At 43.4% G+C, this 142,376-nt stretch overlaps 6 protein-coding genes, 1 long non-coding RNA gene, 1 other non-coding gene and 1 pseudogene across 16 annotated transcripts in view; 5 read left to right on the top strand and 4 right to left on the bottom strand.

Moving 5' to 3' along the window:
- Nucleotides 1-22,813, top strand: part of LOC120611735 (antigen WC1.1-like) — a 37,549-nt gene extending 14,736 nt beyond the window's left edge. Inside the window, exons 6-17 of the mRNA XM_039874317.1 lie at nt 2,505-2,822; nt 8,547-8,855; nt 8,949-9,266; nt 12,007-12,099; nt 12,177-12,491; nt 13,593-13,907; nt 18,603-18,644; nt 18,737-19,051; nt 19,606-19,638; nt 20,047-20,184; nt 20,662-20,757; nt 22,521-22,813. Coding sequence (XP_039730251.1) covers nt 2,505-2,822; nt 8,547-8,855; nt 8,949-9,266; nt 12,007-12,099; nt 12,177-12,491; nt 13,593-13,907; nt 18,603-18,644; nt 18,737-19,051; nt 19,606-19,638; nt 20,047-20,184; nt 20,662-20,757; nt 22,521-22,594 — 2,366 coding nt within the window. The 3' untranslated portion in view covers nt 22,595-22,813. The remainder of the gene's footprint in view (nt 1-2,504; nt 2,823-8,546; nt 8,856-8,948; nt 9,267-12,006; nt 12,100-12,176; nt 12,492-13,592; nt 13,908-18,602; nt 18,645-18,736; nt 19,052-19,605; nt 19,639-20,046; nt 20,185-20,661; nt 20,758-22,520) is intronic.
- On the bottom strand, nt 9,869-9,987 carry LOC120611782 (uncharacterized; annotated as a pseudogene).
- Nucleotides 22,814-23,558: 745 nt separating the features above from the next.
- LOC120611686 (antigen WC1.1-like) lies at nt 23,559-51,954 on the bottom strand. The gene is made up of 16 exons (XM_039874246.1): nt 51,763-51,954; nt 43,227-43,544; nt 38,185-38,493; nt 37,774-38,091; nt 34,965-35,057; nt 34,573-34,887; nt 33,157-33,471; nt 28,420-28,461; nt 28,013-28,327; nt 27,426-27,458; nt 27,259-27,291; nt 26,536-26,694; nt 26,051-26,146; nt 25,670-25,753; nt 25,013-25,159; nt 23,559-23,916 (listed from the first exon to the last, which is right to left on the bottom strand). Exons 1-16 carry the CDS (start codon nt 51,833-51,835, stop codon nt 23,771-23,773), a joined length of 2,796 nt encoding a protein of 931 aa, XP_039730180.1. The 5' UTR covers nt 51,836-51,954; the 3' UTR covers nt 23,559-23,770.
- Nucleotides 37,053-37,171, top strand: LOC120611823 (5S ribosomal RNA). The gene has a single exon (XR_005655299.1). It is a non-coding gene; the product is annotated as a 5S ribosomal RNA (ribosomal RNA).
- A 17,099-nt stretch (nt 51,955-69,053) lies between the features above and the next one.
- On the bottom strand, nt 69,054-85,235 carry PEX5 (peroxisomal biogenesis factor 5). 5 transcript variants are annotated; one of them, XM_039874239.1, is made up of 16 exons: nt 85,115-85,235; nt 83,436-83,598; nt 83,104-83,139; nt 82,718-82,850; nt 82,396-82,527; nt 77,070-77,175; nt 76,509-76,599; nt 76,000-76,110; nt 75,661-75,753; nt 75,215-75,334; nt 72,533-72,676; nt 72,282-72,352; nt 71,654-71,866; nt 71,171-71,336; nt 70,673-70,830; nt 69,054-70,497 (listed from the first exon to the last, which is right to left on the bottom strand). In XM_039874239.1, the coding sequence occupies exons 2-16, from the start codon at nt 83,580-83,582 to the stop codon at nt 70,296-70,298; spliced, it is 1,923 nt and encodes a 640-aa protein (XP_039730173.1). In that variant the 5' UTR covers nt 83,583-83,598; nt 85,115-85,235; the 3' UTR covers nt 69,054-70,295. The 5 variants fall into 5 exon arrangements, with proteins under 5 accessions (XP_039730173.1, XP_039730172.1, XP_039730176.1 ...); XM_039874238.1 differs by lacking the exon at nt 85,115-85,235 and adding an exon at nt 84,236-84,375; XM_039874242.1 differs by lacking the exons at nt 71,654-71,866; nt 85,115-85,235 and adding an exon at nt 84,236-84,375.
- Nucleotides 84,384-96,671, top strand: LOC120611685 (uncharacterized). Its single transcript, XR_005655259.1, has 3 exons — nt 84,384-85,337; nt 90,977-91,072; nt 95,722-96,671. It is a non-coding gene; the product is annotated as an uncharacterized LOC120611685 (long non-coding RNA).
- A 2,692-nt stretch (nt 96,672-99,363) lies between these two features.
- Nucleotides 99,364-123,752, bottom strand: CLSTN3 (calsyntenin 3). The gene is made up of 17 exons (XM_039874316.1): nt 123,332-123,752; nt 120,835-120,957; nt 120,231-120,426; nt 118,702-118,910; nt 118,275-118,424; nt 117,836-118,021; nt 117,113-117,394; nt 116,185-116,297; nt 112,878-113,040; nt 112,336-112,561; nt 111,434-111,712; nt 108,045-108,271; nt 107,573-107,743; nt 106,601-106,746; nt 106,230-106,365; nt 100,579-100,781; nt 99,364-100,315 (listed from the first exon to the last, which is right to left on the bottom strand). The coding sequence occupies exons 1-17, from the start codon at nt 123,393-123,395 to the stop codon at nt 100,175-100,177; spliced, it is 3,015 nt and encodes a 1,004-aa protein (XP_039730250.1). The 5' UTR covers nt 123,396-123,752; the 3' UTR covers nt 99,364-100,174.
- Nucleotides 123,753-124,975: 1,223 nt separating this feature from the next.
- Nucleotides 124,976-136,599, top strand: RBP5 (retinol binding protein 5). 3 transcript variants are annotated; one of them, XM_039874244.1, is made up of 5 exons: nt 124,976-125,273; nt 125,420-125,500; nt 125,789-125,967; nt 128,059-128,160; nt 135,466-136,599. In XM_039874244.1, exons 2-5 carry the CDS (start codon nt 125,428-125,430, stop codon nt 135,571-135,573), a joined length of 462 nt encoding a protein of 153 aa, XP_039730178.1. In that variant the 5' UTR covers nt 124,976-125,273; nt 125,420-125,427; the 3' UTR covers nt 135,574-136,599. The 3 variants fall into 3 exon arrangements, with proteins under 3 accessions (XP_039730178.1, XP_039730177.1, XP_039730179.1); XM_039874243.1 differs by having other exon boundaries at nt 125,077-125,273; nt 125,388-125,500; nt 135,466-136,596; XM_039874245.1 differs by lacking the exons at nt 124,976-125,273; nt 135,466-136,599 and adding an exon at nt 128,621-129,121 and having other exon boundaries at nt 125,282-125,500.
- A 5,530-nt stretch (nt 136,600-142,129) lies between these two features.
- C1RL (complement C1r subcomponent like) overlaps nt 142,130-142,376 on the top strand; it is a 10,271-nt gene continuing 10,024 nt past the window's right edge. For 2 of the 3 annotated variants that reach the window (XM_039874236.1, XM_039874234.1), the window contains exon 1: nt 142,162-142,283. In XM_039874236.1, the coding sequence (XP_039730170.1) occupies nt 142,282-142,283 (2 nt within the window). In that variant the 5' untranslated portion in view covers nt 142,162-142,281. Of the gene's footprint in view, nt 142,284-142,376 lie in introns of all 3 variants that reach the window. The other variant, XM_039874235.1, reaches the window with a different exon arrangement.

Genomic DNA, 142,376 nt, shown 5'->3' with positions numbered 1-142,376 from the left:
TATTGTGGAGAATGTCTTGTTAGATGTCTCATCTGGGTGTGTGTTTGGGATTTGATTTATGCATCTTCACCATCAAAGGTCATAAAAAACACATTTTCTTGTATAGGCTGATCTCCGCAGGAAAGAAATCACATCATGCTCCTGTTTCTCAGTGTATTCCCATTTCCACTTCACATTTGTTCTGATTTTTCCTTCCTGCCTTATCAGGTCTTTAATAGTTTTAAGATAATTTTTAGTATATTTTATTCCACTTATTTATTTTCAGCAGAAGAGATAGCCTTAATAACCAAGCCTACTATTACTAAGAAACTCTCCTGGAATCATCTGCTTGTTTGTCTGTGTCACCAACTAGATATAAGCTATCTGAAGGAAAGAAAATTGTTTTATTATTTTCTATATTTATAGCACTTAGCCCAGGACTTGTTTCTCAATAAATAATTTTATTATTACTAAAAGTAGCTTTTTGTGTACTTCTGGGGTCCCATTTCAATCTTTAACTCTTACTTCAATGTCAGACTTTTAAAAAACTCAGAGTAAGCATCACAGGATGTTTCCTTTTTTTCTACTATATTCTTTACCTCCTTCCCATTTATCTCTATTTCCTTCCTAGAATGGACCTCCCCAAGTGCTATGATCTGAATTGTGCCCCTCCAAAATTCATATGTTGAAGTCCTAGCCCCCAATGTGACTGTCGTTGGACATAGGGTCTATAGGAGGTAATTAAGGTTCAATAAGGTTGTAAGGCTGAGGCCCTAATCCAGTAGGACTGGTGGCCATATCAGGAGAGGAAAAGAGAGAGATATCTTTCTCTCCTTCCCTCCCTGTGCACAGGTACTGAGGAAAGGCCATGTGAGCACACAGCTAGATGACAGTGGCCTACAAGCCAAGAGAAGATGTCTCAGAATAAAAATTTCTTCTCTAGCACCTTGATTTTGGACTTTCCAGCCTCTGCCTCTAGAACTGTAAGAAAATAAATAAATTTATGTTGTTTAAGTCACATAGTCTATGGTATTTTGTTGTGGTTGCCTGCCTGAGCAGACCAATATGCTAAGGTTCTTTTCAAGTTCAGCATCTTTCCAGATGGTTCCTTCTTTGATGATTCACTTTTATTTTCTAGAGCGGAAGCATATGGAGTCAGGAATAGACCTGAGCAGTGACCTTTGCGTATCTTTCTTGCAAAGGTACCCCAGGGACATAATCTATCCCTGATTAGATTATAAGAAAAAAATTATCATTTTGATGACCCTGATTCAAAGCTGATGGAGATGATTCTAGGGCCTCAGAAAGCTCACTTCTCTGTTCCTGATAGAAAAGCAAGAACCTGGCTACTAAACGAGAAACAGATATGATGAGAGATGGTTTGGGTCTCAGTTCCAGGTAGGACCAATGTTGTAGAATTGGTCACTCAGGAAGAAATCTTACTTGGATGAAGCTTTTAAGCCACTCATATAGATCTCCATCCTACTGTTTTCTGACTGGAAGGAAACTCTAAATTAGTTATGTATTGCTGTGCAGCAAATTACTGCCAAACTTGGTAGCTTAAAACAGCAAACATCTAGAATCTCATAGCTTTTGTGGGTCAGGAATCTGGGCGTGGCTTATTTGAGTTCTCTGACTCATGATCTCTGACAAGGCTGCAATCATGTCAAGGTTCAGCTGGTGGTGAATACCACCCATACTTACTTACCTGTTGATTGGCAGCATTTAGGCCGTGGTGGTCAGTTTAGCTGAGAGCCTCAGTTCCTTGTTGGCTGTTGGTTAGAAGCCTCCCTCAATTCCTTGTCACATGGGTCTCACCACACACAGCTCACAATACGACAGGTGGCTTCATCAGAGCAAGTAAATGAAAGAGCAAGGTAGGTCAACAAGAGAAAAACCAGGGTCTTCTTGAAACCGAATCTCTTAAGTGACATCTTATCACTTTGGCCAAAGTCCACTTGTTAAATGCATATGCTACTAGGGTCAGCCCATATTCAAGTGTGGGGGAGATTACATTAGGGTGTGACTACCAGGAGGCAGGGAGAACCAGGACATTTTACAGGCCACTACCACACTGTTCTCTTTTCCAAAGACGATAGTGCTCCCTATGGGACAAAGAAGGAGAGGGAAGATTCCTCCACTGGCTTTGCAGGCCACAATCTGTAAGTGAGATGGCGAAGCTGGGCCTCTACAAGCCTTAGGTATATCTACTGGGATGGACGCATCCAGAGTCCTCCCAAGGCCTGTCTTCAATGGTGTGCCTGGAGCTGGGTCCTACTGGCTTGTGAGACACAATTGTGTGCATCTCTTCCCAACTCCACGTTTAGTGATGCCACATTGGTAGCTTAATATTGGCCACAGTGGGAACACTTACACCACAGAAATAAACAAATGTTATACATCGGGGCTTTTTTATATTGTTGTTGTTACCTCAGAGAACTAGTTTTTTAATATTTACCAGCACAGCACTGCGTGGTGTCTTAAAACCTTTCCTGTGTCCTGTATTCTGTATGTCTCTCTTGCAGTTGTGGAGCCGAGGCTGAAGAATGGAGGCCACCGCTGTGAGGGGAGAGTGGAAGTGAAGTACCAAGGAAAATGGGGCATGTTGAGTGGTTACACCTACAAGTTGGAGGATGCAACTGTGATGTGCAGACAGCTGGAATGTGGAGATGCTGTTGATATTTCCAGAGAGGCTCATTTTGGAGCAGAAGTTGGGCGCCTTTGGCTTGCACGTCTAAATTGTAAAGGGACAGAATTGACTATCGATGATTGTAGACATACTTCTTTTCATAGCTATCGTTATGACTTTAGTCATAACTGGGATGCCAGAGTAGTCTGCTCAGGTAAGGCCTGTCTGGTCTGGCAGGGGATCTGCAGAAGGAATAGCCTCAGGCTCATTCCCAGAATAACTGTGAGAATGCAGGATCACAGCCTTTAGAGCATACTTGAGTGAAGACCAGTCACACAGTGAATCCTAGAGTATTAGGTGCCCAAGGGAGTATAAGGGCTTGCTTGGCCATGGACAGTAATGGGTCCAGACCTATGAATCACTGGATCCTTCATCTCTGTGGTGTGTCATGAGAAGTAGGGAGGTGGGGTCAAAAGTTTCATATACAACTGAGTTATAGCTGTATGAATTAATTTCATCATGGTAGCTACTTGTATTCCTTCATGAGATGGTTAGGCAGGTATAGCCACAAGAGGGGACTTGGAAGAGACACAGGAAAAAAAAGTTTATTATACTCACAAGCCCTAGAGAGAGAGTCACTTAATGCCACAAGGGAGCCAAATGGGAAAATGCCAAAGAAGCAGGCTCATGCAAGCAAGTGGGAAACAAAGAGAGAGAATGAAGACCCGTAGACAAATGGCTTATATTGGGGGTCAGGGTGGAGTACACAAGCAAAAGGCATAAGGGGACTTCATTGGTATGTTTGAATGTTACTAGGTCATATCAGGGGAGGGCAAAAAGGGGGACTTGTGGCAGGGGTCAGCCTTATCACATTGGTGCACCTGGTCACCCGGGTGGAGTGCTCACAACCTGTTTGTAGGGGTGTTGAGGCAGCAGGAAAATGCGAAGTTTTAAAATTTACAATACAGTAGCTGGAGCAAAGCAAATACTAGGTAGTGAAGCCCAGAGAACTATAAATGGCACACAAGAAGGGTTTAATACTGTCTTAGTGTATTGGACCTGTGCCAAATTAGAGGCAGTGAAGACAGCAATGAAATTGGAGTGTGAATGGGTGGTGTTAATATTTGCCAGAGATGTTTCCAATTGTTATCACAATGGTTCATGAAATGTCCAAGACACTAATGCCATCAGAACAGCTTGACTTGAGGAAGATATCATCAGATATCACAGTGAATTCTATGCTACATGGTTGGGTATTAGGAAAGGGCTATCCCATTTGATGGGATGGTGGGGCAGGGGGAGACCTGAGCATTTTTGCAATAGGTTCTTAGCAGCCAAACAGACTCAGCTCTTAGCCAATCAGCTCTTTTGTGTTATGCATGAGGAAGATCACTGGAAAAGTGGTCTTTTTCAATCTTGCCTTCAGTAGATCTTCGAAGATACTAATTCAAGCCTCTAAAAAAAGAATTATATACAACTAATGAGTTTGGAGATAAGTATACATCTGTGAAACCATTACCATAATCTATGCCATAAACCTATCACCTCAAAAGTTTTCTTCCATCCTCATTATGATTACGATGATTATTATTAAAATTATCTTCAAGGGCATTGAGTTTCAATTAGGAGTTTTTGCTTTAAAAAAGCTGTTTTCTGTCATTTCAGTAATACTCCATATTGTCATGATGTCCTAATCATGGTATCAACTGCAGATAAGCTTGTGGAAACATTACATGCTGACCTGTCTTATTTTGATAAATCAGTATCTGAGTAAAAAATGGAGTGTGTGATGTTGGAACTTTTAATGTTATCATCTTGAGAAAACTGATGCATATTTATTTGTTTATTTATTCATTTATTTATATGTATTGGGGTGACAATGGCTAATAAAATTATAGAGGTTTCAAGTATACAATTTAATATGTCATATGTATATTGCATTGTGTGTTCATCACTCAAAGCCAAATCTCCTGTCACCATATATTTAACCCTCTTTACCCTTATCTACTTCCTCTCTCTCCACTTTCCTTCTAGAAATCACTATACTCCTGTCTGTGTCTATGAGGTTTGTTTGTTGCTTTCAGTTTTATATCACACGTATAAGTGAAATCATATAGTTCTCAATTTTTTTTGACTTATTTTGCTAAGCATGATAATCTCAGGATCCATCCATCTTGACACAAATGACAATATTTCATATTTTTTATGGCTGAGTAATATTCCATTCTATATATGTACCACACATTCTTTATCAAATCATCTATCAAAAGACACTTCAATTGCCTTGGCCACTGTGAATAATAATGTAATGAACACAGGGGTACACATATCTTTATGAATAAATGCTTTCAAATTTTTCTAGTAGATACCCAGAAGAAGGATTGCTGGGTCATGTGGTAACTCCATTCTTAAGTTTTTGAGGTTCCTCTATATTGTCTTCTATAGTGGCTGTACTGATTTACATTACCACCAGCAGTGTATGAAGGTTCCTTTTTCCCCACAACCTCTCCAATAATTGTTATTATTTGTCTTGTTGATAATAGCCATTCTAACAGGTGCGAGGTGGTATCTCATTATGCTTTTGATTTGCATTTCCCTAGTGAAACTGAGCATCTTTTTTATATCTATTGGCTATCCATTTGTATGTCTTCTTGGGAGAAGTGTCTGTTCAAGTCTTCGGTCCATTTTTTAATCGGGTTGTTTGTCTTTTTGTTGTTGTTGAGTTGTATGAGTTCTTTATACATTTTGTATATTAACTCCTTATTGGAGGTGTTGTTTGCAAATATCTTCTCCCATTCAGTTAGTTGCCTTTATGTTTTGTTGATGGTTTCTTTTGCTGTGCAGAAGCTTTTTAGTTTAATGTAGTTCCATTCTCTTATTTTTGTTTTTACTTCCCTTGCCTTTGGGGTCAAATTTATAAAATCCTCTCTAAATCCAAGGTCCACTTGGATTTAATACCTATGTTTAATACCTATGTTTTCTTCTATGTATTTTATTGTTTCAGGTCTTATATTTAGGTCTTTGATCCATTTTGAGTTAATTTTTGTGCCTAGTGACAGATAGCAGTCCAGTTTCATTCTTTTACATGTGGCTTTTCATTTTTACCAGTATTATTTACTGAAGAGGCTTTCTTTTTTCCATTGTATGTTTTTGGCTCCTTTGTTGAAAATTGTTTGCCCATATATATGTGGGTTTATTTCTGGGCTCTCAATTTTATTCCATTTGTCCGTGGGTCTTTTTCTGCCAATACCATGCCATTTTGATAATTGGCACTTTGTAGTAAAACTTGAAGTCAGGGTGTATAATATCTCTGGCTTTGTTCTTTTTTTCTCAGGGTTGCTTTAGCTTCTTGGGGTCTTTTGTGGTGCCATACAAATCTAATGATTTTTTGTTCTATTTCTTTAAAAAATGCCATTGGGAATTTGATGGGGATTGCATTAAATTTGCATATTGCTTTGGGTAATATGGACATTTTAACTATATTGATTCCTCCAATCCATGAGCACAAAATATCTTTCTATTTCATTGTGTCTTCTTCAATTTCTTTTAACTATGTCTTATAGTTTTCAGTGTATAAGTCCTTCATATTCTTTGTTAAGTTTATTCCTAGGTATTTTATTCTTTCTGTTGCAATTGAAAACGGAATTGGTTTTTACATTTGTTTCTGAAGTTTCACTTTTTGCATATAGGAACACAATGAATTTTTTTACATTGATTTGTACCCTGCAACTTTATTATATTTGTTTATTGTTTCTAATAGCTTTTGGTGATGCCTTTAGGGGTTTCTATATAGAGAATCATATCATCTGAAAAAGTGACAATTTGACTTCTTCATTCGCAATTTGGATGCCTTTTGTTTCTTTCTCTTGCCTGATTGCTTTGGCTAAGACTTCTACTACTATACTGAATAACATTGGTGAGAGTGGGTATCCTTGTTTGTTCCTGATCTTAGAGGAAAAGCTTTTCATTTTTTACCATTGAGTGTGTTATTAGCTGAGGGTTTGTCACATGTGGGCTTTATTATGTTGAGGTACTTTCCTTCTATATCCATTTTATTGAGTGTTTTAATCATAAATAGGTGTTGTATCTTGTCAAGTGCTTTTTCTGTATCTATTGATATGATCATATGATTTTTATCCTTTATTTTATTAATGTGGTATATCACATTGATCGATTTGTGTATGTTGAATCATCCTTGTGCCCTTGGAATGAACACCACTTGATTGTGATAAATTATCTTTTTAATGCATTGTTGTATTCAGTTTGCTTGTATTTTGTTTAGGATTATTGCATTTGTATCCATCAGAGATATTGGTCTGTTTTGTTCTTTTTTTATGTGTTATTCTTGCCAGGTTTTGGTATCATGGTACTGTGGGCCTTATAAAATGAGTTAGGAAGTATTACTTCTTCTTCAAATTTTTGGAAAAGTTTGAGAAGAACCGATATTGAGTCAGCTTTGAATGTTTGGTAGAATTCACTAATGAAGCTATCTTGTCCTGGACTTTTACTTTTGGGGAGGTTTTTAATGATCGTTTCATTTTATTTATTTATCTATCTATCTATCTATCTATCTATCTATCTATCTATCTATCTATTTATTTATTTATTTATTTATTTATTTTTTACTGTTGATTTGTCTATTTAGATTTTCTAGTTTTTTGTGATTCAGTTTGGGAACATTATATGTTTCTAAGAACTTGTATTTTTCTTCATGGTTATTGAATTTGGTGGCTACAGCCTTTCATAATATTCTTTTATAGTCCTTGTATTTCTTTGGTCTTTGGTGTCCATTGTAACTTCTTTTCTTTCATTTATGATTTTGTTTGAGTCTTTTTCATTTTTTTCCTTAGTGAGTCTAGCCAGAGGTTTGTCAATTTTATTAATCTTTCCAAAGAACCAACTCTTTGTTGTATTAATGTTTTCTATCATCTTTTTGCTTTCTATTTTGTTTAATTCTGCTCTAAGTTTTATTATTTCCTTCCTTCTACTGACTCTGGGAAAAGCAAAGTTTGGAGACTTCTAGTTTTGTCATCTTGCTGATGTCAGATAGCAATACAGACATCAGCAAGATGGTAGGATAAAAACTGATTACTATCACCCCTTAGCATTTGCTAATATTCCTGTATCTCAGAAGAAAACCTCTAGTAGGAAGTGATCAGCAAACTCAGCTGTCTTGTAAAAGCTCCCTGAGAACTCATTCTCTCCTAACTTTATTGACAAACCCTAGGGTTTCAACAGAGATGGATCAGATTAGCCTGTCTCTTTGCTATGATTCTCTGAACTTTTTTAATATCCAGACTTATCTTTCCAATTTAGATATTCTAAGATATTCTTGGAATTTTTTTGCCATCAAACATTATCAGAATAATAAAATATGAAACCACAAAAGTGGATTTGTTATAATGTCTATATTTCTAATTTTGTGCCATCGATATATGTATAAGTTGACATGCATTCATGGATACAGCCTTCATGATTTTCCCTATTCCCAGTCATTTGAGGATTGGCTCCTGAGAGAGAAACTGATCAGAATTTGAGCCCCATCTCAGGATGGCTTTTCTAACCTTTTGTGACTGATGGGTCTCTGCCTTTTCATAGACCGTGTTCCTCTAGGTTGGTTCTGTTCTTCATACCTCTTCATTAAAGTTTGAATGCTTATGTATTGTGCAGTTTTTTAGGGCCCTGTAGATCATAGTTCCCTAGATGAGGACTTCACTTCTCTAACCAACTCCAAAATATATGTCCCTGGTATTCAGCCATTACAAATGATCTGTCTTTAGAAACTCATTCATAGAGTTCCCATTTTGACATTAATCATAAAATCCTCTCCCTATTTCCCTGGGAAAAGGAAAACTTTAACACCATTGTTTATGACATGTCACTTCTAATTGCCAACTTGTGATCATGAACACTCACTGGGTTTGATTTTTTCTCTTAGGATTTATGCGTCTGGTTGGAGGGGATGGACCCTGCTCAGGGAGAGTAGAAGTGCATTCTGGAAGAGACTGGATTCCAGTGTCTGGTGGGAACTTTACATTCCTCACTGCCCAGGTCATCTGTGCGGAGCTGGGGTGTGGCAAGGCTGTGTCTGTCCTGGGAAACCTACCAATCAGAGAGTCAGATGGACAGGTCTGGGCTGAAGAGTTCCGGTGTGTGGGGCAGGAGACAAATCTCTGGTTCTGCCCTAGAGTGCCTTGTCCAGGGGGCACTTGCCAGCACAGTGGAGCTGTTCAAGTTGTTTGTTCAGGTGAGATGTAGAACAGGGCTTTAACCTCCATGCATGCTCTGTTGGAGTAAGAAAAACATGAGATTTGGCTGAAATCCTCTCTTCTCTTACCAGCATACACAGAAGTTCGACTCATGAAAAATAGCACGTCTCAGTGTGAGGGACAAGTAGAGATGAATATTTTTGGAGAATGGAGAATGCTCTGTGCCTCCCACTGGACTATGGCCAATGCCAATGTTGTTTGTCATCAGCTCGGCTGTGGAGTCGCCATCTCTACCCCAAAAGGAGCATACTTTGTGGAAGGAGGTGATCAGATCTGGAAAGCCCAATTTCACTGTTCAGGGGATGAGTCCTTCTTATGGAATTGCCCTATGACAGCCCTGGGCATTCCTGGCTGTACCCACAGAAACACGGCCTCTGTAATCTGCTCAGGTAAGAGAGAGGGAGGGGCTAACTGGTACTCAGTAAGTTCCTTTAGTGAAATGTCCCTAAGAGCAGACAATGTGGAAAAATTGCCTTCAAAAGTAAGATATTTTATGGCAAAACATGGTTCTTTTTATTGTTCATTCTTTTTTTTTTTTAGTTCAGGGTGAGAAGTATTAAGAACAATGATATTTTTTTAAATAAACAATATTATTTAAGTTTACTCATAGAGAATAATTTGTAAGCAATAAGTATATACCTTGGTCATGTACATCAAGTCAGATTAATAAGGAGAACATTAATAGCACTCAGGAAGTCACCTTTCCATCCTACTAATCACTCTGTCCTCCCTCCTCTCTAAAGACGAGGTCCTCAAAGAACTAAAAAGAACTAAGCTCAAAATTAGTAGAAGAAAGGAAATAACAAAGATCAGAGCAGAAATAAATAAAATGGAGACTAAAAAGACAATTGAAAGGACTGATGAAACTAAGAACTGATTTTTAAATTTTTTAAAATTTATTTTTATTTTTTTAGGCGAGGCAACCCTTGGTTGACCTCACAGATTGCAAGGACCTTGTCAGCTTACAATCCTTATTTTTTTATTTTTTACTCACCTATAGCACCTGGTCTTCTTAGGTGGTCTCCCATCCAAGTACTAACCAGGCCCAACCCTGCTCAACTTCCGAGATTAGACGGGATCAGGTTTGCTCAGGGTGGCATGGCCATAGATTGATTTTTTAAAAAGATAAATAAATAGAAAAAACTTTTAGCTAGACTAAGAAAAAAAAGAAACAAAATCAGAAATAAAAGAGGGGACATTAAAGAAATACAAAGGAATGTAAGAGGCCACTATGAACAATTATATGCCAACAAATTGGATAACCTAGAAGAAATAACTTGTAGAAACATACAGCTTACCAAGACTGAAATATTAAGAAATAGAAAATCTGAACAGACCAATAACAATCAAGGAAATTGAATCAGTTCTCAAAAATCTTCCAGTGTAGAAAATCCAGGGGAGATGGTTTCTCTTACGAATTCTACCAGACTCCTAAAGAATTTAACATCAATTCTTTTCAGCCTCTTCTAAAAAATAGAAGAGGAGGAAACATTTCTAAATTTATCTTATGAAGCCAGCATTACCCTGATACCAAAGCCACATAACGACTGAAAGAAAACTATAGACGAGAATCCTTGGTGAATATAGATGCAAAAATTCTCAACAAACAATTAGCAAACTGAATTCAACAACACATTCAAAAGATCATACACCATGACCAAGTGGAATTTATTCCTGGGATACATGGATAGTTCAATATGTGCGAATCAATAAATGTGAAGCACTACATTAATAGAATGAAAGTTAAAAATCATATGATCAACTCCATAGATGTAGAAAAAGCCTTTGACAAAATACAACATCTTCATTATAAAATCCTCAACAAATTGGATATAGAAGGAACATGCCTCAACATAAAAAGGGCCATATATCACAAATGCACAGCTAATATTATACTCAAGTGTGAACAATTGAAAACTTTTCCTCTAAGATCAGAAAAAGTACAAGGGTGCCCACTCTCACTATTAATATTTAATATAGTACTGGAAGTTCTATATAGAGCAATCAGGCAAGGTAAAGAAATAAAAGCAACCAAATTTGAAATAAAGTAAAATTGTCATTATTTGAAAATGATATGATTTTACATATAGAAAACCCTAAAGACTACCAAAAAACAGAAGTAACAAACAAATTCAATAAAGCTGCAAGATATAAAATCAGCATAGAAATCAGTTGTATTTCTATACTCTAACAATAAAACATTTGAAAAAGAAATAAACAAAACTATCCCATTCACAATATTATGAAAAAAAAGATTAAAATACTTTAGAATAAATTTAACCAAGGAAGCAAAATATCTGTACAATGAAAACTAGGAGACTTTGATAAATGAAATTGAAGAAGATCCAAACCAACGGAAAATTATCACATTTTAATGGATCAGAAGAATGAATATTGTTAAAATGTTTATACCATCCAAATCCATCTACAGATGCAGTGCAATCTGTCTGAAAATTCCATTGGCATTTTTCACAGAAATAGAAAAACAACCCTAAAATTTGTATGAACCACAAAAACTCCAATTAGCCAAAACAATCTTGAGGGACAAAGTTGAAGGCATCACTCAGATGTAAAAAAGATGAAACATTTGCTGTATGGACAACATGGATGGATCTTTAGAGTTTCATGCTAAGTGAATGAAGTCAGATGGAAAAGGACAAGAACCATATGATTTCACTCATATGTGGGATATTAAACGATAATCAACAAATGGACAAGCAAACCAAACCAACAAACATAGATATAGACAACAGAATGGTGGTTACCAGAGAGGAAGGGAGGTGGGGGAAAGACCAAAAAGGTAAAGGGGCTCATGTACTTGGCAACGAAAGGAGACTAAACCTCGGGTGATGAGCACACAATAGAGTACACAGATATCATAATGTAAAGTTGTACACCTGAAATCTATATGATGTTATTAACCAATGTTATCCCAATAAACTTAATACAGAGAATATAGGCATTGTCAGAAGCAAAATCTCCACAAAGAAAGTGAACTATAAAATTATGATAACATTAATGCTATGTTACAGCTTTCATCTCAGACCCCATCACTAGGTTATTATTTAGTTTAATTCATTATCTCGTTCTTCGACTTTATTAACCCTCTGACCGCAGCTGTTTCTGTAGGAAACCAGACCCAGGTGCTGCCCCAGCGCAACGGCTCTGCGTCTGAACCAGCAGGCTCTGCAGCCTCAGAGAGGAGCGCTGCCAACTGCTCAGGTGAGGGTCCCACAGGACCAGAAAAGCCTTCTCTTTCCCTGTGTAAAAGCCCCATCGCCACGACTCTCTCTCCTCAGACGGCAGACAGCTCCGCCTGGTGAACGGGGGCGGTCCCTGTGCCGGCAGAGTGGAGGTCCTTCACCAGGGCTCCTGGGGCACCGTCTGTGATGACAGCTGGGACCTGAACGACGCGCACGTGGTGTGCAGACAGCTGGGCTGTGGAGAAGCCCTCAATGCCACGGTCTCTGCACACTTCGGGCAGGGATCAGACCCCATCTGGCTGGACGACGTGAACTGCACGGGGAAGGAGTCGCACGTGTGGAAGTGCCCTTCCCGCGGCTGGGGGCAGCACGACTGCTGGCACAAGGAGGACGCAGGGGTCATCTGCTCAGGTCTGCGCTGCACATCGTGCATAGGCAGGGAGAGGGGATGCGGGCTCTGGAGGATGGGAGTCTGAGTCCTGCGGGGTGCTGCTGAAAGGGCCAGAGGACATGGAAGAAGCTTCCCTCCACAGTGCCTGTCTTTCTAGCAGATGGGAAGATTGGTGCTTTCATTTCCTCCTGCAGCAGCTGAAGCTCTGCTCCTTCCTTCTCAGCGATATTCCCTGACACAGCCATTTCCTACACTTTCCATCTGACAGCTGGGCTCACTCTTCAGTTCATCTAGTGGTTAAATCGTGAGACCCACTGTACTAGTTTCTGTTTGTTGCTGCAACAAATTGTCACATAATGAGTGGCATGCAACAATGTATATTTATTATTTTACAGTTCTGTAGATTAAAGATCCAACACAGATCTCACTGGCTAAAGTCTAGGTGTCAGTAGGGCTGCATCCATTCTGAATTCTGGGGAAAATTTCCTTTTTTGTCTTGTTAAGCTCTACAAACTGTGTGCATGCCTTGGGTTATAGCCCCTTCCATCATCACCAGACAGGTAATGTTGCATATCTCCAACCATTCTTCTATAGCCACATCTCCCTTTAATGAAAGCCAGGAAAAATATTCTACTTTTAAGGCGAATGGGTCTAAGAATGTGATCCGACTGGGCTCACCTGCTTACTCCATGGTATTCCAGGTTAATCTCATCATCCCAAGATCCTTATCTTAATCACAGCTGTGAAGTCCCTTTGCATAAAAGGTAACATTTGCACAGGTTCTAGGAAGCAGGGTCCATGATTCTACCCACCACCCACAACCCGCACTCTGTTTCACATAGTCTGTCAGAAGTCGTGTCAGTAAGTAGGATTCAGCTTTCCCTCTGTGCAGTGCCCAGAGTGGTGTTCCTCTCAGTTCGTGTTTCGCTACATCATTGTGGTAGAACTAGACAGACACACATGAGCAAAATCAGGTAAGAGGGAGACAAATTTTCGGTCCCATTAAGCTGCTTTCTCAGCAGAGTCAGGGATGACTATTCATAATCTCTGGGAGAGAGAAAAAACCCAGAACGTTGAGTGGAATCTTCACTGTGCCTGTTTTTCCTGTCTTTCAATTTTAGAGTTCCTGGACCTCAGGATGGTGAATGAGGATCAGGAGTGTGCTGGGTGGCTGGAAGTTTTCTACAACGGGACCTGGGGCAGTGTCTGCCGCAGCCCCATGGAAGCCATGACTTTGTCCGTGATCTGCAGACACCTTGGCTGTGGGAATGATGGGACCCTTGACTCTTCTGTTAATTTTAGGGAAGGTTCTAGACCTCGGTGGGTGGATGGAATCCAGTGTCGGAAAACTGATACCTCTCTCTGGCAATGTCCTTCCGATCCTTGGAAATACAATTCATGTTCTCCAAAGGAGGAAGCCTATATCATGTGTGCAGGTGAATTACTGTCTGTGTCTATGTGTCTGTCCCACCCCTGTAAGATGTCGTTAGCGAGACCTTATACTTTCAAATCTAAGGGATGACTTTAAGGTGAGTCTACAAATGAAGTTGGATGAAGGTGATTTAATACACATGTTGCAGACTCGTTTCAAAGGAAGACACACAGAAAATTGTGTTGACTGCAGTTTATGTGAAAAGTATCAGGGAGAATGGAATGAACATGTGGGGAACGTGAATGATACTCTAACAAACTTTCTGAGGAATTGCCAACCGATTAGGGGTGGTTAAAAGATATGTCCAGCACTTTAAAGTGACTACGAGGCCGAGCAGAGAATCAATCCTGACTGTGTCATCTCTTAAACTCATGGTATTTTACTCAGAAATGTGTCTATGCCACTTAGACTACTTCTCAAGTCAGCCTGTTGGTCGATAGCAATTGAGTGCCTGGTAGGTGCAAATTTATATTCTAGCTAAGAGAGCAGAGAACAGAAGAGGATATAGTCCCGGCCATCACAGAATTTACAGTCCAGTGCTAAAAACTCTCATTAGCAGAAATTTCAAGTATCATGAAGAATGAGAAAGTGCGTTGAACTGTATAATTGGGGCAAAAAAAAAATAAAAAATAAGCTGAGATAGAGACCTGAGTTATGGGTAAGAGTTCCTTAAAGGAAGAAAGTGGAAAGATCATTTTGGTCAGTATAAATACTGGGTTGGGAGGGGACATGGTCTATGTGAGCTCCTGAGAAAATTTTACCATGGCCAGAGCAGAAAGAGGGTGAGGGAGAGGGATGCAGAATGACCCTGGAATGGTGAGCAGAGCAGAGACCTCTGAGAGGAAGGGCCCTGGAAAACAATCCCGTTAAAGAGGAATTTGTTTTACTCCTTGGTTGCCGTATCATGGACAAGGGCTAGGAGGTGAGTACCTCATGGGCCCACAACTTTCTGCTTGACTTTGTCTCAGCCAAGAAGCCCTCAGAGTCTCAGGCCTGTTGGCTGGTCCTTCATCCTCTGGGCCTTTCTCCTCTATTACTGTGCACTTCTCTGCTCCCCCAGACTCCATTCTCCCAAGTCTTTGGCAGAGCCTGCTGGAATTTGGAGTCTGTCATCTACAAATTCTCTTATATCTTCCATGTTTCCTTCACTTTCATGTTCTGATCAATACCTGACTTTTCCATGAAAACACTTGGTTTCCTATCAATAGGAGGCTGTGTGTTGGTTTCTCTTTCAACACACTTTTCCTTGGCCTGGTACTTTGGTTAGGCACACCGTGCTCAGTTGTCATCTTCAACAATTCCTCTTCTGTGTGTCTTCTCGACATCCAGTTACTCTGAAATTCGTAGCATGAGGCAATATCGCCTACTACTTCTCTTTGTTGCTGTCATCGTCCCACCCTCTGGTCACCCCGCCTTGTCCGCTGAAGACTGCAGCACCAGGCTCACCAGGTTCTTCATCTCTGTCTTCCTCCTGCAACCATTAGTGGTTACTTCAACGTCCTTCAACAATCCTGGCCTCTCAGTTCATCGAGTTTCTCATTTCTGAGAACGTCCCCTTTCTTCCCACCTCTGCCTAAGCATTCACTGCTGACCATCGATAAATGTACACCTTGGAATTTTGATTTCTTCATTGCATTCTCCGAGTATTGCTCCTTATTCTTATGGCTCTTGACCTGTAATGCTCCTTTCGCAGTACCTTTCCATCCTCATGGATTTTCTTACTTTCCTTAAGTCCTCATATGGGCACGTTTTTTCCTCAGGTAGATTAGATAATACGCTCCAACATTATAATCATTTTCACTTATCTATAGTCAACTCTCTTGTTCTTCTTTGTCAGTCTTAACTGGTACACACGAGGAAGGTTAAAGTCAACTAACTAATTACTCCTCGCCTGCGCTGAACTCATGAAAAGGCAGGAAAGCAGTGCACGGTATGCTGCTCGTCTGTTTTTGAATTCGTGGACACAATCTCTATTGGGCACGCCACACTGCCCCTAAGTTCTACCTTACTTCTCCAAATGTGTGTGCTTGCCCTATCTTTAAAACTATATTGTACCTATTTTCCGCTCACCTCCCCCTGTCAAAACCTGATTCCCGTCATCCATTCTCAAATCTTAGTCTTGCCTCGGACCTTACTGAGAAATTAGCACAGTCAAACTCCTCGTCTTTCTTTCTCCAACTATCACAACTTGTACACAGCTCTCTACTTAGCCTCCTGGATCAGAGGCCACTGTCCTTCTCTTACGCCAGCTCTTCTGCTCAGTCTACAAATTCTAAACCCTTGTCAAACACTTCACCTTGTCAAAGGTGAAATTCAACTTGTCCAACACTTCACCTCTTCAATTATATCCTCTTTATCTGCACCATTAGCTCTCTGTCTCCCTGTTGATCTTATCAATGTACATCCAGGCTGAAGCACCTCACATCTTGAAAAATACCTGAACAAACCAACATTCCGTAACCCCAATTCCCTTTATGGCTACTGCCCCATTCCTCTTCTCTCCTCTCCACAGTGTGATCGAAGGTCACCGTCTCCACACTGTGTCTCCTACTGTCCTGCACTTATTTCAGTTACGTCTTAAACCCACTACTCCTCAGAAGTGGTAAGGAAATTAAATGTAAGACACTTTCCTGACTTCATTATATTATCCTTGCCCTTTCAGAAGCATTCAACACCATTGACTTCTCTGTCCTTTTTCAAAATTGTGGGGATTTGCCTATTGAGGATCACTTTATGGCATTAATTAGGCTTCTCATTCTCCTTCTTACCAGTTGCAGGGGTGCAACTCCTGTGCTCAGCCTCCAGAGTTTAGACACTCCCAGGGCTCAGTATCAGACACTCTACTCTTTCGTAGCTGTACTTCCCCGCACCAAGGCCCATGGCCCGAATGACATCCGTACATTGAAAGTTGCCAGATATATACCTCCACAGCTCATCTCTCCCCTTAACTCCAAACTCATATGTTCTACTGCCACGTGACATCTCCGCTTGAATACCAATGAGCCACCCAAATGTAGTTCAAAGCATAACGTTTGATTCCACCTTCTCAATCCACGCTCTAACTTTTCCTCTCTACTATATTCTGCATTTCAGTTAATGTCACCAACATCACTCAGTTACTAAGGCTTAGTATGTGAGTCAGCTTTCACCCTTCCACTTCACTCGCCCTCCACTTCCAATATAATAGCAAGTTCTGTTGGCTCTATCTTCAGGTGTATCCTTAATCCTTCTATTCCCTTCATCCTCACTGCCTGCTTAGTCCAGGAAAGACCATCTTGCCTGGATTCTTCCAACAGTCTCTACTGGTCTCCTAGGTCCACTCTTTCCCTTCCATAATGTTTATTTCTCAGTCAGCCAGAGAAGAGTTTTACAAACGAGTTTGTGTCTTGTGTCTTGCTCTTAAGCCTCCAGTGGCTTCCTAGTCAACTTCAGATAAAATGTAAACCATTCGCCTGTTGATATCTCGTAGCAGAGGCTTACTCCCTTTCTTGCTTCTCTTTCCTCATCTCTCGGACTTTTCCCTGTCGAAGGCCAAAGAGGTGCTCGACTATGAGACCTCATATGGATGTTATTTTTCCTACAGTAAAACACCATGAACTGAGAGACAGTGAGGCCTCTGACCCACAAAGTGAGCGACCACTCCACGGAGAGGTCCTGCCCTCATTTTCTGTGATATTCTCTGCTTAGGGTAGAGGTTTGATAGGATGGTGTGGAAAGGCTACACAAATTCTGATATTTTGTGACAAGTACCATCTACACATCTGTTTTCTTGCATCGTTTTGTGTTTATGGGTTTCTTTCCGTTTCAATTCTTTTGTGTATCTTTTAGTCTTTTATTGATCTCTATGGCCTCTCAATATGTTTTTTGTCAGTAAATTTATCTGAGTCTCATGCAGACACTTCTGTCTTCCTAGTGAGGTATTTGTCCGTCTATCTTTCTCCGAATTCTACTTGTTCTAGTCTGTGTATTTCCTTTTTAAAGAGTTTCTTCGTCTGATCGTAATCTTTGCTTGCCCATATGTCATACTGAATAATACATGAGTAATTTAGAACCTGTTTTACAATTTTTCAATACAAATTATAAAGTGAAATATTGACTGTAGATTAATGCTGTGCTTATGGACTGATTATTTAATAGGACTATTTAATACCACACACCATTATCATTAATTTATTTTTCCTTTATTATCTTACTGATAGCAAGTATTTAGTGAATGACATTTTGCTGAATTTTATTCATCTTTTCATTCATTCAATAAACACTTATCAAGCCCCTATAACAGCACTTACAGAAGGTTGTCAAGGTATACGTGTTGAGCGAATGCATGCAACGTGCCAGGCGCAGTCTTAATAGCAGAAACACAGAGGTGAATAAGATATGCAAGGTCCTTCCTCCAGGGCAGCTTTCACCTTTCATTCAGGGGTGCGTATGTGTGGGTGTGTGTTTGTATTTGTGTGAAATATGGACAATGATAAGAAGTAAACATTTTTTAAAAACAGAAGTAAAGAGACCATTTCAGTTGATGCTAAGGGCTAGGATTCAGTGAATGTCTCAGTAACTCAATCCATTCTGTTCATTGTGATGCCCGTGTTTTCCCTTGTCATTGGACTGAGCCAAGGACCTTAAATAATACTGTTTGGGGACAAGACTATGCCCAGCTGTCTTTGATCCAGGGCTTCCCCATTGTCTGCTTCTGCAGGAATGAGACCCAAGAGCTGTGCAACTGCTGCCCCCTGCACAGGTACATCAGCCCCTCCCACCTCCCCTGTTGGTTCCCAGGGGCTCCTTCCCTCCCATCAGGCGCAGTAACAGGAGGTGCTGCTGCCTTTTCAGACAAAGAGAAGCTCCGACTCAGAGGAGGAGACACTGAGTGCTCAGGGCGAGTGGAGGTTTGGCACAACGGCTCTTGGGGCACAGTATGTGACGACTCCTGGAGCCTGGCAGAGGCCAACGTGGTGTGTCAGCAGCTGGGCTGTGGCTCTGCTCTGGAAGCCCTGCAGGAGGCGGCGTTTGGCCCAGGAAGTGGACGCATCTGGCTGGACGAGGTGCAGTGCAGGGGCAGGGAGTCGTCCCTGTGGGCCTGTGCTGCGGAGCCCTGGGGGCAGAGCGACTGCAAGCATGAGGAGGACGCTGGAGTGAGGTGCTCCGGTGAGTGGAGGAGCTTGGATTCCGCGGGCTCTGGCTGAGCTGGGGCTGGGCTGGCGTAAGATGGGGAGTTTGTATTCAGAAAGCACTAGGTCCTGTAGTCTTGGATCTAGGAGAGGCAGAGCTGGGAGGACTCAACATTGGTATTGGGGTAACTGAGAGGTGACTTCAAGGCTCTGGTGGGAAAAGAAGGCTGCCTTGTGACTGACCGTCTCCTGTGTTCTAAACTCCTGTTTAGAATAGGAGCCTAGGTAAAAGAACAACATTGCCCAGCATACAGCAGGTACAGTGCCATGATCCATGGGCAGAGGAGAATATTCAGATTTATGGTAAGTGGGTAGACCAAGGCACTGGATTAGAATTGAGGGAGATGTGAGTTTATACCCAGAAGCACTTCCTGGATTACATTGCTTTCTGTACTCTAGTTTTGGGAGTAGCTTTTGCCTGATCTCCTGAGTGTGGGGTAATAACAATATGGCAGTGGCGGTGGATATAACCCTATAGCTTTTTCAGGCCAACTCAGTACAGTGATCCCATTCTTCTTTTCTTCTTTCCAGGTGAGAGGACAACAGTGGCCCCCAGCCATGGAAGTAAGTGGTTATTCCTCTCTGGATCATGAGATAGAAGAGACACCCATATTTCTATGGACTGGCACTGTGGAATCTACATATTTCTGGCAAAATTAACCCTATCAGTACGGAAAGCCCTAATAGTCAGAGATTTGTAATCTTATGAAATTGCGTCTGCTGTAATGCTTCAAAACTGTTTATCAGCTTCGATTTTATAAAAATTCCTTAGCACCAGATTCAATTCTGGTTGACAAAGCTCAGAGAAGGACCTGGGTTGATCACATCTTGGAGTTCAGGCAGACCCATCGTATCTGAATGGTGATTTTATGGTCTTGAGGACTCAGGAAATGGACTCAGGAGAACTCATAAGGGGAGTTCTCCTGAGCTTATGATCCTCTCTAAAATATCATGGTCTTCTTCTCTCCTCAGGCACCAATTCCAGGTCATCTCCTGTCCTTGGTAACTTCTCCCTATCTGAGAGCCTCTATATCATACTTGGTGGCCTTCTCTTGCTGGTTTTTATCATCCTGGGGATTCAGCTACACAGATGGAGAGCAGAGCACCAAGGTGGGCCTTAGAGATGATAAATGACCTATAAAGTAGTGGGAAGAGTATTGAGCCAGTTGTGATCAAGAAAAGTGCACAAGTATCAGTCTCCATTACTATTTTTTGGCAAACTCTACCTTCTCTACAATAGACTTTAAGATTTGAAAGAATTCAGTCCTTGGTCCTGGGTTGAATGTAAAATCATTCAAAAATTATGACTTTCTTAAAAAAATATATGACTTCATTAAAAAAAAATTTATGACTTTCTTTTTAAAAAGTATGACTTCCTGTGTGGACAATATCAATAGAATTCAGTGTAGGATCAAGATCATGGTCAGGAAACCTAGGTCTGTCCTAGAAAGGCATAAGGCTGATAAAGTGACCCTAGAAGCCCACAGGGGTCTTTCTAAGGGTGAGCATTGGAAAGCACTGAAGACTTTGTCTATTGTATAAGGAATATCTCTAGGGCAGTCTCTAAACTCATGCCACTTTCCTCAGCCTTATCTGCTTTTGAAGATGCTGTCAATGAGGTCTTGTACCAGGAGATTGATTACCTCATAACACCAGAGAAGGAAGATCTGTTGGACAGCCCAGGTGTGTTCCATGCCCTCTCCTCTCTTCATGAACTGGCTATGGGTTGTCTTCAGCAAGCACAGACACAACCACTAACCCAACCTCATATGGTTAGCCTCCTCCTAAGGCAGGAGCTATAAACCCTCTCTCTACAAGTCTGAAGCCTCAAGATTTCTTCTGAACCATGACATTAGGCCTCCTACTGTGGGAAAGTTTTTCTGTTTGTCTATGATTGTTTTTTCTCTGCAAGGTAACCCATCTGATGACTCAGTGGCTAAGCTGATGTATTACACAGAGGACAGTGAGGAGAATGGAGACCCTGAATCTGCCCTGGGTAATAGAGATAGGTCTTCCCTTGGATGGTGGGGATGTGACAGGAACCTCATCTGGGGAGAATTCCTCCTATAATTAGCATGGGAAGGATCTCTTCTTGCCAGTTCACAGCAATTTTCCCTCTCTCTGCCCACTCTGTGACCTCAGAAAGGGAAAGATCAGACTCAGTTCTCTGTATTCGCAGCTACATCCACTCAGTTACAAACATGCATCTAATGGATTAGCATGGATTCATAGACCATTTTTTTAAACATCTGAAACTGATAATCTCAAAAATTTGCTAAAAAGAACATTTGGAAGGATGGTTGGATCCTGAGATAGTATGATATTGGGATCATTTAGTGGGATATGTGTATATTGAGACCCAAAAGTTGATTTTAATAAACTCTGAATACATGGAGTGCTTGATGCCTGTACTTACCAGAAGCTCTTATTTAAAAAGGACCTAAGAGAGGAGAATGTTCCCCTAGATCTTCTCCAGATAGTAATGATGCACAGCTCTTGGGATGAGGCCTGTTGAGAAGGGCTCCTAGGGGTTGGATCATAAGGCCAACCAATCACTAGAGAGATTGAAAGTCAGATATACTGTGATCAGGACTGATGGGATCTCCTGTCTCTGAATGATAGATGTCCAGTCTTGCCTCTCCCAGTCAGTGTGTCTTCCATAGCTTCATAAGGCACATGGACAGCCTCGGTACTCTTGGGCCAGATTCATCCTCCCTCAGTCTCTGATATGTGCATATTACATTATAACCCTGTACCATATACTTGAAAATAGTACCTGAAAACTCGTAGCCAAATAGCTTTTGTTGATGTTTTATTACATGAGAGCCCATGTTAGAAAAATATTGTTAACCTTGATATATTCGAATATTTAGAAGATTTAAATAATTTCCAAGAATATTGAGATCAATTGTGTGCCTTTGAATGTGCAGTGGCCTTAATTAGAGTCGTAAAGTCTCAGCACAGAAGGAAAATAAAATGCAATTTTCTCTCATTGTTTCAACTGACAGATGAAGACTCTCATTCCTTAGGAACAGGCTGCTCCCTTTTGGCATCTGACAGAGAACCCAAATTGTTCTCATGAATACTTTTATATCAGATTTTATCTGTTATTGAGGTGTTGAGGAGAGGTCATCTGAGGTACTTTGGAGAGGTCATCTCCTTCCTACATTTCTTAAGAAATCAAACCAGACTAGTGTGGAAGAGAGAATTCCTGTCTCTTTTTCACTCTTGACATTATTCATCTACCTCCTTTCCAACAGTATAGATCAAGACAAGACTTTACACAGAGTAACTGAGTCAGTATGAAGTAGCTCTATCTAGCCTTTCAGACAAGTGTTGGACCCCTACGCTTGTGTATTTTGTAGCCACTTTATACTAGTCTCCTTCACCAGAGGACTCTGTCCTTTTTGTCACCACTGAAACCAAGATTCTTTTCACCATTTCAGGCATCTCTCTTCAGTCTCCTAGAAAAGCTATCAACTCTAGCATGAGAGAGAAAGGATCCTCACTGGTCCTGTGACAAGAAGACTCCGAGCATGATGATGTTGAGCTTGGCACCATGTAGTGCCATTTTTGGAGCAAGTATGCCAGACACCTTGTGAAAATCTTTCTAATGTTGCCTTTTTCATAGCAAATAAATGATAATTCTGTCTTCATTACTGCAAAGTTTTCACATGCACCTATGATGAAATTATTTGTAATAAATACTCTGAGCTTCATAGATGAATACTGTTCATTTAAGAATCTAGGTATGTTCACCCCCAATAACCTTAGAAAATTTAGTCTTCAAACATTCTTCTTTCCTCAAGTGAAATCTCAGTTGAAAAATCAGTGTTACACTTCTCCTCAGACTATACTCTTGCCTTCCTTTAGATAAAGAGTTTATACTTTTCTTGAACAGCATAAAACTATGAAATCTGGCTCTGAACTAAGTGCTTACTCTTAGGAAGATAAACTCAGAAACATAACTGAATATTATAAAATATTCCACCCATCTTCTATAAAACCTAGAAGTGAGGTTTAAAGTGTGGGTTGGTTAGGTAGAAGGAAAATAGTTGCAGCTTTTCTAATTTTGAGTAATAAATGAAAAATTAGCCTAGGGAATTGGAGATGGAAAAGGAAGAGACAGTTATGTAGAGTTACATTCTTAATTATTCTATGAAAATTTGAGCAGGATAAGAAAAGCTGTATTCATTCTCTCACTAGCCAAACTCCCATCCTCTACTTTGAAACTTATACCCACGTCTGGTGTCTAGGAATTGTTTAAAAACAGGTGATGTGACATCTCAGGGAAGAGCATACATGAATGTTCAGGATTGGGTTTTCTTTTTATGAGTTCACCTTGCTAGGAAGGAAGGTATGAGTGTGGACCAAGTTTAGAGTCCCTTGTCTAAGTAAGAATGACTTGGAACATTCATGAGCCTGTATGAAATAATGCCTTGAATGGCTTGTGGGGGACATGAGAAACCAGGTCAGTTCACTCACCTTGCATTTCCTTTGAGAGAAACTGATGGAGAACCAATTGTCTAAAAGTAGTTAGATCAAACCTACTAAATCATCAATAAAGCAAAAAGTACTTTATTCAGAATATTTAATTTTGAGCAATTTCCATATAATATAATTATAGGTCAGCACTACTCTGTTGGAATACAAGCAGTTAGAATATCTGAGGCCTCATCTCATTTTTAATTCAGGATCATGGGAAAGCCACTGTAGATGTTCCAGGAGCACTTAGTTCAACGTCATCATACATGGGGTTCTCCTTTTCCCCCTGGAGCAGCCAGGGGCTATCTTCTCCTTTCCTAGGATTAGCTGCCCCTCTAGGAAAGTACAGAGAGGAGTCTGCAACAGTAAAGAGAAGTTCGATTAGAATTGTGACAAAGGGGCAGGACAGTGTAGTGAATGGGAATGACAAAGCCTTGCTGGGGATCTATTAATGCTCAGGGAGGCTCAGAATATGCAATATTAGTTACAGCAGGGATGTATCAGAGCTATCTTATCAGGATCCAGTCCATGTGGGTCTCTGGGACCTCAAGTTATCTGAGAAACACTGGATCACAGGATCTCTGTGGCCAACACAAGGGTTCTCTGAAGATTTTTTCCTGACTTACACGATCAGCACAGATTTGGCCCAGGAATGTTAAGAATCATAATGTGGAATGTGAAAATTTCTCCTTTCACAATTGTCAGGTCTGAGTTCACAATTTCAGGTCCTGAGTTCACAGGAGATCACATCTGGAGAAATCTCGGTTCCCCACTTACAATCTAACTCTGCTCTTGGTGGCCTTGATTTGTGTTCCCAGGTGCCCACAAAAATGATTACAGGAATCTTGCTCAGTTGCCCCCTTCCCAAGGAATCACTTGAGCCCTCAGATGGAGAACTACTCTTCTCTGGAAAACGAGTGTCTTTGTTTGGCCATTGAAATGTCTGGAGCAGATTAGCCCTTAGCTGCCTACAAATTCTGAGTCCAAAATTCACCACTATAGCTTTAATTTTTAAGGCCACCATATATTATAGACCTTGTACATATTAGTACCAACATCTGATCACAGTGCACCTTAAATTGTCAAAATGTCTCACAAATTCCAATATTGCAATATTTTTTTAAATCGCTAACTGCTTTTCATGTATGAGACTACACAAAAATGTTATCGGAATAGTTGCTCCATGTTTGGATTTGGCGAATATGCTCGTTTCATCTTCAAGTGTTAATGCAAACACATCAAGGATGAAGTTATGGAGATACAGATACCAAGAATATGGAATGATTCCTCTCTTCCAAGGAATCTGACAGTATTAAAGAAAGGAATGCTGCAATCAAATATATGAGGCCAACCAAATTTTGAATTTACAGGAAGGATGGGCATTGAGGAACTCAAATTCACCCTTTTCAGGCCAGAAGTGAAAGATGGCAGGAGATCGGCTAATCCCACTCACCTGTCTGAGAGACCCTCATCCTATTCTCCTCCTCTGGGGGTACTTCCCTTTTGCTCCTCTGAGAGGCAGGAGGAGCCTTGGGTACTGGTATTTCTTCAGCATCATCGTAACCTTCACTAGGGACATCAGTCCTCCAAGCTAAGGATTCTAAGGGCAGACACGTGGGTCAGGTGAAACCACAGTAAATAGGTTGGTTTAGGTAATATCTAAAATCCTTTCTGACCCAGAGATTCTGATGGCCGCTAAACAGAGGCACCATTCAGTCCATGTTTTAATTGGTCTGTGCTGAGGCCATACATTTCATTTTGTTGTGCCAATAAACCAGAAAATAATCCAAATATCTTAATATTTCTTGATTAAGACTATGTATTTCAAAGCAACTCCTACACCAAGGAGCATTACTAAAATATCTTGTCATATTATACTTTCCAGATGTTATTTTTAAAAACAACTTGTGCCTGTTGTGACAGAATGAAGATGGTTCTGGACACTGAGAGCCCAGCCCCAACATGAGGAATTGCAGAGAAGGAGAAGAGCAGCAAAAGACAAGAGACCCCTCTAATGCCAATCAAAGGAAGACTAGTCCCCCTGGCTCTCATCTCCGAAGGAAATTCCCCTTCCCCCACAGCCCAGCCAAGGCAGATCCGCCTCGAATACCTGGAGCAGAGTTATAGTCACGGTTCCCCTCACCATCCCCAGTGTAATATGGCAGTTTAGTCACTGAGTCATCTGATAGAGACCCTAATGTGGAGAAAAACATCACAAAAACAAACAGAGCAAATCCTTTCCACAACTATAGGCTCCATGATAAGGCTGAGAAGAAATGCTGGGGCTGGCATGGTTCTTATAATGTAAAGGGAAGGCTCAGAGCTCACAGAGGCTCTGGAGAGGTTCATCCTGCCCTCTGTAGGTGGGTGGGGGGCTGCTTCTGTGAATCTAGGGTAGATATGGGGTCTGCAGATGCTGAGAAGACCTGGCTTACCGCCAGTGGGTAGCCAACACCCAGAGGACCCAGGATGCCAAGGCAGAGACACATACCTGGGCTGCTCAGCAGATCCTCTCTCTTCGGCGTTACAAGATAATTAATCTCCTCGTACATAGGCTCATCAAGAGCATCTCCAAAACTGGATAAAGCTGAGCAAACCACCAGAAGATCAGAGATTGCCAGCTGAGAACCTCTGAACCAACAAGCTAATCCTTCATTGTCCCCATTGCTCACATGTGGAAAATCCCTCGGGGCTGCCAGGACCCTGTATAGTCTTATACCATGCACCATGTCTGTATGTTCTGCTTCTATCTGACACTATTCATGACTCAGTCCCTACTCTTTCTTGTCTCACATAAGAAGCCATGTCTTGTGAGTGCTCACATCCCAATCCTAAAAAGCTCTATATTCAGCCCTTAGAGGTTAACATGGAGAAGATGGATTTTGAAAACTAATGGGGTAAGAACAGAGACTCTGACCAGTTTTCCCCTTGTCATACTTGGCCTCATTTCCTGCCTCCAAACAATTTCTATGTTACCCATCATCCCCTGCAGCCCATCTGTGTGTTCCACTCTCCGTCTGTACTGCTGAGTCACCAAGATGATGAGGACCAGGAAGAGAAGGGCCCCCAGGGAGAGGCACAGGATCCCAGGCAGGGAGAGGATGCCAGGGACAGGATTTGGGTCGGGTCTGGTCCCTAAGGAGAACAAAGGCAAGAGAATTTAGAGAAGGGCATGAGTAGAGGAAAACTCACTTATGCCAGCATTTTCAGAGTGAAGTCCTAGCCTCAGACATAACGGGGTTGCCTGCAACCCTGGCTGGCACTCCCCCAGGCAGTGTCCTGAGATTCAACCCCACTCCAGTGTGGTCCAAGGAAGGGCTGGGATTATCAGGGTGCTTCGAGGCTGCAACAGCTTCTGAGGGCCGGGGCACACAGCTTCAACCCCTACTCGTGGGCTTCAACAGACCAGAGCATCAAACAACCCTGGGATAGGCATCTGCTGCTGAAGACCAACACTCGTGGGCAGGTGGAAAAACCTTAGCTTCCCTAAAGCAAAAGGCCTGAGACCCCTTGAGAAACTTCAGCGTGATGGACCACAGAAGGGAAGTTTCTCCAGGGAAAAACCCTGATACTTTCCCATCACCAAGTTACTCCTAAGAATCATTCCTTTCCTGAGTTGATTGATTATGTCAGAGATTTCACAAAACAAGTCCCATGCATCTGAATATTCTCCTATGCCCATGGATCATGGCACTGTACCTGCTGCAGTGCTGGGCAATGTTGTTCTTATACCTAGAACACAGGAGAAAGTCAGTCACAAGGCAGCCTTCTTTTCCCACCCAGCATTAAAGTCACCCCTCAGTGCCAGTCCATAAAAATATGGGTGTCTCTTCTATCTCATGATCCAGAGAGGAATAACCACTTACTTCCATGGCTGGGGGCCACTGTTGTCCTCTCACCTGGAAAGAAGAAAAGAAGAATGGGATCACTGTACTGAGTTGGCCTGAAAAAGCTATAGGGTTATATCCACCGCCACTGCCATATTGTTATTACCCCACACTCAGGAGATCAGGCAAAAGCTACTCCCAAAACTAGAGTACAGAAAGCAATGTAATCCAGGAAGTGCTTCTGGGTATAAACTCACATCTCCCTCAATTCTAATCCAGTGCCTTGGTCCACCCACTTACCATAAATCTGAATATTCTCCTCTGCCCATGGATCATGGCACTGTACCTGCTGTATGCTGGGCAATGTTGTTCTTTTACCTAGGCTCCTATTCTAAACAGGAGTTTAGAACACAGGAGACGGTCAGTCACAAGGCAGCCTTCTTTTCCCACCAGAGCCTTGAAGTCACCTCTCAGTTACCCCAATACCAATGTTGAGTCCTCCCAGCTCTGCCTCTCCTAGATCCAAGACTACAGGACCTAGTGCTTTCTGAATACAAACTCCCCATCTTACGCCAGCCCAGCCCCAGCTCAGCCAGAGCCCGCGGAATCCAAGCTCCTCCACTCACCGGAGCACCTCACTCCAGCGTCCTCCTCATGCTTGCAGTCGCTCTGCCCCCAGGGCTCCGCAGCACAGGCCCACAGGGACGACTCCCTGCCCCTGCACTGCACCTCGTCCAGCCAGATGCGTCCACTTCCTGGGCCAAACGCCGCCTCCTGCAGGGCTTCCAGAGCAGAGCCACAGCCCAGCTGCTGACACACCACGTTGGCCTCTGCCAGGCTCCAGGAGTCGTCACATACTGTGCCCCAAGAGCCGTTGTGCCAAACCTCCACTCGCCCTGAGCACTCAGTGTCTCCTCCTCTGAGTCGGAGCTTCTCTTTGTCTGAAAAGGCAGCAGCACCTCCTGTTACTGCGCCTGATGGGAGGGAAGGAGCCCCTGGGAACCAACAGGGGAGGTGGGAGGGGCTGATGTACCTGTGCAGGGGGCAGCAGTTGCACAGCTCTTGGGTCTCATTCCTGCAGAAGCAGACAATGGGGAAGCCCTGGATCAAAGACAGCTGGGCATAGTCTTGTCCCCAAACAGTATTATTTAAGGTCCTTGGCTCAGTCCAATGGCAGGGAAAACACGGGCTTCACAATGAACAGGATGGGTTGAGTTACTGAGACATTCACTGAATCCTAGCCCTTAGCATCAGCTGAAATGGTCTCTTTACTTCTGTTTTTAAAAAATGTTTACTTCTTATCACTGTCCATATTTCACACAAATACAAACACACACCCACACATACGCACCCCTGAATGAAAGGTGAAAGCTGCCCTGGAGGAAGGACCTTGCATATCTTATTCACCTCTGTGTTTCTGCTATTAAGACTGCGCCTGGCACGTTGCATGCATTCGCTCAACACGTATACCTTGACAACCTTCTGTAAGTGCTGTTATAGGGGCTTGATAAGTGTTTATTGAATGAATGAAAAGATGAATAAAATTCAGCAAAATGTCATTCACTAAATACTTGCTATCAGTAAGATAATAAAGGAAAAATAAATTAATGATAATGGTGTGTGGTATTAAATAGTCCTATTAAATAATCAGTCCATAAGCACAGCATTAATCTACAGTCAATATTTCACTTTATAATTTGTATTGAAAAATTGTAAAACAGGTTCTAAATTACTCATGTATTATTCAGTATGACATATGGGCAAGCAAAGATTACGATCAGACGAAGAAACTCTTTAAAAAGGAAATACACAGACTAGAACAAGTAGAATTCGGAGAAAGATAGACAGACAAATACCTCACTAGGAAGACAGAAGTGTCTGCATGAGACTCAGATAAATTTACTGACAAAAAACATATTGAGAGGCCATAGAGATCAATAAAAGACTAAAAGATACACAAAAGAATTGAAACGGAAAGAAACCCATAAACACAAAACGATGCAAGAAAACAGATGTGTAGATGGTACTTGTCACAAAATATCAGAATTTGTGTAGCCTTTCCACACCATCCTATCAAACCTCTACCCTAAGCAGAGAATATCACAGAAAATGAGGGCAGGACCTCTCCGTGGAGTGGTCGCTCACTTTGTGGGTCAGAGGCCTCACTGTCTCTCAGTTCATGGTGTTTTACTGTAGGAAAAATAACATCCATATGAGGTCTCATAGTCGAGCACCTCTTTGGCCTTCGACAGGGAAAAGTCAGAGAGATGAGGAAAGAGAAGCAAGAAAGGGAGTAAGCCTCTGCTATGAGATATCAACAGGCTAATGGTTTACATTTTATCTGAAGTTGACTAGGAAGCCACTGGAGGCTTAAGAGCAAGACACAAGATACAAACTCATTTGTAAAACTCTTCTCTGGCTGACTGAGAAATAAACATTATGGAAGAGAAAGAGTGGACCTAGGAGACCAGTAGAGACTGTTGGAAGAATCCAGGCAAGATGGTCTTTCCTGGACTAAGAAGGCAGTGAGGATGAAAGGAATAGAAGGATTGAGGATACACCTGAAGATAGAGCCAACAGAACTTGCTATTATATTGGAAGTGGAGGGCGAGTGAAGTGGAAGGGTGAAAGCTGACTCACATACTAAGCCTTAGTAACTGAGTGATGCTGGTGACATTAACTGAAATGCAGAATATAGTAGAGAGGAAAAGTTAGAGCATGGATTGAGAAGGTGGAATCAAACGTTATGCTTTGGACTACATTTGGGTGGCTCATTGGTATTCAAGCGGAGATGTCAGATGGCAGTAGAACATATGAGTTTGGAGTTAAGGGGAGAGATGAGCTGTGGAGGTATATATCTGGCAACTTTCAATGTACGGATGTCATTCGGGCCATGGGCCTTGGTGCGGGGGAGTACAGCTACGAAAGAGTAGAGTGTCTGATACTGAGCCCTGGGAGTGTCTAAACTCTGGAGGCTGAGCACAGGAGTTGCACCCCTGCAACTGGTAAGAAGGAGAATGAGAAGCCTAATTAATGCCATAAAGTGATCCTCAATAGGCAAATCCCCACAATTTTGAAAAAGGACAGAGAAGTCAATGGTGTTGAATGCTTCTGAAAGGGCAAGGATAATATAATGAAGTCAGGAAAGTGTCTTACATTTAATTTCCTTACCACTTCTGAGGAGTAGTGGGTTTAAAACGTAACTGAAATAAGTGCAGGACAGTAGGAGACACAATTGTGGAGACGGTGACCTTCGATCACACTGTGGAGAGGAGAGAAGAGGAATGGGGCAGTAGCCATGGAGGGAATTGGGGTTACGGAATGTTGGTTTGTTCAGGTATTTTTCAAGATGTGAGGTGCTCCAGCCTGGATGTACATTGATAAGATCAACAGGGAGACAGAGAGCTAATGGTGCACATAAGGAGGACATAATCAAAGAGGTGAAGTGTTTGACAAGTTGAATTTCACCTTTGACAAGGTGAAGTGTTTGACAAGGGTTTAGACTTTGTAGCCTGAGCAGAAGAGCTGGTGTAAGAGAAGGACAGTGGCCTCTGATCCAGGAGGCTAAGTAGAGAGCTGTGTACAAGTCGTGATAGTTGGAGAAAGAAAGACGAGGAGTTTGACTGTGCTAATTTCTCAGTAAGGTCCGAGGCAAGACTAAGATTTGAGAATGGATGACGGGAATCAGGTTTTGACAGGGGGAGGTGAGCGGAAAATAGGTACAATATAGTTTTAAAGATAGGGCAAGCACACACATTTGGAGAAGTAAGGTAGAACTTAGGGGCAGTGTGGCGTGCCCAATAGAGATTGTGTCCACGAATTCAAAAACAGACGAGCAGCATACCGTGCACTGCTTTCCTGCCTTTTCATGAGTTCAGCGCAGGCGAGGAGTAATTAGTTAGTTGACTTTAACCTTCCTCGTGTGTACCAGTTAAGACTGACAAAGAAGAACAAGAGAGTTGACTATAGATAAGTGAAAATGATTATAATGTTGGAGCGTATTATCTAATCTACCTGAGGAAAAAACGTGCCCATATGAGGACTTAAGGAAAGTAAGAAAATCCATGAGGATGGAAAGGTACTGCGAAAGGAGCATTACAGGTCAAGAGCCATAAGAATAAGGAGCAATACTCGGAGAATGCAATGAAGAAATCAAAATTCCAAGGTGTACATTTATCGATGGTCAGCAGTGAATGCTTAGGCAGAGGTGGGAAGAAAGGGGACGTTCTCAGAAATGAGAAACTCGATGAACTGAGAGGCCAGGATTGTTGAAGGACGTTGAAGTAACCACTAATGGTTGCAGGAGGAAGACAGAGTTGAAGAACCTGGTGAGCCTGGTGCTGCAGTCTTCAGCGGACAAGGCGGGGTGACCAGAGGGTCGGACAATGACAGCAACAAAGAGAAGTAGTAGGCGATATTGCCTCATGCTACGAATTTCAGAGTAACTGGATGTCGAGAAGACACACAGAAGAGGAATTGTTGAAGATGACAACTGAGCACGGTGTGCCTAATCAAAGTCCCAGGCCAAGGAAAAGTGTGTTGAAAGAGAAACCAACACACAGCCTCCTATTGATAGGAAACCAAGTGTTTTCATGGTAAAGTCAGGTATTGATCAGAACATGAAAGTGAAGGAAACATGGAGGATATAAGAGAATTTGAAGATGACAGACTCCAAATTCCAGCAGGCTCTGCCAAAGACTTGGGAGAATGGAGTCAGCGGGAGCAGAGAAGTGCACAGTAATAGAGGAGAAAGGCCCAGAGGATGAAGGACCAGCCAACAGGCCTGAGACTCTGAGGGCTTCTTGACTGAGACAAAGTCAAGCAGAAAGTTGTGGGCCCATGAGGATACTCACCTCCTAGCCGTTGTCCATGATGTGGCAACCAAGGAGTAAAACAAATTCCTCTTTAACGGGATTGTTTTCCAGGGCCCTTCCTCTCAGAGGTCTCTGCTCTGCTCACCATTCCAGGGTCATTCTGCATCCCTCTCCCTCACCCTCTTTCTGCTCTGGCCATGGTAAAATTTTCTCAGGAGCTCACATAGACCATGTCCCCTCCCAACCCAGTATTTATACTGACCAAAATGATCTTTCCACTTTCTTCCTTTAAGGAACTCTTACCCATAACTCAGGTCTCTATCTCAGCTTATTTTTTATTTTTTTTTTGCCCCAATTATACAGTTCAACGCACTTTCTCATTCTTCATGATACTTGAAATTTCTGCTAATGAGAGTTTTTAGCACTGGACTGTAAATTCTGTGATGGCCGGGACTATATCCTCTTCTGTTCTCTGCTCTCTTAGCTAGAATATAAATTTGCACCTACCAGGCACTCAATTGCTATCGACCAACAGGCTGACTTGAGAAGTAGTCTAAGTGGCATAGACACATTTCTGAGTAAAATACCATGAGTTTAAGAGATGACACAGTCAGGATTGATTCTCTGCTCGGCCTCGTAGTCACTTTAAAGTGCTGGACATATCTTTTAACCACCCCTAATCGGTTGGCAATTCCTCAGAAAGTTTGTTAGAGTATCATTCACGTTCCCCACATGTTCATTCCATTCTCCCTGATACTTTTCACATAAACTGCAGTCAACACAATTTTCTGTGTGTTTCCTTTGAAACGAGTCTGCAACATGTGTATTAAATCACCTTCATCCAACTTCATTTGTAGACTCACCTTAAAGTCATCCCTTAGATTTGAAAGTATAAGGTCTCGCTAACGACATCTTACAGGGGTGGGACAGACACATAGACACAGACAGTAATTCACCTGCACACATGATATAGGCTTCCTCCTTTGGAGAACATGAATTGTATTTCCAAGGATCGGAAGGACATTGCCAGAGAGAGGTATCAGTTTTCCGACACTGGATTCCATCCACCCACCGAGGTCTAGAACCTTCCCTAAAATTAACAGAAGAGTCAAGGGTCCCATCATTCCCACAGCCAAGGTGTCTGCAGATCACGGACAAAGTCATGGCTTCCATGGGGCTGCGGCAGACACTGCCCCAGGTCCCGTTGTAGAAAACTTCCAGCCACCCAGCACACTCCTGATCCTCATTCACCATCCTGAGGTCCAGGAACTCTAAAATTGAAAGACAGGAAAAACAGGCACAGTGAAGATTCCACTCAACGTTCTGGGTTTTTTCTCTCTCCCAGAGATTATGAATAGTCATCCCTGACTCTGCTGAGAAAGCAGCTTAATGGGACCGAAAATTTGTCTCCCTCTTACCTGATTTTGCTCATGTGTGTCTGTCTAGTTCTACCACAATGATGTAGCGAAACACGAACTGAGAGGAACACCACTCTGGGCACTGCACAGAGGGAAAGCTGAATCCTACTTACTGACACGACTTCTGACAGACTATGTGAAACAGAGTGCGGGTTGTGGGTGGTGGGTAGAATCATGGACCCTGCTTCCTAGAACCTGTGCAAATGTTACCTTTTATGCAAAGGGACTTCACAGCTGTGATTAAGATAAGGACCTTGGGATGATGAGATTAACCTGGAATACCATGGAGTAAGCAGGTGAGCCCAGTCGGATCACATTCTTAGACCCATTCGCCTTAAAAGTAGAATATTTTTCCTGGCTTTCATTAAAGGGAGATGTGGCTATAGAAGAATGGTTGGAGATATGCAACATTACCTGTCTGGTGATGATGGAAGGGGCTATAACCCAAGGCATGCACACAGTTTGTAGAGCTTAACAAGACAAAAAAGGAAATTTTCCCCAGAATTCAGAATGGATGCAGCCCTACTGACACCTGGACTTTAGCCAGTGAGATCTGTGTTGGATCTTTAATCTACAGAACTGTAAAATAATAAATATACATTGTTGCATGCCACTCATTATGTGACAATTTGTTGCAGCAACAAACAGAAACTAGTACAGTGGGTCTCACGATTTAACCACTAGATGAACTGAAGAGTGAGCCCAGCTGTCAGATGGAAAGTGTAGGAAATGGCTGTGTCAGGGAATATCGCTGAGAAGGAAGGAGCAGAGCTTCAGCTGCTGCAGGAGGAAATGAAAGCACCAATCTTCCCATCTGCTAGAAAGACAGGCACTGTGGAGGGAAGCTTCTTCCATGTCCTCTGGCCCTTTCAGCAGCACCCCGCAGGACTCAGACTCCCATCCTCCAGAGCCCGCATCCCCTCCCCCTGCCTATGCACGATGTGCAGCGCAGACCTGAGCAGATGACCCCTGCGTCCTCCTTGTGCCAGCAGTCGTGCTGCCCCCAGCCGCGGGAAGGGCACTTCCACACGTGCGACTCCTTCCCCGTGCAGTTCACGTCGTCCAGCCAGATGGGGTCTGATCCCTGCCCGAAGTGTGCAGAGACCGTGGCATTGAGGGCTTCTCCACAGCCCAGCTGTCTGCACACCACGTGCGCGTCGTTCAGGTCCCAGCTGTCATCACAGACGGTGCCCCAGGAGCCCTGGTGAAGGACCTCCACTCTGCCGGCACAGGGACCGCCCCCGTTCACCAGGCGGAGCTGTCTGCCGTCTGAGGAGAGAGAGTCGTGGCGATGGGGCTTTTACACAGGGAAAGAGAAGGCTTTTCTGGTCCTGTGGGACCCTCACCTGAGCAGTTGGCAGCGCTCCTCTCTGAGGCTGCAGAGCCTGCTGGTTCAGACGCAGAGTCGTTGCGCTGGGGCAGCACCTGGGTCTGGTTTCCTACAGAAACAGCTGCGGTCAGAGGATTAATAAAGTCGAAGAACGAGATAATGAGTTAAACTAAATAATAACCTAGTGATAGGGTCAGAGATGAAAGCTGTAACATAGCATTAATGTTATCATAATTTTATAGTTCACTTTCTTTGTGGAGATTTTGCTTCTGACAATGCCTATATTCTCTGTATTAAATTTATTGGGATAACATTGGTTAATAACATCATATAGATTTCAGGTGTACAACTTTATATTATGATATCTGTGTACTCTATTGTGTGCTCATCACCCGAGGTTTAGTCTCCTTTCGTTGCCAAGTACATGACCCCCTTTACCTTTTTGGTCTTTCCCCCACCTCCCTTCCTCTCTGGTAACCACCATTCTATTGTCTATATCTATGTTTGTTGGTTTGGTTTGGTTGTCCATTTGTTGATTATCGTTTAATATCCCACATATGAGTGAAATCATATGGTTCTTGTCCTTTTCCATCTGACTTCATTCACTTAGCATCCATGTTGACCATACAGCAATGTTTCATCTTTTTTACATCTGAGTGATGCCTTCAACTTTGTCCCTCAAGATTGTTTTGGCTAATTGGAGTTTTTGTGGTTCATACAAATTTTAGGATTGTTTTTCTATTTCTGTGAAAAATGCCAATGGAATTTTCAGACAGATTGCACTGCATCTGTAGATGGATTTGGATGGTATAAACATTTTAACAATATTCATTCTTCTGATCCATTAAAATGTGATAATTTTCCATTGGTTTGGATCTTCTTCAATTTCATTTATCAAAGTCTCCTAGTTTTCATTGTACAGATATTTTGCTTCCTTGGTTAAATTTATTCTAAAGTATTTTAATCTTTTTTTTCATAATATTGTGAATGGGATAGTTTTGTTACTTTTTCAAATGTTTTATTGTTAGAGTATAGAAATACAACTGATTTCTATGCTGATTTTATATCTTGCAGCTTTATTGAATTTGTTTGTTACTTCTGTTTTTTGGTAGTCTTTAGGGTTTTCTATATGTAAAATCATATCATTTTCAAATAATGACAATTTTACTTTATTTCAAATTTGGTTGCTTTTATTTCTTTACCTTGCCTGATTGCTCTATATAGAACTTCCAGTACTATATTAAATATTAATAGTGAGAGTGGGCACCCTTGTACTTTTTCTGATCTTAGAGGAAAAGTTTTCAATTGTTCACACTTGAGTATAATATTAGCTGTGCATTTGTGATATATGGCCCTTTTTATGTTGAGGCATGTTCCTTCTATATCCAATTTGTTGAGGATTTTATAATGAAGATGTCGTATTTTGTCAAAGGCTTTTTCTACATCTATGGAGTTGATCATATGATTTTTAACTTTCATTCTATTAATGTAGTGCTTCACATTTATTGATTCGCACATATTGAACTATCCATGTATCCCAGGAATAAATTCCACTTGGTCATGGTGTATGATCTTTTGAATGTGTTGTTGAATTCAGTTTGCTAATTGTTTGTTGAGAATTTTTGCATCTATATTCACCAAGGATTCTCATCTATATTCACCAAGGATTCTCGTCTATAGTTTTCTTTCAGTCGTTATCTGGCTTTGGTATCAGGGTAATGCTGGCTTCATAAGATAAATTTTTTAGAAGAGGCTGAAAAGAATTGATGTTAAATTCTTTAGGTGTCTGGTAGAATTCGTAAGAGAAACCATCTCCCCTGGATTTTCTACACTGGAAGATTTTTGAGAACTGATTCAATTTCCTTGATTGTTATTGGTCTGTTCAGATTTTCTATTTCTTAATATTTCAGTCTTGGTAAGCTGTATGTTTCTACAAGTTATTTCTTCTAGGTTATCCAATTTGTTGGCATATAATTGTTCATAGTGGCCTCTTACATTCCTTTGTATTTCTTTAATGTCCCCTCTTTTATTTCTGATTTTGTTTCTTTTTTTTTCTTAGTCTAGCTAAAAGTTTTTTCTATTTATTTATCTTTTTAAAAAATCAATCTATGGCCATGCCACCCTGAGCAAACCTGATCCCGTCTAATCTCGGAAGTTAAGCAGGGTTGGGCCTGGTTAGTACTTGGATGGGAGACCACCTAAGAAGACCAGGTGCTATAGGTGAGTAAAAAATAAAAAAATAAGGATTGTAAGCTGACAAGGTCCTTGCAATCTGTGAGGTCAACCAAGGGTTGCCTCGCCTAAAAAAATAAAAATAAATTTTAAAAAATTTAAAAATCAGTTCTTAGTTTCATCAGTCCTTTCAATTGTCTTTTTAGTCTCCATTTTATTTATTTCTGCTCTGATCTTTGTTATTTCCTTTCTTCTACTAATTTTGAGCTTAGTTCTTTTTAGTTCTTTGAGGACCTCGTCTTTAGAGAGGAGGGAGGACAGAGTGATTAGTAGGATGGAAAGGTGACTTCCTGAGTGCTATTAATGTTCTCCTTATTAATCTGACTTGATGTACATGACCAAGGTATATACTTATTGCTTACAAATTATTCTCTATGAGTAAACTTAAATAATATTGTTTATTTAAAAAAATATCATTGTTCTTAATACTTCTCACCCTGAACTAAAAAAAAAAAAGAATGAACAATAAAAAGAACCATGTTTTGCCATAAAATATCTTACTTTTGAAGGCAATTTTTCCACATTGTCTGCTCTTAGGGACATTTCACTAAAGGAACTTACTGAGTACCAGTTAGCCCCTCCCTCTCTCTTACCTGAGCAGATTACAGAGGCCGTGTTTCTGTGGGTACAGCCAGGAATGCCCAGGGCTGTCATAGGGCAATTCCATAAGAAGGACTCATCCCCTGAACAGTGAAATTGGGCTTTCCAGATCTGATCACCTCCTTCCACAAAGTATGCTCCTTTTGGGGTAGAGATGGCGACTCCACAGCCGAGCTGATGACAAACAACATTGGCATTGGCCATAGTCCAGTGGGAGGCACAGAGCATTCTCCATTCTCCAAAAATATTCATCTCTACTTGTCCCTCACACTGAGACGTGCTATTTTTCATGAGTCGAACTTCTGTGTATGCTGGTAAGAGAAGAGAGGATTTCAGCCAAATCTCATGTTTTTCTTACTCCAACAGAGCATGCATGGAGGTTAAAGCCCTGTTCTACATCTCACCTGAACAAAAAACTTGAACAGCTCCACTGTGCTGGCAAGTGCCCCCTGGACAAGGCACTCTAGGGCAGAACCAGAGATTTGTCTCCTGCCCCACACACCGGAACTCTTCAGCCCAGACCTGTCCATCTGACTCTCTGATTGGTAGGTTTGCCAGGACAGACGCAGCCTTGCCACACCCCAGCTCCGCACAGATGACCTGGGCAGTGAGGAATGTAAAGTTCCCACCAGACACTGGAATCCAGTCTCTTCCAGAATGCACTTCTACTCTCCCTGAGCAGGGTCCATCCCCTCCAACCAGACGCATAAATCCTAAGAGAAAAAATCAAACCCAGTGAGTGTTCATGATCACAAGTTGGCAATTAGAAGTGACATGTCATAAACAATGGTGTTAAAGTTTTCCTTTTCCCAGGGAAATAGGGAGAGGATTTTATGATTAATGTCAAAATGGGAACTCTATGAATGAGTTTCTAAAGACAGATCATTTGTAATGGCTGAATACCAGGGACATATATTTTGGAGTTGGTTAGAGAAGTGAAGTCCTCATCTAGGGAACTATGATCTACAGGGCCCTAAAAAACTGCACAATACATAAGCATTCAAACTTTAATGAAGAGGTATGAAGAACAGAACCAACCTAGAGGAACACGGTCTATGAAAAGGTAGAGACCCATCAGTCACAAAAGGTTAGAAAAGCCATCCTGAGATGAGGCTCAAATTCTGATCAGTTTCTCTCTCAGGAGCCAATCCTCAAATGACTGGGAATAGGGAAAATCATGAAGGCTGTATCCATGAATGCATGTCAACTTATACATATATTGATGGCACAAAATTAGAAATATAGACATTATAACAAATCCACTTTTGTGGTTTCATATTTTATTATTCTGATAATGTTTGATGGCAAAAAAATTCCAAGAATATCTTAGAATATCTAAATTGGAAAGATAAGTCTGGATATTAAAAAAGTTCAGAGAATCATAGCAAAGAGACAGGCTAATCTGATCCATCTCTGTTGAAACCCTAGGGTTTGTCAATAAAGTTAGGAGAGAATGAGTTCTCAGGGAGCTTTTACAAGACAGCTGAGTTTGCTGATCACTTCCTACTAGAGGTTTTCTTCTGAGATACAGGAATATTAGCAAATGCTAAGGGGTGATAGTAATCAGTTTTTATCCTACCATCTTGCTGATGTCTGTATTGCTATCTGACATCAGCAAGATGACAAAATTAGAAGTCTCCAAACTTTGCTTTTCCCAGAGTCAGTAACCATGAAGAAAAATACAAGTTCTTAGAAACATATAATGTTCCCAAACTGAATCACAAAAAACTAGAAAATCTAAATAGACAGATCAACAGTAATAAATAAATAAATAAATGAATAAATAAATAAATAAATAAATAAAATGAAACAATCATTAAAAACCTCCCCAAAAGTAAAAGTCCAGGACAAGATAGCTTCATTAGTGAATTCTACCAAACATTCAAAGCTGACTCAATATCTGTTCTTCTCAAACTTTTCCAAAAATTTGAAGAAGAAGTAATACTTCCTAACTCATTTTATAAGGCCCACAGTACCATGATACCAAAACCTGGCAAGAATAACACATAAAAAAAGAACAAAACAGACCAATATCTCTGATGGATACAAATGCAATAATCCTAAACAAAATACAAGCAAACTGAATACAACAATGCATTAAAAAGATAATTTATCACAATCAAGTGGTGTTCATTCCAAGGGCACAAGGATGATTCAACATACACAAATCGATCAATGTGATATACCACATTAATAAAATAAAGGATAAAAATCATATGATCATATCAATAGATACAGAAAAAGCACTTGACAAGATACAACACCTATTTATGATTAAAACACTCAATAAAATGGATATAGAAGGAAAGTACCTCAACATAATAAAGCCCACATGTGACAAACCCTCAGCTAATAACACACTCAATGGTAAAAAATGAAAAGCTTTTCCTCTAAGATCAGGAACAAACAAGGATACCCACTCTCACCAATGTTATTCAGCATAGTAGTAGAAGTCTTAGTCAAAGCAATCAGGCAAGAGAAAGAAACAAAAGGCATCCAAATTGCGAATGAAGAAGTCAAATTGTCACTTTTTCAGATGATATGATTCTCTATATAGAAACCCCTAAAGGCATCACCAAAACTATTAGAAACAATAAACAAATATAATAAAGTTGCAGGGTACAAATCAATGTAAAAAAATTCATTGTGTTCCTATATGCAAAAGGTGAAACTTCAGAAACAAATGTAAAAACCAATTCCATTTTCAATTGCAACAAAAAGAATAAAATACCTAGGAATAAACTTAACAAAGAATATGAAGGACTTATACACTGAAAACTGTAAGACATAGTTAAAAGAAATTGAAGAAGACACAATGAAATAGAAAGATATTTTGTGCTCATGGATTGGAGGCAACTAACTAAATGGGAGAAGATATTTGCAAACAACACCTCCAATAAGGAGTTAATATACAAAATGTATAAAGAACTCATACAACTCAACAACAACAAAAAAACAAACAACCCGATTAAAAAACGGACTGAAGACTTGAACAGACACTTCTCCCAAGAAGACATACAAATGGATAGCCAATAGATATAAAAAAGATGCTCAGTTTCACTAGGGAAATGCAAATCAAAAGCATAATGAGATACCACCTCGCACCTGTTAGAATGGCTATTATCAACAAGACAAATAATAACAATTATTGGAGAGGTTGTGGGGAAAAAGGAACCTTCATACACTGCTGGTGGTAATGTAAATCAGTACAGCCACTATAGAAGACAATATAGAGGAACCTCAAAAACTTAAGAATGGAGTTACCACATGACCCAGCAATCCTTCTTCTGGGTATCTACTAGAAAAATTTGAAAGCATTTATTCATAAAGATATGTGTACCCCTGTGTTCATTACATTATTATTCACAGTGGCTAAGATAATTGAAGTGTCTTTTGATAGATGATTTGATAAAGAATGTGTGGTACATATATAGAATGGAATATTACTCAGCCATAAAAAATATGAAATATTGTCATTTGTGTCAAGATGGATGGATCTTGAGATTATCATGCTTAGCAAAATAAGTCAGAAAAAATTGAGAACTATATGATTTCACTTATACGTGTGATATAAAACTGAAAGCAACAAACAAACCTCATAGACACAGACAGGAGTATAGTGATTTCTAGAAGGAAAGTGGAGAGAGAGGAAGTAGATAAGGGTAAAGAGGGTTAAATATATGGTGACAGGAGATTTGGCTTTGAGTGATGAACACACAATGCAATATACATATGACATATTAAATTGTATACTTGAAACCTCTATAATTTTATTAGCCAATGTCACCCCAATACATATAAATAAATGAATAAATAAACAAATAAATATGCATCAGTTTTCTCAAGATGATAACATTAAAAGTTCCAACATAACACACTCCATTTTTTACTCAGATACTGATTTATCAAAATAAGACAGGTCAGCCTGTAATGTTTCCACAAGCTTATCTGCAGTTGATACCATGCTTAGGACATCATGACAATATGGAGTATTACTGAAATGACAGAAAACGGCTTTTTTAAAGCAAAAACTCCTAGTTGAAACTCAATGCCCTTGTAGATAATTTTAATAATAATCATCATAATCATAATGAGGATGGAAGAAAACTTTTGAGGTGATAGGTTTATGGCATAGATTATGGTAATGGTTTCACAGATGTATACTTATCTCCAAACTCATTAGTTGTATATAATTCTTTTTTTAGAGGCTTGAATTAGTATCTTCGAAGATCTACTGAAGGAAAGATTGAAAAAGACCACTTTTCCAGTGATCTTCCTCATGCATAACACAAAAGAGCTGATTGGCTAAGAGCTGAGTCTGTTTGGCTGCTAAGAACCTATTGCAAAAATGCTCAGGTCTCCCCCTGCCCCACCATCCCATCAAATGGGATAGCCCTTTCCTAATACCCAACCATGTACCATAGAATTCACTGTGATATCTGATGATATCTTCCTCAAGTCAAGCTGTTCTGATGGCATTAGTGTCTTGGACATTTCATGAACCATTGTGATAACAATTGGAAACATCTCTGGCAAATACTAACACCACGCATTCACACTCCAGTTTCATTGCTGTCTTCACTGCCTCCAATTTGGCACAGGTCCAATACACTAAGACAGTATTAAACCCTTCTCGTGTGCCATTTATAGTTCTCTTGGCTTCGCTACCTAGTATTTGCTTTGCTCCAGCTACTGTATTGTAAATTTTAAAACTTCGCATTTTCCTGCTGCCTCAACACCCCGACAAACAGGTTGTGAGCACTCCACCCGGGTGACCAGGTGCACCAATGTGATAAGGCTGACCCCTGCCACCAGTCCCCCTTTTTGCCCTCCCCTGATATGACCTAGTAACATTCAAACATACCAATGAAGTCCCCTTATGCCTTTTGCTTGTGTACTCCACCCTGACCCCCAATATAAGTCGTTTGTCTACGGGTCTTCATTCTCTCTCTTTGTTTCCCACTTGCTTGCATGAGCCTGCTTCTTTGGCATTTTCCCATTTGGCTCCCTTGTGGCATTAAGTGACTCTCTCTCTAGGGCTTGTGAGTATAATAAACTTTTTTTTCCTGTATCTCTTCCAAGTCCCCTCTTGTGGCTATACCTGACTAACCATCTCATGAAAGAATACAAGTAGCTACCATGATGAAATTAATTCATACAGCTATAACTCAGTTGTATATGAAACTTTTGACCCCACCTCCCTACTTCTCATGACACACCACAGAGATGAAGGATCCAGTGATTCATAGGTCTGGACCCATTACTGTCCATGGCCAAGCAAGCCCTTATGCTCCCTTGGGCACCTAATACTCTAGGATTCACTGTGTGACTGGTCTTCACCCAAGTATGCTCTAAAGGCTGTGATCCTGCATTCTCACAGTTATTCTGGGAATGAGCCTGAGGCTATTCCTTCTGCAGATCCCCTGCCAGACCAGACAGGCCTTACCTGAGCAGACTACTCTGGCATCCCAGTTATGACTAAAGTCATAACGATAGCTACGAAAAGAAGTATGTCTACAATCATCGATAGTCAATTCTGTCCCTTTACAATTTAGACGTGCAAGCCAAATGCGCCCAACTTCTGCTTCAAAATGAGCCTCTCTGGAAATAGCAACAGCATCTCCACATTCCAGCTGTCTGCACATCACAGTTGCATCCTCCAACTTGTAGGTGTAACCACTCAACATGCACCATTTTCCTTGGTACTTCACTTCCACTCTCCCCTCACAGCGGTGGCCTCCATTCGTCAGCCTCAGCTCCACAACTGCAAGAGAGACATAGAGAATACAGGACACAGGAAAGGTTTTAAGACACCACGCAGTGCTGTGCTGGTAAATATTAAAAAACTAGTTCTCTGAGGTAACAACAACAATATAAAAAAGCCCCGATGTATAACATTTGTTTATTTCTGTGGTGTAAGTGTTCCCACTGTGGCCAATATTAAGCTACCAATGTGGCATCACTAAACGTGGAGTTGGGAAGAGATGCACACAATTGTGTCTCACAAGCCAGTAGGACCCAGCTCCAGGCACACCATTGAAGACAGGCCTTGGGAGGACTCTGGATGCGTCCATCCCAGTAGATATACCTAAGGCTGGTAGAGGCCCAGCTTCGCCATCTCAGTTACAGATCGTGGCCCGCAAGGCCAGTGGAGGAATCTTCCCTCTCCTTCTTTGTCCCATAGGGAGCACTATCGTCTTTGGAAAAGAGAACAGTGTGGTAGTGGCCTGTAAAATGTCCTGGTTCTCCCTGCCTCCTGGTATTCACACCCTAATGTAATCTCCCCCACACTTGAATATGGGCTGACCCTAGTAGCATATGCATTTAACAAGTGGACTTTGGCCAAAGTGATAAGATGTCACTTAAGAGATTCGGTTTCAAGAAGACCCTGGTTTTTCTCTTGTTGACCTACCTTGCTCTTTCATTTACTTGCTCTGGTGAAGCCACCTGTCGTATTGTGAGCTGTGTGTGGCGAGACCCATGTGACAAGGAATTGAGGGAGGCTTCTAACCAACAGCCAACAAGGAACTGAGGCTCTCAGCTAAACTGACCACCACGGCCTAAATGCTGCCAATCAACAGGTAAGTAAGTATGGGTGGTATTCACCACCAGCTGAACCTTGACATGATTGCAGCCTTGTCAGAGATCATGAGTCAGAGAACTCAAATAAGCCACGCCCAGATTCCTGACCCACAAAAGCTATGAGATTCTAGATGTTTGCTGTTTTAAGCTACCAAGTTTGGCAGTAATTTGCTGCACAGCAATACATAACTAATTTAGAGTTTCCTTCCAGTCAGAAAACAGTAGGATGGAGATCTATATGAGTGGCTTAAAAGCTTCATCCAAGTAAGATTTCTTCCTGAGTGACCAATTCTACAACATTGGTCCTACCTGGAACTGAGACCCAAACCATCTCTCATCATATCTGTTTCTCGTTTAGTAGCCAGGTTCTTGCTTTTCTATCAGGAACAGAGAAGTGAGCTTTCTGAGGCCCTAGAATCATCTCCATCAGCTTTGAATCAGGGTCATCAAAATGATAATTTTTTTCTTATAATCTAATCAGGGATAGATTATGTCCCTGGGGTACCTTTGCAAGAAAGATACGCAAAGGTCACTGCTCAGGTCTATTCCTGACTCCATATGCTTCCGCTCTAGAAAATAAAAGTGAATCATCAAAGAAGGAACCATCTGGAAAGATGCTGAACTTGAAAAGAACCTTAGCATATTGGTCTGCTCAGGCAGGCAACCACAACAAAATACCATAGACTATGTGACTTAAACAACATAAATTTATTTATTTTCTTACAGTTCTAGAGGCAGAGGCTGGAAAGTCCAAAATCAAGGTGCTAGAGAAGAAATTTTTATTCTGAGACATCTTCTCTTGGCTTGTAGGCCACTGTCATCTAGCTGTGTGCTCACATGGCCTTTCCTCAGTACCTGTGCACAGGGAGGGAAGGAGAGAAAGATATCTCTCTCTTTTCCTCTCCTGATATGGCCACCAGTCCTACTGGATTAGGGCCTCAGCCTTACAACCTTATTGAACCTTAATTACCTCCTATAGACCCTATGTCCAACGACAGTCACATTGGGGGCTAGGACTTCAACATATGAATTTTGGAGGGGCACAATTCAGATCATAGCACTTGGGGAGGTCCATTCTAGGAAGGAAATAGAGATAAATGGGAAGGAGGTAAAGAATATAGTAGAAAAAAAGGAAACATCCTGTGATGCTTACTCTGAGTTTTTTAAAAGTCTGACATTGAAGTAAGAGTTAAAGATTGAAATGGGACCCCAGAAGTACACAAAAAGCTACTTTTAGTAATAATAAAATTATTTATTGAGAAACAAGTCCTGGGCTAAGTGCTATAAATATAGAAAATAATAAAACAATTTTCTTTCCTTCAGATAGCTTATATCTAGTTGGTGACACAGACAAACAAGCAGATGATTCCAGGAGAGTTTCTTAGTAATAGTAGGCTTGGTTATTAAGGCTATCTCTTCTGCTGAAAATAAATAAGTGGAATAAAATATACTAAAAATTATCTTAAAACTATTAAAGACCTGATAAGGCAGGAAGGAAAAATCAGAACAAATGTGAAGTGGAAATGGGAATACACTGAGAAACAGGAGCATGATGTGATTTCTTTCCTGCGGAGATCAGCCTATACAAGAAAATGTGTTTTTTATGACCTTTGATGGTGAAGATGCATAAATCAAATCCCAAACACACACCCAGATGAGACATCTAACAAGACATTCTCCACAATAGGCTAGGACATGCCCTTATACGAAATATGCATGCCCTTGCATAGGATTAGATTCAGAGTCTGAATCCCTGGATTGTCCAGATAATGTCAGTTTTTATACTTGTACTAAGGTGGACCACTACTAATAATACCATAAAATTATTTTTAAAAAGAAAAATAAAACCCTCCATAGAGAAAATTACCTTCATCTTAGACCTCAAATTAATTCTATGAATATTTTTTATAAAGTGACTAGTACATCGTCAACAATAAACAGACACAAAGGTCCATTAACTAGAATCAAGAGAAACTATTGAAGCAAACACAGAGACTTCTTCTGATAGTAGATACATCAGATACTAGTCTATATAACTACCACTCTATGAGGAACTAAAGACTCTATGAAGAGCTAAAAAAAAAAAAAAAAAAAGAGCATAGAAAATTTATTAAAACCCCAAAATAACTTCTGTGAATGAAAAATATATTTGTCGAAATTAAAATTTTTGCATCAGATTAAACAGGTAAAGAGAGAATTAGTTAAGCGAACAATAAGTCAGAAGAAATTATCTGGAATATTGTACAGAGAAACAAACAGATGAAAATAGAGAGGAGAAGATCAGACACATAAAACAGAGTAAGAAGATTTAAAATAAGTGAAATCTAAATGTGGGAAAGAGGAGAGGGAGACAGAGACAGAAAGACATGGAAGAGAGAGAATCGAGCAGAGGCAATATTTGAGAAATACGGGCTGAGAATTTTCCAGAACTGATGAAAGACACCAAATCTTAGAGTAAATAAGCCAAACAAAACTTAAGCAAGACATATAAAAGGAATTCATTTGCAGACACATAGACCAATGGAACAGAATTGAGAGCTGAGAAATAAAGCCATGCACATATGGTCAACTGATATTTGACAAGGAAGCCAAGAATACTCAGTAGGGAAAGGATAATCATTTCAATAAGTGCTGTTGAGAAAACTAGATATTTATATGCAAAAGGATGAAACTAGACCCCTATATTATACCACTAACAAAAATTAACTAAAAATGGACTAAAGACTTAAATATAAGACCTGAAACCATACAATTTCTAGAATAAAATATAAGAAAACAGCTCCTTGACATGTGTCTTGGCAATGATTTTTTGGATATGACACAAAGCACAAGCAACAAAATCTAAATAAACAATAGGACTGCATCAAACTAAAAAAACACTGTAGAAAAAAAGAAACAATCCACAAAATAAAAAGACAACCTATGAAATGAGAAAAACTATTTGCAAATTATGTATCTGACAAGGGGTTACTATACAAAATATATAAGGAACTCATATGATTCATTGGCAAAAAAAAAAAAATTTTTTAATGGGTAACGAAACTTGAATAGACATTTTTCCAAAAAAGATACACGAATGGCCAACAAGCATATGAAAAGGTGTTCAACATCACTAATCATCAGGGAAATGCAAATCAAATCCACAATGAGCTATCACCTCTCATCTATTAGGATGGCTATTATCAAAAAGACAAGATATAACAAGTGTTGAAGAGGATGTGGAGAAAAGGAAACCTTTGTACATTGTTAGTGAGATTACAAATTGGTACAGCCACTATGAAAACCATATAGAGGCTTCTCAAAAAATTAAAAATAGAGCTACCATATGATTTAGAAATTCCATTTTAGTTATATATCTGATTAAATGAAATCATGATCTCGAAAAAATATCTGCAACCCCATGTTTATTGCAGCATTATTCACAATAGCTAAGACATGGAAACAAAATAAGTATCTATCAACAGATGAAAGAATAAAGAAAATGTGATAGCTATAGATATAGATATGTAAATTTATAGATGCAAATAGGTATAGATATGCACATACATATTCATACACACAATGGAATATTATTCAGCCATAAAAATGAAAGAAATTCTGTCTTTTGGGACAACATGAATGGACCTTGAGGGCATTATGCTGAGTGAAATAAGACAGAGAAAGACAAATACTATATAATCTCACTTATATATGGAATTTTTAAAAAACTGAACTCAGAGACAGGGAGTAAATTGATGGTTGCCAGGGGCAGGGTGGGGGTGGGGAGAAGAGATGGATAAAGGTGTTCAAAGAGTACGAACTGCCAGTTAAAACAAAAACAAATTCTAGGAATATAATGTTAAGCATGGTGACTATAGTTAATAATACTGTATTTCAAAAATAAGTTGTCATCACAAAAACGAATGTATGTAATGTGACAGATGTGTTAACTAGCTTTATTAATCATTTCATAATATATAAGTATTTCAAATCATGTTGTACACTTTACATGTATACAATATTATATATCGATTATATCTCAATAAAGCAAAAAATAAGGAAAATATATATAGCAAAAAGCTTTTGAAGATGTAAAGAAAAATTGACAGAATAATAGTAATAAGAGTTTAGAACATATTTCTCAGCCTTAATAGTTGATATAAATGATTTAAGATAAATGATATTATAGAAAAAAAACATATACTAAACATGTATGTATACATGGGTCCACATAGTATATGACATTAGACATTATCAATAACATCACAAATTATAAACAATAAGGAACTTCATTTCAAGAATGCATGGACTCAGCTTAAATTTTACTTCTCTAGGGAAACCTCTGCTTTTCCCGCCTAGATTAAATAACCCTACTGATGTCTTCACTAATGGCACTTACCAGAGTTTATTATAAATTCTTGTTTTGATCTCCACCCTCACTAAACTATAAGCTGAATGGGACAGGCAATGCTTCATTCATCACCACTAGGGCCTCAGCACCTAGTGAAGGGCAAAGGGGGTAGACATAACACCCCCACCAGTCCATCTTTAATTTAGTAAACATTTATAGAATGGAAGTCTAAATAAATTCCAAAAAGCAGATACAGAAAATGCCATGCTGTAATTTATCATGTTTTTTAAGTGGCATTCAAATCAGTGAGGAAAAAAATGACATAATTCAGGAAATAATATTAGAAAAAATAAAATAAACTTAGATATCATCATATATCTTAAAATAACAGTTATTTAGTATTAAATATATTTATAAAATTATTAAAATAAAGATAATTTAAACTTGAAGTGAAGAAATTTAACAAAGCTCTGAAAGCAGAAATGAAAAAAAGGAAATTTTTATAGATTATCAATATTAGAAACTTCCATAAATATAAAAACAAAGGAAAAATAAAATAAAAACAATAAACTGAGGGAAATACTTCTAGCCTATAAGTGGAATAAGTCAATAGAGGCAGGGACTCTGGACCCCAGCTGCTTGGGTTCAAGTTTTGCCTCTACTACTTACACCTGTCTCACCTTGGGCAAATGATTTAACTTTGCTTTGCCTCAGTTTCCTGATCTATTTTTTTTTAAATAAAAAAGATATTGTCTACCTTGTAAAACTGTTGTGCACGCAAATAAGTTCATATAAATGAATGCAGTACAAGCATCTGGTAGCAGTAGTATAAATAGGATAGAGCGCCAATGTAAATCGTGACAAATTTGACAAACATCCCAAGATAAAAAAGACAAATGTCTTGAACAAGTAATTCACAAATGAAAGATTAAATTAGCTAATATACATCAGTGTTGCCTACAAAACTGGCTAAGATTTAATAACTTGATAAAAGGCCAGTATTGGTGAGGGTGTGTGGAAACTAACATTTTCATCCAACGTTAGTGCAAATAAAATCTTGTGCAAACATTTCTGGCGGACAAGTAATTTCTATGTATCAAAAGTATTAAAGGTACTCCCAGCCTATAAAACACAATTCCACTTTTAAAATGTTATTACGAGCAACAATCATGCAGAGTCTTTACATTTAAATACAAAGAAGTTAAGCAACTTCTTTCATAACAGAAAAAACGTTGAAAACAACAAAATGCCCAACATGGTGATTTAGTGAGTATGTTGCGGTCAGTCATATAATGAAATAATTGGAAGCAATTAAATTTTCCATATTATCCCTGTAATATTCTATATTTTCGTAATACTACAATGAAACATTTTTAGTGTGTAAAAGAAGAAGAAGAATATAGAAAGATGTCCAAAATATATTGTTAATTTTAAAAACAGATTTTAAAATAATATAAACTGAATTACCCAGTCTTCGAGAGTCTATGTTTTTCTATGTAAAGGCATAAATTGTGTTTGAAGGTATAATTTTTGCCAGCGCCCATCATGGATTTCACAGTGGAGACTCCTGTAATGTGTGCCCAGCTTGGAAATCATCAAATGCTCTGAAAGGCCAGGGCTACTGTTTTACAAGGAGCAAGTCCAATGTCATGTAAAGTAAAAGGATAAATTTTTAGTACAATAACACTGAACGGTATTGTTTCAGGGAAAATTAAAAGAATGCTAGCTTTGGTGAAATGTTGTTGCTTTTTAAAGTAACCACTGAGGAAATTTCCTACAGTTTTCCTAGTAAGAAGAGAGGAACTTGTATCAAAACATCCATTGTCTCTCCCTGTCATGGGACCAAAACCCACCTCTGCACTTCAGAGCAATCAAGAGAAGAAGCTTCACTAACATCTGACCAACACTGAAGGAGAAGAAACTTAGAGGGATGGGGTTTCCCAAGGATTGTTATGGGACTGAGACACTGAGCTCTAAAAGGAAGACAATGAGCACTGAGAGAAGACAGAGTAAATGCGGTCTCAGCCTGGCCAGTACCCAAATCTGAAAGCTGCCTCTTCCAGACTCAAGGCTAGATTTTCCACAGCCCTATCCCTGATGCCTCCAGTCCTTTGGCTCAGTGGAAACCAGCTCGCCAGAAGGGACAGAAGAATGCGCAAAAGAGAAAATGCACCCTACAGAATTCAACAGATCCTAAGGAGTGGAGAGGACCAGTCCAGGACTTCAACAGATCAGGAAACAACTCACGAGAACTGGGGCAGGAACTCAGGAAACTTTTCATAACTGAGGTTGTGTATCGGTTAATCTCTATAAATAAGAAGTCCCCACTCATAGCTGCAGGTTCCCCTACTCTACAGCAGACACCTGACAGAAACAGGTGAGGTCAGGAGGCAAAGCCTTTCACAGAGCCCAGCATTGGGCAAACACTACAGTCAAACCAAGAAGAGGCCATGGGATTGAAGCAGAGGAGCCAGAAAGAAGCAGGCAGGAGCAAGATTACCTATGATCCGGTTATGTACAGCTGATATGACGCCCCAGCAGTGTGGGGCACTGTGTGTTCCACAGGCCAACTGACTCAGTCACTTCTTGGCAGCCCCATTCTTCTCACACAGACAACTTTCCCATGCGCCTGCATCCCTCGCGTCCACTAAACACACGTAGCCTAAAGGAGCACGAATACATAAAACATCGAAATGCTCCTGGGGCAGTCCTCTACCAAGCAGGCAGATGGAGTGTGCTAAGAAGAGCCCAGAGACCCAGCTGAGGTCAATTGCTGGTCCTTCCTACACACTGGGAGCCACTGGAACAAAACAGATTCTCCCTAAAAACCTGGAGACATAGGAGAGGACTGAAATGGACCCGCCTCAGTCTGCAATCAAATATTCTTTGCAAAATTTGCTATGACCAGTTGATAGCTCAAAGGAGAAGAGCCAATATTTATAATCATCATGGTTCCTTTTTGGTCAAAATCGTGATCTACATTGAGGCTTTGGCTTCATAACTCCAGGACGTTTCGTTTTACTAAAGTGTCCCCTCACTATTGATCTCAGAAAAGAGAGGCAGCTCCTACCTTGAGCATCCACCACAGTGCTGAGGAAGAGAAAATAGAGTCCCTGAAGAAAGAGATGTCCATTCAAAGCCATCCTGACTCCTATGTCATCAAGGTCGCAGTCCCAGCTGCAAAATAACCCTGTGAAGAGGCTTCAGGATACCAGCTAAGGTCTTTAGTAATGGGAGGGGAATATACAGACACATCCCCTGACATCTCTCCACTGAGAACCAATAGAGACAGCTTTTACCATTTCAGATGCTATCGGGGATGTCATTTGCCACTTTCTGAAGCTCCAACACCAATTAGATTCTGAATCTTCATATCTCCTTATATGAGCAATGCAGCCCTTTGACGTCATGTTTCCTTAAGTCTCTGAGAACCAGGCCCCCATGATTGGGGCTGGGGTAGAAAAGTTGCATCAAAAAGCATAAGTGACTCTCTCTCAACAGTCCTGGCTAATCACTGCAAAGTGTGAGATCTTTCAGGGTCAGGGTACTCCAATCAATTGCCCTTTGGCCCATGGGAGGATGTCTTTGGAGTAATTAAGTGTTATTCTTCCTGTGACCGAGCTCATGGCTGAAGCAGAGAACCACAAGAAGGTTTGAAAGACGAGAGTAATTATCAAGCCAGCAGAAGATGAGGACCAGAAATTCACAGGTGAATGTGGAGGTGGTGAGGTGGGAATCATCAAGTAAGGGAGGTGTGATTATTAGTCTTTCTCCCTTCGCATAATGATGGAGAGACTGGAGCACAGAACGGCTCGTAATAGCACATGGCTTTGACAGAATCTAACTTTCCCCCTCTGGGATCTCTCTTAGCCCCAAAGACCATTCTGTCCTGCCCACACATCACCTGGGGCTAAATTCTCCTTCTCAGGGATGAGGTAGGCTGTCATCTACAGGGTATTTATGAACGTAATCTTTTCCTCTCTGTGCAGCTGCCCAAGGCCAGCAGTCCTGCTCTGAATGCCAGGCTAGTGCTCAGGGGTCAGAGAATGTATCAGTCAATTGGCTGATCCAATTGTACCATTTTTCTTCCTGCATCTCTCTTTCCACCCTCTGGAATCTCTCTCAATTTATAGCTTGGTGTAGTATGAAGTTTAACTCTAAGTTGATCTCATTCTTGTACTCATTCTCTTTTCATTTTTAATGGTTTCACTGTTAGTTACATCCAAGCAAGGAACAAGGAGAGATAGAAATAACAAGTACTCATAAGATATAAATGCTCACTCAGGTAAAATTTGTGATTTATTGGGCCACAACATACAACACACCACTAACTAGCATTTACTAAGCATCTCCTCTATATCACTGCATATAAGCACTATGCCATGGGCTGGGAATAAAACAAAAAGATAAAACAGACACTATCCCTGGACTCTTGGGCTTTACAGCATAGCTGATGGTGAAAAACATTATACAAATAAATATATATATAATTGTTTAACAACATAGCAAAATGCTATAAATAAAAAATACAGTGAGTATTGACAGGTTATAATACAAAAGGGAATTGCAAAGAGATTGAACCTAGTCGGGGAAGATTCTCTTTGGAAGGGGTATTTAAGCTAATACCTGATGAATGAGTTGGAGTTTATCAAGAAAGTCAAGACCATCCATTCACACCCATGGCCCCTCCCTAAACCTTGTCATTCTTGGTTAGGACTCTTTTTCTGAATTTTTACCTATTGAAATTCTATTCTTCTAGTTCTCGCTCTTATTTCAACCATATTTATCTTTTGACTCATCAATATCTCTACTCCCTTGAATCCCTTGCTCTGCTTGAGATAGAATGCACTAACAATTGGAGAAATATTTAAAAATTAGGACACCAAGAGACTGTATTTGAGTCGACTGGGGTATAAATATCTAGAACCAGCCCTTAGGGTATCTAGAGTTTGAAAGAACTAAGCAGATATTGTTGAACTTGTTGGGAACGATGAACCAGAGCAAGAGGGACAGGGAAGCTACCATCGTCTTCACATTGCATGTGTAAAATGCCACAAGGAGTGGTGTTACTTGGACGTTGTTTCTCTGTGACCTATGACTTCCCATAGACCAATACATTGGTGCAGTACTAAGAGTAGAGATTCAGGAACTTTCAGACAGTAAGAGCTTAAACTAAGAGAGAAATGCTCAGGTTGAGACAGATACTACTACAGAGGACAAAGACAGCTGTAGAATCTGTACAGTTTGTCCAGGAAAAAGAAATAGATAATCTACCTGATGGAAGAAAAATTGCAAACACTACCTCTCTACAACTTGCAGTCTAAGAGTAGAATGAACTCAGTCAAGTTGATTCACCAATACCATCAGTTGTCAATAGGTGCACTGTAAGGAGAAGCTGTTCCGTCATTCACTTGGCAGGCATCACAGCAAAAAAGGAAACTCTCTGTCAAGCAAGGTTTTGAATTCACCGCTTCTCTTCTCTTCAGGGTTATTTGATGGTATTTCAAAATCACACAGAATCTTTGTACCCCAGCCAACGGGTTGACAACACAACCCTCTTACTCCAGCTCACCCTCCATTGATTATTTTATCCTCATAGTTACTCCCAGAGTATGAATGAGACCCTAATATAGCATCTACTCTATTCAAAGAGTTTTCTTAACATTCAGATCCAAGTTTCATCAATTCAGTATCCTCCACACAGGTAGCTATGTACCTTAGGCCCCATTCACGGTCCTCTCATGCTCTAGTATCTGAAGGCAAATGCAGGGGCCCAGCCTACATCCTCCTGGATTAATCAGAGTTACTTCCTGCACCACCTCTCCTGCAGTCCCACTCCAGCTTCAGGCACGAGTCAAAAGGCAGAAAGACCCCACGCGGAGTCAGGCAGCAGATTTCAGCCTTTTCTCTCCCTCCGTCTCACGGTTTAAGGGTAGACCCTAACACCTTCACTTCCATCGGGCGGAGAAGATTTCAGTTACTTATTTCCACTTTTTGACCATTTTTCCTCAACAGTCATTTTTTTCTAAACCCAGTCAGAGGAAGGTTTAGTGGTAAAAATGAAAATTCTCAAAATTTTGTAAATATTACCGTTCAGAGTCAGTTTACAACTTCGATGGGATAGATAGGGTCCACACAGCCCTGAGAACATTGACAATTATTGATTCAACCTCCAGCCCTTCTTTCCTCCTCAGAGGGGAGTGAGGGGCGGGGGTACTGAAAATTCCAACTCTCTAATCACATAGTTGGCTCCACTGGCAACCAGTCCCCATCTTTAGATGTTTACCAAAAGTTACCTCATTAACATAACAAAAGACATCTTTGTTACTCACAACACTTAGAAAATTCCAAGGGTTTTAGGAGCTATGAGCCAGGAACTGTGGACAAGGCCAAATATAGATGCTCCTCAACTTATGATGGGGTTAAGTCCAGGTAAATTGAAAATGTCTTCACAATACATCCTCCCAAGAGTGGACAAAGAGTAAGCAACCCTGGTCCTGAGGCGTGACCAAGGGCCTGCCGTTTGCTATGGAAGTGAGAGTACAGTTCAGACCAGAACTTCTCAAAGTATGATCTATCCACAGGCAGCATCAGCACCATCTGGGAGTTTATTAGAAAGGAAAATTCTCAGGCCATCTTCCAGAGGTCCTAAATCAAAATCAGTATTGTCACAAACTTTGCAGGTTATTCTTATGGACATCAAGCTTTGAGAACTGTCGGTTTATACAGAGCAAGTCACATGGACTGGGTTGCAACTCGGGGCTTGTAGGCCAGGCCTCTTGCTGTGTGGGAGGTGTGAGAACTGGAAGGTTAGGAGGGCTGGCCTCGGGCTGGCTCTCCTCTGCAAGTCCACAGTCTAAACCTAGCCTTCCAGCCTCAGGTTTTTCGGATGGTCTAGGGGATTGGAGTATCTTTGGAGCAGAAGTTGCCTGCCTTGAATGGGTAGCATTAGGAAAAATGTTTAGCTTCAGCACTCAGACACAAAATGTACCCAAATCTTCCTTCACAAAAATCCTCCTCTCATGACATTATGATGTCTTTCATATTTATAATCTGTATAAAGGGGCCAAGTGCCATGAAACTGAGTCTAATATGTTTCCTGAACAAATTTTTAGTAATCAGGCTTCAAAATTTCATATCTATTACATTTGATGTCTTGGTGGAAACTCTGGTTTTAACATTCTACTCCAGAAGCATAAAGGAGCTATCAAAAACAAACAGTGGAATTGCCAATGCAAGCATCATTTAAGCCAGAGAATGCCCTTACTGGCCAGTTTGATGATCTGGAATCCTGAAAGGCAAATGATATTATCTCACTGGAATGGAAAGTCATCCATCTTTGTTGGAAAAATGGGCTTGTCAACTTTCAGAGCTTGAGGCCATTAAACCTTCCAAATAAATATCCGGCTTCCCTTGTTTATTAAGTAGGTTTTCAATCATTTCATTCCAACACCTCCTCCACCCTTGGGTTACAGTTAGAAGATGCTTTGGTCATATTTAGGTAATATCCAGCCCATCTGACAGTTACATTTCCCAGTGTAAATTAATATCTATCAGATATGGCTAAGTGGGCAGGATGTTTATATTTTATCATTTGGCACATTTTCAATTAAAACCACATATGACTATCACAGGAAGAAAATTTTGTTAAAAAAAATTTGAGTTCAGCGGCTTCTATATTGAATAAGAAATGCAGGAGTAAAGAACAGAAAGAATTCTGTTCCTTAGCATAACTGGTAAATTGTCCTTATGGATTGTAAAACAATACAATATGTTACAACAATATTGTAACATAGCAGTTATCATTCCCATGTTACCCATGAGAAAGTGGAGGTTTAAGAGGTTAAGAAATCTCTTCTCAAGAATGTTAATAATCAAACATCCTTGCTTGAGGAACAGTTCCTCAGGGCCTATCAGAAACAGAGTGACTAATATACAAAATATTTCTTATGAATTTAAAAAGATCTATAAAACATTAAAAATAAATTATTAATTGCATTGTTTCACTAAAGCACTGGAGATCCACCTCACCAGTCTGTGTTCCTTGCAGATGGTACAAAGCTTAGAAAAGACTCCTTTACTGAAGCCCACAAGAGGATGCAAGAGCAAGATCATGAGCCAGCTCAGGTCCATCTCATCATTTTTGTTCAGCCCTTTGCAGACTATGACTAGCAACATCTAGCAAAGAACTTGGCACTGAATAGGCCTCCACAAATCCAGTATCTAACACCCAGAGACAAGACCAGATCGAACCTACTAAATCAAAGACAAGCAGATACAAAGTAGGGATCATGCAGAGCAAGGACACTTTCCCCACTGTCATTAGGGTAATAAGAAACCCCCTTGTCCCAGACACCATCTTTGGGAGGAGAATCAGAGAGAATACCTCCTGAAAAAGAGAAAAATTCACCTCAACAGGGAGTTTGAACCTAGAATTGATAATGTATCTATTACACTGAACCTGAGCTAAATTGAAGATGACATTTTAAATGGAAGAGTCTGAGTTAACTTTATGGAAACTTAATCTACACAAACACCTCTTGCTAGTGAGCAAGATTAAATCAGTTACGAAAATAGAGTACTATGTTTATTTATGTTTCAATTTGAGAGGACATGTTTTCAGGCCCACTATGAATAGATAATTCCCAAATCTACACATTTATAAATACACACAGCTGTCACCTCTGTGAAGCTCTTTCTGATCCTCCAAAATCGAAATTATTGTTGTGTCTACTTAATTCTATGTAAACTTGCTTACTATCTACAAAGTGAAAGCTTCTTGAGAGCAGAGACTGTGTCTCATTCTTCAATGTCTTTAGGGTAAAGTAAAGGCACATAGTAAGAGCTTAATAAATATTGGATAAAGAAAGAAATTAATGCATAAACAACAGATGAAAATAACCCTACAGTTAGTGACTATTAGAGGACATGAGAGGTGGGGATTAGGGGAGACACAAATTTGAGGAATCACACTCAGTCAAAGGAGTTAGAGACCCCATCAGTCAAAGGGATCAAATATAAAATGTCTTCAGTTCCCACTCTGGGGAGATTAGATTACATTCAATTTCTGTACAAAGCTGTACCTCAGAAGCTTCTTCAAGGCAAGAAAACAGACAGCATCACTATCAAGACTTTGAAGGATGTGACATAGACAACAAAACACTCATCAAAATTTATTTTCCTAGTCCCCAATGGCTAGTTTTGGTCAGTGGATATCATGTGTGTCACTTCTGAGAGGAGGCAGTGGAAAACTCAAGGATGATTCTCTAGTCTCTCTCTTTCCTACCCCATAAACTGCATGTTCCAGAACGTATATCTATAAGATGGTGGATCATCAGTGAGCCTGGGTCCCTGCATTATTATGCGGAGCAGATCTTCCACTGATTTTTAGCTTGGCATTTAGATTTTTAGCTTGGCGATAAATAAATTTGTGTGTGTGAGCTGCTAAGATTTTGGGATTAACTTGTTCCAGCAACAGAACATAGTTCTTCGTAACTGATATAAAGCTAAAAAAGACTTGAAAAGAGGATGAAATCTGTCATTTGAAAAAGGTGCTTCCCAATAGTTTCCTAGGCTTCCTTCTGTGTATTCATTCCAAGCAGCTCCCTCAGCTCTCACTTCACGTCCTCTCTTGGACTTTGTGGGTTCCCAGTCCCCATTACTGACAACCAGATCTAATACTCTTTTTAAGAGCAACTGGACCTAAGTGCATCTCTTTTTTATTTTATATCGGTCTGTACTGACACTCATGCTCCCATCATCTTGCTTTCGTCTCTTAGTATCTGGACCTTAATCCTTAATCATCTCTCTCTTCCTCCAGGTTAGTCAACTCATTATCTTTTATTTTAGTTTTATTCTTCCACCTTCCTTTACAAATGAAAAACATCACGTGCTTTTTAAACCTCTTCAGTTTCTTCTTGATTTCCTGAATCAATCTGATTCCTGGATTTAGTGTTTTATGTTCAGCCCCCTTTAATTGCCTCCTCGGCCTCTGGGTAAAAAAATAATTTCATTGAATTGCTTCTTTTTCTCAACCCCCAAAAAATGGCACATTCAACACATTTGCCCTTGTGAGCACGGTGCTAGGGCCCCTCTCAGGGCCTCAGATGGGGCTGGTACAATAAGAGGCCACAAGGCTTCAGCTTCATTAGCTTCATGATCAATCTACTTCTGATCAAACCTTATGTGATTAACAAATCCAGAACAATCTGAGTTCCTGTAGGCAGTGATTCTTAAAACTACTAGAATCCAAGATTAGTTGCCCTACAATTCGCTCTCTAGCCCAGAAGATAACTCAAATAAAAGAGGAGCAGAATTTGGGCAGCTGATCCAACATTGCCCATCCATGGCTGGCACTCATAATTCAAAGCTAGATGTCCCCACGCCAGTGCTCTGTTGCACAATGGAGCTTTGATACAGCATAGTCCTCCCTGCAGATCTGCTTAAAAACACTGAAAATACAGCAAAAATGTATTCTTCCCTTTAACATCTAAAAAGTCTGTGAACAGATTCCCTTTTCCTTATCACTGAATCCTTCTTCATCTGGGCATACTAACTAAGGCCCCTACAAGCCACATGTATCTGCTGAGGCCCTGTAAGAACCCAAGATTAGTGTAAAGCCTATACCTACATACCTCCTCTATATCTCATTTTACCTCCCAGGTACTGCCACCTTAGCGCCTAAAATTTTTAATTCATTTATTTATGTAACACTTAATCTCCTAAACTAGATTTTGAGGGGAATGGCTCTGTATGTCTGTAACTTAATAGATGCTCAACTAATGTTTATCGAATTATCGACTGGCACAATGCTAGACATTTAAGAAAAATTACGTAAGAACAACTATGTTTAAGAACATTATTTAGGTAACTGATATTTTAGTTTCAAATGTATACGATTTTAGCAATTAAAGCAAATTTTAATTTTCAAAAACAGAAACAGCTTATCACCAAAAAATACATAACAACAAATGCTGCAAATCTCTGTCACCAAAGATTCTCAAGACAAACCACAACATACTAACAGGTGGAGATCATAAGGCCTCTTACTAAGTCTTAATCAAACCCAACAGACAAGGCAGGATACTTATATATGTATTTATCATTTGGCTGCTTTTCAAGTAAAACCACACAGGAATGTACAAGAAGAAATATTTGCTGTTAAAAAGTACTGTAGTACTGCCTACATGACATAAGGATAAAGATGAGGTGCAGAAAGAATTCTTTCGCTGAAGAAAACAGCTTAATAAGTATTTTGCATAGAGAGTCCTCTTGAGCTGATCTTGAAGGATGCTATAAAGACCAAGACAACTAAATTGTCCTGCACAGTACAGCAAATTCCCAGTGGGGGTAACAACAGACAGAGAAGGGGAGCCAGAAAGTCAGGTTGCGAGACATTCAAGATAGTCTCCCCATCTCAAAATCCTTAACTTAATCACATCTGCAAAGTCCCTTTTGCCATATTCACAGGTTTTGGGAATTATAATGCGGACATCTTGGGAGGAGGGGGCATAATTCTGTCTACCACGTTGCCTTTTGTTCAATGGCATGAAGAGTCCAAAATGACAGGTGAGGTTATCGACATCCAGTTCAATGGAACCATAATTATATTATGGTTCATCCCTTGAGAATTAAAACTTCTAAATCAAAGATTCCATCTAAAGAACTAAATAAGTGAACAAACAAAATGAAAACAGACTCAGAGATACAGAGGACGAACTGGTGATTGCCATATGGGAGGGGATTTGGGGGACTGGGTGAAAATGGTGAAGGAATCAAGAAGTACAAATTGGTCATTACAAAATAGTCACAGGGATATAAAGTACAGCATAGGGAATATAGTCAATAATATTGAAATAACTATGTACAGTGCCAGGTAAGTACTAAACTAATCGGGGGGATCACTTTGTAAATTGTATCAATGTCTAACCACTATGCTGTACACCTGAACTAAGATAAAATAATACTGAATATCAACTCTAACTGAAAAATAAAAATTAATAATAAAATAAAATAAAAACAGAGATCCCAAAGTTGCAGGAGCAAAAAGAACTAATCGTGCATGTGAATTATACATAACAATAGAAAAGACACCCCACTTCCACCCCTGTGTTCCTAGACATATGTTTTCTGTCTATGGAAGAAATCACCATGAATTGGTCACTGATTCTGACCACAGATCACACCTTATAAGACAGAACCCTAATTCCTCAAGGAGTTGTCGTTCAGTTGATTCTATAATCGAAGTTTTAACAAACCATTTCATAATTCTATCAGGCCAACTACTTCTGAGTGGTGATAAAACAAGTGAATACTAGAGGCATAAACACTCCCTGAGTTTTTTTTTCTGTGCAATAAGTTCCTCATACAGAAACAATTAAGTAGGATGACATTATGGTAAACAAGAAATTCAGTAAATCCATAAATGACAGTACAAGCAGAAGTATTGTGCACAAATCCATATCCAGAATAAGTGTCTATTCCAGTGAGGAAAATAATTATATCCTTATACATAATGGAAGAAATTTAATGTAAGCAGCCCATTAATAGATGGTTAATTGGTCTCCCAGGACATAGTATAATATTGGGAATAAGGTTTGGGGCTCTGCAATTATCAGGTTTGGTACTCACCAAAAGTGCACCCAGATCAGCCTTGATGAGGGAAAGTTCAATTACTGAGCTCAACTATAACCTCTATTCTTCACATGGTGGCCACTTTGTTTATAAGTCCAACGAGCAAGCACTGAAATAGCTTGGGAAAGCAATTGATAGGCATCCACAAAGCATGTTATCTTATCAAGATGACTTTTGAGCACCACCTCTGTGATAGCTGACCTTGGTGTGCATTCACTTGTGCCACAAATATCTTCATACTTTGTTCCCTTATAAAAGATTGATCTACCTACCTCTTCTTCTCCTTGTTAATATTTCCATCTTATTCTTTTTCAGTCCCTGAACATCCGGCTAAACCTTTAGACACTACCCATGAATCAATATATATCTATAACTTCTGACCTTCTCACCCTCTAGGCAAAGTGGGCAACTAAATGTACTGCTCCGAGTTCTGTCCACTGAAAAGATATTTCTTCCTCACTGCCCTTGAGGTATTCTATAATACTGTGGTCATTCAGTTTCACATGGTGCCAACATTTCATCAGAACCATCTATAAATCAAATCTGAACTTTTTTTCTCAGTTAATTTGGTCATAGGAAGCTTCCCATGAAGCCTAGGTATAGGTTAAAAGGCAGATGGCAATGCAACAAGATTAGATCCCACTGGAGATGTAAAATATGGGGGGTGGGGGGGATGTGTTTCAACAAGTAATAGATAACACTTTGAAAGCTTATTGTGTACCAGAAACTATTTTATGTGATTATATGGAATAATTCATCTAATCTTCACAACATCCTATGAGATAGAATTTTTATTAACATCTCTATTCTACAAAGAGAAAAACCAAGTTAAATAACTCATCCAAGGTCATACAGTTAGCAAATGTGTTATTGTAAAGCCAGATAGTCTGACCATCTGAGTCTTTTTTTTTTTTTTTTTTTTTTTTTTTTAGTTTTAGTTTTTGTTTACATACATTGGTTAGACATTTAAGTAGTTTATAAAGCAATCCCCCTGATTGCCCCTTCTCTGGTTCTACACCTAACCATTACATTAATGCTAACTGCTTTCTCTATGCAGTGCTCCCCATCCCCTTGACCATCTATCAACTACTACTTTGTACTTCTTTAACCTTTTGTGCCATTCTTCCAGCCCCCCAACACCCCTCCCCTCTGGCCGTCACCAGATTGTCCTCTATATTTGTGAGTCTGTTTTTGATTAGTTTGTTCTTTTTGTTCCTTAGATTCTGCATATAAGTGAAATCATACTGTATTTATCTTTGTCTATTTCTGAGTCTATACTTTTAATCACCACTTCTTAGCAATCTTTGGTAGAGTAGGGAACAGAAGGTAATAAAGGAGATGGCAGCAAAGCTGTTGGTTGCTACTAAGGTCCTTTGGCGCCATCTGCTGTTGATCTAGGGTGGCAGGAGCAAATGGTTTGGATTCCCTATAACTGATGTGTTTTTTTCCTTCCTACTAAACCATCATGTACAATGTTTTCTTCTTCTGTTGGATCATTTATCCAAACAAAGAGATTGAGATTAATTGGTTCTCTTTAAATTAAAAAAAGAAATGGTGTCTTGAACTGGTTGATTGAACTGAGAAAGCACAAAAGGCAGAGGATGTGACCCTCAAATGAGTTCACCTCTGAGTTTTGGAGCCTGTCAGACCTGTGCTTGCCTTTAACATGGTCCAAACAACTTAGAATAACTTTGCCTTTGAGAACTAACAGAAAGTAAGAGGACTTCAAATATATAATATTGGTAGTAGTAGTAGTAGTTTTTGCTCCATAGGAGCTGCTGCCAGATGTTCTTAGTGGAGTCAGCACACGAATTTTTTGAAATGATAAAGTCTGTGTAGTCAAACTTAGAGGAAAGGTGTTTTAAGCTCTGACCTCTTGGAAATTTTCAAAATTATTTGAAAATTTGATCAGGTTAGATAGATAGTAACCCAACTTGAAACAGATGGTTTTTTTCTTTGTGACATTTGAGAGTAAGCCATTTAGCAGGAATCAAGGGATAAGAGTTTCCAGATTGTCAGAAAACTTTGACTAGAGTATAGAGAACAAAAGATATGGCCCTAGGTGTCAGCCCTTCCTCAAGAGACCCATTGCCTTAAAGAGTAGAATAAATGTGTGGTTTGCTAGAAATCCTAGGACCAGTATTTTACCCTGAAATTGTGAGTAGTTACCCCCACCCCAATTCATCTATTTCTTTTTCTTTTCTTTGAAGTACAAGGCTGCCATGTGATGTCTAGTGTGATCAAACATTATTTTCATCTATTTTTTGCACGAGTTAGCGTTTGTTTTCTTAGACGAATGCCTAAGAATATTGGAACATGGTACGGACAGAACCCAGGATGATTTCAGGATCCCAAGGGAACGCCAACCTTTTGAATCAGAAGCAGTGCCTGCAGAGGCTATTTCTGGAGAAAATAAATGGGTAAATTGAATAAAACCCCATACAGTTTCCTAGAGGAAACTTTGATATAGATTAGTTTGCCTGTCTTCAGAAGTTATTTGTAATACATATGAATTAGTCTCCAGAATATATAAAGATCTTCTTTAAAAATCAGTAAGGGGAAATATGAATGGCCAATAAACATGGAGCAATGCTCAATGAAATGCATATTAAAACAATGAAATACCATTTTAAAGTCACTAGCATATAAAAATTAATACTAAGTTAGAGAACAAATTGGAATCCAACAATACTAAGTAAAGGAATGATCTAGATCAATGGGAATTCTCATACTCACTTTTGAAACAATTCAGCATTATCTTATAATTAAACATTCACAATTCTACTCCATGATATATACCCAAACAACAGCAAAATACCTGACACTCAACAATTCTACTCCTTGGTATATACTCAAAAATATACCAATACATCTCTTGCACATGTGCACTAGCAGATAGCTACGAGAATATATATAGCAATGATTTGTTCATGATAGCCAAAAGTGGAAACAACCTAAACCTTGACAAAAGAATAAACAAATCATTGGTGGTATATTTGTGAACTGCAGCTGCACACTGAAATATGAATGAGTCTTTGAAATGTTAAATGAATAAAAGCAAATCCCAGGAAGTTAAAATAGAATGATATCATTTTTAGAAAATTCAAAAATAAACAGGCTATTGTTTAAAGCAGCATACATGTGTGATAAAAGTACTTTGTAAAAAGTGGGATAGTTACTTCCGAAGGAAAGGCCAGGAAATAAAACGGGGAACAGAGTTTGAGTGTTATTGATAACATTCCTTTTGTGAAGTTGAATTAATTTCATTATGTACTTCATAAATTACACAAGTTAAATGTATTCTTTGTAGCAAATGTTACATAATAACTTTAAATAATGAATTAAAAATGTCCAGTTCCAGTTTAGTAACTGATGGGATGTGGGAGTGAAGGAAAGTTGGTAACTACGGTTTCCAACTACAGTTTTTGGGAAACTGAAAGACCCACTGTGAGAAGAACCAGAGCCAGGACTCCATGTACAATTGGTTTCCATTCACTCCCCAGTGTATCAGGCAAGGTCATAATAGTATTTTTGGTCTCTTGAAAATCCAGGTATGTATTCTCCGTTCTCTAGTACATGATTACTATGATATATAGCCATAGGTCCTTTAGAGAGGATTTGAAGAACATTGAATACACTTGTGGTAGCACTGCAGGGTTCATTTCTCAAAAAACCTAGACTCTCTTTCGATCAATAACTGACCCACATCTTGAACCTGGGCAAAGGACCGTGATTTTCCATTGCAGCAGGTGACATCAGCCGTACAATGCTTTCATTGGCTACCCACCACCTGTTAAGAAAAGCATGGTCTATCAACCATCACCATAGTGGTGGTGACTCCTTCAGGTCAGAGTCTCCGAGTTCCCTCTACAACCTTACCATCTATTACAGTAACTGCGCCCACTTTGCTCTGATGGTTAAATGCCTCCACACAACCTCTGTTATTCCAGAATCCTGCTATCCTGACACTGGGGAGCATGGTTTTTCTAATCTGATATGGGACTCGGGATAGCTTTTTAATCATGCCCTGAGCCCAGAAACATTTTCTATTCATTTAATTTACTCATTTGATCTTTTGGAATTTCCATATATTGTGTGCATTAGGTTTCCTTATCTGTCTTCCTATCCCCTTGTCTTTTCCCTCATTTTCATTTGGTTTTTTTTCTATAATTTTTGCTTGATTTTCAGACCATTATTTTGATTCTTGACAGTGATCGTCTTCCTTTTCTATTTCTGTATTGCATTTTTACTTAGAAAATCATGTTTAATGGTTCTAAGTCCTTTTGAGCTCTACTAGCAACTTCTTGAGAATTCCTGTGTGTCTGTGTGTGGGTGTGGGTGTGGGTGTGGGTGTGGGTGTGTTGTTTGCTGAAGTTCTCTTTTAATTCTCTTATCAGTTGGCCATGGGCCATGGTTGAGTTCTGCTTCAAAACTCTCTTCTTTCTTCCCAGCCCAGGTAAATGAAAGCAACACAGGTGCAGCTCCCCAGGCACAGGAAAACACTTCATCCAGGTGTCAGTGGCCTCTGCAATGCCACTGGTGGTCAAGGCAATCAGTGTTCCATCATACGCAATGTGGTTCCCCACCACTGTCACGGTCTCTATCATGCTGCTTTTCCCTGACACCTGGCATCAGGGTCCCCTCACAAATTTCTCATCAGCTCTGTTGCCAAGCTGCAGTCTCCAGAGCCACAGCTTGCAAAGAGCCCCTTCCCACACCACATGACTGCTGACACCTGTGCCCTGGGCACTGGGCACTGAGACGCCTCTGTGGAGGACATCCCCCCACCGGCCGCAGAGGTCCCTTTCCGGGAGCTGTGTTCTCCCTTCCATACCAGAAGCAGTTGAACAAGGCCTACGGCTCATTCCACGGTTTTGTTCTGAAGGAGAGTGCGCCCTTAAGCGTCTGCTCTTTAGCAGAGCCCTCCAGAAAAGTACCCGTCCTGTAGCTTTTCTCAGGGCAGGTGGCATAAAGGAAATCTCTGTACCTCCCTCTCACTTTTGTTGTAAACCTAAAACTGCTCTAAAATTTTTAATTTAAATTTTTAAAAATAATTTTTTAAAAAACAATTAAGGATAAAGGAGCCTCAAGGAGACAATGCCCATGCAAGTACTATTTAAAGAAGAGGGTGCCCTGGCATTCTTACATCCTCGTCTGGCCAGCTTGATAGTATTGTGGAGATGGCTCCTCAACAGCCAGAGTTTGGGGCCATTAAGACATCCTGTGAGACTAATTTCCCTCACTCATCAAGCAGCCTTTTAATCATTTCACCTTCTATCAGTTTACCTATAGGGAGAATGCTCTGGTCATATTGAACTGAGAACTCAGACCATCTGCCAGTTACATTTCTTACTGTAAATAGAAAAAAAATTGAAAGTTAAATCGTTTCTTGAAAATTGCAACTCGGATTTTAAAAAAAAAAACAAGGTCACTGTTTACAGATTTGTATCATATCATATACAGGAACAATCAGCTGCCTCAGCGGATCCTGAATGCCTGGCAATCAGTAAGGTTTTCCGCCTTATACCTTTTTCTTTAATCACATCTTCTCTTTAGGAAAACACATCTAGTCTCGTGGCTTTAAATACCATCTATATAAATGAGACTCTCAAATTTATATGTCTAGCTCTGACTTCTCCCAACATTTATATATCTGAGTTATCTACTTAATAACTATAAAGACACCTCTACCTCCAGTCTAATGTGTTTGGTATGAAACTTCATATTCTCCTTTCCAAACCTGCTCCACCCAGTTTCCCTTCCCTCAGGTGAGAGCAGCACCATTCTTGCAGTTGCTCAGGCCGAAAACATAGAAGTCAACCTTCAGTTCTTTCCCTCACCCTCTACATCTAATCCAGCAGCAAGTTCTCTACTATCATACAGTTAGTAAATTTGTCCGGCTTTCCACATCTCCATGCTATCCACCCCTCCCTCCACTCCATCTTCACCCTGGACAGAGGCACTAACATCCCTCGCCCGGCTTACTACAGGAGCTTCCTAACTGGTCTGCCTGCTTCGGGTCCGACCCACCACAGCCTCCACAGCCCCATGATCCATTTTTTATGCTGCAGCCAGAGTGGTCTTTTACAACTAAGTCACACATCATTTTTCTGCTTAAATCTCTCCGGTGATTTCTTGCAGAACTTATAATAAAATTCACACTCTTCACCATAATAGAAAAGAGCCTCCCTGCAATGGCTTTGGACCACCCGTCCACCCGCTCCTGCTGTTCCTGCTCTCCTCCCGTAGAGCTTTAAACCTCAGATCAGGGCCTTCCCATTTGCCTCCTGGAACCAGAACTCCCCGTAGCTAGATCCTCCCACTCACTCAGATCAGATCATCTCATGATAAAGGCCTTTCCTAACCATCCTAATGTTGACCACCCGAACTTTCCCTTTATCTCTAGTGCAACATGCCTTTTTGATTTCATAGCACATATAACAAACCACTTGAAATTTTCTTACTTGCTTCCTTATCCTGTCTCTCCCTCAACTAGTATGTAAGCCATAAGAGCAGGGACCTTGTCTGCCTTGTGAATTGTATCCATGATGCCTGAATAAGCACCTGGCACATGACAGTGGCTCTGTAAATGCTGGCTGAATTTGACTTGGGTTCAAACGAGGCACCTGGCACTGACCCTGCAAGAAAACCACCGTCTTGGATGCCATCGTGCCACCAAATGCAGGCAAAGCAGATAAACCTGGAGATTTCACTCGAACCAGTAGTTAGCTCAATTCTCAAGCCATATACAGAGCCAGATTTTTTTTCCTTTTTGTATCTTTACACTGTAAAAATTGCTGCCTCGGCCTGCCCAACCCACTCCCAGACCAGTGGCTTCACACTGCCTGTCCCCTCAGAGCCCAGGACTCCAGTTGCCGGAGATCACCTAGGTGGTGATCTTCTCCCATGGTTTTATTTTCTCTCCTATGAAAGGATTACACATGGACTGACTGACTAAATAAATAAATAAATAAATAAATAAACAAATAAATAGGAAATTGCAGAATATGACGAAGCAGGGAATAAATCATAATCTTAACACTTTTAGCATATTGGGATATTTCCTTATTCTCTTTTCAATGTATTTTTTCTTGAGATAACCTGTAGTTTGCTAAATTTTTCTCATTTTGTTGTTAGCATTTACTGTCCTTTAAAAATGTACCATAAATATAATTAAACAGCTAAACAATAATTCGATGTCTGATAATTTACTGCACCAATTCTCTTTTAGACATTTTCTTTTAATTCTAACGTGGCCGTGAACATTTATTACCAAATATAAATATGCTTATATTTAAAAATATGCCCCCAGGATAGTGACCCACCTTTCTCTGTTCCTGAGAAAACCAGATAGAACCAAATGAAAACCTTAAGAAGCCCTAAGCATTGAAAAAAACTATAAAAATTCACTCATGTAATTCACAATAAAACAATACCAAACAATGACAGAGCGCCCCGTATTTTCCCTTATAGAATACAAGTATAAAAAATGCATATGATTGTAAAACGTCTGTCTCTCCTGCTAAGCCATAAGCTCCATGAACACAGAGACGCTGTCCATCTCATTCATAGTACCTAGCATGTATTAGGTGATTAATAATTACTGGATGGATGGATGATCAATATACCAATGAGAATCTGAAAGATAAAGAAAGAAGAGGAAAGTTGTTGTGCACAAGGCCTCCAAACACCAACCCCCACCCCCAACATCACGCCTGGCAGCAGAACTCAGTTCCACGTCAGTTTGATTTATTCTTCATACAAATATTTTACATTTTTATTTTTAAATCATGTACACATATTCATACAAAGAAAAATAAATTTCAGGACGAACCCTCAGGACCATGGTAGTTTAAAATGAAATCTCTCTGATCATTAGCTCCTGAAGACAAGGCAAGAGGCTCAGCAGTCATTTCTGGGGGTTAGTGCAGCTCCCCAAGCAGGGGACAGTCGAGAAGAATCCAAGCTGCTGCCTCATCTTCCCTCAATCTTCTGGAAGGGATTTTTCACACTCTCACCTAGAAACATTTCAAGAAGTACAGCAAAGGCTTGAGGTAACACTGAACTCTCTCTTTGCTAGGAATTTGGCAAGATGGCAATCTCTAAACCAACTTTCTAGAAGTGCTTTCTAGCTCCATCCCTACTCGCAGGCCTAAGAGGAGCAGACCCTGCTGCACTCATCGGATCCCTCATCCTACTGCTCTGTCCTCTTACCAAAGGCCTCAGCACAGAGCCCTTGATCTGATCCCATCTGGTTTCTTCTAGGCTCACTCTACAATGAGCCTTCCTCCTACCCCACACCCTAACACTGACTCAAGCAGCTCTTACATTCCCCCACAATAATGATGCCAGCATTACTGCATACAGCATCATTCCCAGGGCACCCGAGAAGGCCAGGAGAGGTCCAAGAATGACAGAACTATAAGCACCCTTATCAAAACTCAGCAGCTCTGCTGAGCCAAATCAACATTTAAATCAAAAAGGCCAACTCCTGACACATCCCATCATAGATATAGTCACCACGGAGGCACATAATAGAAGAACCTCCTACACACGCTGCCCAAGGAAGCTGTACGGTTTATCAACTCCCAGTAAAAGTGGGGGAAAGAACAGACATTACAAATGTGGTTGACTCTATCAGAAATGGCAGCTGATGACAACAGTTACCCTATATCTCTGGGTCCTATCCAAAAAGCAGCACCAAGAAAGACCATGACGAGCAGAGAAATCTGTAGCTGGATGTGCAGCCCTTGAATTACCAAGGGTCTCAGAGACAACACAGCTCATTTTCCTACAATTATGTAGGAACTAGAACACAGACCACCCACTCTACACTGAGGCAGCTCCTGAGAGGCTGTACCACTTATGGTCATCAGCCCACCCCCTTGGTAGGCCCATTTGGGGAGAGGGAGTCACATCCAAAGCAGGGACCCCTCCAGGCAGACACTCACAGGGCAACCCATCCCACTGTCACTGGGGTAGCCCAAACATAGCTAAGAGAGTAGACAGATCCCGGGCATCAGCTGCCCCATAGGCATCGCTCTGGCCTAACATAGACAATGCCAAACGCAGAGTGCTCCAGATGTTCTCTGACATGGCGCCCCCTTCACCCCGAGGGCCCCGGCTTTTCCTCTGCATGTTCAGGGCCTCCAAAAAGTGTTCCACAGCCTCCCTGTAGGGAAGAGGAATGAGAGCTGGTGAGAAGAACACCAAGGAAGGAGGTAGGTCAGCTGGCATGGGGAGAAAGAAAGCTGGGGTTGGTTAGTCAAGTAACAGGAGAATGAGGAGTTAGGGCCAAAGGCAGGGAGAAAGAGTTCATTCATTCATTACTCAATAGATACGCTCACCGGTGAGCCCCAAGGTTGATGCAGCTGATGCCCAGGTTATAGCGGGACCGTATATAGCCAGGCTGTAGCTCAAGGGCCCGACGGTATGCAGCTACTGCTTCTTCACTCTGGTTTCCATTGGCCAGGGTGGCCCCTAGCTTATTCCACAGCAAGTAGTCCTGGGATAGAGATGGAGAAGGGTCAGGGTCATGAGCCAGGCTCAGATCAAATTCTGCCCATTCCTCCCTCCAGTTCAACACGCTGTTTGGCTAACTTTTGTTATGATCCCATTCCTTTCTCCTCAACAGTTCATTATGTGGCCACAATATAACCACTCTCGCTCCATGCAGACTCCCTTAAGGGCAGATGACCCTATATTCCCTTCTTTTCCCAATTCTCCCAAAGTAATCACTACATAGAACATTGGAATGAAATATCACATGACTCCAAAGGTCCCAACAAATGATTTCTCCTTAGGGTACAGTCATGTCCTATTTCCATTCCTCCCCTGAGGCTCACATTGGGACGAACACTGAGGGCAGCTGTGAAACAGTCCACTGCCTTGTCATACTCCCCACTCAGGTTGAAAAGGACTCCCAGCCCACACTGTACATCAGGGTCAATGGACGTAGGGTCCAGGCGCACAGCTGCCAGGAAAAGCTCTTTCACTTCAAGAAACAGGGAGCTGAAAAAAAAACGCAAAAAAGAATGTAGATGGATATGTCTATATGCCTACCCCTCCGAAATAATTCCTTATTTATTCAATCATATCCCTGAAATTCAATCACATATCAGTCACCTCTCCTACTCTAATTCCAAGTTAGAAACCTGTTTTTCTGTCTCATCCCAGAATTACACTGTAGAAGGCCGACCTCCTTTAAGTGGACCCTGGGTCTCCCCTCCCACTCTTAGACCCTTAAGTCTCAATCTATCCAAACTTCCAAAATCAAGGTTCTCCTCCTAATCAGGTTCCCATTCTCATCCCAGGAACTCCTCACTCACTCAGACAACAGAGAGCCCAGGATGCGCTTGCTGGGGCCCAGTGCTGCCCCACTCGCCCCTTCTTCCCCAGACACCACCAGATGGGCATAGGCTGGTGTGTAGCGCAGCCAGTCTCGCAGGGTTTCACAGGCCTGTCGCTGCAGGGACTCGTTGGTGAAGCTGACAGCCAGCGCCATCAGTGCTGTCCGGTTATCTGGCTTTAGCTCCAGACACCTGTGTGGACAGAGATGGGCAGAGCCGGTAACGCAGTGACACTAGCACCCGTCAGCACCACGGGATCCAAGCCAAGTTCTGGAACGCACAATCACAATGGCCTCACCCACCAACTCCCTAAGATGAAGATATAGAAGAAATCCTCTGTATCTAAGTTATTAATAAAGTTACAGATCTTAGAAGGAGAACATTTTAGCTGCCAGGGAAACAGCCAGGGTCCCACAAATAAAACCAAAAGCTGTTGAAAGGATGCAACCAATTATCTCTAATTCACTCCAAACCTTAGTTTCAATCATGAGAAACACTTTTGTTAGCAGCCAGAAAGGAAAGAAGGATCTGGGTCTGGGCTCCTTTCGCTCTAAAGGCTATTTGCAGAGTCCTAGAAGCAACTCACCCCACCTTTCGGTGTACTCACTTCCGCAGTGCGCTGATGGCTAACAGTTCCTGTTCATTTTCTGCCTGGGTGGTACCCAGATACTGCCAAGCCTAGAGAGAAGTTCACAGATTCCATCACCTATGTATTCACCTTTCTATCTTCCCTTCCTCTGGCTTCCCCCACTCACCATCTCACTCTCACCTCCCACCCCAGGCCATCATCCAGGCCCTAATCCATCTACACCATTCTTTGGGGCCTCTAATTTGTAGTCAGAATAATGAGTCACTCACTTCCATGTGCTTAGGATCATGCTGCACGGCTGCCTCAAAAAGGAGCACAGCATTTGGCAGGTCCCCCTCCTGAAGTCGCCGCAGCCCTTCCTCAAAAGGCTGGGGGTGGTCACGCAGGGGGTTCTCCTCCTCAAACTGGTACCCCTATAAGGAAGACAAGCCAAGTGAGAAACCAGTATGACAGGGAGCAGCAGAAATGAGAGATGACAACCAAGACAGAAGTGGAGAAGAAGATGAAGGCCTCCAAAAAAGTATCTGAATAAATGCTGGCAAATTGTCCATATTATAAAGGAGATCTATGACTACAGTAAAATCATTCAGTGTTGTACTCATGCTGCTATCTCCTGTTCACAATAACTAGAAAGCTAGACTAGTCTACAAACTCTGATCCATGCTGGGAATAAGCTTATTTTAGGAAGTCTTTAGAGGCATGTATATCCACATCCTTGACTTCTCACCACTGGACAGAACACATCGTAACAGGACTTGCTTATAGTAATGAGATAAGCTCTCCTTAGCTATTCAAAGGGCATTTCCTAGCATTCTGCAATAGTGTGATGACATATAAAGGAAAGGCAATCTGGAGTCAGAGGCCCTGCATTCAAATGCAACTCTTACCTAGCTCATGGTCTCACTGTGCACACTAATGGGATAACATGTTCGAACACTTTGAAAATTTTAATTTATTCCCCAATTTCATTCTTAAAAGTTATTAATATTAATCTGTATCTGAGAGTAAATGAACGCTAGATCCTAAAATCCTGAGGACAGAAAACGCTGCAGAAAGACACTGTTCCCCTCCAGCTGAGGATTTCTCATTTGAGGGAAGAGTTATGATGCTATGTGCAAAGCTTCGTCTACTGGTATTTCGTGTTAGGCGGAGAAGTAATACGGTAAAATGGGAGTCACTAATAAGCTGTATGGCTTGGGACAAGCAAATAAAATGTTCCTTTTGGAGGTTACTATCACAAAACAGCATACCGCAATGACCAGATGCAAAACACCAGGCACGGTAAATGCAGTAAAGGACAAATCAGAATGAAACTGTACATAACAAAAACATGAGTTGAGGCCCTTTTTCACTGTTTTTGTGCAACTGCAGAAAAACCAGAAACACAACTTATCAGAAAGTTAAAAGTCATCAGATGCAAATTATTTGTGACAAAAAATTAAATAATAACAATGGAGGTTTAAGAAGCAAAATAGATAAGATAAAATCTGAATTGATCATTATTAGAGAGTAATAAAAGCACAGCACATTTTTGTGGCATATTAATGCAAATGTTTCTAATCCTAATTTTATAATATCCCAAGGTATCAGTGGTATCAAATAGGGTTTAAAAATATAAAAACATAAGTATATTTTTAAGTTTTGAATTAAAAAATTTATTCCGCCTAGATGTCATTAATATAGGAGTTAAAAAAAGCTAAGAGGAAATGCTGCTCACGTGAAACTAGTGCTATGTCTGTATTTATCAAAAGCATGTAAACTTTTATCTAAAGTTTTCTAACTTGCCATTTATAAGTTGACTGAGTCTATGCAAGTTATCAGATTTGTTAATACAAATTAATAAAAGTATCATCTCCAAGTATTTCCTTTAGTTCCTCCTCATTAGAATTCTATAGAAGAAACTCTTATTATGGCAAAATACACAGCAGGGTCTCAAGAAGCCAGCTCTCTTTTCTATTACATCACAGGAGAGCTCTCAGGAAATCAGGTTCGGATGATAAACAAAATCACATTTTTTCCTAGTACTAGGCTGATTTGCCAATGGCTTTCAAATCCTAGCCTTTTTTAAGTTATCTTGAACTTTATTCTTCTCTATCTTTGCTCCCTTATGTCAAGATCTATCTCCAGCATCCCGCCTTACATCTCAGGCTCAGGTTCTAGCTCCAGAATCCTTTCCCGACCAGATCTGAGCTGAGGAAAAGACATCACTCCTCACCTCCCCAGTCCCTGGTTTGCCTTTTACAAAGCCAAGCAAGTCTCTCCCTTCCCCATCATGCTGCAACTCAGCAGCTCAATTATTAACCACAACCTCAAATATCCTACAATTCACAAGTAATATTTTTTCACAGTGATATCCCTGAAATAACATATGCTTCTAAATTAAAAATATATGCTATATGCAAAATTTGATCATCTTTCACCACTGACTGCTGGAAAACCTTCCTAACATTTAAGTTATTTAGCGTAATTCTTTGAAAACACCCTAAATTGGGGCAAGTGGTTAGTATATACAGGAAGAGATTAGAATGTAAAATAAACCTGTGAGTTCAAAAAGTAAATAGATTTTAAAATGTGGAGGCACAAAGACAGTCTACCAACTACCACTCTCTACCAAAGGAGTTATCAATCTTCTCAAAATGTTCTCAACCTCCAAAGCAGAGCTCTTTGGTCTATGCTCTTAATATATTATGTGCAAACATCTATCACAGGTATTATGTCACCGTATCATTGTTATTTGACAAAGGTGGTCTATTACTGTTAACCTTTATATCCTAAGAATAAAGCATAATCTCAATTACTAGAGGACAATAGAAGCAAGAGAATGTTTTATACTTCTTTTCATGGAAAGGGGCCTCAAAAAAATAATTAACTAGAAGTGGGTACCCAAATTCAGAATTAAAGGAAAAACAACAAAACAAGAAAATACTGCAACCTGAAAAACCAGCTCTTGCCTTATCATAGGAAGCGGTTGTGAGGTCGTCATACTCAGAAAGCCAGGGGTGAGCCTCGGCTTCCCGTTTTGCCATCTCCTCCAACTCGGCCTGCAGCTTGTCCCAGAAGTCGACATCAGACTGTAAAGAAAGGAACAAGATAGAAAAAGGAGATCCATCATGACCACTCCACTCCACCCTCAGCTCCCTAAAGCAGTAGTCCTTAAATTTCAATGTGTTTAAGATCATCTTGAGAGTTTTTTTTAATGCAGATTCCTAGATCCTACTCCTAGAATCTGATTTAATCTGAGTTGATGCCCAGGAATGGCATTTGGAGGAGGCACCCGCCCCATCCCAAGCAAGTCTGACACAGATGACATTCATCATCTCTGAGGTGAACACACCCACTCTCTCCGATGGAGTCTTTTCCCCTTTGCAGTGTCTGTTCCTGCACTATCTGCTCTCACCTCTATAGCCGATTTGGCTCGTTCAAATTCCACATCAAGGGCAGATGTGTTTACTGGTCTCGTAAACTGGTCAACCCAGGCATCTGATGTACCCTGTGACAGAGAAGGCCTGGTCACACCACCACCAACGTTCCACCCGCTAAACACCAACTAAATACCACCAACCTGGACAATTCTGAGAACATTCTCAGAATCTTTTTCCCACCCACTCAGGACCTGGATGCTACCAATACAAGCTGGCAATAAAATCTCTTCCCCATCTGGGACCACTGAACACTGAACCCAAGGCCTAGGCACCAGCTGGCTCTGAAGTGGGACTGGGAAGTGACAATGTCCTACCTGCTGCTGTATAAACTCTGCTGCCCACTGTTCTGCCTGAGCTTGGCCCGACCCTGCACCGGACTCCAGGGACACCTGCCCCTCGCCAATCTGCCGCACGAATTTCAGGAACTGGGGCACAGAGACACACATAGGCCACTCGGGAGAGAACTTCCAGGTGTGCACTCTCAACCGTGCCCAACAGGAGCCTGCACTTACTCCTCCCCCTGACCATCTCTAGCTGCAGACAAGATATGCTAAAGACCCTGCAAACACAGAGAGCAAAAAGAAGGGATTTCTGGCTCTAAAGATTTGAGAAGACACAGAAAAGAGAAAGGGTTAGCAGGCAAGGAAATGAGGGAAAGAATGTTAGAAGGAAGAGGCGGGATCCTAGATCTCTGTTCTCCAGGAAAGAAGGAATGGACCTAGGATCTCATCTCCTGTTTAAACTAAACCTGGGTAAGAAAAGCAAGACCCCTGACTTCTAAGACCAGCTGTGCTGGGCAAAGCAGTAGTGGAGTGTGGCTCACCTCAGAGTTAGCCAATTTGGGGTCATCCACTTTGGCCACAAAGTCACTGGCCATGTGCTGCAGGTCCTCCTCAGGATGATATTCATCAGACCTGGAACAGATAAGAACAAACTAATTTTACACATTAGTCAGCCATCACCTTCCCCATGCTATTCTCCACTCCCAGCCCACAGCAATTACAGTTCCTATGGAGGATAAGAGGGTGACCCTATTCCACTCTCTTGCGGAGGACCTACAAAGCACTAGCTATATCCTTTTACCTCTCTGTTTCCAAAACACATCTTTGCAGAAAGAAGAAATAGACAGACTCCAAATTAAAAAGGGAACAGGGTACCTAAGGCAAATTTACAAACTTTTGGTTAGGATAGTTAGAAATCTTGACCCAATTATATTTGAGACATAAATTCATAGGGGTCATAATACAAGTGGAAACCTTAATGTAGAAAATAAGGGGATATGAGTTGGTTTGGACATGTGAATGAAGAAGGTTGGGAGAGGCTGGGAAAACTGTCTAATCCTCCTTTCACAGGGATCCATCCAGAAAGCAGCAGCTGCACTCACCAGCGATCAGTGGCAGCTGTTCCCTCAGGCTCTCCCAGCCACAGCTTCTCCTCTGACTGCTCCAGATATTCCTCAGCCCAGCGGGCAGGGGACACAGACAAGGGGTCTACAAGCAATAGAGAGTTGGGGAAATCACACAGGATTCAGTGAGGGATCAGACAAAAAGACAGTCCTAATTTAATCAAGCCAAAGCAGATGAAATCTTATTCATCACTGACCCCTGGTCAAAAAAATATATATATACTACTAAATTTTCAATATCCAAACAACATCCCCAAAGGTCCCGGGCTAGAAATTTACTGAGCTGAGGACAAGAAACAAAACAAGGAGGCTCAGGAAAAGAGTAAGGACCAAACCCTTTTGCACGAAGTGCCAGAGACTTCAAAAAAAAAAAAAAGAAAAAATAGCAGGCACTAGGGCCTCCACCTTCCTTGAAGGTGCTGCAGGGAAGCAGCGACAAGCTAAGAAAGAACAGAAGAGCTCCTGTTCCTTGACCAAATCTCTGGTCTGTTCTCCATCCACAGAGTTCACACCCTCCCAACGAAAGGAGCCTCATATTTCATCTTAATATACCTACCAAGAGAATCTGAGAAGCAGAATGCTGGGCTAGAATTAAAAGATACATGGGTCCACTCTTCCCACTGGATATTTATTTTTTTCATTTTTTAATTGAGATGTAACATACAAACGTGAAAGTACATAAAGTGTACCAAACATAAGTAGACCACTTCATTAATTTCTACATATAAATACACTCAAATCACCACCACTCAGATCAAGATATAAAACACTTTACAGTTCCCTTGAAGGCTCCCTCATGTCCCCATCCCCCCGGGATAAACATAATTCTGACTTAAGTCACTTTTGATTAGTTTTAAGGGCTATGATTTTTAGACTTAATTCCAAAACTGTCTTAGCTCTAGTGGCAAAGGGTACTGGTGCAACATCAGAACAAGGGCGACAGATCGAATGAGGGGGCTGAATTGTTTCTCAACCTCCAGGACTTTGCCCTTTACTATTCTGGGGCCAGGAAAAAAGGGAGCGGGGCAAGGAGACTATTCAAACAGGCCCTAAAGAATGAATAAACATAGAGAAAGCATGAACCTGCAGTGCTCATTCCTTCTGCTCTGTATCCACATCTTTTCAAACCAGATGTTACAACAGTCATCCTGTCTTGTTTCCAATTTGAAGATTTGTCATTGCTTTTAACACTGAGAAGGCATAATCATCCCCTCAGTATTAGTGTTTAGAACTTTATATTCCATTTAATTGAAACTTTGCCTGAATAATTTCAACAAAGTAATCTCAACATCTGAGAAAGTAATGTCAAAATCTAAAAAAAAAAGAATCAAGACTCTCAGAGTACACCTACTTATAAAGAAATAATATATTACTAATATAATAAAAGAGTTGACCATTTTTTTAATCATAAATTCTTTCTCTTAATTTCAAGGGCTCTCAACATTTATACCCTGATTTCTCTCATTAGTTCTTACAGGCAACATTTCTCTTTCCTTTGCCCCAACTAGACTGTTGGCTCAAGAATAGAGACCTAATAAGGAGATGTTTAATACTTAAATAGACTTTATAATACCTCCCCTTTCCTTTGTCCCATTCTGTTGAAAAGTAACCAGTCCCTCCTCACTCTCCAGTCACGCCTTACTCTCAACTAGAGTGTTTTGCAGAAGCATACTCTGGCCGCAAGTGCTCCTTGAATTATAGAGCACCGTTTCTGTGAAAGCTCCTCTCAAGAGCAAGAAGCAACAGAGAAATATAAAGCACCTGGACTTTAAAACATACATGAGGTAGATTAGAAGCAAATCCCAGAGGTAAGAAAAGTCATCTCCAAATAGCTGTAATTTGGTATTGGTCATATCAGCCACAAGATGCAAAATTTTCTGGCATTGAGAACCTGCTTCAACAAAGAAGTCAAAATAAAATAACCAAAAGAACACTACTTGGCCTTCACAATATTTTTTGAAAAATTCTTACAGAAAATCCGATCCTTTTGGATACCTCTGAAATTGAAGCAACTAAGGCCTGCAGAGGGGAAAGGACTGTCCTAGGGTCACAGAGATTAGCAGAGTTAGAACCAACAATCTAGAAACCAAATATCCAATTCAGAATGTTCACCTCATACAGCTCTCATTGTGTGCTCATTCCATCTGAGCACATCTACTCTAAGCTCAAAAGATAAAAACTTAGAACTTCCTACCTATCCCCATGAAAGTTTCTGCATTTGCTAAAAAGCACAGTGGTAAAGAATGTAGGTTCACAGTCATCCTACGTGCACTCAAATCCCAACTGCATGACTTATTCACTGTGTATCTTCAGACAAGTTACTTAACCCTCTACATTTTCACTTCCTTATCTATGAAATAGAGATAATTATAGCTACCCTACAGGGACTGTTGTGAAGACCAAATGAGATAATGCATACATAAAATACAAAGTAACAAATATTAGCTATTATTATTATCATAGCTGTCCGCTCAGGGCAAACCCACACCAAAAGTAGAAAACAACGTAAGGAGAACATTATTCCTTCTATTCCATAGCCTCTACCTCTGCCATCCAGGGGAGATCTATGGCATTCATCTTCTGCTACTGCTGCCCACTGCTTTTCCTTTGAAAGTGCAAGTTTATCTTTCTAGATTATCATATGAACCTCATATACCAAGTTAGCTGAGGCTCTCTAAATTCAAAACTCCTTAAAGATGTATTTCATTCCTAGAGCTGAATAATCATGAGATGGAGAATTTTTTAGCCCATAAGATTAAGGGGTGGGGGGATTCCATCAAGAAACATGGCAGACTAGAAAATGAGCTTCATGTGGTGATCGAATAATTCTACATCTTGATTGTGGTGGTGCTTACACAAATCAACACATGACAAAATCACAGAAAAATATAAACATACACACAAATAAGGACATGTTGAATTGGTGAAATCTAAAAAGCTCTGCGGATTGTACCAACAGCAATATCCTGATTTTGATATTGTGCATAACTAACAGTTATACGAAATATTACCATTGGGGAAAACAGAGTGAAAGATATGCAGAGCCTTTCTATACATTTTTGGCAACTTCCAATGAAACTATAATTATTTCCAAAGAAAACACTGAAACAAGAAAAAAACTAAACTTCAAGGTTCTTTTTAAACAATTCTAGAATCTTAACAATGGAGATTTGAAAATAAGGATTTAACAACATATCCTCTCATCTCAAAGTCTACTTATCCATAAAGTAATAGGTAACTTATATCATCAATATAATATCCGCAAATGTTATGAGGATAATAAAAAAGTTAATTACTAGAAAATCAATTTCCTTGAGCTCTTTCTCCCAAATCTCATTTCATTCATTCAATAAATACTGAAGGTGCACTACATTCAAAGCAATATACTACTGCGATAGGACATTTTTATGAAGGCAGACCCCAAATAGCTCAACTTCCCTTTCTAGCTTCCCATGTCCCTGCCTGTGAAGCAGGCAGTTACAAAAGAATGCATATAACAAAAGAAAGAGATATCCCAAAGAGGTCTAATGTGTTTTTCTAATGTTGTTTTTCAATTATAACTTAAGGAAGATTTCACTAATTGCAAGCAATTCAAGTATTGTAACAAAAATCTCATCAATCTCAATGCTTGCAGTAGCAATGATTTTATTTTGAGTTATGAAAAATAAGTGATGCCCACACATTATAAGAAAAGTCTCTCTGTGATAAGAGATAGCACTTAAGTCTAAGGTTTTTATTGGAAACTGAGTTTCAGTCTAGTGGGGAGTCTATTACTGCTCAGATTTTCACTTGAGGTAATTCCACAGAAAAGATTCTCAATGATAGTATAATGGTTCTAAGATGGAGCCTAGCATCAAACAGACATGAGAGTTTGAACATCATCTCCGTTACTGAATGATTTTGGACAAAGTATTTAACCTTTCTAAATCTTAGTTTCTTTATACATAAAATGGGGAAGGAGTACCTACCTTATAAGTGTTACCGTAGAGATCAAATGGGTTTAAGAATATAACATACTTAGCACTATTAATGAAACCAAGAGCACCTCCTGTTAACCTTAAACTCCAACTTAAGGGAAGGAAAGGCAGTCATTATAAAAGAGACTAGTAGCTTTTATTAAAGGTGAGCTTTTGCTATTAGATTTTGGGGTTTTTCTCTTGTGTGAAGGAAGCCCTATCTTTAGGAGAATAAAAATGATGAGGGGAGAAACCAATTAGGTCTCATTAACCCTCTCCAGAAAATTCAGGAACTATGATGACGTGAGCACCATGAGAGTCTAGAATCTTTGTAACTTTCTCCATTTGTATCTCATGTTATTCTTGATTTCTTAAATTGGAAAAAGGCTAACAATGGTTCTCTTTGAGAGTAATTGGGAAAAAGAAAAACTGAAGAGAATGCCCTTCTCCCATGCCCCTAATCAGATCAGCTTAGGGGGAGAAAAATCAATCTCAAAAGATGCAGTGAGCATGGGACACTCTCAAATAGGGAAAATTTGGCTGAGACCTAAAGAGCTGAAGTTGCAGGCCTGGCAGTACTGCATAATAGTTAAACCCACATGGTCTGGAATCATTCAAACCCAGAGTCAAATCCTAACTCCACCATTCACAAAGCTGTCACCTTGGGCAAAGTTTTCTTATCTATAAACTAGAAATAAAAACAATAACTATCTCAAAGTTCTCATGGGATTAAAAAGATAATGTATTTAAAGTACTTCATACAAAGTCTTAAACATAGTAAAAATTAGCTATTATTATTAATTTTTATTATCATGATTAAGGTATGGTCTTTATCCTCCAAGACCTTATATCTCAAGCCCTTGAACTCAACAATTCTACTCTCCAAGGCCCAACCCTGTTCAAGACGACTTAATGCCAGAATTTCATGGGCTATGCTAAATATTTCTCTCTTCCTGGGCCACACCGCCATCTACCTAATCTTTCCACCAAACCATAGCAATAAAGTTCCAGGTAACAAAGAATTTAACATAACTCCTCGTGTGTCTGTCTCTCTGTCTCTCTGTCTCTCTGTCTCTCTGTCTGTCTCTCTCTGTCTCTCTCTGTCTCTCTCTCTCTCACACACACCCCTCTTATCCAGTTCAAACCTAATCCTTTGTTTAATATAACTTTCAATTCTCTATTATTATCACCTAAGGGAAATCAGGTTCCATACGCCATAGAAATGAGTCAAAGAGTACAGAAAAGTCATAAGCAGCTGAAATCTCTCTATATCCTAAGATGAATTAGGGTAACAGTATAGAACTTTGCCCCATAGGAACTATTTTAGATTTTACCATGATGAGCCTCACCTGTAACTTCAGAGATGAATTCTTGGGACCAGTCAGTCTCATTATAATCCTGAGTTACATCCACAGCATCTCCAGCTGCAAGAAACTCTTGGGCCCAGTTCTCAGACAAGGCCAAGTCTGCCACACCAGGGGCTTAAGAGAGAGAGAGAGAGAGAGAGAACACTAAGAAATACATATCATTCTATCGTGCCTGAGTGCACATGAAAATTGTCTCCTTGTGCATCTCAGTTCCCCAGTCCCAGCAGCATCCAAATATGAAGCTCTCTTGGCCCTATCTGCACAGAAAATGGTGCTCTCCCTTTCCACCAGACTCTGGACCCACCTCTCTGGGGTGCATGGCGAAAGCTTGACTGTTCAATCTCCTGCATCTCTGCCAGGAGGTCATCCATCTTGAAGGTCTGAGGGGCACGGGATACAACTGGTACACTCTGGTCCTGGAGGAACTCAGCCACCAACTGTTAGAAGAGAGATGGTGAAATGAAGAGATGGACCTACTGGATGGGAGATATTCATGTCAAACACAAGGGAAGGAAAACACAGAAACTATAGATTTGGAAATACTCAAAGAATACATTTTAAAAAAACAAGAGGGCTAAGGTAAATTTCATTTGGTCAGGAAAGTCCAAAGACTGAAATAAGGGTGAGCAAAGTTTAAAATAAAAACAATGGGCAAATGAAAAATGCAATAGAAGAGACTGGTATATTTACCTCATCTTCAGAGGCCACCCCCAAAGGCTTAGAGACCTAGGACAGAAGAGAAAGGGGAGACAATATGGTACAGTGGTGAAGACCAGACACACAACTCAAACATTGGTTAAAATTCCGGCTCTGCCATTTATATGACCTGGGGCAAGTCACAAAACTTCTCTGAGCCTCCGTTTCTTCATCTATAAAATGGATGCCTTCATCAATGTAAAGATGTACAGTGTTTAGTACACTGCTTAGTAAACACTCATTAAGTGGTAAATATTACTATTTGCAACACAATGGAGAAAGTATCCCAAGCCACCACTTGGGCTTTCCACCTCAGGAACACTCACCGCCTCGGAGGCTGGGGTTCCTGGGGGCCAGGGGCCAGGCCTTAACCCCTCCTGACGCAGGGCCTTGTCCTGGGTGAAGTGCCCCGCCAGCTTCATGAGCGGGTTGGCACCCCCGCATTCGGCCTCCACCAGCTCCCGCATTGCCATGGTGACCGCCAGCGCTCTGATGGGCAGAGAAGGTTTGGAACTGAGGTCCAGTAGTCATACCTTTCCCCAACCCCAACTCAGGCCAGATCTGGGGAGACGAGTAGATAACTATCCCAGGTTGTTAGCCACTGGCCACCTTCCATCTCTGTGCCTTTTGCTGTGGCCCCCACCTCTGCCAGGAGTCGGAGAGGGGACCGATGCCCTCCTGCCGCCCCCAAAGGCCACTGCTTCCAGCTGGGGCCTCTCCAGAGGCCTCTATGACTGCGGTCTCAGGCGGCGGCAGGACTGGGCGACAACCGCCCAGCACCGAGGGGCCTGGACTCAAGGAGACTACGTGGGGACAATTCCGCAACCGGGCTGTAGCGGGGCACTTGCCAAGCAGGGAAGAGTGGGAACGCCGCCTGACCGTAATACCAGTCCCCTACACTCCCTGTCCTCGGACGAGCACCGCGTGGGGCCATCCCCTCACCCAGTGTCACCTGAGCCCCTCCCCCAGGTCCGCCAGTCCGGGCCCACCCCTCTGGCGCTCCGGACCACCCCATCTCCCGCGCCCCAGTCGCAGCTCCAGCGCTGCCTCCAGGACCCGCGAGAACAAGGCAAGGATGGGGAAAGACCCGGAATATGTCCTCGCGCCCCCTAGGCCCTCCGCTCACCGCCGCGCGTCGCGCCGCACGACCCGCCGGGGCACCAGGTGCCGGCTGGAGGGGGAAAGGAAAGGAGGGGGACTGGGAGCCAGGGGAGGGGCTCAGGCTTAAAGGGGCCGTGACCGCCGCGCTGCTGTCGCTGAGTCGCGTAAACTGTTTTAAGGGGCGGGGCCTTAAGACTGCGACGCAGCGTGACAGGAGGAACCGTGAGTCTTAAAGGGGAAGTCGTCGATGTCGACTCAGAGTTCTTAAAAGGATCGCGGACTCTAGGACTTGTTTGATGGAAAGCCCAAAGAACAATGGAGCTAGGAGGGGCTCCCTGAGCTTTGGCGAAGCCAGGGTTTCGGGATACTGGGCTCAGCTCATTCTTGTTCTCCCCCGGAGGTGCACTGTGACTCAAGGGGATTCCTGCCCTTTCTAGGCCTGTTTCAGATAAAGGCCTTGACACGGGAGTTGCTAGGGTCAAATCGGGGGCCTACTTTCTAGCCTTCTAGGCCTGCCCCCTTCCAAATTGCCTCTAGCGGGACTGTCATAATGTCCATGGAGACAAAGGCCTGCCCCCAATCCCTCTGCCACATCTACGTAATGAGGAAAATAGCACTGGATGATGACAAATTCCAGAGACTAAAATAGAGTCCAATGCATCCTGAGACCTCAAGCTGGTAACCTACAGGGAAGGTGCACAGTGAGTCACTCCTCTTTCCTCCTTCCTCACTACTTGTCCAGGTCACCGTGGTGGTATTATTCCCACTGGTCCAAACTAGGAAAGCATAGACATGATGCAAGAAACGTTTTTTAATCATAGATTAAGCCTCAGGCCCCACCATCTACTACAGAATTGGGTCTGGTGTCAAACCTCAAGGTCACTGAGAAACCCTGAAATCTCACCTGTCTCCAAAATGAAGGGAGTCCTGATGTCGTGAAGAAGGGCAGGAGGTGCTCTGGGCTGCTGGTAGGTAAGCAAGGATGGGCTAGAGCCAAAAGGTCAAAAGTCCCAGCGCAGCCCAGGGTGCCGGAGAGGAGACTGATAGACAGCAGGTGGCGCCCTGGGCCAGGTTTGTTTTCTGGCTGTCCTGCAGATTTCAAAGATGGAGGCGGCAGGGGACCAGAGGTACGTGGCTGCGTATACTTATTTCTGAGAAGGCAAAGAAACTGCTCTGACACCTCAGGGGAACAGAAAGACGGACAGGCTTGAAAATTGTGCAAAATGTCTCTTTACCTTTCCACCATCTTTCAGAGGCCCTAACCCCATACCCTTTTTTCTCCTTGTACACAAATCCTATCCATTTCATGTTCACTGTTCTCAGGCTACCATTGTAAAGCAAATACCTGGTACCTAATAAAATAAACCATTCCGAAGAGGAAGGGATGCCCTCTGGGAAGTACATACTTGCAAAAAGAGGATCCCTGGAGAGGGCAATGTGTAACTGAAAGCATGTAATATGGTAGAATTTCAGAAAATCAAGGAGGACTCCCCAGTACCACTCAAACCGTATCACACACATAACTTTCTGTTCTGCTAGGAGAGTAATAACTGATTAGCAATAAATCATTATGTACCCAGTGGGGAAATGATAATAACTGATGTTTATTGAATGCTTACTAAAATCTAGGCATTGCACTGAACACTTTATGTGCAGTAGTGCTTATAATCTTCATAATGCCCCTATGAAATCAGTATTACTAACCCTACTTTATAGATAAGACATCCAAAATCACAGCTAGGAAGTCAAAATTTAGTCCAAACATAACTCCAAATACCTACCCATTATACACTCCTATCTCCCAGTTTGGTCTCCTACTCCATAGACTTCTTGACATAAACTTGACTCACAAGTCCAAGAAGGACTCTGGTGCTAAGAAAGGACTAATTAAGACACTTCAGTGTTTAATATTTAGTTTATCGAAGTTCTACATATAAAATTCTAGATTTTGTTAATCCAGGTTCAATTTATAAATTATATTTATAAAAATATTTTTATTAAATGAAATAATCCTTTTTACTTACTCTTTAATGTTTGATTAAATCAAGTTTAACAATATGAATTTAGATGCTTATATTGTATTTACTATGTATCAGGCATTATTCTGGGTATTTTTCAAATATTGATTCATTTAATCTTCACAGTAACTTAGTAATAACAACTATTATTATCCCCATTTTACAGATGAGGAAATTGAGACACAGAGAAGCTAAGTGACTTGCCCAAGCGTATACTCATGTTGCAAAACTGTGATTTGAACCTATACCAGGGTCATAAGCTTTATCTATAAAGAACCAAACAGTAAATGTTTTTGTCTTTGTAGGCCTTGCAGTCGCTGACACAACTCCTCGGCTCTGCTGTTATTCCATGAAAGCAGCTGTAGACAATACATAAACAAATTAGCATAGCTGTATTCCAATAAAACTTTTATGGACACTGAAATGTGAATTTTATATCATTTTACATGTCTCAAAATATTATTCTTTTTATTTTTTCCAACCATTTAAAAATATCGAAACCACTCTTAGCTTACAGACTGTACATAGACAAGCTCTAGGCTTGCTGACCCCTGTTTGCTGACCCCTGACCTTCACAATCTGGTTCCAGAGTCCATGCTCTTATACATTATGCTGGACTTTCTCTTTTTAAAAATAAAAATTTCATTTCCTTAAATGTTTTAAACCTAGTGGCATTTAATATACTTATACTAAAGCATTTTAAAATGCCCAACAAGGTGAACCTATCAGGCAAAATCTTTCTAAACTCTTATTCAATCCTGTAAACCTAATAAATCAAGCTTATAAACATTTATGAAATTCTCTTAGTCCTCTTAAAATCTCGTCTAAAACTTTACTTCCCAAATTGAAGTCTAATACATAAGATTCTCTTAACTCATAAAGTCATTTACACCCCTCTGGAAAGCAAATTTACTGACATGCATATGTCAAGATTACTGGTTAAACTTGGAACCACAGTACGAATAAAAGAGATTTGAGACAAAGACACAACACTTAAGAGGTACATATTCACAGGGCAATGCTATGAATTACAAGCGGACATTCTCAGTCCTGTTTTAAATGAGTTCTGTCTACTGTGTCATGAATCCCTAAGGCCATTTTCTTCAACTAATAATAATATCCAACTCGCAAGTTACAATTTTATCTAGTTTTTATTGTCTCATTTAAATGCAACTAATTTCTTTCGCAACTCTACTTGAGTCAATGAATCTCTTTAATTTGTAAGTATAAAATTCTATATTCCTTTTTGTTAGGGGAGGAGTTGGAAATGAGGAACCACCTCATCTGGTTAGATTCTTAAGTTCATTAACGACATAAGATGCAATGTAATGGAAGTACCTATGCTCTGGAAATTGCAAATGAAGGTACGGGCTTCACACACGTACCTTCGGAAGGGTTTGTTGATTATAATTACTCATTCTCCTTTCAGCTTCAATAACCATCATTGGCAGAGATAGCTTGCAAAGGAATAAAATTGTATGTGTATAGTGAGAAGCAGCAAATTCCAAAGCTCGGCCCATCTAAGTATATCTGGACAAATCTCAATTTGCTTTAAAAGTTTTCAGAGTAGTGAGATCTAGATGTACCCTGGTATATCCAGTACCTCCAGCCTAGGTTTGGGTACAAGTTACCCAACTCCGTTCTGGACACACAGCAGGGAAATCCCCCAGACAGCAACAAGGACTGTGCTATTTTACCCCTGCTTGTAGCAATATCTTACCACCTTTAGAAATCTAGGGAAGTTTCAGAATGTGTCACCTTTGCCAAAATCCAGTCAGGAACACTTTAAGCCTCTCCCCTGAACCCCAGAAGGAGGGAAGGAAAGGAAGAAGGAAGGAAGGAAGGAAGGAAGGAAAGAAGGAAGGAAGGAAGGAAGGAAGGAAGGAAGGAAGGAAGGAAGGAAGGAATCAGGTTTTTCGACTTGGGAGTATTTCCCTCAAAAGAGTGATCCCTTTTCAGAATTAGTCACCAAATATCTACAGTGTTCACAGATAAGCAATGTGTTTGTGTATGTTTGTTTGTTTGGAGGAAGACTTCTGCTTCTGGGAAGATGGAGTAGACATACTTTTCTGTATTCCTCCCACTAAATGGAACTAAAAATTCTGGACATCTTATGTAAAATAAACAAGGAAGATTCTGAAAGGTGAGGGGTGGGAACAGACTGGCTAGGGACCTCAAGAACCAAGAAACAACATGGTAGTCAGTTCCATGGTCTTCCTTTTGGCCTCATATACCCCAGAAGTCAGCAACTGGACAAAAAAAAAAAAAAAAAACTCCAATAAAAGCTTTCTCTCTCTAGCCAAAAGATCAGGAAGGGGGTAACCTACAAAGATAGAAACTTACAGATAATAACTACTCTGCTCCAGCCAAACATCAAATAAAAAACTGTAGCCCAATCCATAACACAGACTAGCAGAAGCTGAGAAAGAAGCCTGGACTTCCACCCTTCATGAGGCTGTACAAGACACCCCAATACCTACCCTGGGGTGGTGTGAGAGAATTAGGGAGTTCATCCTCCACAGGCTAGTAATGAGGCTCTCTTCAAACCCCTGCAGTCTCAGTGAAGACCACTATGAGGAGCTGACTAACACCCCTACCTAGCCCAGTCCCTCGGGGATCAGTGGAGGCCAAATGGGGAACCTGGACTTTTACCTCCACGTGGCAGGAATGAGGTGGTTCCCCTTCTTTCCCTGCAGGAGTGACATCTTTATAAAGCCAGTTAAAACAGAAAACTTAAATAAGAACCATGGTCTATGATACAATGCAAAAAATGTCTAAGTTTCAATTAAAAAGTCACTCATCACTACCAAGAATTAGGAAGATCTGAAACTGAATGAAGAATGTCAACCAACAGATGCCAATACCAAATTAACAGAGATATTAGAATCATTTTCAGGCAGCCATGATAAAAATGCTTCAACAAACAATTACAAATACATTTGAAACAAATGAAATATAGAGAGCTTCAGCAAAGAAATAGGAACTATGAAGAACCAAATGGAAATTTTAAAACTGAAAGATACAATAACCAAGTATAAAGCTTAGTGGGTGAGCTCAAAGGTAGAATGGATAGGACAAAGGGGAAAAAAATCAGTAAACTGGATGATAAGGCAATAGAAATTACCCAATCTGAAGAACAGAGAAAAAAACGAACTGAAAAAAAAATGAACAGAGCTTCGGGACCTGTAGGACAACAAGAGATTTAATATTTGTATCATCAGAGCCCCAGAAGGAGCAGAGAAAGAGGGCAGGGCTAAAAAAGTACTTGAAGAAATAATAGCTAAAAAATTCCCGAATTTGGTGAGAGATTTTTAGGTGAGGGGATTTTTAGGACAGTGAAGCTATTCTATATGATACTGTAATGGTGGCTATGTGTCATTATACATTTGTCAAAACCCATAGTATATACAATACAAAGAGTGAACTTTAATGTAAACTATGAACTTTAATTAATAATAATGTATCAATATTGATTCATCAACTGTACCAAATGTACCACACTAAAGCAAGATGTTAATAATGGGGGAAGTTGGGGGTGAAGAGTGAAGGGGTGTATATAAACTCCACATTTTCTGCTCATTTTCCTGTAAACTTAAAACTGCTTTTAAAAAGTTTTAATTTTAAAAAAAAAATTAGTAAATAACAAAATGAATATATCAAAAATGTTCTTTAAAAAATTAAGAAAATAAAACACTAGCAAACCTAGTCAAAGGAGCAGAAGGGGGAAAATAACACAAAAAAAGAAGTAACAAGGAAGAAATAATAAAAACGAAGGATTTTTGTTTTTTAATTGTGACACAACTTCATGTAATTCTTGTCACCAGTTGGATTTCCTGGAGAAGCAGATTCTAATATGGAGATTTTCATGCGCCATGTTTATGGGGAAGTGTCTTCCAAATCAATATCTGTGGGAAAGCAAAGAAAGTAAGATTGGGCAAAGAGAGAAGCTGAACTCAAGAATTCGACTTTATAAAAATTCAAAAAGAAAAATCTCTTATTTGCAGGGGAGTTATTGTCTACATACCCCTTCTCCCTTTCCCACCTTTCCAAGCAATATACAGATAAATTAGTAGAATTAATAATAGAGTTTAATAATAGAATTTAATTGGAAATAATAAGTAAAAATCAATTTTATTTTTACACATTAGCGAAAATCAAGCTATAATTTTAAAAAGGTAACAGTTACAATCAAACAAAAACATAAAATGCTAGAATTAATTCCAACAACTTTACAAGAGTTTTATGGAGAAAATTAAAACTATTAGAAGGCATTAAAGAAAATCTAAATATTCTTAGGTAGAAAATTCCCCCAAATTGGTTGTTAATCCTCAATAAGAATTCTTAATTTAGTAAACAGGTTCATTCTAAAATTCACTTGATAGAGCAAAGAGTCAGTAATAGTTAAGATGGTCATGAGGAAGAACAGGTGAGAGCATTGGCTTTACCAGACATCAAGACGTAAAAACAATAAGGAATTTGGTGTAAGGATAGATAAAATGGTGTATTGATAGAGAAATTGCTTTATTGAACACTTATTAGTTTGTCATGATGTAGTATAGTTGTACATGATCCAACCTAAAACTACTCTTACTTAGGGAAGAGTACATCTACTGGTGCACAGGTGCAAGAATGTCCACAGCAGCATTGCTCATAATATTCCCAAAATGGGGAGAAAAAAGTTGAACTCCAGTACAGTCATAGCAAACATTGCGGGGAGAAGGCAATGTTCAGATAACGTGTCTTTTTAGCTCATAGATCACCAGCCCACGAGGAGTCACATGGAGAAAACTACACATCATCCAGAAATGCCTGGATGGGACTTGAGTGTGTCTTTTGGGAAGGAGGTAAGTGTATTCTCTTATGTGGGAAGAAGGATGAAACTGATATTTCATCAAAAATACCAAAAGGATGGACTGTCATAGAGACTGCCAGTTGATTATTAAACCTCATTCCTCCTCTTCATGGGCACACAGCTAAACTACATTTTCCAGCCTCCTCAGCTGTTAAAGTGGCCAAATGATTGGGGATTAGCTAATGGAACCTGACTAGAATGATAAGCATGACTTCCTGGCCTGGCCTGTGATATCCCAACACGTGCCATCCTCTGATTCTTACTCTTTCCAGCTTGGTGCAGCCCGTCATACACAATGTTCTTGGAAATCCTATGTTAAAAATGGCAGAGGCACCAAACAGGAATAGTCTAGATCTCTAATTCAAAAGTGATTATCCCAGCAAAATAGTGTTCCCAGAATCTAGGACAAAACATTATACAATCCAGACCCACATTTCCTCAGGTCCGCAGTCTCTTATCTTAAACTCTTGGGGCCAGGTGTGTTTCAGTAGTCAGAACTTTAGGGATTGTAATAAGGTAATGCAGTATACATATTACATGCCAGTATATGTGAATTACACACCTTCCCCAGCCAGGCTTGAGGCAGCACCCTAGAATCGAGCAAAATAATACTTCTTGTGTAAACTACATGAATATTTACTTTGAAAGGAAGCCTACAAGCAGCTACACCTGTTCTGGGCAGGTTTTGCCACCAAATAGATTTTGGCATAGGACTTATTACACTTTCGGTTTTCAGAGCTTTGTGGATTTCAGATTTGCAGGTATGAGATCGTGTGACGGTGCAGCCAAAGCCCATAGTGGAGGCTCAGAAGTAATTAGAAAAAAGGAGTAATAGGTGACATATTGCTTTCACTGTCAAGCTATGTCCGTGACTATAAAATTAAACTCCATTGAGACAACAGACTCTTTAATCAAGAGGTTTGATGTGGTGTAATCTTCAAGTTTCATTGACTAATGCTCAGTTCAACTTAATAGCAAAAGAGGCTGGAAAATGTAATTTAACCGTACCCCCATGATGAGCTGGACCAAAGTTTGGTGAGCAGCTGGTGATCTCTACAACAACAGTTCACCCTTCTGGTCACTAATGTCAGGCTGTGCCAGTGACTACGAAATTAAACTCCACTGAAGGGATTTTTTTAGTCAAGAGGTTGGGTAGCTATTTCAGTCTCCCAGTCTTCAATCTTTTAATCTTCTAATCTTCAATTGTGCTATCATGAACTCTACTGCAGCTTTGAGGGGCCACCTCTCAGTCGTGTCCTGGACCAGAGCTCCCTTACTTCTCTCTAGTCTTCCCTGAGCCATGTCTTCTCCATCTCAGATTTCTTCAGACCCCCATCACTCTTTCTGATCCAACAACTGATACAAGCTCCACAAACACCCAACATTGTGAATATTTTTAATGTCTAATGTATGTGGAAAAGACTATTTCCAGTTACCTAGGTTTTAAATTAATATTTAACTTATGAAAATTATAAGTATGAAATTTGGTTTTGCTTAAGCCTTTAAATTCAACTTACAAATCATGCAATTTTACTTATAAATGTACTAAATTTTTTTAAATTACTTCCACTTGATATTTGATGCTTAACTCAACTTACACAGATTTAAATTTCCTTAACAATTAGTCTCATCTACAGACTTAGTAAAATTTTCATAACAGTTTTAGATCATATTCATATGCTTAATGTATTTGGTTTTTTCCTCATGCACTTCAATTGCCTGACAAGGTAAATTTTAAATTCTCACATGCAAAATCTTTCTTATAGCATAAGCAACTCTTGTAAATCTAACCACTTGATTTACCATGTTCAGATGTTTGATTTGTCTTAAATGTTCTAACAATTTTTACAAGCTTGAGCAGTGTTTTATACCTTCCAACTAAAAATTGTAACTCCAAAATTACTTATGAAATAAGTTGAAAACACAAGCTTAACTTAAATTCATACAGATACTTAAAATTAAATTTAACATCAAAATATTATGATTTACTTCACTGTCTCTATACTAAACTCTACACCTTCTCAGGAGAGCAGTTTGGCCATCTCATGAAGACTGAGGTTATTAGATCAAAAAATCACTGCCATAGGGCACGGGGAGGGGGAGGCAAAAAAAAAAAAGAAAAATTACTGCCATAAAAGTTAGTTGTCAGATTGAAGAGCAGGATAGGAAAGCTTGGGCCTGTGGGCCTACATGCTGCCGAGATAATTCTCACCAGTGAACACAGTGAGCATTTCCTGGTGGAGCTACCTCTGTGAGCTGCAAGGTGGGACTTTCAGCTGGACCAGTTCACAACTCACATGAGCAGGGCATCTTTCTTATTGCACCTTATCCTATCTTAGATAGATGGACTGCTACTACACCCACATCTAGATCAGCTAATTTCCCTCACTTATTAGGTCCTGCATTCCTTCTGTATATTTCTTATCTTACCTGATTCTCTAGCCCTGTCAATGTCCTCTCTTTTCTAATCCTCTAATTAAGAGTCATAAGACCCACATAAATCCCCTTTTCCCTTTCACAACTGCCTGGCCTCTGAGACCTCATGTTCCTTTCATATGTGTCTAGTGTGTCTTCAAAGACCATAAGCCTTTCTTCCAATGAAATCTATCTCTTCCTCCAGCTTAATCAGCCTTTTATTTTTTTCTCCAATTTCTACCTTTCCTGTTCTAAGAATAATATCAAATCCTTTGTTGTTTTGTTTTTGTTATTGTTTTTTTTTAAGTAGTTCTTCCTTGACTCGTTGAGCAAACATGATTCTTAGTCAGAATGTTTCAGACATGGGCCTTTTCAATTGCATTCTTGAGACTTTGGGTTCACGGTAAGTTCAATTATTTCTCTATCTTAATAAGAAAATAGTATATTCCCTATGTAATAAACAATCCCCACTCTTTTTTATCTTTTCATTGGAAAAAATATACCCCCCTTGGTAACTAAGGCCTCAGTCTGGGTCTCCCAAATTCAAATTCATGGCCAAGGATTGCATAATTAACTAAAAGATTATAAAGGTTACAATTCCAGAGCCACCTTGTGATGGTTAGAGGTAATTCTTGGGAGTCTGTGGACAAGCCTAATTATCTGAGATATTAACTACTTCACACTTCATTCCTATGTCCCATGATACAGTTCACAAGGACAGTAAGAGGCTGACCAGGCATGACCTACTTGGGCCTTCACAAAGGTCACACAAACATGCTCAGAAATGCAACTTAGCTCATTTTGAGGTTTGAGGCTCAGTCTGAAAACCTGGCTGGAAAACACAGAAGTACAAAAAGTTATTCCATCTACCTGTTAAAAGCAAAATAAAAGGCCAAAGTGAGAGGCAACAAGCATTTATTTGATATCAAAAAAGAAAGCTATTCGGGAAGCACTGATTCGGGCAAAAACCATCAAGCTCAAGGTCAGCCACAGAGGTCAGCACCCAAAAGCCTGTGAGCTCTTGCTTGCTAAGACCCTAGCAGCTCCTGTTCTAAAGCCCCCATCTGTTAAAAAATAACCCTGTGTCTATTTAAAACAGCCTGGCAACTATAAAAATAGTCACTCTTCTATGGTCGTTAGCCATATATGCTTCCGTAAGCTGCCAAAGTGAAAAGAAAAACCTAGGTGTGTCTGACTACAAAGCATATGTTCAAAGCTACAACCCCATGCTGCCTAGGCTTTGGATAGAAGGAACTTTAGGTATCCTGCCATCCCCAGAATGTCATGCTTTTTAAAGACACCATTGTCACTGGGACTAGGAATGGTTTTGTTCATCTCTGATAATTAATGATAATGATAACTAACATGTAATATGCTAATTCTCAGTTACTTCAGAAAAAGTTACCTTACATAAGCATCACTCAAACCTTTGAGTAAGCAATTCCCCTTTTTGGGTGATAAATCAAAACTTAGGTTAAAATACCAAGACCAAACACTCAGTTTCTGGGATTTGAACAGAGGCAGAGCTGACAGCAAAGCCCTCCTCAACCCGGCTCCCCATCACCTCACCTGGGAAGAGAGATCCTCTGTGCTATAGGATTTTCTCAAAGCAACAAGATGGCATGTCAAGAGTAGGGGCCTGAGGTAGAGGGTCCTTGGCCCAGGAGTCTATAAAAGGACTGCTAAACTTTCAGGAGAGAAGGAAGCATGAGCAGCTGAAGTCTTCCTGGTATGCTGAGGCTTAGCCCAGTTGTCATCTGGAAGATGTATAACCCTCTCATCACAGATACATATCTTCTGGACTTTACCCTGTCTACAGTGCCATAGAATGAAGGAAGACCACTATCACTTCGGAGGCCTAACTTAAAATCAGTGGTCTTCTCAAACGTTGCTCTTACCCATTACCAGCCTCTTCCCCCAGGAACCAGCCACGCTGCACCCATGGAGAGATGGCAGCGCAATCCCAACTGCACACATTTAAGGAGAAAAGACCACATCTGATGGGGAGATGGGACAGGGACGCAGAGCTGGGGTAAGAACTTGAGGAATTTGGGTCAGGTCTTTGAGATGTTCCCTTATCCTAATGGATTAAAATCCTCACCCAGGCATCATGGGGTTCCTAGTCCTCTTCTGACAAAGCCAGCTTCACCACATCCCAGAATCTCCATCACTCCCCTCCTCCCCGTAGTTGCTAAATTTAAACACTCATCTATCTTTTTCCTGTAGGACGTGGGTATTTTAAGGGAGTGACAGCATGGTGCCGCAGGAGATGCAGTGACACCACCGCTGTGAAAATAAGCGTGCCAGCTCCTCCTCTCTGTCTGCCAAACATGCCTGCTCCCCCGCCCCACCTCCGCCGCCCCACCAGGGACTTGCCTAAAGGCTGCTGAGCAAGGAGAGGTGGAGTCCGGGAACCCATCCCCACAGTACCCAGAGGAACAGAGTGGACACAGACTCATCCTAGACACGCTTCTGGAACTGCCCAGAGTCTGAGGGATTCACTGGATCAACACACAGTCCAGAGGAGTCCTGAGGTGTTATAAGTATGGAGGATCTAGGAGACACACTTTGGGGGCCAACATGGAGATTAAAATCTGAACGGGATATGACATCTTCCATAACTCTTCAGAGACTGGGAGCAAAAGTGTCATTCTTGACCTACTCAACAAAGCCCTCAGGGGACTGGTAGGTGGGAAAATGGATGTTTCCGGATTGTTGCTGATTGGAGCATCAGCCCTGAAGGTTGCAAGGTCGAATGGAGACCCCAGGAGTGGGCATTTATACGCTACCGATATGTTTGTCTATCACCCAGAAGCACATAGGTGAGTTTGCAGGTCTCTGCAACAGGAAGGACACACTTTGTTCTTGAACCAGTGGTCACCATATCTCCTTCTACAACATGATTTTTCCCCAGGGCATAGCTCTTCACCTGTGCACCTTTCAGGAAGCTAATTAATTGTCACTGCAGAGAGTGGACTTCAGAGGAAAACAGAAAGAAAGAATGGAGTTAGGCTGAAGGAGGTATGGTTCCTGTTTCAAATTAAATGGAAACAGGTAAATTAGAAACCTTGCCCAAGGCCTAGCACCCTGAGGTTTTGCCAGCTTCTGTGAGGGAGGTTAGGGAACATCCTTGCAGGAGATCTTGAGCAACAAAATAAAAACCCATTTGGACTTGTGCCTGCTGTCCATTCTCTGCATAATCAGAGTTGGCATCTTGCCTCACTCCCACTTTCTGTTTCCAGTGTGTGTGAGGGGTGGGGAAATGTGGGTGGGCCAGCAAGCAAGAGAAGTAGTATGGGGCATATAGTGATGCAAGGAGTTCAACGTCTTGTCCAGGCTTCCAGGCTCCTACTTAAACCAACCCCACCCACCCACCCATGACTCGTCTACCTGTCCTGTTGTCATTATAGGGAGATAGCAGTAACCATACACTGGGGACCTGGGATCTGGGGTGTCAGACACTGAGAATGAAGACAAGGGACAGGAAAGGTCACACCTATAAGACATATAAGACACACCTATAAAAGGCTCTGATTCTGGAGAGTCTCCAGGAAACTATGTAGAATGGTGCATTTCAGAAGAAACCCCTGCTTGCTCCCAGAAACAGATGATCCAGGAAGGCTGCGAGTCCAGGAGAGGTTGGGCAGTTGCTAAGAAAGACCTATGCTGCCATTTGCTATTCTATGCTACAGATACACGTACATCAAGGAGGAACAGAGTTCAAAGCAAGCTCACCCCCTCCCTCACCTGCTCCCTAGAGCTGGGGCCTGAACTGGAGGTGAATAAAGACCCAATACCAGAGTCTCATCCACAGTGCTGGGGCTCCAAGGACAAACACAGAAATGATGGGATGCACTCGGTTTCAGCTCCTCTACATGGGATGCTGTGGTCTCTGAGATTGGAGTGGGTGAAGATGAAAAGGGATGGCAAAGGAGAAGAGAAGGAGATGAACTCACTGAAATTCAAGACAATAAACTAAAATCCCTCTCAAACTCTTCTGAGAGCTAAGGCTCTCCAATGTCTGTAAGTTCTACCTAATGAGCCATCGCCTGAGTCTCTGAGGGACTCAGGTTGAACAGGTAGAGCTACCTCCCACATGGTATTGCCACAGACACAGAAACGTCAGCTTGGCATCCAGGAGACCCCCACCTTTCACAGGAGAGGTTACCACAGGGCATCCACTTGGTCACTTGTCCTCTGCGCACTGACCTCCCAGGCCAGATGGCCACCAGAGCAGCTCACCTCTCCCCTCCTACAAATAAGCGACAGCCACACATATCACTTCATCAATTACAGAGCCCCTGCCATGTGCTAGGCACTATGTGAGTTGCTAAGGATACAGCAAATCTGGCGGTGGAGACAGACGGGTACCATGGTCCAGTGGGAAGCGCTGTGATGGAAGTGTAAACAAGAGGTGCCAGAGCACGGAAGACTCCCTGTAAGAGGCAGCACCGGAACTGGGTCTTCAGAGGTAGGAAGAAGATTGTACACAGAGTAGAATAGATAAGTAGATAAGTAGAATAATTGAGCAGAACATAAGTATACAAAGGAGAAAGGACATGCTAAACAAATGGGACAGTATGTGCAGAGAAACGGAAGAGCGGGGCGAGCGGGGGGAATGGTCCGTGTGGCCGAAGCCCAGGCATGCAGGCATGGCAGTAGAGAGGGGCCAGGGAAGGAGGCAAGGCCTGACACACCTGGCTTAAAGACTTGACCCTGGCAGTGACTAGGAGGTAGAGACGGTTCTAAGAGGAGAGTGGCATCACCAGAGCTGCACTTTAGAATGGTCACTCAGATCCAGAGTTGGGCTGGGGAGAGCAAGACGCCGGAGGCAAGGAGAACAGGTAGGAGGCAGGTGGGAAGCCCTGGCAGCAGACCAGGCTTATACTGAAGAGGGTGCGAATCGAGACAGCAACAGCAGTAGGGGAAAGGGAAAGAAAAAAGACATATTTGAGGTATTTTAAGGGGTGAAAATTACAGGGTTTTATCACCATTCGGACATGAGGTTAAGGGAGAGAGAGAAATCTAGACTGACTCTCAGGTTTCTGGCTTAGGTATGTGGGCAAAAGGTGATAGAGTTAGGGAGAATAGAGCAGAATTCAGGCAAAGGTTAAGTTTGAGGCACAGGATGCCTGAGTAGACATACCCATACGTAGTTGTAAATAGAGGTCAGGAAAGAGGTCTGGGTAGGAGAAATAGATATGGAGGCATCCACACACAGCTGGCGTTAAGCTATGGGTAAGGATGAGGCAGCCAGCAGAAGTAAGGCTAGGCACTGGGTGGGGTACAGGGTGAACCAGTGAGCACCATCTCCATTCCACCTGTGTTAACAAGAACCCCAGAGAACATTACTGATACTCAAAGCCTTCATCCTACATAAAGGAATTAAGACTTGGATCCCCAGTATTTACTGGGGCAGAGACAGTACAGAAAGGATGTTCCCACTAGATCCCTCTTCTGAAATAGCCCCATCTGGTTACTGCCTCTTCCTACCTAGGGAACACGTCTCAGAGCCTGTTCTCTCTTGTTACCAAAAGCAGGGTTGCCTGCCCTCTCCCCCGGGCTCCCAGGCTGGGAGCCCATGTGCCACGGACAGAATGTTCCAAGAGGTGGGAAGGGACTGACAGTAACCCTACAAAGCCCAGGCATCTGCTGCATCCCCTGAATCATCTCTACTTTTCCAGAGGATGTTGAGGGAAGAAAGCGGTAGGAGCCATCTGCCCCTGTCTTATTTCCTTGTGGCTTGGTACCCAAAATAACCAGACCTGCACCCCTTACCTCATCCCTCCTCAGAAACTCGAATGGGCCCTTAGACCGGAGGGCCCAGTGCTGGCACAGCACTCACAGGATCAGGCAGCAGGAGGCAGCTCACAGAGCTTTTTTCTGGTTTTATTTGAAAACCTTCGGATGTGTCCCCTCCCTCACCATACCCATTCCCCTACTCCCACCCAGGACATGACGACGCCACACACACACACAAGCTGTGAGCTGCAGACAGAACACAGGGGCTGCGCTCACGAACACATGAAAAAATATACATTATATATAATATACCAAGGCCCCTACTCCTGCTCCCACCCCCACGACCTAGCCACAAGCAGGTCATGTAGGAAGGGCAGGGGCTGTAAGACCTCAGGCAAGGACAGGAGGGGAAAGAGGACAACAAAGGAGGGGAAGTGGGCACGTTGAAGAAACAGGGGTCCCCAGAGTGAAATGGACAGAGAGGTGGGGGATCATAAGAGAAGTGGGAAGGCCCCACAGAGGAAGCTGGGAGGAGGAAGGCCTCATGAACAGGAGAATAGGGAAGGACAAAGGAGAGGGTTTCTTCAGTCCCACCCCTAGCCCCTGCCATTGCCACGGACACCCCCCCACCCACCCCAATACAGCACTTGGCTGGTGGGAGGAGAGACAGAGACGTGGGCAAGCTAGACAGAAGGCTGCTGTGGGGGTCAGGAAAGGCAGCCAAAGCCTTCCATACCCGCGAGGAAGAGCCCAGAGGCATGGGAGGTGGGTGGGGGTGGGGGTGCAGATTCCAGTGGGGCCCACTGGGATTTTGAGATGAAAATATGACTCGAACTCTCTTCCTCTTGTTCGCTCTTCTCTCGGAATGTTCTCTTTTCCAGGTGTCTCTGTCTCACCAGGGCAGAATTCTCTCTTTGTTTGGGGAGGGGTGTGGGCCTTAGTAGCGATGTGGGGGTGTCTCGATGATGCGTCTCTCGTCGCTGCTGGGCGAGTCAGCTGCCTCTGAGTCACTGCTGTCCTCGTCCTCCTGCTGGCCCCCAGGAGCCCCAGCCACAGAGGCTTGCTGATTCTGGTAGGACTAGAGAAAGCGGCGGCAGAGAAGAGAGGGGCTTGGTGGCCTGCACACCCCCCAAAACCTCTCCTTTGGGCCACAGTCCCTCTGTCTCCGTACCCCGACACCACCCCACCTCCTCCCCGATACAAACCTTTCTCTTTCCGGCTGATGGCGACTCAGCCCAGTGCTTTTTGCCCAGGGCCCGGCCACTCCTTAGAGGTCTTCGCTGCGTATGCTCCAGCTGAATCTTGACCCTGTGAACCACCCCACTCCCCAGGGCCACTCACCTCCATGGGGTTCACAATAATGGTGAGAGCTGAATCATCCCAGAAGAGGTCAGGGTCCTTGGGGTCACTGGAGGCCCCTGGGGGCCCACTGGCCCCTGAGACGCGGCGGTGAAGGGAGTGGATGCGCACGAGGCCCAGGATGACCATGAGCACCAGGAAGCCCACACACACCACGATGATGAGAGTTGCTGCACTGGGGACCACTGTGGGGAAAGCATGCAGTAAAGAGACTGTGGCCAGGTCTACCCAAGGGGACTCAGCACAGGGAGCCGAGAAGGGGTCCCTGGGCAGAGAAAGTCTCCAAGACAGGATTTATGATGGCCCAGAAGAGGGGACTACCCTATAGAAGCTGGACGAAAAATAGAGCCCCACCAGGACACCAGGAAGGAAGGGGGCAGCGGAATGGCTGCTGCTAGGGCCCGAGGAACAGAGAGACAGAGAGAGGGAGAGAAGTATGTGAAAGGAGAGGGGAGGCAAGGGCGGGGGGAGAAAGGCTCCCACCCGAAGCTGTCAGGAGCAGCTCTATTCTCAGCAGGCAAAGGGCAAGGTTTGGAACCTGCCCAGGTCATCCTGCCTGCGTCTTCCCCAGGGACCACTCAACTTAGGAAGGGAGTACCCAGTGCCCAGTGGGGGAAGAGGAGAAACAACCACACAGGCTTGATGAGGTAGGAGAAGAGAATGTCCGAGGCTGGAGACAGGTCCAAGGGGCAAGGAGCACCTGGACTGCGTTCACTCCTGCTCGGTGCCACCTCCCTTCTCCTTGTGGGCTTAGGGCTCTTGAACATCTCGAGCTTCGGTTCCTCCCCAATCTCCCCCCGAGGTATACTGGACTTCTCTTTGGCCCTGTCATGCCTCTGGCTCTGCAGCCTCACTTTGAGGCCCAGGCTCAGGGGCATATGGACCATGAAGGGCAGCGAGACACTGAAGGGCATGTGCACTTTCACACGGACCCTAGAGCTGATGGCGGAAAAGCAGATGTGCATGCACAGGCACATGCCCAGGAAGACTACGTGGGCACAGAGCTGGATAAAAGTCACTACACCTCGCACCCAAGCCAGGTCTCTGCTAACCTGCACAGCTGCCCACACCAAACACCTAGCAGCCTGCTCACATAGTGGGATCAACAGGATGCCTCTCAGGGCCTCCAGTAAGGCAGAGAAGAGCCATAGGTGCAGTGTCACCCAGCTCCCTGCCAGCTGGGCAGACCAAGCAACCCCCTGAAGGAAGATATAAACACCACAGACATAGACCGCAAGGGCCACAGAACGAGCAGCCCTGAGTACAGCCCTGCCCCACTCCTGCACGCACACAATCAGCCCTCGGAGCAGCAGGAGGAGGCAAAGCAGGAGCACCCACAGCCCCAGGGACAGCAGGTGGAGGTAGAGCCTCCATACGCGCATCCCCAGGCCCAGGGCCCTTTTAGGCAGATGAGTCACTACACCCCACATGGTGCACACCCCTGCCCGCTGCTTGTGTGCCCAGCTACTCACCTGAGCATAGAGGCTTCCTGAGGCCCAGGTCTTGGGCAGTCCCTCTACTGAGGGACTATTACATGTATGCGTCTCACACACACATATTCCAGCCCACAGATCTATCTCCCAGACCCAAATTTACTCACAGCCTCTAAAACTCACATATCAAGTAACAGAGCAGACAGAGCCCAGAGAAGCACACAGCACAGGGGCTCCACACACCCTGCCGAAGCCCCTTCTTCCCCAGCATCCAGCACCCGCACGCTGCCACCATACACACGCTGCCACATGCTCCAGGGCCAACCAGGTGTGTGGAGAATTCCCTGCCTGAGCAGGTACACTAGCTTTGCACCTCCCTGAGGCCGCCCTGATGGCCCTCTGCCAAGTTGGTCCCCATCCTGACCCGACCCATAGCCCACTTGGGGCCACTCGACAACTAGAGCTCACTCTGTTGAGCAAGCAGGGAGGCTCCCCGAGTACTAGCTCCAGGGCAGAGATGGGCCTGGCTGGATCAGCATTTCTCAACTGCCTGGGAATGGGGGGAGAGGAAAGACGGGGACAGAGATGACCTTTTTGCCCATTTGTGGGAAATAGTCCCTCCCAGGTCTCCAAATCAATGGACAAGAAGGGGAGGTGGTGACCCCACCAGCAGAATGCCCCTGTAGTTAACTAAGCCCAGGCTCTAGATGGAGGGGAGACCCGCCCCGCTCAGAGTGGAGGCCACAGCAGGTAAACTTGCTCTAGAGCACAATGAGGACAAGCTAACACTTTTGGTTTGTGCCTTAATCAAAGACAATTGTCCCTCTGAGCCCTTAGCCCTGCAAAGGAAATGACAAGCTGATTGCCAGGAATAAGAAATGACCACAGGAAAGACAAAATGCAGACACTCTATCTGTAGGCCAACAAGCATAGTCAATTAGTTTAAAATGAGCCAGGAGGCCAGGGAGACAGGAGGATTTTTTAAATTAGCTACAGACAAAAATCAAGAGTTTGAGAAGTACAATCGATCTTTCTTGCTGCATTAGATCCAACCAGTAACTTCTGGCCTTCAGCAATTTCCATAGCCAACGTGAAAAGGTAATTTAGCAAATGGCCCATGTGAACTCCTGCTTTCAATTGATGGTGAGGACACTGTTAAAAGCCCTGCATGGTGTCCCCTGTATGAAGACCCTTGGGAGAAACTTCTTTCCACCCTTAGTCCCAGGACTTCTGAAATCTTGGTTGGCTCCTATTATGTGACCTTCACAGTTGTTCGGGTTCCCTTTTGCTTTAACTACAAGGAAGCTTCTGAGCTTCAACATTCTGCAACTGCACAGTCTTTCAGAGTATGTATTTTATGAACCGACTTTATTCACTGGCTTCATCTTATTCCTCTTGCATCATTGTCCTTTCTTCCACATTTCCTAATTCATTTTCTATCTTTATCCTATTGCATCGTAGGTCTTTCTGCAAAGCTTTTGTAGGAAACGAAGTAGGGAAATTGTTCTCAAATTTTGCTGCATACAGGAATCACCTAAGAATCTGTGAAAACCACTGATGCCTGGCTCCCCTACCCAGACATTCTGATTTAACTGGTATGGGGTGTAACCTAGGCTTCAAATGTTTTTGCAGCTCCCCAGGTGATTCTGGTGTGCATCAAAATCTGGGATGATTAGATAAATACTGTCTTCATTATTCTGTCTTACCTTTCAGACGACCTTATTCTCCCTAATCATAATCACCTCAAACTAACCACCTACCCCCAATTTTCAAATTCTCACTCTCATGACCACCCAAAATCCCTTTTACCCTTCAAGGTCCAAGTTCAAACTCTACATGCACCACAATTTGAATTTTAAATTGCAAAGCCATAATTCTGTAATACCACTCTTGGGGTTGGGAGGGGAAGGGGAAGAACTTGGAAACTTTGCACCTTGAAGAGGCACATGGACTGGGTTTTATGAAGTGGATCTCTTTGGTAAGCTCAGATGTCAATCCCAAATGCCTTAAGGTGAATAATGCCCTCTGCACACTAATCAGGACAAAATAAAGGAAAAAGCAAAAGCAGCCTACAACTCTCAACTGGGATCTTGGAGCAAGCTTGCTTCGCATGGATGTCAGCTCAAAATAGTGGATGGAAAAGTAAAGAGAAGGAAGCACTTGCACACCCTGGAGCATTCCCAGGTAGCTGGGAGGATGAAGGAGAGGGGAGGAAGCTCCTGGGGAGTTAGAAAGGGGACTCCCTCCCCTGGGACCTCAGACCAGAGAAAACAAAGACTGAGAATCTCATCAGGCCCAGCAGCAATGTCAACCCAGATCTACTTTGAGCCTAATTTGTGTAGCAAGACCCAGTATCCAACCCAAACAAGGTTGAGTGGGATGATTCCCAAGGAAAGAACTGGACAAAGAGCTAGGGAATCATGAGAGAAAGAAAGAAGCTGGCCCTGAGGTTCTGTTTAACAAAAACAGGTTTAGTTCACTCATATGTCCCTACCAACCTGAGATCAAGTGAAGCTTCTTGGAAACTTTGCAACTTGGTTATGCCTTATATTCCCTCCTCACCCCTATCTCCATCTGCTCTGCTGTAGTGAGTCCCAGTAAAACACTTAAAAAGGCCTCTGCAGAAGAAAGAAGGGAGCCAGTCCCAGGGGAAAAGAAACACAAAGAACAGTGTAGTAATGGCCATTGCCCAAGGAAAGGAAGACCGACTGAGTTCCTGGGGCCACCAGGGAGCTAACTTCAGTCAATGAAGCCCTGGGAAGCCCTAAAGAGCACCCCCAAATCAGGGGCAACTATAAAGTAGTGAGACTAATAATAATTTTTTGAAGTATTGAACGTAAATGGAAAGGGCATGGAGAACAATGCTTAGTCCATAGGCTGCCTGGATTTGAATTTTGGCTCCACCACTTTCTAGCTGTGTGATCTTAGACAAGGTACTTAACCTTTCTGGGCCTCCATTTCCCTGCATTTAAAGAGGGGTAATTCTAGTACCTATTTCATTTGTTGTTTGTAATGACTAAATGAGTTACTGTGTATAAAAGTCCATGAGCATAGTGCCTGGCACACATTGATGTGTTTGCTACTCTTATTATTACATATTGAAGTGAGTGCTGTACTTTCAGGCTGGTGCTCAGTGACCATGAACTTCTTCCAAGAAAGCATTCTTAGAACTCCTTAAGGAATTGCCTTCAGAGCCTGTGATGCACCTTTTGACTTTTTTCAAAAGTGACAATAAACCTGTGGCCTTTGAGAGTGGATTTAATGTTCAAAAGCATAAAATGACATCCAGCACCAACTCTGACAAAAGTGGATGCTAAAGTTGAATAATACTGAACTAGGCCAAAAGCAAGGTGTTTCCAAAATTAAAAAAAAAAATGAAAAAAAATAAATGCATCTCATAAATTGGCTTTGATAGCAATTTTAAGAAGGGATTCCAAAAATCGTTTCCAGTAACATTGGAATCATTTTGCAGTTTTTAATAATAATATTAGGTGTAAGTATCAGGTTACAAAATATTCGGATCCCAACTTCATAAAAAAAAAAAATAGGCATAGAAGAAAGCTGGCATATAATATACCATATCAACAATGGTTTCTTCTCTGTGATGGAATTATAGCTGATTTTTCTTCTTTATACCTGTCGTTTCTAGTTTTTCTACAATTAAGTAACTCTTAAATTGAGAATTAAAAAATTGCGTCACCAGTAAAAGATCATGGCCAGGGAACAAGGTTGCTTTCAAGGGCAAGCACTTCATCTGATGTAACACACTTTGCATAGTTGCACATTTTGATTTAGACATAGTCTTATGACTTTATAGATAGCACATAATTACACATTTAATAGCACCAACTTTCTCTTGAGGATAGGGACTATACTGCCTTTATATTCCTAACTGTACTTTAGGACGGTGCTAGTACACAGTAGGTGCTTATAAATACTTGATACCTTCAGTACTTAGGATCCCTAGGCCCGGGGCTAATCTGATATTGTTGTGGAATCAGCAAGGACAACAAAGGCTTTGCCTGCGTCCCACACTGATTTCATGATTCCAGGCAGGAGTGTCCCCTGCAAACACACAATGTTCGTGTTCTTCACGAGGGAAAGATAATGACGTAGGAAGATAAAGAGACTGGAACACAGCTGTCAACTAAGTCCCCTGCCACCCGACCGCCCCACCAGGCCCCACAAAGCCGTACATACTGGAGTTTCGGTGGGAGCTGACCAGGCTGTGTCCAGCCATCTCAGGGGGTGGCTGGTGACCACGGTGCAGGAACTGCTGGGAGCTGAGCACGTGGCTGGGGTGGGCAACCCGGTTCATGCTGTGCAAGACGTTGACCTGGGGAGGGAGGGCTTGCTGGGCACTCTCGTTCTTCCCCAGATCCAACCCCACCTGTCTAGAGCCATCTTGTAACCACTGCCCCACAGCTCCTCCTTCTTCCCTCCGCACCACCAGGGCCGGGAGTCTGCCCTGCTGCCATTTCCATTCCCACCACCTGTCAGTTTCGGTCCACCCTGCCTTGGCTCCTTGCCAGTATGGGGTGGCCGTGGAAGGATGGAGACTCTCTGGGTACCTCCACAATGAATTCATTGCTGGAGTAACGACCATTCATTTCTGAGCAGGAAAGCCGGAATTTCCTGGCATAGAGGGCAGCTCCATGTCGCAGCCGATATCGAGCCTGCCTCAGAATCTCTTCATACACAGTGATGCTCTCCACTCCTGGGGGACAAAGAAGCAGCTCAGTGCAGGAGCCAACGAAGAGGCTCAGGGCTAGACCCTCTCTCCCAGACTCCCACCAGCCTAGAATGGGTTAGTTAGTCCCAACAAGGGTGTGACCCGAGGTCTCAGAGGAAAAGATGCTCCCCTCCACCCCCCACCGGGCTCTGGCTGACTGGGATAGACTGCATTTCCTGCTCTGCCCTTCTCTAATAGCTCTGCGGCTTCTGGGTAGGGATGGAGAGAAAGAAATAAGGACACCCCACAAGACAGCAGGAAGGTGGCCAGTAGGAGGGAAAAGGAGAGAAGGGGAAATACAGAAGTCATCATGGAGGCTATGGAAGGAAATGGAAATAAGAGGAAACTGATTATGCCCATCATCTCCCATCCTCTCTTATGGAGGGTCCTTCTGAGAGCAGGCTTCCTTTGGATGCTACCAAACCATTGCCACTATTCATTAAGAGATGAGCTCCTAACTTAAAGCATTGCTGTATACATGAGATTAGTGTGATGGGAGATCGAGAAGATGGCTGGTACCAAACAGCCAGGTGATTACAAAGCTAATCAGAGAAGGCTAAGCCAAAGGAAGAGTGGAGGAGAACCAAGCTATAGAGAGAAGCAGGGAGAAAGGACCATTCGTTGCCTAAACCCTAGTACATCTTCTCTAGGAGCAATTTGAAAGCCAGAGGATCTTCCAGGCCAGGAAGATGCAAAATGGCACTCGGCCGCATCCCTGGGCCTGGAAGGAGGACCCTCTGGATTTCCCAGTACTTGCTCATGGAGTGGAGCACACACACAAAAAGAATACAGGACCTCAGGCCCCACTGACCGGCAATGGTGAGGTAGGCAGACGTGTTGGTAATCTCCAGCCCTCGCTGCTGCAAGGATGCCATGTCCAAGAGCAGGCTTTCCCGCTCAGGGTCAAGGTCATCCCCCACCAGAGAAATCTCACAGCCGTCCAGGTTGTGCACGATCTCATCCGACATGCGTGTGTCTGTCACTGAATTGGAGAGAGTCAGGATCTGGGTCAGAGATGAAGGCTCACCTCATGCCCATGCTTCCTTCCCTTCCAAGGTCATTCCATGAGAGCAGTCAGCATCGTTTTCAAGAATGTCATTATCCAACAATTTCTGTACACCCATGGGCCTCCTACTGGCTCTCCTTCCTAATGGTACATGGGTCTAGTCAGGCAAGTGCAGGATGAGGTGACTCTCGCACGCCCAGCTCCAGGTTTTCCCCCTCACTCCAGTTCTGAAGAAACCCCTTCTCAGGATGATATCACTTTCTGGGGTCATCCTTACCTGTGCCCTGCCAACTCTCATCCTTTTTAGCTTCCACCTGGTGAGAAATAGAGCAAGTGATTTGAAGATCGGGGAATAAAGGGACCCCCTCGGGTCCCTCGAAGTCCACAGCTGGGCGGGCAAAGTGAGCAGTGCCACTCAGCAGGATCTGGGGGGCATCAGGCTGTAGTACCACCACGTAGCCCTCCACTTCGGGAATGGAGACACAGGATTCTTCACTGAAGCACCTATATGAGAAAGGGGGAGAGGCCGCTTGTGACCCCAGCACCCTTTCCCTTGTAATCTATATTCTGCTTCATTCTTTTGGGCCTCCATCTCTACATCTAGCATCCATGTCAGGGAGGGTGAGGGGAAGAAAAAGGGGATAATGTCTCTGCACCACCACCACCACTACCACCCCAGTAACAAAGCTAAAGTGGGAAATACCCTCCCCTGGGAAGATGCCACGGCAGGAAAGAATAGGGACAGAAGGTCAGGCAACCCTAACCTATAGGGGTGAGCACATCATCAATGCCCTGCCCCCAAGATTATGGAACACCTATCAAACTGCATTTTACAAGATGAGCTGACAAAAATGCATATACATACACAGTTCTTTACCTAGGAGGGTTTTAAGTGTGTTTAGTACAATATTTGGCAAATATGTGCCAAAAAATATTCAACAAGAGGGGGAAGGGCTTATCTAAGGATGTCCTCCTCCTTGGTGTGTCTTCCATTCACTCCATTTAATATCAGAGAAACACACTTTGGCAGGTGAGCTAATCTGATCATTGAGGACCTGCATTCACCTTCCCAGGAAGCCTCACTGATCTTGGTGTTGGGACAAACTCTCCCTAGAGGACTCAGCCAAGCTCAACCAATCAACAGCACAGCCACCCAGGAACGCGCTCCCAGGACCCTCTCTAGCCTTATCCTTTGTTAATCAATAATAATTCTTGTAGGGCTTGCTGGTTTATGAAGCGCTTTGCCCATATTACTTCATTTGACTTTATTTCAACACTGTAGAATAAGGATAAGAAACCAAAGCTTTTAGGTTTAAGCATCTTGGCCATGGAAGAAATATGAGTCCTAGTCAAGGCTTAAACCCATTCTTCTTATTCCTAGTCCACAACATTTCCACTAAACCACACCCACCATTTGGGTTGGCACTCATTAAATTCATTTATAAAGAAGTGTCCCTTGAACGAGCAGTCTTCACAAGGGAGTTACTAATTCAAGGTGAGGCCTATGGTCCATATGCTTGTGCTAACTGAACTGATTTTGCTAAGAGGACCGTTATTAGTGTTCCCGAGCATGCCCAGTTTGACTCCTGGAGCCAAAAAGAAGGAAAGTAACCTCAGCAGATACAATGAGCTCAAAGCCCCTGAAATGACCAATGCCTACAGCTTGCTGAGTCACTGTGCCACAGGGAGTGAGACCTAAGACAATCTGCACAGTCATTCAGAGGGGCCCAGATCACAGCCTCTTAGAAAACAACCCCAGATGATCCTGGGAGCACAGGCCCTAACAGACATTCCCACTTATATGAGCAATCCAAAGAGACACAAAAGGGATGATCGGATTGAGAGAGTAGATATGGCACATAAACCTTAAAACAAAGGCAAACATGATCACCACCACGTGAGTGGAACAAACAAAAACTCACGAGAGTTCGAAGAGGCAGAGGTTCTTTCTGGCTAGGATAGGAACAAGGCATTTGGTGAGGGAAGGTAAGAACAATCAAGGAAAATAGCAACTGAGCTAGCTTTTCAAGGAGGGGAGGACTTCGCTGGGCAGAAGGTGAGGAGTATACTCAGGGGAGTAGAGAAACACGAGTCAGGAAAGGCCTGGCCAGATGGTTGAGGGCTTCGAATGCAGTTTTTGTGCAGTGGACAAGATGAAGCCATTGACGTGTTCTTCATCGGAGATGTATGAGAATGAAAATTCTTATTTAAGATCACTAATCCCTTGCAGAGCTCCACTCTAAGCTAAAAGACGGGGCCCTCCCTTCTGATGTGGTCCTGAGCAGACTGGGAGGGATTAAGCCTCTCATAACGGGATGATAGCCCTTTAACAACAAGAGTTCTGACTAGGAACTATAGGGCACATCCTCAGCTCTGATCTTCAGCCACGTGACTTTATTTACCTGTGGCTTTCAGTTCCACACCATGACACACCATGGACCAACAGTCCAATTCCCAAAAGCTCTGCCCCTGCCTTCCACAGCTCTGACACTGAGGCTGGATATAACCATGCCCAGGACTCAGACTCCTCTCCTCTCTAAACCCAGCCCTCCTAGGATAGGGGCAAGTCAGAGACGTTTATCTTCATGTAGCTTATGGAGAAACTGAGGCAGAGTCAGGGAGAAGGTAATGCTGCCTCAGGAATCCTGACTCCTACATTGTGTAATCCACCCACTAGATGGCAATATCTCCTAAAAACTACCCATAAACCCTTACAAGGGGTGAAAATGCCAACATTTGCAGGATAGGCACTCTGCCAGGCATTTGATCTGGATTATAACATTTAGTTATCATAACAATTCCATGAGTTAGATTCTATTGTTATCCCTGCTTTGTAGCATTTTCTCAATGCTGAAAAGCTAGTAATAGACTCTATGTCTGTAATTATTGTGCTTTCATTACCTCTCGATTAATCTGAATTTTTAGACCCTTAATATACTTAAACCTTAAAGTAATGTACAGTTTTTCTTTAAAAGAATTCAAAATCATTCACTTAGAATTTAAAGGTCAACAAACTTTTTCTGTGATGAGCCAGACAGCAAATATTTTTGGCTTTTGGGGCCACATAGTCTCTGTCCCAACGATTCAGCCATCACAGTGGGAAGGCAGCCATAAGCAATTTGCAAAGGAACAAGCGTGGCTGTGTTCTAATAAAACTTTATTTACCAAAACAAGCAGCAGGCCAGAGTTGGTCCTGGGGCCATAGGTGCCAACACCCAGACTTACATCGTCCAATTTGACCTTGCAAGAGCTTGATGAATCAAGATTAAAAGAGGTGAAGAAACTGGAGCTATCTGCCCAGTGTCTTCCAGGCAATTAGTATTGGGTCAGAATTAATATCAGCTCTCCTGGCTCCCAAACCTGTACCCTCTCTGACCTACTTTACATATCAGCACAGGGGCACAGAGAAGATAAAAACTCCAAAATCCTGGAAGTGTGGCTCAGTGTGAAGAGTAATGACTGGGTTGTTGGGAAACTTGAGTCTGGTCCAGGCTCTTCTACCAACATTGCTGCGTCAATTGAGCAGGTCAAGTGTCCTCTCTGGGGGCCCGGTCTCCTCCTCCATAAAGTGAGGGAGATGTGCCTACTGCTAGGTGACATCTAAGGCTAAGGGCTTCTGACATTCTGGCTCTGCTCTGTGATTTGCCCGCCCCACCCCACACTCACTTGACGGCAGTGGTGAGGCGCAGGGGCCTGACGCCAGGCGTGGCAAAGCGCAGAGTGTTCATGTAAGCCACATGCTGCAGGGCATGGTTGAAGGTCTCCACATCATCCCCCTCCAGGGTGAGCAGGGACTGCGAGGGGTTCACGTGGACCTGGGCCCCAGACACAGACACAGCTGAGAGCAGGCCCAAAAGGCAGGAGAGGAAGGGAACAGAGGTAGAAAAGTAGGAGGGCAGGGGACAAGGGGCATCGAGAGGAGAGGACTCGGGCGATCTCGAAACTCTCAAACAATAAATAAATCGATCTCAAAATAAAAACGCTTTGGCGGCGGCGGCGAGGAAGGAGAGATGAGAGGGAAGTAAAGCTAAGGGGGGAATATGAAAAGGCCGAGAAAGATAGAAGACAGAATAAATCCAGGACGAGAAGAAGGGTGAAAAATAAAAGCAAGATCCGAGTGAGGAAAGAGGAGACACAACAAGGAAAAGGAGTCTGCAAGAGAGGGCGTCTTCAGTCGCATGCAAGGAGACCAGGATGAATGTGTGTGAGCTTCACAGATGCCCAGATCCTCCCTGCTGTGTGACTGACTCCTGCCTCCTACGTTCCATGAAAAGGCCGAGAAAGATAGAAGACAGAATAAATCCAGGACGAGAAGAAGGGTGAAAAATAAAAGCAAGATCCGAGTGAGGAAAGAGGAGACACAACAAGGAAAAGGAGTCTGCAAGAGAGGGCGTCTTCAGTCGCATGCAAGGAGACCAGGATGAATGTGTGTGAGCTTCACAGATGCCCAGATCCTCCCTGCTGTGTGACTGACTCCTGCCTCCTACGTTCCAGCAAAAGAACTCCTTCACTTCAATCTGTAGCAGGAAGGGACACCCAGAATCCAGCCAAGCTCCATCTGGCCTTACCTCACCAAGGAAACCCTGCCTTGCTGTAGTTCTCGGAGGCTCTGCCCCCTGGTGGCATGGAACACAGTAAATAATAAGGCTTGGATAGGAATTGATGTGGAAAAGGGAGCATAGAACAGAAAGTCAAGGTGAGAACTCTCCGGGTCTCCGGCTCTGAAACACAGAGTACCTTGTGTGGTGTCTGTACTGTTGTCTCCTCCCTTTTCCTTCTCCTTGTTTTTCTCCTCTGGAGAGAAAAAAAAAAAAGTGGCAGTGAGCTCGAGGTCCTGGGAACAGACTGACGGAGAGGAAGAAGAGGTCTTCCCTGCTCAGACCCAGCCCATGGAAGACCTGCAACCTCTGAGCGGGGTCCCAGCTCTTCTGTTGTCATATCTCAATCTCTCAGAACTCTAGACAAACACCCAAACATGTTGCCGAGGAAACACAGGGGCTCTGGTAACACAGAGAGAGAGAGAGAGAGAGAGAGAGAAATTCCTGCCCCAATCCTAAGCCACTGGAGGCTCCAACCTTTAGTGTCTTCACTGAAAAGCTCAGGGACTTACCAGTCCAGCAGGCCCCAATCATGAGAGCAGGTTCCCTTCGAGGTGGATGGATGAGACCATTGTCATGGATGAGGGCAGGGTCAAAGGAGATGCCATCAGCATAAAGTGTGACTGTGGGGAACTCGAGATTCAAAGCATAGTGGTGCCACTCGTCATCACAGACCTGAGGGAGAAGGGTAGGGGCAAGACCCCCTCAGTTACTTCATCTTCAGGGAACTAGCACAAGGCACTGCCCCTTCTCCTAGGCATCAGAGGACCAACCGTTCTCAGTTTGATCAACAGGGCTTACTAGTGAATTGATTCTTACCCAGTTCAAGGAATTACACCCTTGCCCAAAATCTACCAGGAAACCAACCTAGTATCTAAAATTCCACTCTTTAGGTAACTCTTTAAAACCATAAACATTTCAAAGAGGAGTGACACACTATTTTGTGAATTAACTTCCCCCCAAAATTATGTATGTATGGCACTAGAATCTCTAAGGTAGTTTGTGACCCAACAAGAACCACTAAAACAAACCCTTTGTAGTTTCTCTGAGGGTCATTCAAGATGCGGGTCAGAGGAATGAGGGTTAGAGAGTTCTCTGCCTTATCAACTGCAAATGTTGGAATTTCTCAAAGCTCAACCTAGATCCTCTCCCATTTCTTTTCTACACTCTCTTCCCAAGGGTTACCTCTTCTGTTTCCATGGGTTCAGACACCATATTTATGCTAACTCCAATATCTACATTCCAGCCCAAAACTCTCCTTTGAATGCGGGCCCTCCACTTGGATATCTCACAGGTAGCTCAAGGTTAATGTGTGTAAGATGGAAGACCACACCCCTTTCCAATCCCCTCTGTTTTTCCCAGACAATATAAATGCTCCACCGTCCATTCAGTTGCTCCATTAGATGGCCTGGGAGACATCTTGGATTCTTCTCTTTCCCTGATCTTCCACATCCAATCCGTCTATGGATGCTGTTAATCCCAGGTCCAAACAGAACTAAAAGCTGTGGGTTTCTGTGCGGTTCTCTCCATCCCATTGCCACACATTAGTCAAATCCTCAACCATTCTCGGGTATACTATTCTAACAGACCTAAACTCTTATGTCTCTTCCTCCTTAGTTGCCAAAGGGATCTTCTTAAAATGTAAATCTGATCTGGTCGCGTCCTTGCTTAAACCCCTCAAAAGGCTTCCATCTCTCATAGGACAAATCTAAACGAACCTCAGCTGACAAAGTCCATTGTACAACCTAATCATTTCCTGTCTCTCCAACGTCATGTGTGTTCTTTCTCCCTTGTTCACTGTACTCCAACTTCACGGGCCCTCTTTCCGTGCTTGGAACATGCTGAGCTCTTTCCTACCTCAGGACCTTTGCATGTGCTCTCCCTTATGCTTGGAACACCTTCTCTTCACAGATATTTCCCATACTTCAGGACTAAGCTTTTGTTTCACCTCAGTTGGGCCTTCCCTGAACATTCAATGTAAGGTGAGCTCCCCAATCCTTACCTTCTCCTGTTCTCTATCTCAGTCTCTTACTTGTTCTTTCAAAGTATTTTGTCACAATTTATCATTTTTATATGTTTACTTTTTAAAAATCTATCACTAACTAAAATGTAAACTTAATGAAGGCAAAGATTTTGTTTCATCTATATTATAGTCCATTGTATCCCCAGAACCTAGTAGAATGGCTGAGACTTAATTAATACTTAATAAACTTGTGTTGAATAAATAAGGGTAAATAAAAGAAAATAGAAAGAGTACTGTTACCAATATTAGCAACATGGGAGAAAGATCAAGAAGTAGCAAATGGCAGACTATCTCCTTAAAAGAGTGCTAGGAAAAGCAGAAGCTTTTGTAAACAGCTCTCAATTACCCAGTTTGTGGGTTTTCTGGGCCCTTTATTTCTCTTTCTCTCTCTTCCACTTCCTGTCTTTTTTTAGTCATTTGTTTACTCAGCCACTCCACCAGGGCTTGCAAGAAAAATAGGAGATGGAAACTCAAATTAGTTCCCACTGGTCCTTGTGGTCAGCTTGGAGAATGCAACTATTGGCTTAAGAGAGGATTTTACTTTTTTTTTTTTTGGTCCATTTTTATTTCTCTCTCATAAATGTGGATAATAATAATGAGAATTAACATATATAGAGTGCTTTTCAGACCACAGTCGTGTGCTGAATAATGAAAGACATTTCAGGCAACAACCTACCATATATAGGATGGTGGTCCCATAAGATTATAACAGAGCTGAAAAATTCCTGTCACCTAGTGACTTCGTAGCTGTCATAATGTCAAAGCACATTATTCATGTGTTCGTGGTGATGCTGGTATACACATCACCTACCACACTGCCAGTCATATACAAATATAGCATATACAATTACATTCAGTACAAATACTTAATAATGATAATAAAAGACTATGTTACTGGTTTATGTATTTACTGTACTATAATTTTTTTGTTATTTTAAAGTGTACTCTTTCTACTTATCAAAAAAAAAGTTTGCTGTAAAGCAAACTGATCACTGCCTGTGTTACACTGGCAGCAGCCTCATCCATCTCGTGTTTACCGCATATCTGGATTACATCATTTTCTCTTGCACTTGACTTACTCTGGTGTTGTTCTGCACAATAACGTGCTGTACAGGCTTATAGACTAGGAGCAATAGGCTGTCTCTTATAGTCCAGGTGTGTGGTAGGCTGGATTTCTATATGTGCACTGTATGATGTTTGCACAATGATAAAATCGCCTGATGGCGCATTTCTCAGAACGTATCTCTCTTATTAAGCGGGGGTGGCTGTATAAAGATCTATCGAGTACATCATTTAATCCTACGCCAACTCTTAAATATAGAATTATTATTATTATCTCCATTTAATAGGTAAATAAACTGACACTTAGACATATTAACCAAAATTTCACGGTTAGTAAGTTCTCTGGCAGGACTAAGACCCAATCTGTGTACCTCAGAATTACTTATTTTCTTGATTACAACAAGCTAACTGCTTAAGAGTCAGGAGTATGTACTGTTAAGGCTCTAGATCAGAAAAAGATGAAATAAAACAAGCGGGGGAAAGATGGTTGGTTGGGTTTGATGTTAGTAGTTATTTTTTCTCTATTTCCTTTTAATCCAGGAGTGCTGCCTGCAGGAGACAAGCCTTGGAAAAAGAGAGCAAGAGCATCTGAGGACATAATGGTCAGGAGCCGAAAGTGAAGAATGAAAGAGAGGCCTCGGGGCAACCCAGAAACGCCAGCCCCTGCCCTAGGACCCTCCTTCCCTAATAGTAACTTAAATCCACCCATCTTATGAGCCTGGTACCGGCCTCACCTGCTCCAACTTCCAGAGGAATTTGACTGGACGGGCACTCTCAAGCAGAGGCCAGTAGAGGAAGGCAATTCTGCAGCCATGGACCGTCAGTGAGTAGTGAGAGAAGCCATCCTCTGAGGGGAGAAGATGGGGATGTGGATCAAACACAGGGCCTGGGGCAAGAACAGGTTCGCAGCACTAGGAGGGAGAGGATGCTGAATTCTCTTTATCTTTTCATATGCTTTCTCTCCCGCATTCTCTAGAGTTCTCTCTCCCAACACCCTTCCCCCCGGCCCCCACACACACAGAGTCCAGTTCAGGTGATAACTAGGGATTCTTGGGCACTCTGACTGAGTGGGGACACCAGCCAACCTGCTCCTACCCAGACCTTTATTGGTCCTTTGGTTAATACAAACCTCGTTAGTGACGATCTTTTTCAGATCAAGAGAAATGAGCTCAGAGAAGTGGCAGAAATGAAAGAGCAGGTCAAGGCTGAGGGCTGCCCCCCCAACCCCCAGAGGGATGTTCCTCTGCAGTCGAGGGAGGAGGAATCCTTACAGATGGAGCTAACTAGCCCTTACAGGAGGAAAATGAGGTGGAGGCGGAGGAGAAAGAATGGGGCACTCCACTACCCAGGCTTTTCCATCCCAGTGGAAGAAGTTTAACGGGAGTAGATGCAGCGGGCAGTCTACTGGTGGGACGCAGGGGTGCTGAGCAACCACAGTGAGAATGGCAGTGAGCTGTCCCATTGCACTCTGGGAGCAGTAGGACCTCAGTTTGTCAGGTTGGGACTAAATCACAGAATTTCAGGGAGTATCAAACCTAGCACTGCCACCTTACAAGTGAAGAGAAAGGAAGTGACCCGTTCACAATCACAGACTACACAATGACAGAGGCAAGTCAGGAAACCAGTTTCCCCACTCAGACCAGTGCCCCAAAGAAGGCTCACCATTCTGCACAGTGTTACACACGATGGTTTCCTCTTCCTTCTTGCCCTTGTTGGGAGTTACACCATGCTTCATCCAGAAGGACAGGGTAAAGTGGTCACTGAGGCTCTCCTGGGGCCCAGAGCCCAGCCCAGAAGTGCCACCCAGGGGCACCTGTACAGCTTGGGTGCCATTGAACCAATAGATAAGGCTGCTGTCCTGGCTGTAGTGCACGGAGAGTCCCGCCGTCCAGTTGGCATTGGGGCCAGGCATGGGCAACAGATCCACCTCCCCAGTGGCAGCACCTGCAGGAGCCCCAGAAGGCGCAAGTGCCAGAGATGAGCAGCAGCAGATGGGGAAGCGGGAAGCAGGCAGGGAAAGAGTGACCAATGGGAAAAGATTTCCTACAGCTAGTCTCACTGCCTCTTCTGGCCTTCAAAGACAAGAGAGGAATAAACCTCTCTTTTAGGAACAGCTCCATTAACTCATTCTCCGACTCTTATCTCTTTGTCCCACAGTGTATCTGGTGATTATCTTGTGCTACAATTATGCATCTTTGCCAATAACATATTTATTTGTTCTTTGGGCCACAAGAGCTAACCACATGCCGTAAACCCTGTGGATATATACACCTGTGGATAGCAGAAGATATAAGGCAGATTCTTAAGAAAGAGGCAGAGAAGGGTCAACTAGAGGCTGGGTGGGAAGGGTCAGGCCTGGGAGGGTGGGGACGGGGTCACACTCACCACAGAGTTTCCGCAGTGCCCGCTCTGAGTAGTTATCTCGGTCACAGCCCTTGGCCACATGGCTGGTTTGCAGCTCTATGGTGGCCTGAATGTTCCAGAGAGGTTCATCACAGGTCTCCAGGCGGATTCCAGGGAACAAAGCCAAGCTTCCGGCGCCTGGTGCATATTCAATCCTTTTGTTCCAGCCTGCACGGGCGAGAGGGAGAGGGCAGTGGAGAGCGAGAAGAGTAAGACACCCATTCTGCTCTTGCCATTCCACCAACGGTCTCGGGATCCTAAGAAAATGGCTGTCCAGGGTAAACAGCTACAAGACTGTCCCCAAATATACGTCCCCTGACTCCTAGCCTAGCTCTCACACCTGTCAAAAGGGACAACGTTGAAGAGTGAGACCATGTTGAAAAGTGATTCACAAAATGGGTCACAGGGGAGGTCTCCTCACCTTGCCAACTGGGTTTACAGGTGGGCTTCACCTGGATCTCCACCTGGGCGTCATCTGCCGCCCGCTTCTTCCCGCAGTCATAAGCAGTCACCGTAAACTTGTAGAGCCTCTCACCACTGTACTGCAGCTTTTCTGTGTTCTCAATGTTTCCTGGGGTAGAGATAGGGGAGGACAGAGAGGGTCAGGAGCACTAGAGAAAGCCTAGGGAGGCAAAGGGAAGACTCGTGAGCTAAGTGGGTTGCAGGTGAATTGGGCGGCAAGAAGCTGGGAAGAAGGTATCTGAGAAAAAAGGCTCTACATCTGGGAAGGAGGGTATGGAATGAGGACCTGAAGGGCGGAAAAAGTGGAAAGAGCTCAGCTCTGGGGTGTCCTAAGGGATGTGGACACACGAGGGCTGGGCAGCCGGGGTAGGCAGGGCTGGACTCACCGTCATTGTCAATGAGAAAGGGGGTGTTGGGCGTGAGGATCTCGTAGTAGCAGATCTGGCTGTACTGGGGGGAGCAGTCGCCATCAACGGCTTCCACCCGCAGGATACGGTCATACAGCTTCCCCTCAGTCACTGCAGCACGGTACAGCCGCTCCACAAACACAGGGGCAAACTCGTTCACGTCGTTGACCCGCACGTGCACGGTCGCCCTGCACGTGCCAGAGAAGGAGGCGGGGAGAGGACAAGTCAGCCAGCCTTGCCCTTGCTACTCAAGAGAAGCACGTGTAGGAATTCAGACAGGGAATCAGGGCAGGAGAGAGGCCGTCTGTCCCTGAGCCTGAGGCATCAGCCTACCCATCCCTGCCCCCCAGGGCACCAAGCACTACAAGGGAGAGGGTCCTCGAGGGAACTGTGCTAAGGAAGGGTATCTGCTATGAGAGGAAACAGCAATCCCAGGAGACACCAATGCTGATTGAGATGGCTTCTGTACAGAATGCTATAGGTCGAGGTGCCAAGAAGAGGGGTAAGAGTCTTTTGTGTCCAGCAGGTCATTCCTTCACAATAGTCAGATCCAATAGGGTAATCAAAGAAGATGCAGAGTAAAAGCCAAGTTAAAACCAGCCATGGAAAGGGAAGTGGCATTACTACAAAAGCCATAAGTCCTCTGACATGAGTAAATGTCAGATGCCTTCTGTGCACACGTGTACTATGTGCACGTCAGCTGTGGCCCCTCCTTGCTCAGATACCCACAGGGCAAGCAGCGCTGGGGCTAAGCCCTTCATGCTTAGCCCTGTCCTTAGCCAAGATCCAGTTGCCCAGGGCCCACAGGCAAAGGTCCTATCTCCAAATGGGAAACTGAGTCACAAAAAGCAGTTTATCTCTAGTGTCTCTTAGAGGCCCAAGAATCCTGATTGCCAATCTTTCTCCCATTCTCAAATGAGAAGTTAGCTGAGAACAAACAAAGGAGTCTCAGGCCCCAGCCTCTTTCACGCTGTAGCCCCCCCTGCCCACCCTCACCCAGAGCTCTATGTGCGTGTGTGTGCTATAATCACGTGAGTGTGGTACACACTGCAGATAGACTGGTGGGGCAGTAAGAAGGAATCTGGATGTGTGCTGAAGATGCTCTTCCCCTTCCTCCCTGTTCTCCTCATCATGATAACTCCCATGTATTGAGCCCTTTATTCTCTGTCAAGTACTGTGGTGCACACAAACCATCTCCTTTCCTCTTCATAGCAACCTAAAGAAGTAGGTGTCATCATCATTCCCATTTTACAGATAAGGAAAAGCAGATCCAGAAAGACTGAGTAAGTTGTCCAAAGCCATAAGAGGCGGAGCCAAGATTAGATCCCACTCTATGTTTCTGTCTCCTTGACTGAAGGTTCCAGGAGGACAAGGACTCTGTCCCTAAACCTTAAAAACAGAGAAGGGAGGGAGGAGATAGTCGATGACTGCATGGACAGAGGATGGTGAGGGGCTTGGGAGAAGGGAGGAGGGCCCTGCAGCAGAGGGCAGGGACGGGGCTTCCTCACTTGTGGGACTTCTTGGTGTTGGCCCCATCAGGGCCCTCGCCACAGTCGTAGGCCTGGATGGTGAAGGTGTGCTCTTTCTGGGCCTCGCAGTCCACTGGCTCCTTGGCCCGGATCAGCCCTTCTCCTGTTGCCTTGTCCAGGATCACAGCCTCAAAGGGCACACCAGACCCATGGAGCCGGAAGCCACAGATCTCACCTGGCCCAGGGCGGAAGGAAGGGTGAGGCTCATGCACCACCTCCAGCATCTCCTTCTGGCCTCTGCCTCCCCACCCAGAGTTCCCGCTTCACCTCACCTCCCAAACCCCTTTCCCTTCTTTGTGCACGTGAAAGTAATAATTATCAAGCATACAGCTCCAATGCCAGGTTTCTGAGCAGCAACTTCTCAGAGCCGTCAGGTCTGAGAGCTGGCATACCTTGTGTTTTGCCCCTGTCTGCCCATGTCCTTCTCTCTGACTCCCTTTACTCAACCACCAGCTTCAATGTAGCCCATTCAGCAACTTGAGCCTACTCCTTCCACTTTCCAAGCCTCTTCCCCACTTCTTCATTGCTCATTCAAATACTTTTCTCTGTCCCGCCCACCTTACCATCCACCAACCTCAATTACCTGCATAGCGCAAGGGAGCATCCTTGTCCAAGGCAAAGAGTGGTGGGTTCAGCAGGACTGTGTTGTCGTTCTCCATGACGATGCCCTGGTATTCTGCCTCGATCCATGGCTTGTGCTTATTGGCTGACATCCCCCAGGGGGAGGAAAGGAAGTGCCTGTGAGCTGGGCCCTCCACTCCCACACAACTCTAGTTGACCCAGACAAACTCACATTCCAGTATCACCACCCTCCCCACACCTGCAGAAGCACCTACCGGAGGAAGAACTGAGGTCAAGAAATCAGCTGTTAAAGGAATCAGAGGGTCTGAGGAAGGTCACTGCCTTTTTCTATGGTAGGATAGAATGTTCCCATGGCAACAGACTGCCCTGGGGAGAGGGGGACTCCTATCTCCCCTGGGAAACATGGTCATAGGGTAGAGAATTTTCTTTAGGGATTTCAAGTGTTGGGGAGTGAAGACTAGGGATTTAGGAAACAATGATAGGCCATCAGAAGGCCCTGGGAAAGGGAAGGGATAGATTAAGGGCAGAGTTGAGATTAGGAAAAGATCTAGAAGTTTCCTTATTGTTATCCTCTCCACCACCCGCAGCACTACCCCGTTTCAATCCTGATCCCTTCACTCTGCACTTCACCCAGCCAAGACCCAACCTAAGGCCATTCTCCCAGAGTAAAGGGAGGAGGAAAAATGAGAGAAGAGAAAGTATATAGGACAGAGGGAGGAGGCATAGAAGGGCAGGGATGGAGCAGAGGAATCAATGCCAAATAACTGGACCCAGCAGAGCCAACATCCTAAGGGATTATGGAGCTGGCCTAGAAACATGACAAATCCCTTTCCTGCTTTTCACCCCCACAGCCGAGAGAACACGCTCATCATAACCGGCACATTTCTATGTCCCCAAGGCCACCAAACCCCAAACTCCCTGACCCCATGTTTTATACAGACTCATGACTTAGTCCCAATTTTGCCTCCCCCCCCCACCACTCCCTTTCAACCACCAGCCAATTATGGATTGATGTGGGACTCACTCAGCCTCTAGATCTCCCCATCTCCTACCAGACTCAGCCCAACTGTGTCTCCTCCCAGGACGAGTCTCCCACTAGCCTAGTAAGAGGCTGTGGGGGAAGGCACAGCGTGTTCCCTTCCCCTTCTATGTCACCCCCAACCCAACCTCCACTGCCGCTCTATCTAATCTCATCACGCCAACCCCAAGGCTCCCAAAGCACATTCACAATGGCCTATCAGTGGGACATGAGCAGAGGAACACATCGTCCAAAAGGATGTCGCCAAAGGAAACTGGTCTCCACTATGTCACACCAAGCCATAAATCTTGATTTCCATTCTCTCCTCCAACCCCACCCCAAAGAGCCTTCTGGTATCTGAAAGCCTGCCTTTCTGGCTGATGACCACCATCACCCCCATCTCTAGTGGCAGAGGAGAAAGCCTCAAGATGGTGCTCAGAAGGCAGCACAGGAAGTGGCAGAAGGCTAAGAAGCCAGGCTTGAGGTTGGAGGGGAGGTGCACAGCAAGGCCAGCGCTGGGCACCCTCTGCATGGCTCACCCCTGACTCTGCTCCTCTCCTCTTGGCCCCTGACTCCCTCCTTGTGCCCATCTTCCTAGGCTCCCTGTCTCCTCCTTCCTTGACTCTCCTCCTCCCACTCCTCTCTTCTGTTCTTCCTGATTTCCCTTTCATTCCTTTTTTTTTCTTTTTTTTTTTTGCCTCCCACACCTTTTACCCTTTCCAACCCTCCTCATCCTCCTCCCATGCCTCCTCTCCTTCTCTTTCTCAGCTTTCCCTTTAAAAGCCACTCATTGGCTCCCCCCCCACACACCCACTTCTGCCCTTTCCTGCCTTTCTCCACCTACCTGAGTCCTCTTCCCCCCCACCCCTCCCTCACTTCCTCCCTCTTGGTCCCTCTGACGGCCTCACCCAGCTGAATTTATCTGCTTTCTGCCAGAGAGGGCAGCTCTGGTAACCCACAGCCCAGCTGCATACAGGCATAAGGGTATGGATGCAGAGAAACACGCCAAAACATACGTGCTCCGAATCGCTGAGCTACAAGGAACAGTTCCTCCCCAAGAAGGGATGGAGATGAACCAGATGGATCTGCCACACAACCTTAGTGCAGGCACATCCCAGTGAAAACGGAGAGCCACCCAGCGATGTGTATCACCCCTCAGGGCAAGTCCTTCTAAGACCTGAGATACCTCCAGCAGGGAGAAATTGGGGGAGGGGGCGACAGAGATCCCAGGATGGGAATGGGGACCAAATGGGAGCAAAAGAAGCACATGGGTAGAGATGGATCAGACAGGAGGATGTGGCAAAGGGGGTTCCAGGGAGAGGAGAAGGGACAGGTCTGAGAAAACAGATAGGAATGGGGAATGGTCGGAAGAACACACCTATCATGTGCCAGAGAGCCTCAACTGCTCCTGCCCACCCCTACCCCACATCGCTCTGCCTGATACTCCTCTTCCGGCGCCCCCATCCCGCACTTCACTCACCTTTGTTACAGGAGCTGGAGGGGAGTAGGGAGGCCAGCAAAAGGGGCAGCAGCAAGAGGGTCATGGTATGGTGTCGTGTGGGGCAGGGCAGGGCCAGGCGATTGCTCTCCCCTGGGAGCCCGAAGCCGGTTTATTCCACCCTGGGGGTGGGGATGCAGGGGCTCTTCAAGGAGGCGAGGGGAGGGAGCGGGCAGCAGGGCAGAGGCAGAAGGAGCCTGCTGCCCACGCTAGTCCATAGGGCAGACCTGGGCAGCCCCCAACCTGGATGGTTGAGGTGAGGGACTTGCTGTGGCTTCTCGTTCGCTCACCAGCCCGGCGTCCTCGCTCTCTCTCTCATTCCCACCCCATCCCCTCTACTGCAGGATGACGTCAGCACAGCCAGGCGAGGATTGATGGGGCCGCGGGCCAATTGAATGGCTGGGGGGGCCAGGTGCTGCAGGCGGGGGAGGGAACCAATGGGACTGGGGAGGTGGGGCGGGAGAACACGTTAGGGCTTTTTCTTCGGATTGCAATTTGTGGGACCAAGGGAACTGCGGGGGCTGGAGAGGAAGCTGGAAAGCCGTTAGAGGGAGTAGGAAATGGACATTGGGAGGATCGAGAAGCTAGAAGCCTGGGGATGGGGAAGGGAGACGTCAGTGGAGACCTGAGGGAGGCAGTATCCACGTCATCCCCGCCCCCGACTCTGCATTAACCTCTTTATACAGAGGATTCCATCAGCGAGTCCCTGCTGCGCGCCTCCTGGGAACCGAGAAGTAAAACTCAGAGCCTTAACCCGAGCGATCCTAGCATTTCAGCTCCCAGCCCCAGGTCTCTCTGAGGAAACCATGGGACCGACAGAAGGGCGGTAGAAAGAGCTCTGGGGCTAGAGGAAAAGTGAGGGGTGTGTGTGTGTGTGTGCGCGCGCGCGCGCGCGCCTACCTACCACCTGTCGGGATAGCTCACCACCAGGTGGAATTTTTCCCACTGTCTACCGTCCCGTGCTCCCTCTCTCCGAATTTCCCACCTTAAACCATGATTAACCAGCCCAGTCGATTAAGAAGCCAGGGAAGTTGGTAGGTTTGAGAGATGTGGCAAAGGGGGTCCCAGGGAGAGGTTTGAGAGACAGGGGCGGAGCACACAATAATTTAGGCACACCTTCCCTCACCATGGGAATACTGGTAAGCATGAGCTTATCCAAGGGCTGGGGACCGGGGGTGATGGCATCATCAAAGACTCCAGAGGGAGAAGGAAACCCCTGGATCCCAAGCCAAGACAAAAGTTCTTCAGAATAGCCAGACCAAACTCCCCCTCACCTTCTGCTCTGGATTTTGAAACCTGACACCTCATCGGGCTGCTGTAACAGCCCACCCCCCCCTTCTTGCGCCTGAGAAGGGCTGCTTTGCCACCTCTCTCCTCATGGCCTTATAGGACAAAAAGGCTGGAATGCCAGAGTTGGGGCCCCAGCTCAGTCAAGTCGTCTGGAGGAACTGTGGGGACCAGTGCTATAGGATTTTCTTCAGTTTGGCTCCTGGCCAGCAAGCTGGCTGTTCTCCTTCTTTTCCCACCTTCTCCCTCTCATACCTGTAAGGATCCCTCATTCAGTCCAGGGACCTCAGGATATTGTTAGAACTCATCCCTCCCTGAGTGAGCTAGAAAGAGCCCCCACTCCACACAGCAAGACTAGCTCCCTCGGAGGAGCAACAACCCCTCGGGGGCTCTGGAATGATTCCCAAGCCTGCCAGAAATCAGCTGGAAGCCAAAACTGACCTTCGGAAAGAATCAAGTCTTGAATGACTAACAGCCCCAGATCCTGCTCCTCGTTCCTTCCTCAGGAAAAGCACACAACCTTGCCAAGTCCCTGCCCCTCTCTCAGGCGGCAGGCACCACCTCAGACTCATCAGGGGGAGGGAGGAAGCTGGTAGGAAACTCATTGCAACAGGGCCCCAGCGCTATAAAAACTCTGGTAAGCATAGACCTTTACACAAGCCTGTCTCTGTGAGTGTGAAGGCCTGCCTGGAGTCTCACAGCCCCACCTACCAGACCACACCCTTCCCTCTTCACCCTGTGTCTCCTATAGTCTACTGAAATCTTGATCTCCATCTCGGCCAGCCTGAACGATGCCTCCCAACCTCACCGGCTACTACTGCTTTGTCTCACAGAAGAACATGGAGGACTACCTGCAAGCACTAAGTAATGGCCTTACCCCTCTCGGACCCCTTTCACTACCCTTTTCCCTCTCCCTTCCTGCCTCTCCATCTCGTTGAGAAGGGGGAATGCTGGGGTTGGACTGTGTGGAGAGTCTCGGGAGCTGACACCTGAGTTAGGATCCATCTCTAGCCAGGGGCACTGCTAGGAGGGAGTAAATCCACAGTGCAGACCCAGATGAGGGAAAGCTCACAGCCGCAAGGTGCCGCTGCAGGTGGGGGAGCCCTTGGCTGGCTGGTTAAGAGGATCTGTGCTAAGAGATAACTCCCACAGACATCAACATGGCTTTGCGGAAGATAGCGTTGCTGCTCAAGCCAGACAAGGAGATTGACCATCAGGGCAACCACATGACAGTGAAGACCCTCAGCACCTTCCGCAACTACGTTGTAGAATTCGAAGTGGGAGTTGAGTTTGAGGAGGACCTAAGTGTGGTGGATGGACGAAAATGCCAGGTACCTTTCCTCAAGTTCGTGGGAGGGGATGCAGATGAGCAGGTAGGTGTCTCTTAACAACAGGGGACAAAATAAAAGCATCGGGAAGAAATGACCACCTAACTCCTGGTGCCCTCCCCTCTTCCCTCGCCTTCTCTTATCACCAGCCAAAAGGACAAAAAGAGGGTCAATCTCAGGCTATTGAGCAAACATTTGCTTACCCTGTAGCTATTAACCCTGTTGGTCACCACAGAGGCTCTTTTCCCTTCGCCTCTGTAACCCCACTCACCTGCATTTCTTTCTGCTTCTTACATGTTCCTTGTGTTCTCCTTTGCAGACTCTAGTTCCCCTATTAATTTCTTAAACTGGAATTTTTCCCCAGTATTTTGTTCTTGACTTCCTCTTGTCTGTACACCAGCCATGAGCCCAATTGTATACACCCACGCTTTCAGCTACCATCTCTAGGCTGCCCTTGACAGTACTGTCCAGCCAGAGCTACTTCCTGAGCTCCAGGGTAAAGTTTTCAACTGCCTGCAAAATGCTTGCCCCAAGGTCAAACCCACAGTCATTATCTTCCTACCCAAACCTATTCCTGCTTTTTGTATTTACTGTCTCCATTAATGGTAATAACCAGCAGAACCAGAAACCTGGGAGCCGAGGTCAATATCTCATGTCTCCTTACTTCTATGCTTCCAACACATGGGCACATGCACACACACTCACGTGCATGCACGCGTGTGAGCACACGCACACGCGCACGCATGCATGCATGAATGAGTATACCATATCTAACTGGTCAAGAAGTCATTATAACTTTTCTGTATTGCCCAGTATATTAGCCACTAGCCATATATAGCTACTGAACACTTGAAAGGTAACTAATCCAATATGTAACTAGTCTGTAGTAAGTGTAAAATATACACTAGATTTTTTAAGGCAATACAAGAAAAAAGAATGTAAGACATCTCAGAAATTTATATAGTGGTTACATGCTGAAATTATAATATTTTGGACAACTTAAGTTAAATCAAATATCTTATTAAAATTAATTTAACCAGTTGCTTTTTACTTTTCTAAGGTGGCTGCTAGAAATCATTCAATTATATACATGGCTTGCAGTGAAGACCCACTATGTTTTTACTGAACGTCGCTGCTCCACGTGGCTCTCGTCTGTTCTTTCCGAGCCTTTCTCACCATCACCATCTTCATTCAGGCCTTCGTTTCTCACTTGGTGCCCAAAATGAGCCTTCAGACTTAACTTTTCTCTAATCCACCCTGCATAGTGTAGCCACAAGGATCTATCGTGTAAAAGTGAGCACATCACTCCCGGACTTAAACCTTTTCAGTGACAATCTACTACACTCAAGATAAGGTCCCTGTGCTTCACAGGGCACACAGGGTCTTTCCCACATACACACTAGGTTAGGGTCCCTCAGAATTATTTGCTCTTCTTCCTTACCTCTATGCTGTTTCTTTCCTTGCTAGAAATTTCCCATTATCTACAATCCGATTAACTCCTCCCTTCTGTGAACACTGGCTCTTCTCACTCCCATCCCCCACAGTCTTGCCCAGTGTCATAGATATCTATTTACTGTTCTGTGTGATCAAGATTCTGAGCTCCTTGTTTCGCAGGACCTATTCTGTGTGAGGCCTCAATAAATATTGATTGCAATGGCCAGGCCTGCCCAGTTCTGGGTCAGGGGGCTTGATTCTTCATTCTCGGGAACACTTCAGCTGTTCTTGAAACTGAGAAACAGGAGGAAAGAGATTTCCTGGTGAGACTCCCAAACAATCTCTCTTCTTTCCCAGAGGCTCCTCCAAAAGTATTCAGAGGATAAAGTCTCTGTTCTTGGTCGCTCACTCCCCGGTCTCACCCCAGTTATCCTGCTCCATCCCTGCTCTGCCCCACTGTAGACAAACTGTGGGTCCCCCTCAGCAGCCTTTAGGAGTAGGGGAGGGGAGTCCTGCTAAATCAGAGCAGCTTTCTCACTCAGAATGAAGCAGCTGGAGCAAGACAGTGTGGTGTGAAAGGGGACAGCCAAGCCAAAATGAGCTGGGTGCATTTTGGGGATCCTGCCCCCCAGTCTCCCTTTACTCTTGCCTTCCCTTTAGACCATAGTCACCTGGGAGGAGGAGCAGCTGGTCTGTGTGCAAAAAGGAGAGGTGCCCAACCGAGGCTGGAAGCACTGGCTGGAGGGAGAGAACTTGTACCTGGTAAGCTGGGTGAGAGTTGGGTAAGAGGACCCAAGTGAGCACGTTTGGAAGAGGGCCTCCAGCTAGGATTCACTCCTTTGCCCAAATCAGATAAGTCTACTACTCTACCGCCTGCCCCATCTCCAAGGAAGGCAACCAAGGAAGGGAAACAAAAGCACAAGGAGGAGTGGAAAGAGGAAGAAATAGAGTGGCTACGGTGGGTCCTGGCTAGAAGTCAAGTGAATGTCCATAAATCATAACTGGAGAGATGGAGACTCCGCCATTTCACATTCCCTGACCTGGCTACCTTCCTTCCTCTGGGGTGAAAAGTTGAGGGTCTGGAACAATGATACAATTCCCCATATATCAAATGCTCTAGTCGATGTTTCCTAAAGGCGTAAATGGAAGTCAGGGACCTTATGAAAGGAGCTCCAGCTGGCAAGAACCTTCTTTCTCCTCATCGTTCCTACTCTATCCCCAGGAACTGACTGCGAGGGATGCAGTCTGTGAGCAAGTCTTCAGGAAAGTCAAGTAGCCAGAGAGGAACTGAGGGCTGCTCCAGATGGCGCCGGTCCCCAGACTCTGCTTGCTTGTGCCCCTTCAAACCCAGATTGTCCCAGATCAGCAGTTCCTTTCTCAGTCCACTTAACCTCCCTCTGGGTCTCTCCTGAATGTACCCCATGTTAATCTATAACTTACAGCCCCCAAGGCCAAAGTTCTTTCTTTATCACACTCCACTGCCCAGTAGTGACCACATATCCAGTTCAAGGTCTGGCCTCCAACATAAAAGAAACAGCAGAGGGGAAAAGGCCCTTGAGAATAACCAGTCTCGACTCTCTTTAGTTCATTCGGCCTCTCATTTTCCATCTAAGAAAAAACTAAGCTTTGAGTATTTGAGAGTTAATGAAAATTCTATCCTGGCGGACCTTTTGGAAAACTGTGACTGGGGTTCAAGAATTTAAACAGGAGCTACTGGGAGAGTTTTTTGTCCATTTCCTTGTCTTTTTTCTAGAGAAAGCCTCAAATACTCAACAGAACTAGGCCCAAGGCACAGCCCCACCCACACAGAGTTCAGCTTGCCAACCTCCGAATGCATCCTGGCTATCTTAAACTTTCATTCACATGTTGGGGAAGAAGTAGGGGACTGGGGACTGGGGAGAATGGGAAGCTTTTAAATAGTGGCCTGGCCTCCATATCTGCTTTGAGAAGGACAGGCAGCAAGAAGACCAGAAAAGGGAAGCCAATGGCGGATACGAGGTCAAGGGCTAGAAAGATGAGCGCCATGGGGGTGTGAAGGCAACAGTGGGGAGAACACCAACGGGCCTGGCTATAGGGACCCTCTGCTTAAAGGCCAGCAAGGCTGGGGACAAAGGATAAAAGGGAGAACTGAGGACAAAGGCCTCTCCCTTAGGGTCCCGAATCACTGCCCTGGAAAAACCGCCCAGAAGGATAAGGCCTGCTCCCGGTCAGGTCAGAGCCAGCTCTTCCCTCTGGCACCTCCCTACCTCCAGCGGCCTCGGTTCTTTCAGAATAAAAGTCCTGTGGCACAAGAGGACTCAGTGTGGGGTGGGGATGGAGCCTGCGTGGGGTAGGGAGCGGGGATTGCTGGAAAGTCCCTGGCCTGTGCTCATTAGATGAACACTCCCACCCCCTCTTTCTGTAATAGCTAGGCCCCCTACACATTCAGGACAGTCACTGGTTCTTTGGCCAAGAAGAACTAAGCTCGCAACTCTGCCCCTACCACACACCCTGGAATGTATTGGGAAAGAACAGGAAAAGAACTCAGAGTGGAACTGAATAGCTTACTCCCTACCCAGCCTCTCTGCAAATGACCCCAGCAGATTGTGAGTAGGAAGTCGTCCTCTCAGCAAAGCTGCCCAGGAGAAGCTCTGAGGGTTGGGTCCTACTTGTCCCTTTCCAAGGTACAGAGAAGCTGAAGGACAGTGCTCCATGTGTATTCACACATTGCCTAAGTCAGCAGGTGAACACAGTGTCTTAGACACTCTGAGTTCGCAGTGCATGTCTAAGCCTCTCTCCACAAGACTGTCCTCTGTGTCATTCATGTCAGTTCAATGCCCCTCACTGGAGTCTTACCAGAGGCCCTGATCCAAAAGCTTGGAAGTCTCCATGGTGACTGTCAGGCCCAAGTGAAAGCAGCCTCGATTTCCCAAAACTCCTGTGGACATGAGCATCCACACCACCCACACTACAGGAGCATCCGCACCACACCACCCCTCCAGGAGCCAGAGTCCAGCAAGAGGCCCGAAGACCCCCAAAGGAACACAAGCAACCAGAGGAAAAGGACTAAGTAAGCAGCTTCAGAAGCATCTGCAAGGGAGTGGGAGCCTGGAAGAGACTGTGCAGAGGCATCTGCAAGAGACTGTGAAGAGCTCTGGCTGCTGTTTCCCCTGTGGGCAGCAGGGGGCGCTGCTCACCGCAGTGGGAGCCAGAGATCCAAGTTCCTTCCTCCCTCCTCTGCCACCTTCTGGGATATTCCACTCCCCACTAGACACACATACACACGCACGCACGCACCCATGCACCCACGCATGCATGCATGCACGCACACCAATTCCCAACCTGCAGACTCACCCTGACAAGACCCGTACCTTCATTTAAATCAGGCTGTTCCACTCATCCTCGGATGGCAATGACGGTGAACAAATGAGTGAAGAAGAAAAGGGAGAAAGCAATAGCCAGAGACGGCTGGGTGGGTCCCAAGGTGGTTTTCACCACAGTCTTTCCAGGGGCACACAAAGCTGTGGGTCTCAGGACTGACTTTGATTTATTTGACCAGAGTCTTAGACCCCAGGGAGACGATCAGGAATTCAAGATGTTTATTCCCATGTGAGATAGAATAACTTCACCCTTCTAAGCCAGCCCCATGCCAGGCCCAGATAGCACTGCCTGGTTACCAACAACCTTCTAGCCTAAACGCCAAGTGATCCTTGAGATCAATCCAGGTCCCTCTGCTCAGAAGAAACTGGCCAACAGGAGGACAGGACCAGGTGTGTGCCCTCTGAAGCAGAGGCCCACGTGCTGCCCAAGGACTCGGGCTCCACGTTCTGGGAGGGGGTCCAAGAGGAGGCAGGAGTGGCAAAGTATATCCGTGTAACCCTCCCCGCTGTCCCCCTCTCTCCTCATCCCACGTGCCCAGACTTGTGTGGTATAAAGGTCAGGCAGAAGCAGGAAATCGCTCAGTCCTAAAGCACAAAGGCCATCCTAGCCAGAAGCCATTGCAAGCCCCAGGATCCCAAGAGAGAGCACAGGCCTGTCTGCGTTGGTCCATTTTCCCCACCCAAATTTTATCTCTTAAGAGACAAAAATCCCATCTGGTCTTGGCTTAAATACCCAAAAGTCAGTAAGAGGACTGCATCCCTGATGTGGCTGAGGGTGAAGACGAGGGTGGGGGCTGCCCCAGGCTATGGCCTGCTCCTCCCCTCCCACCCCTTCCTCAGGCTGTCCCTCCTCCGAAGCTCTAAGCTTGCTGCTCCTGCCCAGCCCAGGGACCACTTCCCATACCACCACCCCCCCTCCAAGCTCTCTGGGACGTCTCTCCCAACTTCCCCTCACCATAACTCCCTCAACCATAACAGCATCCATGCCATCAACGTCCTCAGCCACTGACCTGGAGCCACCCCAGGGCTGTGTCATGATTATGGACAGTTGAGGACGGGGGAGAACTTGCAGGTACAGCAGGAAATGAAAGATTAATGTGAAAGGGTGAGGGGGCCCAATGAGCAAATCAAGAGGTTCTGTACAGGTTTCTGATGTAGCTGACCTGGGTTTCCATGGGGAACAGAAAGAAACAAAGATGGTAGCCAAGGCCTCTGAGGCCCAGGTGTAAGCAGTGGCCCTGCCCGGCCAGAGGCCAGAACCAGCACCCACCAGGCCCTCCTTCTCTTCCCTTGGATCTTAGTCAACGGAATGGTTCTAGGCCAGCTCTATGGGCACTTGGACTCCACACTGAATATCAACCCTCACCAGAGGCCATTTAGGTTCCAGGGACATGAAATGGAGCTGACCTTCCGCAATTACCCTTTCAGCAAAAACAAGGGGACCTCTGTTTTCTCAAAGACTTCCTGATCCAATGTCTGTCAAGGAGTGAGCCTCCTGCCTCCCCACACCCACACCCACACCCAGTGCCAAGTCTCACTTCCCATTGCCCTCACTTTTGTCCTGGCCACTAGGAAGAGGGGCAACCCTAAGAGCCTTCATTCAGTCCCCAGTGGGCAGTGCCCAAGCCGAGGGTCATTGGCATAGCCAGGACATTGAGTTCATGGATAAACCACTTGCCTCAGACGCTCTAGATCAGTGTCCTCTAACCCCCTGGACCACAGCAGGAGGTGAGCAGCCAGCGAGCCCGCGAAACTTCATCTGGATTTGTGGCCGCTCCCCAGCGCTAGCATCACCACCTCAGCTCCACCTTAGATCATCAGGCATCAGATTCTCATAGGAACACCAGTCCTTGGTTCCAAAAAGGTTGGAGACTGCTGCTCCAGATGAACCTAAAATGGCACCCATAGTTGAGAGGAAGTGTTACGTAGTGGTCAGGTGAGCAGGCTCTGATATGTAACTTCCACCTCTTACTAACAGTGTAAGAAGATACGAGCCACTAACCTTGAGTAAACAAGCAACATTTGGTGGTCATACACGGCAATAACAAGGTACTTCCTTCCTTCTAGGAATTTTGTGAAATCACTCAGCATAGCACTTAGAGTACAGTAAGCACTGATAAAGTTTAGCTGTTGTTATTATTATTTTTATTACCTCCTACTTCTTAACTTGATGATTGAAATTCTCTTAACTGGAAGGAAAGCCTTGTATTTTACAGTTAAGGATAAGGCATCACTGTCCATGTTCCTGAGGTCACATGGTGGCTTATACTTATACCAAAGTGTAGGTGACTGGTACCAGAGATTTAGAGACAAGATAGCCCTCACCTTGGCTGTCCAGGCAGGTAAAACATCTGGGGGTAACGGGGATGACAGGGAACTGTTGCTTCCCCCCAGGGCTCCAGGACCAGAATCTCTCATTGTATCCCGCAGCCTCCTCCTTGCCAAGAAGGCAAGTGCTCTGTCCCAGCATCTGGAAGGCTGCTTTTGCTTCTCCCAGCCAGGCTACGTTGCAAAGCAACAGCCACCCTTGCCTTCCCACCAGCAAGAGAAGGCTTCAGTGCAGGGGAGACAGCTGCCCAACCCCAGCACCACTGCAGAGTCAGTGGTACACAGAGCCATCAGGCTCCACCCCCCACCCCCGGAGTCCCTCTTGGGCTCCTCCCCCATAGAGCACACTGAAGCTACCCCGTTCAAGGGGCTGGACCCCTATGGCAGGGGGGTTCAGGCCCCTGGTTCCTCCAGTCACCAGCTGCAGGTGCAGCCACTTTCCCTTGACCCCTCCTGGCTCCTTCCCTTTTTTCACCATGGATGCCCAAACCAGCCAGCACCCTCAGCCCTGCCCTGGGGTTTTTCCCATGTTTTCTTCCTGCCCCTGATCCCCTGCAGCATGTCCCCTGTCATCTTTCTACCCTAACGAACCTCCAGTGATCCCTCTGTTTGTGCCTCAGTTTGGGCCTCGCCGGCCCACCCTCCTCGGCAGACAAGCCAAGACGTCTTGCTGGAGGGTCAACTCGAGTGCCAACTGCACAGTTTTCCTTCCACATGAAGTGCGTGGCCCTCATGAGTCCGTCTTGTACCCATCTCTTCTACGATCGGCGTGTGGGGAGATGGACGTGTATTGTTGGTGTGGCCTTTCCAGCCATCGTTCTGGAAGAGTGCCGAGAGCCAGCACTTTCCATGTAACAATAGCCATGGGTATTTGCCGACCTAGGCAGGCAGGCAAGGCAGCTAAGAGCACTGTTTGAGGAGTCACTATGGCTGCCTCACTGTGTGATCCTGAGCAAATTATTTCTTTCTGTGTGACTTTGTTTTCTCACAGGACCGGTCTGGTCAGCCTTGATGTCCGTGACTGACCAACTAGCTTGCCCTTCACGCTTCCTGCGCATTCTTCTCTCTTTTCTGGCTGTTTTCAGAAAATCCTGGCACTCCATCCATGACCCAACTGTAAGGACACTATTTTCATCCTTAATAGAACTAAAGCCTATCCTGTCAGGTCCCCAGTGGAGGGAGAGCCCCAACATGGGAAGGGGCAGCGAGCTCACACCTCCCCACTTCTCCAGGTGCCCCCCCAACCCGCCCCCTGCCACTCACCACCTCATTCTCCTCCCCACCCCATTCTCCTCCCACCTTTTCCTTCTTTCCCAATGGCACAGATGAAACAAGGGCACACCGTTTAAGTACCGGTTTGTTAAAGTCTTGGAGAAAACAAAGGGAACTAAAACAGAGAGTAACATACAAGTCCATGGTCTGAGGTACAAACGCAGCCTCACCCATAAACTCCTCACGTGGAAGGCAGGGATGGCACAGCATCCGGCGAAACTGCCTCGCTGTTAGCAAGCAAGGCACATACACAGTATGTTTAAAGAGTCCTTTACTGAAGGACTTGACTTCAGGCTTGACAGTCCACACAAAGCCCCCAGGGTGGTGCATTTGGAACTGGAACCTCCAGCCTCCGAACTAGCCTTTTGGACAACCTGCTGGTGTGGGACCACAATTCTAGATTCTAAGGACTCACAGGATAGCTACCCTCTCCCAGTCTGGAAGGGGTGTTATGTCTGGGGCTTCTCCTTCCTGCCCATCCCCTCTCCTTTTCAATCGCCTCTTGGTTTTTTTAACCCTTTCCTATCCTTTCAAAGTCCCACTTCCTCTTGTGGTTGGTCCCCTCTAGGTCATTTTTTGATCTGTGCAGCCCTGATCCTTGATAGGGACGGGTGAAGGGACCCTTCAGATCTTAAGGTAGAGGAGGAGAGGGCCAGAGTCCTCGAAGGCACTGTGGCTTCAGGTTAGTGCATCTGAAATTAGGTAAGCCCAAATAACATCATGCTAACTGATCTGTATTTATCATACTAAAATAATATGTCTATTTTTGCGATAGCCATTCTCCAGGATGGCCCCAGTGATTCCTGCTTCCTGGCACTCCCATCCATGTGTCATCCCCCTACCATGTTGTATCAGGGTTGGTCCTGACAGCAGGACGTCAATTTTAGCAGTAGAATATGGCAGAAGTGATACTATGTCACTTTCAAGGCTAGGTTACAAAAGACACTTTGGATTTTCTGTACAGTGTTGTGCCTATAGCTAAAACACTCTATTGTAAACTTAAAGTTTTGTTAAGAGTGTAGATCTCACATTAAGTATTCTTATCACAATAAAATAAAAATATTTTCAAAAAGACATTTTGGCCTCAGCCTTGCTCTTTCTACCTTAGATTACTCTGGAGAAAGCCAGCTGCCATGTCACCAGGACACTCAAGTTTCCTATGAAGAGGGTCATGTGTCAAGGAATTGAGGCCTCCTGCTCACAGTCGCGTGAGTGAGCCATCTTGGAAGCAGACCCTTCAGCCCCAGTTAGACCTTCAGCTGACGGAAGCCCTGACTGACACCTTGATTGAAGCCTTCTGAAAGACCCTGAGCCAAAATCACCCATCTCAGCTGCTTCTAGATTCCCAACCCTCAGAAACTATGTAAAATAATACATTTGTTGTTATAAACTCCTGGGCATGCAGGTGACCTATTACACAACAGATAACTAACACATATTCTAAACCTTGAATGTCATCACAAATGACCCTCATCCTACCCTTAAGTTTTGCCAAGTTGGCAAAAGGATGAGCAGTGGGTGACTTAGGGCAGTAAAAACCTGACCAGCCACAAAACTGTGTGGCTGGACACTCAGTGTCATAGACCCTTCCGTCCCAGCCCTAAGCCCAGGCACAAGCTGAGCACCCAGCACCTGGGGCCACATCTAAGCATCTGCCCCTCTGGAATTCTAAAGTCCAGAGATAGGCAGGTGTCCCCTTTCTTTCCTCTTTAAGGTCAAATGGAGGTGGAAGGAAAACCTCCCTAGTCTGCCCGCTCCACACCGGGTTTTTCTCATGTGGGACAGCAGGTGGCAGCACCAACAGGCATTTCAAAGACAAAAACAAAAAAAACCAAACTCAAATGTGTTCATGCATTTCCTGCACTCATACCCATGTACTTCCTCTGCTTTCTCTCCATCCCCCACAAACACAGTTTTGAAGACTTTCCCCTCTCCCTGCTTCTGCCCTTTGCCCCTGCTCAGTTAATGAGAAATAAAATTCAATGGACCCAAAAGCAGGCTCAGAAGGTGTGAGAACTAGAGATGAGGGGGAGAGTTGAGACAGCAGGACATCAATTTGTCTTCAGACATAAGCTTCCCAAGGTTAAAAGGATCCTGCCTGACCTAAGCTTATAACCAAGGACCAAAAGTTCTTCCTCTTTAATCACACAGGTTAAATATGCTACGGGAGCCAAGGTCCGGCACCATCTTCAGGGTCCACGACCTCATCCTGTTAATCTTGTCTGACTTAGAAGGGGCCACCTGGTCACGATTATTATTTTAAACAATTTATTATTATTAAAGTAATTTAATAACATTCAGAAATTTTACTAAACAAAGAAACATTTCTTAAATTGCCCATGGCCCTATACTTCAACACAGTCACAGTTATTTTATATCGTTTTGATGTTTTCTATTTCTGTAAATAGTGTACTTACAGTTTTGTAGCTCATTTCCTTTATTTCCTTTATTCAGTCCTCTTACCTATATTTAGGGACCCACAAATAGAGCAGATGTGGCCTTGGCTCTTTCGGGGCTCACATTTAGCAAAGTGAAAAGGGAGCAAAATAGATGATTGAAGAGCTAGAAATAACCAGCTGTCCAAGCCTACCTGAAACCGAACCTGATTCAGTATCGAAAGCTCCATGTCCCAAGAAACCCCTCAGTCCCAGAAAAAACCAGGACACTTACTAATAGACTGCCCTTTTAGAAGCGAGTTCCCCCAAATTAAACCAGTTTAGAGTTCAGAATTCCATTTCGAGTTATATATTGGCCCTTAGCTATACCTCTTTGCCTTTTTTATTTTTTTGCTAGTCACTCTAGAGCAACTGTTCTCAAATTTTATACCCTTAAACATTTATTGAGAAAGCCAAAGAGCCTTTGTTTAGGTAGGTTATAACTATTCAGTCACCGTACCAGAAATTAAAACTGAGAACATTTTAAAACACAAGGATACACAAGCACACGTTCTGTTAGTTGTCAAGGGATGATGTCACACCTCACCTAGCCTCTGGTCACCCCCCGATACACTCATGAGAGAAAGAGAGAGAAAACAGCAAATAACATCTTAGTATTGTTATGAAATAGTTTTGGACTCATAACTGCCCCAGAAGGATCTCAGTGACCCCCAGAGCTCCCCAGACCACAGGTGAAAAACCACTGCTCTGGAGAGAACTGCATCCCTCATTTCTGAGTCTTCTTAGACTTAATATTGCATGAAGAAAGCTGGTATGAGCCCCTTTCTCACCCTTTATGCTACAGTTTTCATGTATATTACATCCACATTGTTACAAACCCAGCAATATAGTTCTAACTTTTGCTTTAAACAGACCTGTGTCTAATAAACACATTAAGAAGAAAAATACATATTATACTTACCTACAAATTTACCACTTCTCTTTCTCCATCCTGCGGCTCTGTTGCTCCATCCTTGTTCCATCTGGATTCCTTCTTCAGCCTAAAGAACTTTAGCATCTCGCATAGTGCAGGTCTGCTGACAACAAATTCTCTAAGTTTTCTTTTTATCTAAAGATGGTTTTATTTCATCTCATTCTTGAAGAATATTTTCACTGGAAAAAACAACTTTGAGTTGACAATTTTTTTTTTCTTTCAGCATTTTAAAAATGTTGTTCTACTGCCTTCTGGTATGTATTGTTTTTTGAGGAGAAAGCAGTGACATTGAAAACGTTCGGTGCCCTTTTTCTCTGGATGCTTTCAAGATTTTCTTTTTATATGTGGTTTTTAGCAGTGTGATGTGCCCATGTGCGCTTTCTTGTTATTTTTCAATTCTGCTTTGAGTTCACCGAGCTTCTTAAACCTGAAGATCAAGATGCCTTTCTCAAAAGCTGGGAAATTTCCAGCCATTATTCTTTTGAATATTTTTTCTGCCTCATTCTCTCCTCTCCTCCTGGGACTCCAAGAACACATATATTAGAGTTTTTTATATTTTCTCACAGGTCTGTGAGTTTCTGCTCACTTAAAAATTGTTTTCTTCTGTTCTTCAGATTGGATAATTTTTATTTATCTATCTTCAAGGTCACTGACTCTTCTGCCACGTCCATTCTTCTATTAAGCCCCTCCTGTGATTTATTTTTAACTTTGCATATTGCATCTTTCACTTCTAGAATTTACATTGATTCTTTTTTAAACTTTCTATGTCTCTGCTTATGTTCCTGTTTTTTGTAAAATAAAGTTTTGTTTTTGTTTTTGTTTTTGCATCTTTGTGTACCAAAATCCTTTGGGTACTAAAGCAAACATCTGTGTCATTTTAGGGGATGGTTTCTGTTATCTGTTCTCTTGAGAATGACTTGTATTTTCCTATTTCTTTATATTTGCAGTAATTTTGAGTTGTATGCTGGACATGATGAGTGGTACATTATAAAGACTATAGATTCTGTGATGTTCCTCCAAAGAGTATTGCCTTTTTTCAAGTAGGCAGTTAACTTGGCTTACCTCAAACTGCCTTGAGATGAATAATAGCTCAAATTTCAGTTAAGTCATTTTAGTCTTAGCTAGGCTGCCTGGAGTCTTTGTTCAGGGGAATAAGGGTAGAAATATCTGAGACACTAAAGTGGCTTACAATCTTACTCTGACCAGGCATCATACAATGAGACAACAGCCCACTCGTAGAGCTTGGAGTTCAGGGAAGTAGTACAGGCTCAGTGCTACAGACCCCGCAGCCTATCCCAGCACCTACGTGTGCCACCAAATGGATCGAGCTGAACAAAAGCCTCTCATGATGATAAAAATTTAAAAAGAGTGCTAGTTGTCCCTCAGACCTGCTCCCTTCCGGGGCTCAAGTCAAAAACCTTTCATTCTCCCCTCTCCCCACTCCCAGATGTGGACAGTGTACCATTCCATGCAGTGCCAGTCTGAAGAATCTCGGTGCCTGCATCTTTGCCGTGACTGCTTGGATGGCTCCTTCTGTTTTTCCTGCCCAGGCTACTTCTTCACTGGGCACCCCTGCCAGCCAGGGAGGAGGCCCCAGTGTAGGGGAAGTGGTCCTGAAAGCAGGACAGAAGACACAGCTGTCCAGTGCCAGCCCCACATGGGCCTGAGGTGACCAGCTGCACACAAACTATCAGGCTCCTCTCCAGTCCCAAGTCCCTGGAAGTCTTCTCCCCTGACCCCAACACTCACTGAAGCTATACCACCTTGGTGGGACCAGGACAGGCCCTCATAGTCAAAGTCTTAGAGTCCCCAAAGCAGGGACCACATCCGGGCCCTGGACTGCTCCAGACGCCGGCTGTAGGGATGGTCACTGCCTCGTCACCCTCTTGGTCCCTGCCCTCTTTCATGCCAGGCTTCTCCCCAGCACTCTAACCCCTGTCCCTTTAGGGGAACCAGCAGTCCTGGTTCACCTGGGAAGCCTCACATTCCAGGAAAGACCTCAGCCCCATGCAAATTAGAACAGTTGTCACTCTCCTTGCCCTGAGTTTTCTTTTAAGGCCTTTCTCTTCTCCTCCAAACATCTCCAAGAAAGATGGTACAGAGAACAAACTGATGGCCTCCAGCTGAGAGGGGGGTTGAGAGGATGGGTGAAAAAGGTGAAAGGGATAAGACGTATAAATTGCCAGTTATAAAAATAGTCAGGGAGATGTAAAGTACAGAATAGGGAATATAACTGATAATATTGCCATCACTATGTATGGTGTCCGATGGGTAATAGACTTATTGTGGTGATCACTTCGTATGGTGTATAAATATATAAATGTCTAATCACAATATTGTACACCTGAAACTAATATAATGCTGTATGTCAACTACAATTGAAAAATAAATGTCTTTAAAAAGAAAAAGAGGGAAGCAGTAAAATCCTGAGTTTGGTTAACTTGAGGGAATTTTAGAATTTGCCCGTGGCCTGTAGCACCCTTTCACTGAGATGATCATAAGGAAAACAAAGGCCTTGACCATGATATTTGGGGTCCTCGCTTCCACTGGATCCCTGTTACTTGGGAGACAATAAAAATTCCCAAGTCCAATGTGAAGCTGCCTTCTCAAGTCAGAGTTTCCCTCCCCAAAAAGATGGAGCAATAAGGTGCTCAGAGGAAAGGAAGCTGTCACAGCTGAAGCTTGGATCAAGGAGGAGGATGAAAACAGGCACACAAGGGCCTGGAGAAAGGGCAGAAAGCAATGAAGGTGAGGGCAGAGGAACAAGAAGGGGAAGAACATACAACCAGGGACCTGAGCAGCATGCATGCGCCTGAGTAGAGATTACTTCATGGAATGGGGGTGAGAAAGATTGCTCCCCAAGCTCTCCTTTGGACTCACGATGGAAGGAGTGGAGTCCAGAGGAATGATGCTTGAGAAGGAGCCTGGCCATTTGGGATGATGCAGAGACAGTCTAGATAAGCTGCTTATTGCTATTACAGGATTATAAAATAGTATAGAAGTATATCATTTTTAATGTATTTTATAACTTTAGATTTTTTTCTCACTCTGTTAACAGATAGCTATATTAAACCATAGGTATTTTGTTGCCCTATGTGAGGTTGGGGGTGGGAGAAAGCCAGGTCCCAAAGAATGGTGGCAGAGAAGTACTCAGCAAAGCAACAATGATGCTAGATGAAGGAGGGTTAGTGTGGAGGGGAGGGAAGAAGACGGCTAAGGGACTTTCTACCCATACATTTAAGATCCAACCACACACATTTTACAGTCCTGTATATGAGCTAGGGGCCATATTTGCCATCAGTGATGGTAAGCCCAGTAGCCACAGTCTCCATCTTAAGAGAGCCTACCAGCTGGCCTAGTGGACTGCTTGAGAGTGCCCCTAAGGGTTGCCAGAGTCTCTTGAAAGAATTGTGAACCAAGAGTGCTGGAGTGAGTGAGGAGCCAGTCTCAGCACCGTGGCCCATAGAATGGGGAGAAAAAGCTTAAGTAAAACTATTTGACAAAGCCACCGTCAGTTATGGCTCTGAGCCCCAGAGGTGTGCAGAACTTATGGATGGGGCTGGAGTCCCTGGCCACGAGGTGACCACCAGTGGTCTAGATTCACCCCACATCTGCCTGCCTTCCTACTCTTCCCCTCCCTTTTAGTTCACAGCCGGGGGACTGCTCTGAGCTGGTCCCATGGGCAGCGGGACTTCCCGCTGGGCAGGAATTCCCCCCTCAGAGGGAGTCCGTGTCCTCCAGAGCGGACTGCGGCTGACCTTGAACATACCTGCCTCCTTGTGGAGGACCACTGACCTCCACAAGGACTTCCTGCCCCCCTACCAAGCCATGGGTGAGTGTTTCTCCTGGGGCTGCAAAAAGGTGACCTATGCCCCCAGCCACGTCCCCTGGTATCTGCCTAAAGAAGCTTGAATCTGGGCCTGACCTGCCCGCCACAATTCCCTCTCTAGTAATTTCTCCTTGTTAGGAGAAAGCCTAGGGTTAGGACAGGATTCAAAAGACTAAGACTAAGTGAAGGCCCCAGCCATGCTTGGTGAGGAGGGAGACAGGGAGGAGAAGCTGAAGTTCATGGGTCACAAACTTCAATTTCTACATGAGGCAGGCTGGTAACATAAATCCGTGGAAAGGTCAGGGAGGAAGAAGTATGGCCAATTAAAGGTGACAGCCATAACTCACAAGGAGCCACCCTACTATTTACTATTTTGTAAATAATACAAAAGCATCAAGAATCAGTGCTCTCTCACTCCTGCCCTCTGAGGGCCAGCCTGGTTTTGGAGACGTTTTATCTTTTTAGTTGTAGTGGATGAGCTACTCCCTCGTCAGACAGCAGGTGGCGCCCAACCCAGGAAATTAGAAAAGGGGAACACAGGGGTTACTTAACTCATTTCCAGTAACTGCTCCCTCCTCCCACACAGAGCCTTCTCCAGCCCCACCTCTTGTTCCCTGGCCCCGGCCAAGTCCTCTCTCAGGTCCCAGATGTCGGTTCTGGATGCCTGGTCTCAGAAGGGGGAACTAACTCTGGGGAAGCCCCCACTCTTCAAGCTGCCCAGGCAAGATGTGAGTGTGCCCTTGGAGAGGCCTAGAGGAGAGGAAAGGGATGGGGGAAAGGGAAGGTGGGACCCAGGGGCATATGTACACACACACACACAC

This window comes from Pteropus medius, unplaced genomic scaffold, assembly GCF_902729225.1.
Source record: "Pteropus medius unplaced genomic scaffold, Ma_sr-lr_union100, whole genome shotgun sequence".
Taxonomy (NCBI): Eukaryota; Metazoa; Chordata; class Mammalia; order Chiroptera; family Pteropodidae; genus Pteropus; species Pteropus medius.
The sequence above is the reverse complement of the archived record's forward strand: the minus strand, read 5'-3'. Positions and strand labels throughout refer to the sequence as shown.

What these genes read in the sequence shown, in the direction of transcription:
- PEX5 (XM_039874239.1), bottom strand. Translation starts at nt 83,582, where the DNA reads ATGGCAATGCGGGAGCTGGTGGAGGCCGAATGCGGGGGTGCCAACCCG. An exon ending in CAGAGTTTATACAGCAGCAG is followed by an intron (nt 75,754 to 75,999) that starts GTAGGACATTGT and finishes TCTCTGTCACAG; the next exon opens with GGTACATCAGATGCCTGGGT. An exon ending in GCCATCAGCGCACTGCGGAA is followed by an intron (nt 71,867 to 72,281) that starts GTGAGTACACCG and finishes CTGTCCACACAG; the next exon opens with GTGTCTGGAGCTAAAGCCAG.
- LOC120611686 (XM_039874246.1), bottom strand. Translation starts at nt 51,835, where the DNA reads ATGGCTTTGAATGGACATCTCTTTCTTCAGGGACTCTATTTTCTCTTC. An exon ending in TGCCAGAGTAGTCTGCTCAG is followed by an intron (nt 38,494 to 43,226) that starts GTAAGGCCTGTC and finishes TTTTTCTCTTAG; the next exon opens with GATTTATGCGTCTGGTTGGA. An exon ending in TGTTCAAGTTTTTTGTTCAG is followed by an intron (nt 38,092 to 38,184) that starts GTGAGATGTAGA and finishes TTCTCTTACCAG; the next exon opens with CATACACAGAAGTTCGACTC.
- RBP5 (XM_039874244.1), top strand. Translation starts at nt 125,428, where the DNA reads ATGCCTCCCAACCTCACCGGCTACTACTGCTTTGTCTCACAGAAGAAC. An exon ending in GGACTACCTGCAAGCACTAA is followed by an intron (nt 125,501 to 125,788) that starts GTAATGGCCTTA and finishes TAACTCCCACAG; the next exon opens with ACATCAACATGGCTTTGCGG. An exon ending in AGGGAGAGAACTTGTACCTG is followed by an intron (nt 128,161 to 135,465) that starts GTAAGCTGGGTG and finishes TTTCTACCTTAG; the next exon opens with ATTACTCTGGAGAAAGCCAG.
- CLSTN3 (XM_039874316.1), bottom strand. Translation starts at nt 123,395, where the DNA reads ATGACCCTCTTGCTGCTGCCCCTTTTGCTGGCCTCCCTACTCCCCTCC. An exon ending in TGCTCCCTTGCGCTATGCAG is followed by an intron (nt 120,427 to 120,834) that starts GTAATTGAGGTT and finishes GCCCTGGGCCAG; the next exon opens with GTGAGATCTGTGGCTTCCGG. An exon ending in CGCCTCACCACTGCCGTCAA is followed by an intron (nt 108,272 to 111,433) that starts GTGAGTGTGGGG and finishes TTTCTCATATAG; the next exon opens with GTGCTTCAGTGAAGAATCCT.